At 42.8% G+C, this 143679-nt stretch overlaps 3 protein-coding genes across 27 annotated transcripts; 2 read left to right on the forward strand and 1 right to left on the reverse strand.

Moving 5' to 3' along the window:
* Positions 1–3168: 3168 nt before the first annotated feature.
* Positions 3169–27969, reverse strand: LOC145510777 (uncharacterized). Its single transcript, XM_081502980.1, has 6 exons — positions 27907–27969; positions 25935–26115; positions 25564–25752; positions 24642–25506; positions 23924–24080; positions 3169–5147 (listed from the first exon to the last, which is right to left on the reverse strand). The coding sequence occupies exons 1-4, from the start codon at positions 27967–27969 to the stop codon at positions 24707–24709; spliced, it is 1233 nt and encodes a 410-aa protein (XP_081359106.1). The 3' UTR covers positions 3169–5147; positions 23924–24080; positions 24642–24706.
* On the forward strand, positions 24883–94337 carry RB1CC1 (RB1 inducible coiled-coil 1). Of its 25 annotated transcripts, XR_014056022.1 has the most exons (31): positions 24883–25210; positions 33683–33797; positions 34731–34850; positions 35805–35931; positions 36081–36251; positions 41921–42123; positions 43521–43942; positions 47270–47440; positions 50117–50301; positions 50466–50652; positions 50734–50815; positions 50936–50997; positions 53241–53344; positions 53739–53865; positions 53954–55854; positions 59311–59476; positions 60025–60133; positions 60216–60444; positions 60986–61040; positions 62284–62331; positions 63494–63552; positions 65159–65295; positions 75824–75948; positions 77830–78019; positions 88904–88948; positions 89265–89334; positions 90391–90521; positions 91596–91676; positions 92921–93182; positions 93910–93970; positions 94059–94337. XR_014056022.1 is itself a non-coding variant. In XM_081497945.1 (26 exons), exons 5-26 carry the CDS (start codon positions 34780–34782, stop codon positions 68070–68072), a joined length of 4770 nt encoding a protein of 1589 aa, XP_081354071.1. In that variant the 5' UTR covers positions 25665–26073; positions 28097–28491; positions 28960–29196; positions 33683–33797; positions 34731–34779; the 3' UTR covers positions 68073–68947. The 25 variants fall into 25 exon arrangements, 15 of the variants coding, with proteins under 15 accessions (XP_081354070.1, XP_081354080.1, XP_081354074.1 ...); XR_014056014.1 differs by lacking the exons at positions 77830–78019; positions 88904–88948; positions 89265–89334; positions 90391–90521; positions 91596–91676 and having other exon boundaries at positions 43516–43942; XR_014056016.1 differs by lacking the exons at positions 90391–90521; positions 91596–91676; positions 92921–93182; positions 93910–93970; positions 94059–94337 and having other exon boundaries at positions 43516–43942; positions 89265–89843.
* A 4628-nt stretch (positions 94338–98965) lies between these two features.
* On the forward strand, positions 98966–111487 carry ALKAL1 (ALK and LTK ligand 1). Its single transcript, XM_081497958.1, has 5 exons — positions 98966–99125; positions 105453–105506; positions 106999–107079; positions 108283–108358; positions 111222–111487. The coding sequence occupies exons 1-5, from the start codon at positions 98966–98968 to the stop codon at positions 111238–111240; spliced, it is 390 nt and encodes a 129-aa protein (XP_081354084.1). The 3' UTR covers positions 111241–111487.
* Positions 111488–143679: the final 32192 nt, after the last annotated feature.

Below are 143679 nucleotides of genomic sequence, written 5' to 3' on the forward strand. Positions count from 1 at the left end.
ATCTATTCATAAATCAATGACTGAATTTTTTAATGAGGAAGAATGCACAAATCTGCACTGGAGCGACTGTGAGGAAATACCCCATGTCCAAGGCCAGAGAAGCTCCAGCAAGAGGGTAGGCACTGGAGCGACGGCTGCGCGGTGCTGGAGTGGCTGTGAGGAGATATCCCACGTCAAAGGGACTTTGCCCTTCGAGAAAGAGAAGGGCAAAGCAAGAGAAGCCCTAGCAAGATGGTAGGAGGGGCAAAATCACACTTAGAATCGAACTCCATACCACCAGAGACACTCAGAGGGCTCAAACAAACCTTGTGCGAACCAGGACTCAGAGACCCCACAGAGACTAAGACAGAACTGTGTTTGAGTGTCTCCTGCAGAGGTACAGGTCAGCAGTGGATTGCTGCAGGGGCAGGGGCTCTGGGTGCAGCAGACCTGGGTATGGCATAAGCCCTCTTGGAGGAGGTTGCCATTAACCCCACCATAGAGACACAAGAACTTACACAGGACTGGGGAAACAGACTCTTGGAGGGCACAAACAGAACCTTGCGTGCACCATGACCCAGGAGAAAGGAACAGTGGCCCCACAAGAGACTGACCCAAACTTGCCTGTGAGTGTCCATCAGTCTCCAGCAGAGGCACGGGTTGGCGGTGGCCTGCTGCAGGGTTGGGGGCACTGAGTGTAGCAGTGTGTGCATGGGACTTTTTGAAGGGGGTCACCATTATCTTCATTACCTCCACCATAATTTGGTCCCAGGTAAATAACAGGTGGGGAACACAGCTCCACCCATCAGCAGAAAATTGGATGAAAGATTTACTGAGCATGGCCCTGCCCATCAGAACAAGACCCAGTTTTCCCCTCAGTCAGTCTCTCCCATCAAGAAGCTTCCATAAGACTCTTATCCTTCTCTATCAGAGGGCAGACAGACTGAAAACCACAATCACAGAAAACTAACCAATCTGATCACATGGACCACACCCTTGTCTATCTCAATGAAACTATGAGCCATGCCCTGTAGGGCTACCCAAGACGGATGGGTCCTGGTGGAGAGCTCTGACAAAACATGGTCCACCGGAGAAGGGAATGGCAAACCACTTCAGTATTCTTGCCTTGAGAACCCCATGAACAGTATGAAAAGGCAAAAAGACAGGACACTGAAAGATGAACTCCCCAGGTCAGTAGATGCCCAATATGCTACTGGAGATCAGTGGAGAAATAACTCCAGAAAGAATGAAAAGACAGAGCCAAAGCAAAAACAACATCCAGTTGTGGATGTGACTGGTGATGGAAGCAAGGTCCGATGCTGTAAAGAGCAATATTGCAAAGGAACCTGGAATGTTAGGTCCATGAATCAGGGCAAATTGAAAGTGGTCAAACAGGATATGGCAAGAGTGAACATCAACATTTTAGGAATCAGTGAACTAAAATGGACCGGAATGGGTGAAATTAACTCAGATGACCATTATATCTACTACTATGGGCAAGAATCCCTTAGAAGAAATGGAGTAGCCCTCATAGTCAACAAAAAAGTCTGAAATGCAGTACTTGGATGCAATCTCAAAAATGACAGAATAATCTCTGTTTGTTTCCAAGGCAAACCATTCAATATCACAGTAATCCAAGTCTATAGCCAACCAGTAATGCTAAAGACGCTGAAGCTGAATGGTTCTCTGAAGACCTACAAGAACTTCTAGAACTAACACCTAAAAAAGATGTCCTTTTCATTATAGGGAACTGGAATGCAAAAGTAGGAAGTCAAGAGATACCTGGAGAAACAGGCAAATTTGGCCTTGGAATACAGAATGAAGCAGGGCAAAGGCTAATAGAGTTTTGCCAAGAGAACACACTGGTCATAGCAAACACCCTCTTCCAACGACACAAGAGAAGACTCTACACATGGACATCACCAGATGGTCAATACCAAAATCTGATTGATCATATTCTTTGCAGCCAAAGATGGAGCTCTATACAGTCAGCAAAAATAAGACTGACAGCTGACTGTGGCTCAGATCATGAACTCCTTATTGCCAAATTCAGACTTAAATGGAAGAAAATAGGGAAAACCACTAGACCATTCAGGTATGACCTAAATCAAATCCCTTACAATTATACAATGGAAGTGACAAATAGATTGAAGGGATTAGATCTGATAGAGTGCCTGAAGAACTAAGGTTCATGATATTGTACAGGAGGCTGGGATCAAGACCATCCCCAAGAAAAAGAAATGCAAAAAGGAGAAATGGTTTTCTGACAAGGCCTTACAAATAGCTGAGAAAAGAAGAGAAGCTAAATTCAAAGGAGAAAAGGAAAGATATATCCATCTGAATGTAGAGTTCCAAAGAATAGCAAGGAGAGATAAGAAAGACTTCCTCAGTGATCAATGCAAAGAAATAGAGGAAAGCAATAGAATGGGAGGGACTAGAGATCTCCAAGAAAATTAGAGATACCAAGGGAACATTTCATGCACAGATAGGCTCAATAAAGGACAGGAATGATATGGACCTAACAGAAGCAGAAGATATTAAAAAGAGGTGGCAAGAATACACAGAACTCTATAGAAAAGATCTTCATGACCCATATAATCACAACGGTGTGATCACTCACCTAGAGTCAAACATCCTGGAATGTGAAGTCAAACGGGCCTAGTCAAAGCATCACTACGAACAAAGGTAGTGGAGGTGATGAAATTCCAGTTGAGCTATTTCAAATCCTAAAAGATGATGCTGTGAAAGTGCTGCACTCAATATGCCAGCAAATTTGGAAAACTCAGCAGCGGCCACAGGACTGGAAAAGGTCAGTATTCATTCCAGTCCCAAAGAAAGGCATTTTCAAAGAATGCTCAAACTACTGCACTGTTGCATTCATCTCACACGGTTGTAAAGTAATTCTCAAAATTCTCCAAGCCAGGCTTCAACAGTACATGAACAGTGAACTTCCAGATGTTCAAGATGGATTTAGAAAAAGCAGAGGAACCAGAGATCAAATTGCCAACATCCATGAGACCATTGAAAAAGCAAGAGAGGTCCAGGAAGGGGAACACATGTAAACCCATGGCTGATTCATGTCAATGTATGGCAAAAACTATTACAATATTGTAAAGTAATTAGCCCCCAACTAAAATAAATAAATTTATTTAAAAAAAAGAAAAAGAAAAAGCAAGAGAGTTCCAGAAAAACATCTACTTCTGCTTTATTGACTATGCCAAAGCCTTTGACTGTGTGGACCACAACAAACTGTGGAAAATTCTGAAAGACATGGAAGTACCAGACCACCTGACCTGCCTCTTGAGAAATCTGTATGCAGATCAGGAAGCAACAGTTAGAACTGGACATGGAACAACAGCCTCATTCCAAATCAGGAAAAGAGTATGTCAAGGCTGTATATTGTCACCCTGCTTATTTAACTTCTATGCAGAATACATCATGAGAAACTCTGGGCTGCATGAAGCACAAGCTGGAATCAAGATTGCCGGGAGAAATATCACTAACCTCATATATGCAGATGACACCACCCTTATGGCAGAAAGTGAAGAAGAACTAAAGAGCCTCTTAATGAAAGTAAAAGAGAAGAGTGGAAAAGCCATCTTAAAACTCAACATTCAGAAAACTAAGATCATGCATCTAGTCCCATTGCTTCATGGCAAACAGATGGGAAAACAATGGAAACAGTGACAGACTTTATTTTTTGGGGCTCCAAAATCTCTGCAGATGGTGACTGCAGCCATGAAATTAAAAGACGCTTGCTCCTTGGAAGAAAAATTATGACCAACTTAGACAGCATATTAAAAAGCAGAGACATTACTTTGTCAACAAAAGCCCATCTAGTCAAAGATATGGTTTTTCCAGTAGTCATGTATGGATGTGAGAGTTGGGCTATAAAGAAAGCTGAGAGCCAGAGAATTGATGCTTTTGAACTGTGGTGTTGAAGAAAGACTTGTTGAGCGTTGTCCCTTGGACTGCAGGGAGATCCAACCAGAGGAAATCAGTACTGAATATTCATTGGACGGACTGTTGCTAAAGCTGAAACTCCAATACTTTGGCCACCTGATGCGAAGAACTGACTCATTTGAAACGACCCTGATGCTGGCAAAGATTTAAGGCGGGAGGAGAAGGAGACAACAGAGGATGAGATGGTTGGATGGCATCACTGACTCAATGGATATGAGTTTGTGTAAACTCCGGGAGTTGGTGATGGACAGGGAGGCTTGGTGTGCTGCAGTCCATGGGATCACAAAGAGTCAGACATGACTGAGTGATTGAACTGAACTAAACTTGTGCAAAAGAATTCTGAATAATTTATGTAGATACACTTCTGTCAAGGTGGTGGAGTGGGCTGTATGCAAAGCCTTCCAGGGAACACAGTGGTGAAGGGGAAACAACGGTAGCTGTACTTCAGGGGATCTGAGCAATTCCATCTCAATCAGTTGATCCAGGTGAGCCCTGAAGTCGTGTTGGTGATGTGTATTCTGGATACAGATGATAAGAACAAACTGTACCTTGTCAATCCCCCCAAAACATAGAATTCCACTCGAATCAAGAGAAAAACGTGAGATACGTCTCAACTGAGGGACATTCTATGAAATACCTGCCCACTGCTCCTTGAAATTGTCAAGACTACCAAAAACAAAGACATGAGAGAAGAAACTCAACAGAGACATGACAGCCAAATGTATGGAAAGCTCCTGGGGGCTTCCTGTGTGGCTCAGTGGTAAAGAATTCGCCTGCTAACACAGGAGATGCAGATTCAATCCCTGAGTCAGGAAGATCCTGTGGAGAAGGAAATGGCAACCCACTGCAGTATTCTTGAATGGACAAGAATACCGTGGACTGAGAGCCTGGTGGGCTACAGTCCATCGCGTCACAAAGAGTCGGATATGAATCAGCGACCAAACAACAACATACAAAGGTTATTTTGACTGGGTCCATTCACACATCGCCAGCAGAGAGAAATGATGAACTGAGAGGTTCAGAGAGAGGGAAGCGTTTTCTCTTTGACAAATTCTTTTCTGATGCTCAACACATTGTCAGGCTCTCCGCTTCCAGTTGAGGATGTGTGAGGCTCTGCATTCCCCAGGAGACTGGAGGGTACCAGCCTTCCCCATCCACCAGCAGCAGAACAACACACAGGTACTTTGGAAGGTGGCATTTCAGCTCTGCAAACACAACAGAAAATGATATTTTTAGAATGATTGTGTGTGTGCTGCAAACAAAGTTAAAAGACCAAGAAAATGATTGCACTTCTCTTCAGGAGTCGTTGTGCGTATCTGCACCCTGGTTTCTGTGTCACCATTTAGCCCCGCTAGAGAGACCAGCACTATGACTAGTCATAATTTTGGTGGTTGTTCCATCAGTTTAAGAGTATCTGGTGAAAATAAAGCATTGATAGATCATGAATCATTTATGTTCCACCTTTTCTTAAACAGATTTGATGGAGCAGCCAGTTAATGTGTGCCCCTAAGCATATGCCTTATTTTGTGCCAGTGTTAGTTTTGAGCCACACAGATCATGACACACAGTCGTTATTCAGCTAACTACTGTAGCAAGAATTTGGCTTGGGGTTGCTGCTAAGGTCTGCCTGCTAAGTTTAGACATCACAGGGTCAGAAAGTAGCATCTCTTCCCTAAACTGTTCTTAGATCATTAACTGCTTCCACATTCAAAAAACTTAAAATCTCCAGCCACTCCTAGTTTTATTGCTGTTAAAAATAAAAAATTCAACTGAATAAATTTAAAGACCTAATTGGTTATCCTAAATGACTCATGAGTCAGGCAGCATCTCACCCAGCTTTAAGGCACTCTGAAAGTGTGTGTTAGTTGTTCAGTCATGTCCAATTCTGTGAGACACCATAGATTGTAACCTGCCAGCCTCCTCTGTTCATGGGATTCTCCAGGCAAGAACACTGGAGTGGGTAGCCATTTCCTTCTCCAGAGGATCTTCCCCATCCAGGAATCAAACCCAGGTCTCCTGCAGTGCAGGGAGATTCTTAACTGTCTGAGCCACTGCGGAAGCTGAGGCACACTGAGGAGTTGTACAAAAGGGGAGGATTTTATAAATAGGAGGAGGGTTGGGCAAGGTGTTAGTAAAAGAAAAGAAAGGACAGGGTGGGCCAGTTTATTTTGGGAGGAGGGAACAGCAGAGTCTTTGTCATGTAGACTGCCTTTCTGGTGAACCAGGAAATTTCCCATGGACTGTTACAGAGGTCTGGGAGGGATTGAAATTGAAATCAAGTGTCTGTTTGCTGTCCTGGGCAAGTAAGTCTGGTGCTTATTACTTCTTCTAAACAGTCAAGTGTAGATTTCCTGATTATCCCCACCATCCATGGAGGGTTCTGGGGGTTAGATAACAATCTTAATAAAGTTCTTAGCACAGTGCCAAGCACACAGCAAAGGCTCCATTTTTATTAACCGCTGTTGTTACGATTACTTGAACACTTTGACTCATAATCTTCCTTTCCTTCCCAACTCCTGCCAGCATTATGGTGGTTCTGAAACAGGAGGGAAAGGGGCAGGGCACAACTTTTGAAAGAATGACATAGCCTGAGAACAAAACATAAACCGATTAGAATCAAATGAGTCAAAGGTGACAGACAAATCAACTTCTGAGACTAGACCTTGATCCCCCATCAGCAAGCTAAATGACATACCTAGAGGTGCCAGAACATTTCCAAGGCGCTATCCAAAGACCAAAAAGTGGGTGGTGGCCCAATTCCTGGAAATCTCCGTGGTTAGTCGCTCAATTGTATCCAATTCTGTGTGACCCCATGGACTGCAGCCCTCCAGGCTCCTCTGTCCATGGGATTCTCCAGGCAAGAATACTGGAGTGGGTTGCCATACCCTCCTCCAGGGGATCTTCCCAATCCAGGGATTAAACCCAAGTCTCCCATGTTGCAGGTGGATTCTTTACCGACTGAGCCACCAGGGGAGCTCTTCCCCCAAATAGTTGAAATAATCCTCCCACTCATTAGCATATGAAATTACCCAGCCCATAAAAACTCACCAGTGTGTATTTCAGGGCTGCTTTTGAGACAAGTATAGGAGTTGTTGTCCCTGGAGCGGAAGAATGAAATCCATAACCATGTAGACACTCATGGTAGCAGTTGAATAAAGGGGACGACAGAGGATGAGATGGTTGGATGGCATCACTGACTCAATGGACATGAATTTGGGTAAACTCCAAGAGTTGTTGATGGACAGGGAGGCCTGGTGTGCTGCAGTCCATGGGGTTGCAAAGAGTCAGACACAACTGAGTGACTGAACCGAACTGAAAGAGGAGGAAAGTTTAAAGCTCCCAGTCTAGACACTGAGGGGGGTAAAGAGTTCCCCCAAGGTGGAACTTACAGCAGTTTTTATATCTTTCCTTAGATCACCTTATTTCTAACGAATCAATTTAAAGGCCAAGATACTTAACATCTCTATAGCCTCTCTTGATCCTTTTTCATGCCCCCTGGCCATTTTACCACCAGATGTGTGGGCTTAAGATTAAGGATCATCAGTTGTTTTTCCTTCAGGCATATGGAACAGAAGTTCTGGATCTGAGTGCTGATAATTTATCAGACTAAAGACACATTACAAGAATTTAAGACAACAGAGTAGTATGTTTACTAACTGAGATCTCAGAGTTCTACACTGACTGTCTAGTAATTTCTAGCTCAGTCTCACTTTCTAAGATAGCTTGCACTCTGTCTATAGATGCATATCTGTCTAAATAAACCTGCCTTCACTTTACCAGAGCTGGCTCTTGAATTATTTACTTTAGAAGCCACAGACCCCACTTGGCAGCCCACCCCATCCGAGGGGCTCACCTGACACCTGGGGCCTGATCCTCCACTCACACTCTACTCTTTCCTGCAACAACATGGAGTTCTTCCATGTTATGAATTTTCATCGTTCTCCCTTTTAATCCAAGCTCGCTCTGAGGATCAGGCCTGAGGTGTGATCTTCCTGAAGTATTAGTCTGATTATGACATCAGCTAATTAAAGCAATACCTGACCTGGTAGGAACCAGGCTGCATAGGAGGAGGTGAGCAGTGGGTGTAACTGTTGGCTAAAAATGATGTACAACTTGAAACTTGAGACTGAGGTTTTATTTGCAGCAAAATGAGGACTGCATCCAGGGAGGTGGCACCTCAGATAGCTCTGAGAGACTGTTCCAAACAGGTAGTGGGGAAAGGTCAATAGATAAGGTTTTGGTGAAGGCGGAGTTCAATGTGTCGGGGGAGTGTGTAATTTCCTTGGTTCTGCCTCATCACAACAAAAATTTGAAGCGACGGACCAGTGTTACAGCCTTCAGACAGACCAGTGCTACAGCCCTCCGACGGATCTGTGTTACAGCTCCATGTTACAGCTCAGTTTTGTTTAGAAAGTAAAGGAAAATACATCCTCGAGGCATGAGGGCATGCCGACCCCAAAGAGAAGAGATGCCCCTGGCTCAATTTTGGCTCCTCTTTTTATATGTTTTTTCTCCTCCCCCTGGGCCTGCCCTTTGTAAATTGGGCTAGCCAGGAGTGCTGTTTGTTTTACCTGAGGTCCTCACTCAGATCCTCAGACTTTCTTTTGTTCTATTTTCATGGACTTTTCCCTTCCTTGTCTTTTAGCCACGTCCATTCTGGACTCCTTTTTCCTATTCTAACTATCTAACAGATGTAATCAAGCTTACTTTACAAGAGGCTTTCTCCTAGTCGTGAGGATCTGATGTTACCATGAACAGATTTAGTGCTTTTCTAGATATGAGGAGATGCAGGGATTGAGATCATAAAGTGAAGTTGCTCAGTTGTGTCCAACTCTTTGCGACCCCATGGACTATAGCCCACAAGGCTCCTCCATCCATGGAATTTTCTAGGCAAGAGTACTGGAGTGGGTTGCCCTTTCCTTCTCCAGCGGATCTTACCAACCCAGGGGTTGAACCAGGGTCTCCTGAATTGTGGGCAGACGCTTTACTGTCTGAGTTACCAGGGAATCCCATTGAGATCATAAAATCTGTTCCTAAAAATATCCAGCCATCTAAAGACCTATCCCATCAGATTCCCTGTAGCACAGAGCACCTCACTCCACTCTGAACTCCCTCAGGGGATGTTAAAGGTCAACAGCTGCAGCTGCATAGGGTTCAGTCTCCACAGAGGCAGATGGCAAATGCCCTTGTAGTTATTGTTATTTAGTAGTTGGCAAATGCTCTTGGCAAGTGCCAATTCGTAGTTGACAAAATCAAACACTCCTCTCCCCCATCCCTGAGAAAATTGTCTTCCATGAAACTGATCCCTGGTGCCAAAAAGGGCTGGGAACCACTGAGTTAAAAAACCTTTAAGGATTCCCCTAGTAAAATTCAACACCTTTAGCTTGTCATGAGTAAATTCACAATCTTGATTCAATGTACTTCTTCTTTAATCTCAAGCCACAGATACTATACCCTCTAAACCCAAACTTCAAGGATATCTTATTCTTTCTCCCTTTCCAGCCTGGGCAGTTGCAGACACTGGTCCTTAGCCCGGAGCATGGGAAGGGGAGGGGCCCTTCTTCCTTCTAGGCCAGAAGCTCCTGCTCACCTTTCATTTGCATAGAGGATACTCTTGCTTTCCAAACCCTTCTCTGACTCTCATCTCCCTTCCCTTTGTGTCACCTGAAGGTCAGTGTCCCTCTGTGAAGTCCTGCTGTCCAGCTCAGTTTCTGGATCAAGGCACTGACCACAAAACTGAGGTGAAATTGCACCTGAGGGATTTCTTTTCACTCCTTTTCAGAAATGTTAAGTTCTCTGAGGTCAAGACTTAGTCTGATAGGATTTTTTTTTTTTTTTAACTTTCTAGTACTTAGTGCTGCCTGGAGCACAGGAGGGGTCCAACAACTGCTAACTGAACCAGTGACTCAACCTTGTCATCTCTTCCAGCCTGAAAGTTGAAACTCGGCCACAAAGATTCAAAGTCTCCTTACCGCCAGGGATAAGTCTACCTTTCAGCTCCACAAAGATAGAGGTAACTCCTACCAGAAGAATAAAAGTCTCCTCAGTCTTCTTTTAAATTTAAATTAGATGGTTAGGGGAGGGGCATAAGTATAAATACTCCCAAGAGACTTCAGAGATTATCTGTGAATTAACATTAACCTTTCCACAATATCTACTTTTTTCTGCCTGTCGACCAGGAGAAGGTGAGTGACACCAAGTTTTTAAATTGTAAATAACATGGTTTTTCTAATTGCTTTTTTTTCAAGTACTAAACAAAAAGCAATGAATTTTTTTTGCTAGCTTAAAGAGTGAAAATACTTGTTTTATGAACATTTAGTTTGCCAGTAAGTCAGATGAATTTGAAAAAAAAATGCAAATACTTTAAAAACATTCTACCTTGTAGATTCTATTGAACTGTGAATTTAGATAATTTTTAAACAAGACTATTCTTTGAGTGAAAGTTTTTGATCAAAGCCTACTCAAACCAAAAACATTTTCAAAATAAAATTCTGCACTTTGAACAAGCCTGGAAGTAAAACAAAGTGAAAATTTGCTAATTAGAGAGGAACAGCTTTTAGTGGAAATGTGCTAAGGTATGTATGCAGTTGAGAAATGTAAGATTTTTGACAATTGAAAGACATTTTCTGTGATAAGAACACATACTTTAAAATTTTCCTCAGTTTGTCTTGGTTATGCTGGACTGTGTAATTTCTTAGCCTTGCAATTTGTCTGTCTGGGTAAATGTGACATAAACAGGCATGTCTGATTTGGAAACTTCTGTGAAAGTCAATATTAAGGAGAGATCTACAGGAAAGGATTATTCCAGAAGAATAACTGTTGTGAGTTAGATCTCTAATTTGTCAAAAACAGTAATCTTAGAATTATTCTTAGCTTATTAACTGTTCCCAAAAGGGCTTCTGGCCTCCCCAGGTGGCTCAGAGGTAAAGAATCTGCCTGCAATGCAGGAGACATGGGCTTGATGCCTGGGTGAGAAAGATCCCCTGGAGGAGGAAATGGCAACCCACTCCACTATTTTTGCCTGGAGAATCCAGTGGGTAGAGGAGCCTGGTGGGCTACAGTCCATGGGGTCCCAAAGAGTCCGACTGAGCGACTGAGCATACACACACATGTGATGTCTTACCAGCTGTTAATCTCATATATATATATATATATATATATTTCATCTCAGAGGTAGTATTTCTCACACCTAGCAATTTAACTTGGTTCTTTCTACAATTTACATTTCTTTTTTGTAACCTTCTTGAGCATATTAAGTATACTTTTAATAGCTGTTTTAATGTCTTGTCTACTGACTATGTCATTTCTGCATCTGCATCTTGGTTTTCTTCCTATTGGTACTGAGACAACATGTTTTACTGCTTAATTGTTTATCTGGTAATTCATGATGGGACACCAGTGCTGTCAATTATGTGCTACTGGATGTTCGAATTTTTAAAAATTTCTTTAAATATGTTTGGGTTTCAGTTCTAAAATGCAGTTAAATTGTTTGAAATCCATTTGATCCTTTTGAGGCTTATAGCTCTATCAGTGTAAGTAGCTAAACAGTCTGTTTAATCTGATTTCAATTATAACCAAATACCTTAAAAAGAAAAAAGTGGGTCTGAGAGTGAATCCAATTCCCTTTATTCAGTCATGGCCAGAAGTAGAAATTCATCCAATATCTTTTTTGATAGTAGTTCCATGAGAACACTTAAATTCATTTGTCAACTTTCAAGTACATAATACTGTTAACTGTAGTCACCATCCTCTCCATTAGATGCTCTACATGCATCTACACTAGTTAGAGATGGAACTTACCCATCTTATAACTAAGACTTTGTACCTTCTGAGCAACCTCTCCCCATTTCCTCCACCCATGAGCCACTGGCTACCACCACTGTTTCCATGAGTTCAGTTATTTTGTTTTGTTTTTGCCACGCCACATGGGATGGAACCCAGAACTCTTCTGGGATCTTAGTTCCCCCACCTGGGATGGAACCCAGGCCCTAGGCAGTGAAAGCACTGAGTCCTAAACACTGGATGAGGGAATTTCCTACAGTGTCTTTTAAAATTCTCTCCACATGCATGTGTGCTAAGTCGCTTCAGTCTTGTCCGACTCTATGTGACCCTATGGACCGTAGCCCTCCAGACCCTTCTGTCCATGGGATTCTCCAGGCAAGAATACTGGAGTGGGTTGCCATTCCCTCCTCCAGGGGATTTTCCCAACCCAGGGATCAAATCCCTGTCTCTTATGTCTCCTGCATCTGCAGGCAGGTTCTTTACCACTGGCGCCACCGCATGCACAACCACATAGCAAGTCAAATGAAATAAAGTCACATTCTTAGAATGATGGAGAAGGAAATGCAACCCACTCCAGTAATCTTGCCTGGAGAATTCCATGAATAGAGGAGTCTGGCAGGCTACAGTCCATGGGGTTGCAAAGAGTCAAGCATGACTGAGCAACTATCATGTTGCCCCCTAACTTACAGACTCTAGAGCGGCAATTCACAAATAATTAAAAGGATGAGGTCAAGTATTCAACCTCAGCAAGAAGGGCTCTTGGGTGAAAGTACTGGTGCAGGTAGTGGTTGCTTGCTTGCTCAGTTGCGTACGACTCTCTGTGACCCCATGGACTGTATGCAGCCTGCAGGAACCTCTGTCCATGGGATTTCCCAGGCGAGAATACTGGAGTGGGTTGCCATTAGGCTGCTGATAAACAGAACTGCACTTAACAGAAATGGCTAATGGCTTCTGCAGGGCAGGTTTGCTGTGTGCTGAATTAGCCCAGTGCAGACCTAACTGTAGCTGAAAGCAAACCTGTAACGCAGCTTAGCCTTACTTATCCTCTACAAAGAAAACAAATCAGGCTGAAATGTCTTTGGTAGAGTTTCTCAACTTGAGATCCTTGCTTCTTTATTGGTAAACACTGAATTTTCTGCATTTTTCTGGGTCAGAGTGTCTGTAGCTATAAACAATTTCTGGAAGGAGGGAATGATCTCTTAAAATGGTAAAATCTAGAGTTTGTAACAGGAATTCTATTTCTGTAAACACAGGGTGTCCCACCTGATCAGAAAATTTAAAGTTTTTTTTACCTAATCTTCAACCTGCATTTACTCTTTCTGTTGTCTCTATCCTTCATCTGCCTGTTTATTTTGAATAATAAATACTGAATTTATTTTGTTGTTGCTTAATATTCAAATAAAACCATGTGATTGATATTAACTTAACATTTAAAAATGTTTAAAGGTTTCTAGCTTATAGTGACCCCTGGTGTTGTTTTGAAAAACATGCAGTATACTATTCTTATCTCTCATCATTAAGACCATCCACTGATGTTAGCTGGGGCTTCCCAGGTGGCTCAGTGGTAAAGAATCTGCCTGCCTGAAGAGGCATAAATTGGATTCCCGGGTCAGAAGATCCAAAGTATGGCAGGAGGAGGGTATGGCAACCCACTCCAGTATTCTTGTCTGGAGAATTCCATGGACAGAGGAGCCTGTCGGGCTCCTCTGTGTGGGGTCGCACAGAGTTGGACATGAATGAAGCAACTTAGCATGCACACACACACACATTTTGGAGATATACATAGCTCTAGTTCATGCACTTTAAACTATTGGGTAGTCTTCAGTTGCATAACTTGAGTATACTGCTATTTACTTATCTGCATCCTCACTAGTGGGCAATTATGCTTTTCCCATATCCTTGTCAGAGTGCCTGTTGTTGTTTAGTCGCTTAGTCATATCAGAGTGTCCGGTCCCTGATAAATGTTTGCTGACTGAATGAATAAACTAAATGAATCATCCATGAGTAACAAGGTAGTTTATTGTGAAGCATGCTAGACTTCTGGTATGGACTGTAGTTGAGAATCGCTACTAGAAATTGCAGTGTCAAAAGGATGCCCAGGAAGCTCCAAGCCAAGCCCCTTGCTTTGTTTTCATGATCTTAGAGGCAGATAGACAGGGGTGGGGAAGAATAGCCTTTTACTGCTCTCAAGCTCTGTATAGTTTTTCAGTTTTCATAATTGGCATTAATATCTTCAGTCATCTCTCAGCTGAAGAAACAGTACATCTCAAGGATGATCTTTCTACTTTTGAATTCAAACAGCACTCTATTAGCCATCTTTTGAATTGTAGGAACACACCCAGCTGGCTGGCTACAGGCCATCACAACCTGAGTGTGGCCTATATTTACATACTGGGAATAGAACTGCCATATGACCCAGCAATCCCACTGCTGGGCATACACACTGAGGAAACCAGAATTGAATGAGACACATGTACCCCATGTTCATCGCAGCACTGTTTATAATAGCCAGGACATGGAAGCAACCTAGATGTCCATCAGCAGACGAATGGATAAGGAAGCTGTGGTACATATACACAATGGAATATTACTCAGCCATTAAAAAGAATACATTTGAATCAGTTCTATTGAGATGGATGAAACTGGAGCCCATTATACAGAGTGAAGTAAGCCAGAAAGAAAAACACCAATACAGTATACTAATGCATATATATGGAATTTGAAAGATGGTAATGATAACCCTATATGCAAGACAGAATAAGAGACACAGATGCATAGAACAGTCTTATGGACTCTGAGCGAGGTGAGGGTGGGACGTCCTGAGAGAATAGCACTGAAACATGTATATTATCATAAGTGAAACAGAACACCATTCCAGGTTCAATGCATAAGACAAGTGCTCAGGGCTGGGGCAATGTGATGACCCAGAGGGATGGGATGGGAAGGGAGGCGGGAGGGGGGTTCAGGATGGGGAACACATGTAAACCCATGGCTGATTCATGTCAATGTATGGCAAAAACCACTACAATATTGTAAAGTAATTACCCCCCAACTAAAATAAATAAATTTAAAAAAAAAAGAATAAATCTGCCTAGGCTGCTTTGTTGTTACAAGGAGACCAGTTATTTAATGCTCAAGTTCGAGTTCAGATACTCTGATTCCTCAGTTGGTTTTCATATTGCGACAGAAGGCAGCTTCCATGTAAGAACTTGACAACACTGACTATGCAGTGATGGCAAAGTTTTGGCATAGGACATTATTTAATATTTGGGGATGATGCATTTTGTAGCTGGGGCAAAGCAATGCTGAAATGTGGTTGACTGAAACCATGCTTAGAAATTTCTGATTTTTGGCAAAATGCCACACATATTTTCTCCTGGTATCTAGCTTCTACATCCTCACCCTAAAAGTTTTCAATTGTAGACGAGAGAGAACAGTTTATGAATGTGTTTAAAGACAATAGATTTGTTTCTCTCCTTCCCTATATTTTAGACATGGACCTTATCTTAATGACTCTATCTCCTTTTATTATTTACCTTTCAAAATTAAATTATACACCAAGGCTTTGCTGATAGAAGCATTTCTGGACAATTTTTCTTTGAGCTGACTTCATGTTGACTAGGCAAGCTACAAAGCTACAAACTTAATACGTTATTATTTTTTCTTTTTTTGGCCACACTTCAAGGCATGCAGGATCTTAGTTCCCTGACCAGAGATCGAACCTGTGCCCCCTGCAACTGGAAGCGCAGAGTCTTGACCACTGGATCAGGGAAGTCCCTAAAGTTTCCTTTTAAAGTATATGCATCTACTAATAATTCCCTTTATCTTGAGACAGTTGTCTTGCCATGACTTGTACTAGTGTCCTGGAAAGGTATTCTTATCAAGAACTAACAAAAGTTTAAAAGTTAACTAATTATATAAATAGTATGCTATTACATTGATTTTGAGAGAGCAATAATCAGCCCAAGACTGAAGGAGCAAAAATGTGCCAATACAAATTTTTCATGCTATTTAGAATTTTAAACAGAATTTGAGGAAAAACAGCCACTTAAGCCTAAGCCTATATATAAAGCACTCAGTGTGATACCTCATACATGCTCATTCCATTTTATCAGCTCCCTCTCTTTCTCTGAAATCAGTGGTATATCTATTAAAAACATTTTTTTTACGAATTATTTATTTTGAATTATAATGGATGTACAATTTTATATCATTACATGTGTACAGCATGGTGATTCACAACATACTTCATTTATAGTTATTATAAAATATTGGCTATATTCCTTCTATTGTACAATATATCCTTGTAGTTTATTTTATATATAATAATTTGTGCCTTTTAGTTCCCTACCCCTATACTGTCCCTCCCTCCTTCCAGCTCCCCCTGGTAACAACTAGTTTGGTCACTATATCTGTGTCTGCTGCTTCTTTGTTATATTCACTAGTTTGTTGTATTTTTGATTCCACATATAAGTGATATCATACGGTATTTGTCTCCTTCTGTCTGAATTATTTCACTTAGCCTAATATCCAAGTCCTGTTGCTGCAAATGGCAAAATTTCATTCTTTTTAACGGCTGGGTAGTCTTCTATATACCATATATCTATAGACCACGTCTTTATCTATTCATCTATTGGTGTACATTTAGGTTGCTTCCATACCTTGGCAATTATAAATAATGCTGTTATGGACATGGGGTGCATCTATCTTTTTGAATTAGTGTCTTTTTCTTGCGGGGATTACATACCCCGGAGTGGAATTGTTAGGTCATATAATGCTTCTGTTTTTAGTTTGTTGAGACATCTCCACACGGCTTTCCAAAGTGGCTGCACCGTTTTATGATCCCCACCAGCAACGTATTAAGAGTTGCAAATTTCTCCACACCCTTGTTATTGTCTTTGATTTTAGTCATTCTAACTGATGTGAAGTGGTATCTTGTTGCAATTTTGATTTGCATTTCCCTAATAACTAATGAAATTGAACATATATTCTTGTGCTTATTGGATAAGTGAATATTTTTGTTGAAATGTACATTCAAATCTTCAGCCTACTTAAAACACTGGGTTCCTTTTTATTGAGTCATAGGAGTTCACTATATAGTCTGGGTACTTGTTCTTATGTTCTCACCTTCTGCGTAGTCTTTTCCATTTATGATGGTGTCCTTTGAAGCACAGTTTTTAATTTTGATGAGGTCCAATTTATCTAATTTGTGTGAATTGCCTGGTATTATACCTAAGAAAGAGCTTCCCTGGTGGCTCAGTGACAATGAATTCAAGTGCAATTCAGGAGACACAGGAGACGTGGGTTTGATCCCTGGGTTGGGAAGATTCCCTGGAGAAGGAAATGGTAACCCACTCCAATATTTTTGCCTGGGAAATCCCATGGACAGAGGAGCCTGGTGGGCTATGGTCCATGGGGTTTCAAAGAGTGGGACATGACTGAAATGACTGAGCATGTATACCTAAGAAACAGCCGCCTAATTCAAGGTCACAAAGATTTTCTCCTATGCATTCTCCTGAGAGTTTTACGTTTCTAGCTGTTCCATATAAGTCTTTGATCCAGTTTGAGCTGATTAACTGGTATGAGGTGGTAGCCCAACTTCATCTTTTACATGTAGATACCCAGTTGTTCTAACACCATTGGTTAAGAAGGCTATTCTTTCTCCATTGAAGCATCTTGATGCCGTTCTTGAAAATCAATTAACTTTAACAGTTCATTTCTAGACTCTCAATTCTTTTCCTTTAATCTGTCTAACCTTATGTCAGTACCACACTGTCTTTTCTTTCTTTTTTTTAATAAATATTTATTTGGTCATTGTCCCAAAGTTGGTGGTTGTTCAGTCACTCAGTCATGTCCGACTCTTTGTGTCCCCATTGACTGCAGCACGCCAGGCTTCCCTGTCCTCCCTGTTTGCTGAAATGCATGTCCATTGAGTCAGCGATGCCATCCAAGCACCTCATTCTCTGTCATCCCCTTCTCCTTCGTTTGATCTCTCCCAGCATCAGGGTCTTTTCCAATAAGTTGGCTCTTGACATCAGGTGGCTAAAGTATTAAAGCTTCATCTTCAGCATCAGTTCTTCCAATGAATATTCAGGGTTGATTTCCTTTAGGATTGACTGGTTTGATCTCCTTGCAGTCCAAGGGACTCTCAAGAGTCTTCTCCAATACCACAGTTCAAAAGCATCAATTCTTCAGGGCTCAGCCTTTTTTATTGTCCAACTCTCACATCCGTACATGGCTACCGGAAAAACCACAGCTTTGACTAGATGGGCCTTTGCAGGCAAAGTAGTGTCCTGCTTTTTAATATGCTGTCTATGTTTGTCATTGCTTTTTTTTCAAGGATTAAGCATCTTTTAATTTCATGGCTGCAGTCATCATCCACAGTGATTTTAGAGCCCAAGAAGATAAAGTCTGTCACTGTTTCCATTGTTTCCCCATCATTTGCCATGATGTGATGGGACTGGCTGCCATGATCTCAGTTTTTTGAATGTTAAGTTTTAAGCCAGTTTTCTCCCTCTCCTCTTTCAACGTCATCAAAAGGCTCTTTAGTTTATTCTTCTTTGCTTTCTGCCAAACTTAGTACTGTTGCTGCTGTTATTTATTTGCTAAGTTGTGGCTGGTTCTTTTGCAACCCCATGGACTGTAGCCCGTGAGGCTTCTCTGTCCATGGGATTTTCCAGGCAAGAATACTGGAGTGGGTTGCCTGTTCCTTCCCCATATACTGTCTGGAATACTGTAGCCTTGTGGTAAGTTTTGAATTTGGGAAATGTAAATGCTCCACATTTGTTCTTTTTTCAAGATTGTTTTGGCTATTCTGGTCCCTTGGATTTCCATATGAATTTTATGATGAACTTTTAAATTTATTGCTACATTACAGAACTCTAATAAAAATGCGTTAAGTAAACAAGACCACTGAAGCAGACTCGTGAAGTAGGAAATCACTTGGTGTGGACTTTTGCTCTTGTTTTTTTTTTGAATCTGTACTATCCACTCTGTTGAAGGCATCCATTCCATAACTTTTTAAAAAAGGCTGCATGAACTTCCTTTCAGGAAACCTGTGATTCTCAGTTTATTCCTTGGTGATGTTGGACATTTTTCAAAATGACAATCTTGAAATAGGAGTGTTTGGGGGAGACTCGTATAGAAAGAAGACACGCATTTCACACAAAGATCTCTCTTGGGTTGGTTTCCAGAAATTTAGGGGTATAAAGGAATGAAGGGGGAAAGAGGAAGAGATAAAAAGCCTGTAATATGAATGTGATAAGAAAGATGTAAAACTAAGAAAATTTTGAAATTCTTTTATGTTTTAAATGTAGCTAGATGTGTGTACTGAAATACATACTAACACCTCATTAATTTCAAGAACTGATGGAGTTTCATTTTTCAAAAAAAAGTATTTTGAGCGGCCAATTATTGTTCTGGGACCACACAAAATGTCTGAGTTGTGTATTTTACTTTTTTTTTTTTTTTTTTTCTGGCCATGCCTCCTGGCTTCTGGGATCTTAGTTCCTCTGACCCAAGATTGAAACCAGGTCCTCAGCAGCAAAAATGCAGAGCCTTAATCACTGGACCACTAGGGAAGTCCCTATATGCTACTTTTTATCCTAACCTAGAGAGTGATGTAAGGTAGCTACAATAGGTATTGCCACCATTTTAACAGGAGGAATTTGAAATCATAGATTTTCCAAATCCAAATGAGACCTCTGGTTTTCCTAAATGCTAACTATGTATAAATGTACATATTTTTAAAAATTAGGGCACATTTGAGAATAACAAATGATTTCAAATTAATTCCTTTAAAAGTACAAAGATATAGAAAGCTGTGAATGGATTAGGACTTATCTGATAAATTCATCTTGAGATAGAGGATAGCAGTACAGATGAAAAGGAGAAGGAAGATTTAGGAGGATTGTAAGGATCTGTGAAGATTTAGTCTTTTGTTTCTCAAGGCCATCATCCGTATTAGAATTCCCTTTGCTGCTGTTTAGTTGCTAAGTCATGTCTGACTCTTTGCCACCCCATGGACTATAGCCCACCAGGCTTCTCTATCCATGGGATTCTCCAGGCAAGAATACTGGAGTGGGTTGTCATTTCCTTCTCCAGGGGATCTTTCTGATCCAGGGATTGAACTCATGTCTCCTGCTTGGCAGGAGATTATTTACCAGTGAGCAGAATTCCCTTTACAACGTGTTAAAAAAGTCCTGGGCCCTGTCAATGGTATATATCCAGTGTACTTGACACTAAAAAGTGGATAAATTTCCAATACTCCATTTTTCTATACAATGAAATTGATTTAAGTAACAATCATGCACGAATAATGGCCAAAAAATAAAGACTGAAAATTTTTATTGAAAAGTCACATAATCAAGGCAGTCAAAACTAAAAGTTAAAAAATAGCATAAACATTACAGAAACAAAAAGGAAAACAACCTCTCTATAGTTTTTGTATCTACCTAAGAGTTTTAATTCTGATCTTTGGTAAGAAATCAACATGAGATTTCATGTAAATAATCGTCTAGCAATTAATAAATCAATTTTAATAAAACTGAAAGATCCAAAGTTACCTTCGGCAAGTACTAAATCATACTGCTGATGTAATGCTTTATTACTTTAATCTTAAGTGGAACAATAAGCAATTAAGGATAAATTCCAGTTTTAAAAGATGCTTTAAATTCTGTAAAACATTCTGCGTATGCACTGAATTTGGCATGTGTCAAGTGGCCTCACAGAAGGACTGACAGATGATGGAGTCAAGAGCCATGACCCCCTCACTGAAAGGGGCCGAGTGCCTGGAGGGGGAACCAACAGGAGGCATGGATAGGTCTGCAGATGAAGGGAGGCAAGGAAGGGTGGAGGAGTTGTTTCTAACAGCTTCCTTGTGATGTAAGAGGTGAGATTATTGACCAAGAAAGAGGGACTGGAAAGGAGTGCTGCTTAAGGATTTAAGAGCAATACCATCTGATGGAGGGTTGAGAGCTGACTAGGGAAACACAGGATAGTAGACTGAGGCAGGACTAGACATCAGTTTTTAAGACACCCAGTTCAGTGCATCTCTTAATAAGCCACATTAAAATGGATGCCTGGTGGTTCAGTGGTAAATAACCTGCTTGCCAACACAGGAGACACAGGTTCAATCCCTGGGTGAGGAAGATGCCCTAGAGACGGAAAAGGCAACCCATCCCAGTATACTTGCCTGGAGAATCTCATGGACAGAGGAGCCTGGCAGCTACAGTCCATGGGGTTGCAAAAAAGTCAGGCATAACTTAGCAACTACACAACTGGGAGGTATTCTGCCTGCATGGGTGGCAGGGAGGGCTGACTGAAAGAAATGGAGGAGTGGAGGAAGTAGTAGTTTCTGCTTCAAGACATCCCAGCTCTACTTTTTGACATTTCAAGCACTTTTTCAAAATAATGAGACAGGAACTTGACGTGAAAGATGACTGTTTTGTCTCGATCTACTGGTGTAAATCTGTTGGAAAATAAAGCGTGCTGCATTTTCTTGTGTTGCAGCACTAGAAACAGTGTTGCTCACCAACTTGTCAAGCTCCTCACTAGCTTTGAAGACAGTCACTCACAACTATCACCATTATCATTAATAGTATGTGTGAATAACAACAGGCCAGCTGAGTAGGGCAGCTGTAAGGTCTGTAAATAGTACCGGACTAATTAACTTATTAATCACGTGCCAGCAGCCTGTAAGTAGCACATGACCACACTTTACACACTAAACTAGCTATGATCTTCAAAACAAAGTCTGAGGCTTTTAAAAGGAGTTAACTTTTAAAAATGGGAAATTATGATTCATACTGTGAGTAAAGTCATGTCAGTCATGGTTGCCAGCTGTTTGAACATAATCTTTAAGTTGTTTGAGAAATACCTAATGCAGATGGGGAATGAAATCCCCCATCAGGCTGAGTTAAAATTAAGCTGTGTACTGTGATCTTCCTGATACTTTGATGCATTTTTGGTTAAAAATGGTCCTAAACTTGTCACTAGAGTGATTTTTGAACAGTCCCCCATCCAAACTTTTTAGATATTTAAGGGTGAAGGGCAGAAGTATTCCACAGTACTTTATCTAGTCAACCTTCAACTTGAATATTTGCCTAATTCATTACTTATTAAGTGCCAAGCTCTCTATAAGTTCTAGGAACTTAAAAACGAGTCACTCATAGTTCCTTAAGGGTTTTAGATTTAGATTGGGAGATGACAGTTTACTTGTGTGACATGAAGCAGAGGTGGTGGAAGGGAGAGTAGTCACTCTCTTATCTAGAAGCTGGAAACTGACTGAGGTCCCAGTTCTGTTTTGAAGGATGGCTTTGAAAGATGAACGAGATCGGAAGAACGTTCCTGGATGATGAAACTCATACCTGGCATGTGAAAAGGTGAGAAGTGCCCGAAGGTAACCTAGAGGTGTGCTGGTACCTAGGAGATTCTTAGGCTGAGAAGTTTAAGTTGTACCTAACACACAAAACAAAATCAGTGAAGATCGTAGGCAGGTAAGAGATAGGATCAGAATGGTCTTAGATAAAGTAAATTTAAAAAGTTGGAAGGTAAGCTGAGCAATGAACTGAAAAATGTGTTGGGTGCTGTCAACAAATGTGAGTGTCCAGCAGGCACTGGGCAAATAGCTTTATTAGAGGAGGACTTCCATTTTAGCAGGTCAGACAGATACTGAAAGATATTGGGTTAGCCAAAAACTTTGTTTGGGTTTTTCTGTAAGATGTCATGGGAAAACCTGAATGAACTTTTGGCCAACCCAACAGAAGCATCTAGGTGAACTCTGGGCATGTCAGGGAAGGACTCCTTGAGAAGGTGACACTGAAGTTGAGACCTGGTAAAAAAAAAAAAGCTTTAACAACCGGACTGACCTCAAGTACTTAGGGTGTTTTAATAGTAGCCTTTTAAGGATTCCTAAAAAGAAACACTTTCTTTTGCCCGCATGGGAAATCTACAGGACCTAAAATGTTTATTAATGAAATAATGTGATGAGGACAAGATTCAGTTTCTTCTCTCTGCTCCTCCAGCACCTCATGTTTTCATCATTTGCATCTGTATTATAATTACTCTTGAGAATTTGGAAGAGGCCTAAAGAACAGATTTAAGAGCAAAGAGGGAGACATTACAGAGGGCAGCAGGGAGAGAAAAAGATTTAAAAATGTAAAGGAGCAGTGGTTTAGAAAGTTCAAATTAAGTCTCAGTATTGTCCATTTAATACAGTAACTTGGGGGGGGGGCTGGTCCTTGGATTTTTTGTTCTTGTTTTCATTTATTAAGGAATGGAGAGTGCAGAGGGTTGTCAATATCCTTGGCTTTAAAGGAAATATAACTTGCTGAGAATTATTATGGACACACAAAGTATCAGGAAACTGCAGTAGTGTTGTCTCTGTTGTTGTTGTTCAGTTGCTAAGCCCTGTCCGACTCTTTGTGACCCTATGGACTGTAGCATGCCAGGCTTCCCTGTCCTTCACCATCTACCAAAGTTTGCTCAAACTCATGTCCATAGAGTCAGTGATGCCTTCCAACCATCTCATCCTCTGTCACTCCCTTCTCCTCCTGCTCTCTATCTTTCCCAGCATCAAGGTCTTTCTCCAGATATGTGCATATGTCAAAAAACTAATCTTGATACATTTTCACTCATCACTAGGAAAGAATATCAGGCATATAAGTTCCTACTATTTACACTCTGGAAAAGGGGAAGATGAGGACTGAATTAGTTTTATTCTCCCTCCCACCCCAAAGAAAGAAGTCAGACAAGAAACATTTAAAACATTTTATTCACTAGATTTGTCACCGGCATATTCCAGTCATGATTTTACATACCAAGGTGTATTTAATTTGTAATGATGAATGTCACTGATGACTAAGAGGAAGGTCAAGCACCAATACTGTCTTTAAAGGCCTAAGACTGCTTTGCTTACCAATTTTCTGGCTGAATTCCTTCTTACCGCTTACTCTCTTTGTGCCTATTACTATGCTGTGCCTGATGGAATCAGCTCCTTTCTTCAGTGTTGCCAGCTCACACATTCCCCCAAGGCATAACAATTTAGCCTCTTAATTTTCAGTTCCCTGCTGTACATCGTTGGCGTGGTGTAATGAGACTCCACTTAAAAAAAAAAGCTCTAAAGTAAAATGATTTGCCTCTGTGGGATCTGTAGGAGTGTTAAAACAAACAAACAAACAAAAAACAGATAAAGTAGTACCCTGTAGGTCCTTCTCAACCTTTCGGATACCGGGTCAGTGAGATGGAAACTGAAAATCCGTGACGCTAACCAGCCGTTTCCTCTTCATCAGTTCCCAACACGACAAATAAAGGTTCTAAGACTTCTTCCCGGTAGTGGGTATTCGTCTTGGCAGCCCCTGAAAAGGGTGATAATATACCCATTTTTACGCAAACACAACTCTAAAGCCCTCTGACTCAGTCCTACCACCTGCAAGCTGTTAACTCATACCAGATATTCCTCGATTTAACAGGAATTCTGAGAAGATTATATATATTATTCCACCTGTAACTTTTGATCACCAGACTTTTAATACTTTAACGCTGCGGCTTCAAGCCATTGCCCGTGATTGGTCAACTTCACAGAATCAGGAGCTCCAGGGGATTGCTAGAGAATTCAGGGTCGATCTGAAAGGGGTGGTCGCAGCACTTTCGACCTCTTCCACCCGACCCAGCCTTAGCTCCCTTTTTCCCGTTCCTGGTCTGAGAGCGTGCCGCCCGCACTGTGGGACGCGGCCTGGGACAGCCCTCCAGGAGCCCAGTCCCCTCACAGGCCCTGGTCCGGTCCCAAACGAGGTCCCGGGCCCCCGGCTGCCCTCCAACCTCCGAGACAGGCCGAGCTCTTCCGCCCAGGCTAAGTCAGGATTCGGCGGGTAGGCGGGCGCTGGGTCACTCGCTGTAGTGGAGAAGGTCAGGCTCACCTTGGGGCAGTCGCACCCGGACGGCGGCCAGTACCGTCCCAGACCGCCTGGCGGAGTCTCCGGGTTCACGAGAGGACTCCCAGGTCACCAGCCCCGGGATCCGCAGGAGCAGGTGGAGGGGCAGTTGGAACTTGCTCTACCCGGAAGCATCCCGACTTCCGGCAGCCTTCTGACTTCCGGGCCTGCGCCGAGCTACGCTGCGCGCGGGCGCCCCTCCCCCGCCCGTTTCCCGGCGTGCCCCGCGCAGGAAGGGCCGGAGTCGACAATAACAAACCCGTGGCGGCCGTGTCCGCGGCCCTACCGAGCCCGGCGCTGCTTCGGGTCCCGTCGCCCGGCCCCTCGGCTCTGACCGGCCGCGGCTCGCTCTTCCCAGGCCCCTGACGCAGAGCCGAGGGGCCTATCCGTCCCCGTGCCCGGAGGTGGCTGCCTTGGCGGCGCCGGCGGTTGTGTCGGTTGGCGGCGCGGATGGGCGGTTGGTAGCCGCCGCCGAGGACGAGGCGGCGGCGGAAAATGGTGCCGGGGGCCGCGGGCCCTGCTGCTGCCGCCGGCGGAGGAGGAGGCGCTGCCCGGTGAGCGCGGCGTCGAGCCCCTCGGGCGCGGGTCCCCGGGCGGTAGGCAGAGGCGGGCGGCTGCGCGGGGCCTGTGCGGCCCGGACTCTTCGGTGCCCCCCGACTTCCTGGTGCTCCCAGCCGGCGTCGGGACCGCTGGGGTCCGGGATGTATTCTCGCCGCCGCCGCCAGGCCGGGCCTCGAGGTGTCAGACGGCGAGCCGGCCGGGGCGAGGGTCGCAGACGCGGCTCTGTCCGGACCCCGGAGCGCGAGGCTCCCGGAGGGCAGCGTCCGGATAAAGTTACTCCCGGGAATGACTCAGCCTCCGCCGGCCCGCGGGTGGGTGCGGGCCGGGGCGTGTGTGCGGATTTCACAACTCCTGCCGGAGCCGGGCGGCCCCGCCGGGGGTGGGAGGGGGGAGTGCATCTCCACGGGCTCCCCGCTGGACGCGCCGCGGCGCCGGAGGTTGGTAACCGAGTCCCCGCACCGCGCTCCTGCCGTGTGGTCACAGCGCGGGGCCTGCGGGCCGGGGCGGGCCGAGGTGCTCGCGGTGGATACGGAGGCTGAGAGACCTCAAGCCGGAGAGGGGAGGCCCCACGCGGGCAGTAGGACTCGGGCCGCAGGAGGACCGGCCTGCTTTGCTAGCCACCGTATTGTACAGTTTCTCGGTTGTCGTGTGTGGGTGGTGCTTGTGTGTGTGTGGTTTCTTCGCAGGGTGGGAAGGTTAGCAGCTTTGGATGGGTACCCAATTTGAGGTAGACAGCCTGCGTGATGAGGAGTCTCGTTGCTGCGTTTCCATGTTTGATACACACAGGGTCCTTCCAGGTCCGGTGTTCCTGTGGGAAGACGCAAGGGGCCGTCGAGGAAGGCGGCTGATTGGATCTGTAAGCAGGCCTGCTGGGGATCTGAAGATGGTTTTCTCTTTTCTGTTTTTAATGTAACAACAGAATATGGTCTGAATGAACATATTTTTTCAACATTTTAGTGTTTAACGTTGTGGCTAAAACCTAGAGTCTTATAAAACAGGGTGCTTTATGTTAAACGGTTGGGTTGGTAAATGCCTGTTGATGGAAATCAGATATGGACTCAGACACGGTTTTAAAAAGAGTAATTTAATTTCGTCTGTTTGGAATGTTTTATGTTTGTCACAGTTAGGATTGTTTCTGGTCTGATTCTTGTGTGGAGATGTTGGATGATAGTGAACACACACACGGTCAGAATACAGGGCAGGTTTACTTACAGCAAATGAAACTCATTGAAGGGGCAGAGGGCACAAGACCTTTGTTTTTTGGGGAGGAAAAAAAAACCCGCACACTTTTGAACCTAAATTTTTATTATGTAAACTTGTTCATTTCATTCAGAAGCTTGAGAGGAGCTCTTATTGGGCCACTAATTTTGAGACTATCTTTAAACTCTCCTGCACTCAGCAAATGTTTGAACACCTGCTTTATGCTTTACTTTGCAGATATGTGTAACTTTTCAAAAAAAGCAGTGGGTAGTAAAATGTTCTCATCCAGGCAGTACTGTGCGGTAACCTCAGTAAGCTTTTTATGCTCTCTGTTGAATTCTCCTTTAAAAAATTTTTATTTAAATTTTTTTGGTCCTGCCATGCAGCCTGTGGGGTCTTAGTTCCCTGGAAGACCAGGGATGGAACCCTCGCTCCCTGCAGTGGAAGTGTGGATTCTTAACTACTGGACCACCAGGGAAGTCCCTAAATTCTCACTTTATTGGTTTGTAATTGTGCTTAGAGATGGACATAATTGTGACTGGTTCAGGACTATCTAGGTCATATTTTTCTTTTATATGCTGCACATAATTGGCTAGTAATCATCAGAATACTGAAATATTAGTCAATCAGTGCAGTTAATATTTCCATGACTGTGTTTTTAACCATTATACTGCAATTCCAGCTGTGCACATCCTTTTTTGATATTGTTGTGTATTTACATGCTGTGAAAGATTAGAAAATCTTGCTGTAGACACTATGGTGTGAGACGTTAGACTTTAAACAAACGGAATTCACATTTACATTTAAGGACAATGTCATACCTTGTTTTGTCACTAAGTCGTGACCAACTCTTGCAATGCTGTGGACTGCAGCCCACCAGGCTCTTCTGTCCATGTAATTCTCCAGGCAGGAATACTGGAGTGGGTAGCCATGCCCTCCTCCAGGAGATGTTGGTGATGCAGGGATCAAACCTAGGTCTCCTCCATTGGCAGGCAGATTCTTTACCACTGAGACACCTGGGAAGCTCATATTTGTGATTAGTTAAAAACCGTACCATGTGCAACCCTGATGTAGCATCTTTTAACAGTTATTCTGAGAATCTATCAAATGACGTGCAAATTTTTTTTTAATTTTATTTATTTTTTAAATTGAAGGATAGTTGCTTTACAGAATTTTGTTTTCTGTCAAACATCAACATGAATCAGCCATAGGACATGCAAATTTTTTAATAAGGATAAAGGAATAATCTCTATTGGGACACATGTTTTAGACTGTGTATTTACTAATACAGTCTATTCCAATTTATCTTTAAGTCATGTGTTTTACACAGCTTTTATGAATGTCAGGACACCACAGTGTGGAATACATTTATATGTACTGATATGGAGAGATTCCCGTGTTATTATGCTATTCATCTCAAACAGATTGCATGTATGCATGCTGTTATCTCATTTTTGAGAAACTGCTCTGTCCATGTGTACTTCTGTACCTGGAGGAAGACTCCAAAGGCCCAGCTCTGTCCACACTGCCAGGGGTCTCCCTCTTGTTCCATTCCTGTCCTGATGTCCTCCCATCTGTCTGGTTACAGACACCCTGGACCTTTCTGGAAAGGCTCTCTGGGGAGTGTGAGGAAGGTGGCTAACCTACTCTTCTTTCCTTCTTTTTTCTTTTCTTGGCAGAGAAAGAGGAGGATCAGGTGGGAATAAATCTGATCTGGAGAGGTTGAGGCCCAGTTTGCAGTCCCTGGGTGACCTGAACACTCCCATTTGTGATGAACACCACTAGTTTCATTGATGCAGCACCCATGGCCCTCAGGTTCAGTTGCTGAATTACAGTTTGCAGAATTGCAAATCAGACAGAAATTTTCCTACTCCTTATTTTTTCTCTGAAGCTTTTGGTCCACCTTGTCCAGCAGCATCCACATTTCATGTGGTCTGCTAGACTTGAGAGCAACTTGAGGGTCTTTGGACTCGCAACACCTGGCATAGAAGTATTAGTTGCTTAGTTATGTCCAACTCTTTGCGACCTCGTGGACTTTAACCCGCCAGGCTCCTCTGTCTATGGGATTCTCCAGGTAAGAATACTGGAGTGGGTAGCTGTTCCCTTCTCCAGGGTATCTTCCCAACCAGGGATCAAACCCGAGTCTCCTGCCTTGCAAGCAGATTCTTTCTTACCAGCTGAGCCAGAATCTGGCTTTGTCGGGTGTTCAGTAAACGTAGGGTGAATAATGACCAGCAGTGTGCCATTTGGGAGGTCAGTTGTTGTCTGGGGCTTTCCCTTTGTCTCCCCGTGTAACGAAGCTGATCTGAGTTTTGAATGGATCGGACAGGTTGACAGTAAGCTAGAGTGACAGACCTGATTATTGTGGTGGTAATGCCTCAAAGAAGAAATTGCAGATATCTAGTGATAAATGATAGTCACTTGTGTGAATATGGGAGATGCTTTCTTGTTTTTACAACATGAAAGTACAATTGTAACACCTGTATCTCTGGGAATAAATGCAGTGGAATCAGTATTTTTTAAAATACCCCCTCATTTATAGCTTACTGTATCCCAGAAGGACCCAGGAGGAACAGATGTCCTTTCATGATGTGAGATTGTTCTCCCCACATGAGATACTTCATACGACTTGACAGCTCGAGAGATCTCTGGAAGTTCAGAGTCAGAGAGGGAAGACCGACGGCCGTCTGTGACCAGGGGCGACTTCCAGAAGGGCTGGTGGACCCGGAAGGGCTTTCTGACCACACTTCAATGAGTAACTTTCAAATGAGCAGAAATGGCAAGTATGGGAAGACTGTGTAAAGAGAGAGGATGGGTTTCATGTAGGGAAATAGCTGGAGATACTTTTGGAAAGGCATGCGGGTTGATGATGAAGTTCTAAAATGTTGGTAAAGTTATGGTTGTCACCATTTTTAGAGTTGTTATTATATTCCTTGCACTGTGCAGTAATCTGAGATGCATTATTGCTGTCCCTTTCTGCAGAGGTATCATTTCAGTTCTTGATGTGCAGAGGTCATCCGAGTCTCCGTGGGAGAGTCGGCATTCAAGTACAGGTGGCTCTCGCCATTTCAGTGCCCTTCTAGCTTTAGGCCAGAGTTGGTGGGTTCTCTTTAAAGGGGTGGGTAGACGATGGAGTTCAAGGAGACTGTACCGAGTGGATCCTGTCCTGAGGTCAGCGGGGCAGTGGCTGTGAAGAAACAGATGACAGGTTTCTGGCCTGCGGTGGCCACAGTGAGGCTCCAGGGAGTGGAGCGTCTGGCCTACGTGCTTGTAAGTGGTGGGTGTGTTCAGGAAGGGCTGGAGCAGGATAGAGGAGAGTTTCCAGGCTCTAAAATAAGGATTATGTCATTGGAAAATCAGGGGTTGGATTATATAGGAAAAAGGGGATAGGATGCAGACAGAAATAACTGACGTCTTGGGTAGCAACAGAGTGATAGTTTTGTTCACAAAGGAAGTTAGCGAACAGTTTTAAAGGGAAACCAGTGAATTGAAGTGTAGACCTGCTGAGTTTGAGAGACAGTGTGGTTTCTGGTTGGAGATACTTGCAGTGGCTGAGCACTGGTCCTGAGCTGAGGGCAGAGGTCTGGGAGGGTTCATAACCCCCAGTGGCAGTCGTCTTGCCTTTGGTTGGCATAGCCCTTCTCTGCATGTATACATTCTCTGTGTTCTCACAGCCCTATGACTTGGGAAGTCTCCTGCTTTGTTGTATCAGAATAATTTAGGTTAGTTGAGGTCCATCAGAGTCACACAGTCAGTAGTAGGGACAGGACTTGAATATAGGTCTTCTGATGCAGGATCCATGTTCTTTTCACAGTGCTCTTCTCCCTCTTAGGTGCATATCTAGGGAAGTGTGTGGAGTGAGGGGGTAGTTCTCCCTGGGAGCCTGATGGGGGCCAGCCTAGGACCAGCAGGTGAGGAGCCTTGTCCATCCTTAGCTGGACCAGCTCGAGATGGTGGGTTTTCAGGTCCTTTATTTCTTTGTAACGTGTGATGTCCTTTTTTTCTTTTTCAAAAATGGAAACAAGTATTTATAACCCCCAATTGTGATTTTTAAAGAGACCAAAGTCCAGCATCCAGAGATAGCCTTTTAAAAAAAATTGATGCTAAATTGTTCCAGACTTTTTAATGCTTGTGTCTACATATACATTCCTCAGTATTAGTTAATAAACTAAGACCCACAAACAGAATCACATAGTACATTCTATAGCTGAATGATAAATATGTCACTTATCTATAGATAGGGATTTAATGAACATTTAAAACATGATAAAATGTGGCACCTGGAGTGCTCCAGACTCCCTGCCATGCAGATCTTCCTTTGTCTTCTTTTACCTTTAATGTGTATCCTTTCACTATAATAAAACGGCAGTCCAAAGTACAGCACTTTGCTGAACTCTGTGAGCTTAGGGGACGCCTGAACTTGTAGTCTGCTGGTCTGAAGTGAGGGTGGTCCTGGGTACCACCAGGCTTGTGGCTGGGATCCCAGGGAGAGTGGTCTTGGGGAGCCTGGTCCATCCAAGTCCGGGTTTGACTGAAACCACTTCACACCCATATGTGGAGTGCATTTTGGGTGTCAATATTCCTGTTTATGAAGTATCTGTAATAATGTGGAAACACAGTTATTAGTGAAGGACAAATAACTGATGAGTCAGGATATACTGGATGATGCTCTAGTATGAAATCCTCGTGTAGAGTTTTTGTGATTGTTCAGTTTTTGTCTCACACCACAAGCCCTGCAGGGCGGGCAGGCACTGACATTACTCACTCAGGACTGGCTCTGCCACTTGGGAGCTCCTGATGGGCGGCTGTCTATCACTTCAGTCTGCTGGCTTCCTGCCCTTCATTCATTAAAAGATTTGGTTCTGATCTGCAGTGGGACAGGAACATGTCTCTTAGTGTTAGTGTAGAGCCATTGGGGTGCATTTGGAGAGTAACTGCGTGCCCCGTAATCAGTAGAGGGGTGAGTGTAGGTGAAGTGGAGCCTTACTTATCCTTGGTGGAGATGACAACATTGAAAACCTTAGGGATTTTCCTTTGGGAACAAGCTGAAGAATCCTGTGGTCAGTGTCACTCATGTGACTTCTCCGCACTCTTCCCAGGCATATAGGATAACTCTTTGCTAGTGTGGGATTATTCATTCATTTTATTGAGAAAGTATTTTAGAGTTAGTTTCCAGGAATGCAGGATGCTTGCTCTAAAGAAGCTTCTTGTTCAGGAGAAGTGAGAACTGTGTGGAGAAACATTCCAGTAGCTGCAGCAGAGAAGCGCATGTGGATATAAAGTCAGCACAGCGAATGGCAGGATTGTGTAATTAACTCCGTGAAAGAGAATGTGTGTGTGTGTGTGTGTGTGTGTGTGTGTGTGTGTGTGTTTTGGGGGGGTTTTCAATAGAGCTTGGGGGCTGGTGATCACAGTGGGCAGAGGAAGGGGAGGGTACAGGCTGGGAAAGAGCCTCAGAGACTTGAAGTAGCTCATTTTGTTCAGAGAGTTAAGCAGTGTGGCATTTGGGAGTGAAACCTGGGGAGGGGAGGAGAGGAGGAAGCCATACAGTGTCTGCTGTTTTACTGGACTGTCTGAGCTTGGATCCTGTGATATTACTGAAGCCCTGATTTCTTAGTTTCCTTATCTGTGAGGTGAGGATGATGATAGTATCCCTCTTAAAGGATTCTGTGTGTGTGTGTGAGTATAAGTTGCTCAATCGTGTCTGACTCTTCGCAGCCCCATGGACTGTAGCCCATCAGGCTCCTCTGTCCATGGGGTTCTCCAGGCAAGAAGACTGGAGCGGGTTGCCATACCCTATCTCCAGGGGAATTTTCCTGACCCAGGGATCCAACCCAGGTCTCGTGCATTAGCAGGCAGATTCTTTACCATCTGAGCCGTCAGGGAAGCTCAGCTTAAAGGATTCTTATGAGGATCAAATGAAACGTTTCATTTAGTGAAGCGTTTATTAGAACAGTGACCTAGAGCATAGTAAATACTCACGAATGGTGGCTGCTGCTATGAAGGTCATCCTGATGGTGGTTGGTGTTCAGGAGCGGAACAACATACAACCCTCACCCACCCCGTTCATTCTCCCTGAGGACAGTGGGAGGATGCTGAGGGAGGTGAGGGGTCGAGGATGCAGGGAGCAGGTTGAGAGACTTGTGGAAATCAGAGACAAGTGAGGGCTTGATGAGCACAGGAGCCTCAGGAGTCAAAGTCGGTGGTCAGTAGACAATAAGACTACTACTAACTGGATTGTTAACTGCTGTTTACCTACCTGTGAGGAAGACAGGATGGTCTGTAAGACAGCATGTGAGAGAGGGGGTTTGTTGGTTCCATCAGTAAAGAGAGGTTTTAGGTGGCAGAGCAGATGGGGGCGGGGTCGTTTAGAGAACTTGGGTCTAGGGAAGAGTGCTGGTGGGTTTAGTCATCAGCAGTGGTGCCACGGGAGGTGTTGGGGTCCCAGCCAGACACTGGAGAGGAGGCCCAGGAAGAATGAGGAGCAGCTGCCCAGCAAGGGTGCTTCCTATCTGCCCAGTGGTGTGATGGTCTCTACTCACTGTGTTCCCGTGATGCCCCTGGGTGCTGGTACTGTATGTGAGAAGTACCACAGTCCTAGCTGTTGAAGACACACAGACGTATTATTATTCCACATTTGCTGGGTGCTCTGTCTCAGGAGACTTAGTGATGGTCTCTGGCAAGGGTGGGGTCTGTCTGAGATTCAGCAGGAATTGCCATGCTTGTCAAGAACCAGCTCCTTGCAGGTTCTTGGACGGAGGCTTCTTGCTGGCTCTGGCTTCCATTTCTTGCCACGTGGGCCTCTCCATGTGACAGCGTGTTCTGTAAAGCTGACGGGCGGGGAACGGTCAACTGGCAAGGTAGAGGTTATGTTGAGGAGGTGCTATCGTGTAAATGACCTCCTGTTACCCTGGCTGAGTTTCAGTGGTTCCAACAGATCCCAGGCCCTGCCCATGTCCAAGGGGCTGCCGTTGAGGCTCGGGGCTATGGTACCCTTTTAGTCCTGTTTTACAGAAGAAATTGTAACTATGAAATATACAAGTCCTGGGGACCACTGTGTATTAAAGACAAAAGGGACTGTAGGCTTTGACAGTGTTGGGGATCTCTCTGGGGACTTTGTCTGATGTCTTTTTAATGGGATGGTCTAGGTCAAGGCTATGTGCTTATGGTTCAGTGAAGAAGAGTAGAGGTCACTCTTTCGGAAGAGCATGCTGTTGTTATTGTTGAATTATTTCTCTCTATAATCAGAAATTTTTCTTTTCTAGTTCACTGAGTTTAACCAGTAATGCCATTCAGTTGCCAATATCAAGCAAAGCAAACATAAGCCACTTGTAATCTGCTTCTTAAGAACAGTGGTAGTCCTTTTAACAGTGCCTGCCGGTAAGTCACAGTTCCTGCCTATAATTATAACGGAATTTTGATCTAATGCATTTAAAATAGTGATTTTGGAAATATTAATTTTAAAGCCTTGCTTCCTTTCTCCTTCTTCCCTCATAATTCTGCTCTAAGCTCATGTGGAAAGAGCATAAAAAAGATAGCTACTAGTTTCTGAAAATTTACTTCTTGTCATCTTTCATCACTTACATTCATCTTGGGGATTTTTACCTCAAAGTTGTTAAGAAATAAAATGCTGGCTCTTGACATCTGCCCCTTTATTCATAGATGAGGAAGCTTTATTTATATGTAGGGTTTTGACTTGGATAACTGGGTAATGGCAGAGTTGTTTTAAATATTCAGATATCCTATGCACCTTCTGCTGTTCCACAAAGTGATGAGCTCTTAGGGCCAGAGTTTCTTGTGTGGAGTGTTTCTAGCTCAGCATGGAAGTGGAACTTGGATTAACCAAGTCTGTCCCTCCTATTGCAAGTGGTGGCTCTTATTTGCTGTTAGTAAGTTTAACCTTAAGACTATTTGTTGTTGTTGTTCCAAGGAAGAAGTGGGGGCAACTTTTGGAGTTAGAAAAATGTTTGGCCACATTTTTAATTTTTATTCTTAATGTTGTGTGGAATATACACAGTATATTTCACAGTGTGAAATATACACCTAACTGTTCTAACTCCTGGCCTCTTTCTTCTTGAGATCAATTATTTTTTTTCGTGATAGAAGTTATGCTTCTCATTAGCCTCATTACTGTTCATCATTATTTTTTAAGCACCAAGTTTACTGAATTGTGCAGTTAGCCATGTTAGACATCAAATCCTGTTTTGTTTTTTTGTTGCTTGTGTATTATAACTGTGCTCTGTCTTATGGGAATATAACTACATTTGTATATGTGTTTGTAAATTGACCACTTCTCTTGTCTGTTTCTTTCAGTAACCATATCAGAGTGTGAGGTGTAAGCTTACAGAATCCAGGAAACATCATGAAGTTGTATGTATTTCTGGTGAACACTGGAACCACCCTGACATTTGACACTGAACTTACAGTGCAAACGTGAGCTGTGTTTTCCTTGATTCTCATCAGTTTTGCATTTTGTACATGTACAAAGTTAAAGATTCGATATTGAGAATACTGTTCCTTTGTTAAATAAGAGTGGCAATATGGAAAGTCTTAAATCTTTTGTCCTCATTGTTTACATGTACAATTGTCATCCTCCTCTAAAATGTTAACATTAAATTTGTTAAGTTGGGCTTTGTTATTTGTGTGACTATATTTTCACAGTAAACAAACTGATTTCAAACCAAAGCAGTCTAATAGAAGTAAGTTTTCATAGCTGATTATTCTCCTGAATTTCACAGTGCACTGCTGAGGGGATTGTTGTTAGCTGTATAAACCAGCATATATCAGTCCTATGGTTTTTCATCATTGTTTTTATTATTTTACATGAATAAAGCCAGTAGTGTTTGTTTTGTTAATGATAGAGTAAAATTTGGGATAAACCTTATCTTTTTTAATGGAGTTATGAAATTACTTTTTGAAAGTTCTGATTTTTATAAAATATGATTTGAGTTGTAAATGAATGGTTTTTTGAAAGATGAGAAAAAGGGAGCAATTTTCACATGGTATCCACTTAATGTGTTTTATGTAACGGGATGTATGTTAAAATTTCCACATCACATGAGGATTTTAACAAATGCTAATGTAAGCAGTTTTGATAGTTATGTAAAGATCACAGAAATAAATATTTCTGCTGCCTGCACTTCATAGGCTCAGTGTTCGATGTGGCACATGGGTGCTTTATTGACCTTGTAGTTATTATGATTGGCTTGTTGCTTGTGGAATCCAGTTGTGGAAACAATAAGCTTATATATTTTACTACTGTTTGGGGAAAACTTTTTGATTGAAGTTCATTTGTCAGGTATTTTTACCCAGAGTGACTTTGATAATGAGAAAGGCTGTCCTCAGGCAAATGTAAATAACGGATTTTGCCCCCCTCCCTCTCTGAAGTGTGGCTGACCTGAAGCATGCAATCCACAGCAAGTACAAGATCGCCATTCAGCACCAGGTACTGGTGGTCAACGGGGGCGAGTGCATGGCTGCCGACCGCAGGGTGTGCACCTACAGCGCCGGGACGGTAGGTGCCCGGCCTCCTCCACACGGGCGGGCTCCAGCTCTCCGGTGGCTAGGAACTGGGATCTGACTCCTACAGAGGGCAGTGTGCATGTTCTGTGTCTGTAACAGTTTACTTCAGTTCTTCTTTGTTTTTGTTTTTTACTTCTCTAGGACACAAATCCAATTTTTCTTTTTAACAAGGAAATGATCTTGTCTGAGCGTCTACCTGCTATTCCTAAAACTACCTTTTCAACAGAAAATGACATGGAAATAAAAGTCGAAGAGTCCCTTATGATGCCTGCCGTTTTTCACACTGTTGCTTCAAGGACACAACTTGCAGTGGTAATTGTAGTATTATTTATACTTCAGTTCAGTTCAGTTCAGTCGCTCAGTCGTGTCCGACCCTCCGCGACCCCATGAACTGCAGCACGCCAGGCCTCTCTGTCCATCACCAACTCCCGGAGTCCACCCAAACCCATGTCCATCGAGTCGGTTATGCCATCCAACCATCTCATCCTCTGTCGTCCCCTTCTCCTTCCGCCCCCAATCCTTCCCAGCATTAGGGTCTTTTCCAATGAGTCAACCCTTCGCATGAGGTGGCAAAATATTGGAGTTTCAGCTTCAACATCAGTCCTTCCAATGAACACCCAGGACTGATCTCTTTTAGGATGGATTGATTGGATATCCTTGCAGTCCAAGGGACTCTCAAGAGTCTTCTCCAAACACCACAGTTCAAAAGCATCAATTCTTCGGCGCTCAGCTTTCTTCACCGTCCAACTCTCACATCCATACATGACCACTGGAAAAACCATAGCCTTGACTAGATGGACTTTTGTTGGCAAAGTAATGTCTCTGCTTTTAAATATGCTATCTAGGTTGGCCATAACCTTCCTTCCAAGGAGTAAGCGTCTTTTAATTTCATGGCTGCAATCACAATCAGCAGTGATTTTGGAGCCCCCAAAAATAAAGTCTGACACTGTTTCCACTGTTTCCCCATCTATTTCCCATGAAGTGATGGGACCAGATGCCATGATCTTAGTTTTCTGAACGTTGAGCTTTAAGCCAACTTTTTCACTCTCCTCTTTCACCTTCATCAAGAGGCTCTTTAGTTCTTCTTCACTTTCTGCCATAAGGGTGGTGTCATCTGCATATCTGAGGTTATTGATATTTCTCCCGGCAATCTTGATTCCAGCTTGTGTTTCTTCCAGCCCAGGGTTTCTCATGATGTACTCTGCATATAAGTTAAATAAGCAGGGTGACAGTATACAGCCTTGACGTACTCCTTTTCCTATTTGGAACCAGTCTGTTGTTCCATGTCCAGTTCTAACTGTTGCTTCCTGACCTGCATACAGGTTTCTCAAGAGACAGGTCAGATGGTCTGGTATTCCCATCTCTTTCAGAATTTTCCACAGTTTATTGTGATCCACACAGTCAAAGGCTTTGGCATAGTCAATAAAGCAGAAATAGATGTTTTTCTGGAACTCGCTTGCTTTTTCGATGATCCAGTGGATATTGGCAATTTGAATCTCTGGTTCCTCTGCCTTTTCTAAAACCAGCTTGAACATCTGGAAGTTCACAGTTCACGTATTGCTGAAGCCTGGCTTGGAGAATTTTGAGCATTACTTTACTAGCATGTGAGATGAGTGCAATTGTGCGGTAGTTTGAGCATTCTTTGGCATTGCCTTTCTTTGGGATTGGAACGAAGACTGACCTCTTCCAGTCCTGTGGCCACTGCTGAGTTTTCCAAATTTGCTGGCATATCGAGTGCAGCAGTTTCACAGCATCACCTTTGAGGATTTGAAATAGCTCAACTGGAATTGCATCACCTCCACTAGCTTTGTTGGTTGTGATGCTTTCTAAGGCCCACTTGACTTCACATTCCAGGATGTCTGGCTCTAGGTGAGTGATCACACCATCGTGATTATCTGGGTCATGAAGATCTTTTTTGTACAGTTCTGTGTATTCTTGCCACCTCTTCTTAATATCTTCTGCTTCTATTAGGTCCATACCATTTCTGTCCTTTATCAAGCCTATCTTTGCATGAAATGTTCCTTTGGTGTCTCTAATTTTCTTGAAGAGATTTCTAGTCTTTCCCATTTTGTTGTTTTCCTCTATTTCTTTGCACTGATCGCTGAGGAAGGCTTTCTTACCTCTCCTTGCTATTCTTTGGAACTCTGCATTCAGATGGGAGTATTTTTCCTTTTCTCCTTTGCTTTTCGCTTCTCTTCTCTTCCCAGCTATCTGTAAGGCCTCCTCAGACAGCCATTTTGCTTTTTTGCATTTCTTTTCCATGGAGATTTTCTTGATCCCTGTCTCCTGTACAATGTCACGAACCTCTGTCCATAGTTCATCAGGCACTCTGTCTATCAGGTCTAGTCCCTTAAATCTATTTGTCACTTCCACTGTATACTCATAAGGGATTTGATCTAGGTCATACCTGAATGGTCTAGTGGTTTTCCCTATTTTCTTCAATTTAAGTCTGAATTTGGCAATAAGCAGTTCATGATCCGAGCCACAGTCTGCTCCCGGTCTTGTTTTTGCTGACTGTGTAGAGCTTCTCCGTCTTTGGCTGCAAAGAATATAATCAATCTGATTTCAGTGTTGACCATCTGGTGATGTCCACGTGTAGAGTCTTCTCTTGTGTTGTTGGAAGAGGGTGTTTGCTATTACCAGTGCGTTCTCGTGGCAAAACTCTATTAGCCTTTGCCCTGCTTCATTCTGTACTCCAAGGCCAAACTTGCCTGTTACGCCAGGTGTTTCTTGACTTCCTACTTTTGCATTCCAGTCCCCTATAATGAAAAGGACATCTTTTTTGGGTGTTAGTTCTAGAAGGTCTTGTAGGTCTTCATAGAATCGTTCAACTTCAGCTTCTTCAGCGTTACTGGTTGGGGCATAGACTTGGATTACTGTGATATTGAATGGTTTGCCTAGGAAACGAACAGAGATCATTCTGTTGTTTTTGAGATTGCATCCAAGTACTGCATTTCGGATTCTTTTGTTGACCATGATGGCTACTCCATTTCTTCTAAGGGATTCTTGCCCACAGTAGAAGATATAACGGTCATCTGAGTTAAATTCACCCATTCCAATCCATCTTAGTTCGCTGATTCCTAGAATGTCGACGTTCACTCTTGCCATCTCCTGTTTGACCACTTCCAATTTGCCTTGATTCATGGACCTAACATTCCAGGTTCCTATGCAGTATTGCTCTTTACAGCATCAGACTTTGCGTCTGTCACCAGTCACATCCACAGTTGGGTGTCGTTTTTGCTTTGGCTCTATCCCATCATTCTTTCTGGAGTTATTTCTCCACTGATCTCCATTAGTATATTGGGCACCTACTGACCTGGGGAGTTCATCTTTCAGTGTCCTATCTTTTTGCCTTTTCATACTGTTCATGGGGTTCTCAAGGCAAGAATACTGAAGTGGTTTGCCATGCCCTTCTCCCGTGGACCACAATCTGTCAGAGCTCTCCACCATGACCCATCCATCTTGGGTGGCCCCACACGGTATGGCTTAGTTTCATTGAGATAGACAAGGCTGTGGTCCGTGTGATCAGATTAGCTAGTTTTCTGTAATTCTGGTTTCAGTGTGTCTGCCCTCTGATGCCCTCTCGCAACACTTACCGTCTTACTTGGGTTTCTCTTACCTTGGGCCTTGGGTAATTCCTCTCGCTGCCGCGGCCGCCGGCCCCCAGCCCCCGGCCCGGTACAGTTTAAAATTTAAAACTGGTGTATTTAACAAAATAATGATTGGTAATGTTTTTGTGGACAATTAGCTTACTAGGCAACAGCAAATGATCTAAAAAACTGATCACTTCTAAAAGCATTCAAATCTGAATAGCATAGCAGTCTAAATTATAGAAGAAGCATGCCCAAAGCATGAAAAATAGCAAACTTTTTGAAAAAATATTTTGTGATGACTCTGTCTGGTTTGTAATTTCAGGTGCACACTTTGTTAGTCATTCTACAGTTACAGGACCTTAGCGCAGAACAACTCTCTGAAACATTTGTTTACTATCTTCCCTAGAGGATGATGTGCAGATGATAACTTTAGAACTTTGCTTGAATCAGTGAAGTTCCTGTGTTCAGGTAGACAGACACAGGCAGAGAGCTTAAGGAGCTCTTAGAGTGTGGTTCTTCCTTGTATCCATGGTCAGGTCCTGGAGGAGAACCCAGTTTTTTCCTGATACATACTCATATTGCTGCTTGCAAACCCTATGGGTTGTTCCCCAGTCATTTGGTTTTGTTTTTGTTTATTTGTGTTTGTTTTTGACTTGCTAGTACTTTGCTGTAATGATAGCTGTAAGCTATCAGCAGGGGGACACGTTTTGCTTTCAGACATAAAAAAGGTCTTTTAGGATCAACCAAAAAGTATTTACCTTATATGAAGATAAACTAGTCAAATAATAAACTACTAATAAGTATGAATACTTGCTTTCTAAAATATATTTCTTAGCAGTCTGTTGTAATGCAATACATGCATTTGTGAAACTGACTCATTCTTCACATGAGATACAACATAAAAAAGAGAACCTCATCTCTCATCTTTCTGAAAGGGTCTAGAAGGGTCTGGAACAATTAAAGGGTCTGGAAATGATTTTTAGAAGGCAGCATTATTTTTAAAAAGGCAAATCTGTCAACTGAATTTATATACTAAAGTTCTTTAGATATGTTTTCTGATTATTGGTCTACACATAAACTAATAAAGATAGGTTATACAGTTGCATGCCATTTAAAAACATCCATTTTAGGTGATATGATTGCATGTTTGGTTAAATTTGAGAGGATTAAGTAAAAATCCATCAGAAGGAATTGTAAAGTTGATTGGAGTATGTGATAAAAATGTGTAAACATTATTCATATTTCTCTTATTGGTTCTCTTTTAGAATAGAAATGGGAAATATATTGCATTCTCAATAGCAGCATCAACAAAAGCCTATACAATTCTGGAACATAAAACATTATAAACAAACGGAAAGATATTCTTAATGTTCTTGATCATATTCTAATCACAGTGTTCACTAGCTTAATTAGTTCATTGCTGTGATGAAGCATTTTTGCTTTTGAGGGATGAGGGGAGTTTGGGGAGGTTTTATTTGTTTTGCTTGGAAAGATCAATGTCCAGATATAGGTAAGAAAATAAGGAGAAAGAAGAATGGGAAGCAGAAGGAAGAATGTACCTCAGGTTGTAGCATTCCCCCAAAAGTTACTGTATGTAACCAAGACAGTGACCCATGGCTCAGACTGTCCACCACATCAGCAATCAGAGACATATTTTGGACCATTCCATGGGGTTTGTGGGATCTTAGTTGGTCGCCCAGGGATGGAACCTGGGCTCCCAATAGTGAAAGCCTGTATTCCTCACCCCTGGACCACCAGGCTCTGTCTTCTAACCATCCAGAGCGCAGTCTCCAGAGTCACAGTTCCCAGTTACTTGTGTGACCTTGGATTTTTGTCTTTACTATTAGTAAAATTAATAATAGAGTTTTATTAACATATATATTTAAAAACACACGTATCACAATTAGATATTCATTGTCACTGTATTTTCACAAAGCGAACACAGATTTAAAAATATGGCATCAGCCATGGCTCTCCTTTGTATTCCCTTGCTTTCGGTCCCCATTATTCTTTTCTGTGAAGTTGATCGGTGTCTTGACTCCTTTTGTGACTGACCTGAGTCAGTGCAACGTTCCTGAGACTCAGTTGTGTAGTTGCAGGTTTGTACTCACTGCTGTGTAGTTTTCCCTTGTGAAATTCACAGTTTTACTTTTGATGGTTATTGTTGCCTGACTCTGCGCGGACCTCCAGCCCTGTATCCTCCCCGCGGTGTAAGTTCCTCCTCGTTACTATGGCAACAGGCAGGAGCCATAACCTGGAACAGCCCTGAACAGTGCTTCCTTTGACATGAGTTCAGAGCACATTCATGCATGCACTTAAGTACACGTGTGCAGACGTGTGCATAGACATTACCTCCTCTTACCATTTGTTTCTTCTTTTCCAACATAGGAAATGTATGAAGTTGCCAAGAAGCTCTGCTCTTTCTGTGAAGGTCTGGTCCATGATGAACATCTTCAGCACCAAGGCTGGGCTGCAATCATGGCCAATCTGGAAGATTGCTCAAATTCCTACCAAAAGCTGCTTTTCAAATTTGAAAGTATTTATTCAAATTATCTGCAATCCGTAGAAGACATCAAATTAAAACTTACTCAGTATGTTTGCCATTAAAATGGATAATAAGATGTTTGTTTAAAATACCTTTGCAGTTTATCAGTACTTTTAGTAACGGTCACTTAATTTCTAGTAAGCCACATATTTATTGTAATTGAGGTTTATTTTTTTGAGACTTTTCTAATGACTTTTATGTAGTATAAAATTTGTAAAATTATGGTTAGTTTTATCCTCCACATATTATACGGATTTACCACATTTTGTTTTCTTGTGTTTTCTTTATGTAAAAGACTCTATACTTTGATATTATTTAGAAACCCAAGAACCTTTGTTTCTTGCCTTGCTACCAATAAAGTGAGGCAAAATGCAAATGAAAAGTTTTCAAATGTTAGTCAAAGAAAATTTTTTCTTTTTAATTATTGCCGTATGATGTAGGCTTGCTAAGATGGAAAAGAGCCATTGTGTTGTAGTTCTCATTTAGATTCTTTTTTTTTCTTGGTTCTTTACATGTAAGCATCTGATACCCATTGGTTCTTTTTTAAAAGGGCTATAATGAATGTAAAAAAATATGGCAATAATTCCACACAAATGTAGCCCTTTGTTGTGTATGTACATGTATGCTTTCAGTGTCTTGTATTCATTTTTTGTTTGGTTTTTCTTAAATTTTTTTTATTAGAGTTGGAGGGAAGTAGCATGTTCTTTTTTGAAATCAAGTGGGCCTTATTAATTCGGGTTTCTGTATTTTGTGGTATGAATATGTAGAACATTTTGGTCTTGAGATGACACTAGGACACATCTTGGGAAGGAAGAGAGTGATTAAGACTGGAAAGAGCTTTTAAAAATTTTTGTAATAACCTTTTCAAGTAGCTGTTCAGGGGTGCAAGGCAGGGGCCAGTCATCTCACATGTTAATGTAGAAGCATGAATGATTTTAATATATATTTTTATAGAAGTTAAATCGTCAAGATTTCATCTTTCCTTCATGTTTTTTGACAACATATATCTATTTTCCTGTCTATTTTCAAGGTGTGATAAACCCAAGAGTTAACCTTAATTTCTAGTAAAACTGTTAATTTTATCCTCTGCTTTCATTATATCTAAAATGTTTGATTAGCTTAGAGACTTCAACATTAAACTTTAAGGGACTGCTATGGTAAATCTTTTTTATAAGTTTGAATTTTTTATACCTTAAGTTTAGTTAAAAACTGAGTGTCCACATGTATAGTGTGGACTTGCTACCTTTACTTTTAGAGGGTCTCAGTGTGTAAAGGTACTCTCCTCTCTGCTTTCTCTAACGGGCACCTCATGGATTGCTCCGATGCAGGTAGTCTAAGGGGGTGAGATTTCTGTGCAGTGATAACCTCTTCCTTTCAAAATGCTAACCTCTAACTTGAGCAGTCCCATGATTTACTGACAGGTCTTTTGTATTTTAAGTTTAGGAACTGCGGTTTCAGTCATGGCCAAGATTCCGCTGTTGGAGTGCCTCACCAGACACAGTTACAGGGAATGTCTGGGGAGACTGGATTCCTTGCCTGAACATGAAGGCTCAGAAAAGGCTGAGACGAAGACCTCCACTGAACTGGTGCTCTCTCCTGATACGCCTGCAGCAATGAGCAAACCCTTGTTAACCTCATTTCACACGTCTGTGGAGCATGTAGCCCCAGACGCCACAGATACTGAAAGTGGAAAAGATGTGAGGGAGCCTTGTCTAAGCCCTGCCCAGCAGGACACAGCTGCAGTAGAGGCTAAAGAGGGGGACCTGCCTTTCTTTAATGTTTCTCTGTTAGACTGGATCAACGTGCAGGACAGGCCTAATGACGTCGAGTCCTTGGTCAGGAAGTGCTTTGACTCCATGAGCAGGGTGAGGAGTCTTAGTCTGATCTCTTTTATGTCACTGTGTTGTTTTCGCCACTTGAAATTTCGTTGCCTACACTAAGTATTTCCTGTACAGTAATGGGAGAAAGGGTGCCTTGAGCCTTGGAGTGAAACTTCATAACCACGTACAGGACCTTGGACAAACCAAATCATTTAACGGGTAATGTAACCATACTTATGAAACTGACAGCAAATTTGGGAAGATTACTAGAGGTAATATATGTAAAATCTCTATGCAGGGCTGAGCCTTGAAGTGTCCACTCCAATGGAGATGGTTTTGGTGGTGGTGATGGTACTTAGAATATTTTTCTTCACGGTCCTGTAGTATCACTTGGACTTTTTAATATCTCCTATAATTTGTCTCTACAGCTAAACTGCAGATATAGTTTTGCTTATATCTTTAACAGTTAAATTTTTTTACACTGAAAATGATTTACATTCAGTGAAATACACAAGTCTTGAGTGGTTAGGAGCCAGCTTCCAAAGGAGGACAGCACAGAACCTTTCTACCTCCTAGAAAACCCCGTGGGCCTCTTTCTAATTGGGCCCCCAGCCCACCCCAGCAACTGGTCTCTGATGTTTAAAAGAAGTAATTTTAGATTCACCTGAGATATTTTAAGTCAGAACTTAGACATTGTTTTTTTAGTTGTATTTTGTAATCATAGTGACTTGTGCTTAGGGTTATACTCTCCCCAAGTATTCTTATAAAAGCTTTTAAACTTGGGGAATAAATCTGGAATAAAGCTCTTGAGACCTGATCAGTAAGTGGTAGAAAATCTTAGCTGCCTGAGAGGAAGTTGGTGGGGCACGTGTATCAGTGAAGTGGACCAGATGAAACAGTGCGTGAAGGTGAACTTAGTAGGTTGGACAGAGGCTTAGTCTGTGGTTGGCTGTTGGGAGAAAGGCCACACAGGTCTGGGTACCTGGAAACAGCAGCGTTCTGTTCTTGCTGAAGGCAGAGTGCAGTCTGAGTTGTCATTCTCTCAGTACCCGTGTCCTTGATGACATCCTGTGGGCATGGCTTTCATTTTGGCCATTCATTATGCATTGTCAAAGAAAGCTTCAGTTAAGACATTTGCCAGGGTAGAGAAGTGTGGAATATATTATGCAAAGATTACTGCCAGAAATGAATGAAAGCTAGTGTTCTATTCAAACTATTGACATTTTAGTAGCCTGAAAATTCCATTTATGTTTGTGGGAAATCAGTCATGTGATTGTGATAGAGTGATTGAAGTGTCATTTTTTATAGTTTTACATCAGAGAACAGGCCTCAAGGCCATGGGAACCTCTTTTTAAAGGGCTTACAGGTGGCTGTGTGTTTGCATGTTTGAATGAAATCTAGCAAAGCCTCGTTTTATTCACTTTATATGACAAGGGAGAAGAAACAGTGATCCTTGTCTGGCTTGATGAAAATTCACATTCATTTACACCTACAGAATTGAGTGAGTCTCAAGACACTCTTCCATATTTGTCTGTATAGTTGTGTTGTTCTCTCAGTGAGTTATGAAATACAGGAACATCATAACCAGCAGCATATGGTCCAGAGTTTTTTTCTTCCTTAAGTCACTGCTGTTTTATGTGTCATAATTTTGCCCAAGATGAAATCTGTTTTAGTCATCTTCTGTAGACTTTTGTCATCCTAATAATTTATAGCTAGTCAGTACTTTGGAAATGTGTATACTTTACTCACCATGAAAATAGAAAACGTTCACATATGCACACATTTTAGTTAACTGTCGTGCAAGGCTGGTGCCTCCCGTGTTAAATAATGGCTGTTGATGTCTTCACGATCTTAGAAGTGCAGCAGCTTACGACTACACTGAATTCTCGGTAACTGTAGAATAGTTCATTTTTAATTGCCTCCATGTGTTGTCAGCGTGCTGAACACTGTACCAAAAATAAATAATTTATGGTCCCTCAGCCGGTAGTGTTCAGGGAAGATGCCCTGAGGGAGGTGGTGTTTGACTGGGCCACTCACAGTGAGCAGAGGTGGGCTTCAGCAGCTGGTAGGGCAGTCAGCGTGAACAGAGACTTAGCTGGAGAAACCCAGGATTCATTCGTCTGCAGTTCTGTGTCTCTGGGCAGAAGGAAGCTGTTTAGGAACTTGAACAGAGGACAGCTCTAATGAGTCAGTGATTGTGGCTGATATCCACGTGGAGATGCTAGCAGACAGGCAGAAACATGGCCTGGACACTGGTGGGAAGATAAAGGGTTGAAAAAGGTTGGGAGTTACCTTATTCTGGTTACAGTCACTGCTGAAACCCTGTGAGAAGCAGTAGAAACGGGCCACCGCACAGAACCCTCCGGGATCGCCTGTTTATGGAGGAGGCAGAAGAGGGGCAGGGTGGAGGTGACACTGAAACAGAGGAGGTGGTCTCCGGTGGGCCATGTGTGAGCCCCGAGAGCAGCCAGTGCGGGGCCCTCTGCACGGAAGACACCAGTGTGCGCTGTTCTTCCGAGGGGAGTGGAGCAGGTGGAGAGAAACATTCGGGTTCCTTGAATTACATAAATTCCAGGAAGCTTGGAGAATTAAAGTCCAGCAACAGGAGAGATTACACAGCAAGAAAGTGTAGGTGATGAAACAGATTTCTGGAGGGGTACAACCTGAAAATAAAGATACTGCCAAGGAGAGGGAGGTTTGAAGATGTTTACATGTTTTAGGGGGAAGGTTGAATTGATGAGACAGGTAATGACCGAAGGATATGTTTTTGTTACTAATTTTACTCTACGTCGGAGAAGGCAATGGCACCCCACTCCAGTACTCTTGCCTGGAAAATCCCATGGATGGAGGAGCCTGGTAGCCTGCAGTCCATGGGGTCGCTAAGAGTCGGACATGACTGAGCGACTTCACTTTCACTTTTCACTTTGATGCATTGGAGAAGGAAATGGCAACCCACTCCAGTGTTCTTGCCTGGAGAATCCCAGAGACGGTGGAGCCTGCTGGGCTGCCATCTATGGGGTCACACAGAGTCGGACACGACTGAGGTGACTTAGCAGTTACTCTACTTCATAAGACCTTGAAAATAGCATTTTCGGTGGACTGTTGAGAATTGAATGAATTGTGGCTTGAGTTGAAAGGTGTAATGCCTGGAACTAGATTGCTTCTTAAGTATCCCAAATTAATCAGTAATAATTGTGTTTTTGTGACATCGTAATTACCCTGTTCTTGACCTTATGGAAATATAATCTTGATTTCTCATGTTTCCACTTTTCTGTAATTTTTTTCCTTAAAGTTGCCTATCAAAATAGTGTGAAATGTATTTTAAGCTTTTGGCTGAAAATTTCATTCATACATATTTTCCATGTCACTCAGCTTGATCCCCGGATCATTCGACCCTTTATGGCAGAATGCCGTCAGACTATTGCCAATCTCGATAATCAGAACATGAAAGCCATCAAGGGCTTGGAGGACCGGCTGTATGCCCTGGACCAAATGATTGCCAGCTGCGGCCGACTGGTCAATGAGCAGAAAGAACTCGCTCAGGTGCTTACTGCAAACCTCTCTCAGGAAAGGGGATTTGTGGTTTTCTAGACTAGTCTTGTATATGCACTGTTCGTTTGCTGTGCCCTGTGTTTCCACATCACCCGTGAGTACTGTTAACTGGTATTACTGGTTGTGGTAGGACAGGAGAAGGCCGGTTCCTCACGTTCAGAGGTTTGAGCTGAGGCTGCACTGGGTGGTAGGGAGCCCTGCACACGCCGACAGCCCCTGTCTGTGATCCCTGAGCACCTCCTGCTCCCGCCTTAGGAAAATGGGGAACCTTAGGAGGTCTAGTTCAATGCCATGTTCCAAGGACTCAGGTAAAGAATCCACCTGCAATGTGGGAGACCGATCCCTGCGTTGGGAAGATCCCCTGGAGAAGGGAAAGGCTACCCACTCCAGTATTCTGGAGAATCCCATGAACTGTATAGTCTGTGGGGTCGAAAAGAGTCGGTCACGGCTGAACTACTTTCACTTCCAGGAACTGTAATACCAGATTAGATTTATAACCATGAGAAGGTGGTGGGATTGCGGAGAGTGACTGACCTGGAAGTTTTCCCCATGTGGTGAGGTTCTGTAATTTTTAAACATGTTTGAAATATTTATAATGTTTTTATAGTTTACAGACTGAACTCATCTTGTAACTACCAGATTGTCTTTTCCTTTCCCTTAATTTTGGATCCAGTCTCCTTAACTGATTTCTTTGTCTTGTGTTTGCACTGAATGGGCCCCCACCCCATGCCACCCCGTCCCAGTGCAGTGCTGAGTATTGTTAGATGTTATACTGGCCGTCCTTGGTTAATTCCTGATCTGTGGGAAATGGTTGACATTTCACCATTACAATGTTTGTAGTAGGTTTTTGGCTTTTTTTCCCCCTTGTTTTATTAGAAAGCCTTATGAGGTTAAGGAAGGTACATTCTATTTCTAATCTTGGACCATCCTTGGATTCTTGGAATAAGTTCATCATGGTCATAATATATTGTCTTTTTAATGTATTAGCTGTCTTCCCTTTAAATGATACATTTATCTTTGATGTATTAAAGTCTATCATACATTAAAAATGAGCTTCCCTGGTGGCTCAGATGGTACAGAATCCGTCTGTAATGTGGGAGACCTGGGTTTGATCCCTGGGTTGGGAAGATCCCCTGGAGAAGGGAAAGGCTACCCACTCCAATATTCTGGCCTGGATAATCCCCATGGAGCTTGGCGGGCCACAGTTCATGGGGTCTCAAAGAGTCAGACATGACTGAGCAACTTACACTACTTTTCTACAGTAAAATATTCTTCAGTATTTCCAGCTTGTGGTAAATACAGTTTTTGTCATTGAAAAATCCTTTGTTTCTCAAGAATATTTTCTCTTGATAGGGAATTCTAGGCTGTTAGTGATTCACTTGTAGCCGTTTGCCTTTGGTTTGGTTTTTAGCAGTTTGTGACGTGGCAAGTTGTGGCTTTCTTTGTATTTCTCCTGCGTTGAGCTTGCACTCCATGGATTGTGGATTGATGCAGTATTTTCCTTGGATTCAGTAAAAAGTATTGAAAACCTCTTAAGATTTTATCAAAGGAGATTAAAGCAGTAAGTTTTTTTTTTTTTTAACTAAATTACAGAAAAAGCATAGCCACAGTTAATCATGCAACATATTGGAAGAAAAATAAAGTATAACATTATTATTATTAAAATTGTATTATTTTCAGATATTGAACCATCTTGACTTTAACAAATCATTTAAACCTAAATTTATGTTCATGATGTTTAGAAAAACATGAAACAGTGAAGAGGGAGAACTACAGAAAGAAGCTACATGTGCTGTGCTAGCTTGAGCCCTACAAATGCGATTGTGTACAGTGGCAGGTGTGATAGTAACATGGATGTGCACAACCCAAAACTTCCTTAGCATGTTAACTGTTCAGTAAATAGAGTAGGAAGAAAGCTGTCACTACAGTGACTCATCAAGACGTCTCTTCAAGATGTCTTTAGACTTAGTTTTTTGAATTGTTTGCTATTGGATTTGACACATGTGTCTGAATTAATCTACAGCCTAAGCACAATCCTTACCTAACAAAAAGATGCAAGGCTCACTTGTGAAAATAAATAAGGATAGCTAAGAAAAGAGTCTAATCATTATTTTTCCTACAAAATAATACTGTGGAAATCATTGTTCTGAAGATATGCACACAGGTCAGTGGAATAAGGTACAACAGCCCAGGATTACTGGAGTGAGGAATGGCTTTTCAGTGAGTGATGCAGTCAACCGATTGTTACTTTATTGGGAGAAGTGTATACTGTTGAGTTGTTGAGTATCACTGATTAGATTAAATCTGTTGTAGTCAGTGACCCTGTGTGACTTCTTGCGCTCTGACTGCACAACGGCCTAGCAGGGGCTTACAGTCACAGGTTCTGTTTCTCATCTGCCTGCTGTGTCCTTGGACAGGTTGCTTTATCTTCCTGGATCTCTCTCTTTTTTTTTTTTAGCATGAAAATTGAACAGAACTAGATGAGCATAAATTTCTTAAAAACTCTGAATCTTTTGCTAAGAACCCATCTACTACATTCAGAAAAGTAGGAGATTTTAAAATCTTATTTGAAAGAACAGTTTGTGTCTAACATGAAGCTTTTCCTCTTAAATGAATGTTCATGTTTTTAATGAAAGTTAATATCCTTTAAAATATTTTCTCTCAAAGGGATTTTTAGCTAATCAGATGAGAGCTGAAAACTTGAAGGATGCATCTGTGCTACCTGATTTGTGCCTGAGTCATGCAAATCAGTTGATGATTATGTTGCAAAACCATAGAAAGCTGTTGGACATTAAACAGAAATGCACCACTGCCAAACAGGAGCTCGCAAATAACCTTCACGTCAGACTCAAGTAAGTGGCTCTCAGGCAGCTGGTTTGGGGTGTTGAGAGTTGATGCTTTGTATTTCTCCCAAGTGATGGTGTGATTTTATTACCATGCTGACATACTTCGTCGGTTGACGACCATGGGCATGGATGGTTTTTCAGAGTCTGTGCATCTCAATTTCATTCTGCAGGTGGTGTTGTTTTGTGATGCTCCACGCTGATCAGGATGGAGAGAAGTTGCAGGCTTTGCTCCGCCTGGTTATCGAGCTCTTAGAGAGAGTCAAGATCGTAGAAGCTCTGAGCACAGTTCCTCAGATGTACTGCTTAGCTGTTGTTGAGGTTGTCAGGAGAAAAATGTTCATAAAACACTACAGGGAGGTATGCAGGCTGAACTCTGTTTACTGTGTCTGGGCCTCAGTGAGTTGGTGCTGATGCTAACACATGCTCTTCTCTCCTCAGTGGGCCGGTGCTTTAGTCAAGGATGGAAAGCAATTATATGAGGCTGAGAAATCAAAAAGGGAATCCTTTGGGAAATTATTTAGTAAGTGTTCTTTATTAATAACTTAATTTTTTGAGAAAAAGTGCTGGTTTTATTTTGTAGCTATGAGTACATTATGCAGTCGGAGTTGTAGAGTAACAGCATGTTAATCTCTTTACACAGGGAAGTCTTTTCTAAGAAATCGTCTGTTCAGGGGATTGGACTCCTGGCCCCCATCCTTTTGTGTACGTATTTATTTTCTAACATGACTAAGTCCTGTGTGTCCAGACCTTTATTTCAGAAGTGGCGATATTTATCAGAAACAGATTTTTAATCAAAATAACAGAGTTTTTGATTCTAAGATGAATTCATAGTTTTTGGTCAGGAGTCTTCACTGCTTGGAATGGTGACGTCAAGGACACGGTTGGGATGGGTGGGAATGGAGTCTCTTCCCCTCACTGGGTCTGTCTCCCTCCTCCTCTCCTTCCCGCCCTCCCCTCCCCCTCCCTTCCCTTTCTTTCATTCCTGTTGGACAATCTCCAATCAGGTTGTCTTCACTGAAGCCATGAAAAATAAGGTCCCTGTATTTCTAAACCAGAATGGGACCACTAATTTTATTACATGAAAAAAAAGAAAACGATTCCATGGTCAAATAAGTTTTGGAAATGCTGTCTGTTTGTTTTCTTCTCACACATGCTGTTTCACGGTCATGCGTGTTTCGTGCTGCAGGATTCCTTAGGGCTATAGACGTTGTGTTTTTGTGGTCTGCAAACAGGCAGGGTTTCCTACACACACGCCTTTTACTCGGGAACCCTGCATAAGTCATGACTAAGGTCATGGCTTTGTCTTAAAAGCTGCATTTCTCAGCAATAATGAAAAGAATGGTAGGTGATTTTTTTTTAAGAAGCTGCAATTGACTAAGATTTCATGCTTTGGAAAATGTAATGAAAAGGTGAAGTAAAGGGTATAGAAGGAAGTTTTACATAAGAAAGAAAGTCTTTGCTGCCTTAAAACAGCACCACACACTAGTGGTGACAAAAGTAGATGGAGGGCCAGGGTGGGCCTTAGGACTGTGCTGACCGACCTGTCAGTCAGGTGGAAATTTGGGAGTAGCCTGTGTGGTAGCAAGACAGATGGGTTCCTTTAATGTAGGCGAGAACAGCAGTGTTCTTGTGAAAAGATGCTGAGAGCAGAGAAGCGAGGGAGCAAGCCCAGCATCCCTGTTGTTTCAGACTCTGGAGATGGTCTCCTCATTGAGCAGTCCTTCATTTGTAGTTGATTATCTTATTTTGTTTCTATGGGATGAGTAGATCATTTGAAGCATCTTTGATTATTTATTGTATTGAATTATATAGTAAGAAATACAGTATTTATAATAAGAAATATAGTAAGTATAGTCAGTCAGTTCAGCCGCTCAGTCGTGTCCGACTCTTTGTGACCCCATGAACCACAGCTCACCAGGCCTCCCTATCCATCACTAACTCCCTAAGTCCACCCAAACCCATGTCCATCGAGTGATGCCATCTCATTCTCTGTCGTCCCCTTCTCCTCCTGCCCTCAGTCTTTCCCAGCATAAGGGTCTTTTCCAATGAGTCAGCTCTTTGCATCAGGTGGCCAAAGTATTGGAGTTTCAGCTTCAACATCAGTCCTTCCAGTGAACACCCAGGACTGATCTCCTTTAGGATGGATTGATTGGATCTCCTTGCAGTCCAAGGGACTCTCAAGAGTCTTTTCCAACACCACAGTTCAAAAGCACCAATTCTTCAGCGCTCAGCTTTCTTGATAGTCCAACTCTCACATCCATACATGACCACTGGAAAAACCATAGCCTTGACTAGACGGACCTTTTTTGGCAAAGTAATGTCTCTGCTTTTTAATATGCTATCTAGGTTGGTCATAACTTACCTTCCAAGGAGTAAGCATCTTTTAATTTCATGGTTGCAGTCACCATCTGCAGTGATTTTTGAGCCCAGAAAAATACAGTCTACACTGTTTCCACTGTTTCCCCATCTATCTGCCATAAAGTGATGGGACCGGATGCCATGATCTTAGTTTTCTGAATATTGAGCTTTAAGCCAACTTTTTCCCTCTCCACTTTCACTTTCATCAAGAGGCTCTTTACTTCTCCTTCACTTTCTGCCATAAGGGTGGTGTCATCTGCATATCTGAGGTTATTGATATTTCTCCCGGCAATCTTGATTCCAGCTTGGGCTTCCTCCAGCCCAGCGTTTCTCATGATGTACTGTGCATATAAGTTAAATAAGCAGGGTGACAATATACAGCCTTGACGTACTCCTTTTCCTATTTGGAACCAGTCTGTTGTTCCATGTCCAGTTCTAACTGTTGCTTCCTGACCTGCATACAGGTTTCTCAAGAGGCAGGTCAGGTGGCCTGGTATTCCCATCTGTTTCAGAATAGTCAATATATAGTAAGAAATCATACACAAAATTATCTTGTATATTTTTTGATAATTTTTTTTTATATATAGACACAGAAGCCTCGAAAGTTTGACTGTGAACTTCCAGATATTTCATTAAAAGATTTACAGTTTCTGCAATCATTTTGTCCTTCTGAAGTTCAGCCATTCCTCAGGTAAAACTGCAGTTCCCACCTTGGGATGTTCTCGCTGTAGTGGGTGGTGGGAAGAGCACCAGTGCTTGCAGGAGACTCTAGAACAGAGGAGGATTTCGTGATGGGCTGGTTCGTCCATGGCTGCTTTGGGAAGCTTGCAGGGAATATAAAGATGATGAGAAAATAAAAATCAGAAAATGAAGACGATAAAGTAGGAGAAAATTAATGCCTTACACGAAATTAGTTTTTTCTGATAGTCATCTGTGTTGTTGCATGGTATGTGTTAGCCTTCTTAAACTTGTTTGGTATTGATTGATAGAGTTAGTCATTTTGGGCACGGATTACAATATTTGGTTGTAGTTATCCCTTTCTCATTAAGAAATCAGAAGTCTAATTTGGTTGTGCTCTGTTTCAGGGTTCCCTTACTTTGTGACTTTGAACCTCTCCACCAGCATGTACTTGCTCTGCATAATTTGGTAAAAGCAGCACAAAGTTTGGATGAAATGTCACAGACCATTACAGACCTGCTGAGTGAACATAAGGCAAATCCAGTTCTTTGCAGTGGTTCGCCCTGTTGGCATGCATGCCTGTGGTGTCGCAGCTCGGTCAGCCTGTCCCTCTCTCTTCCAGGCCTCTGCGAGTCAGACGTCCCCGCAGTCAGCTTCCTCGCCCCGGCTGGAAAGCGCGACAGGAATCACAACCACTACCTCACCCAGGACACCGCCTCCACTCGACGTGCAGGAGCCCCTGTGTCCTGCAGTCTGCCCCTTAGAGGAGCTGTCGCCAGACAGCATCGATGCCCACACATTCGACTTTGAGACTATCCCCCATCCAAATATAGAGCATACTCTCCACCAGGCATCCTTAGACTTGGATTCACTAGCAGAAAGTCCTGAGTCGGACTTTATGTCTGCGGTGAATGAGTTTGTCATAGAGGAGCAGCTATCATCTCCAAACCCCATCAGTGACCCGCAGAGCCCGGAGATGATGGTGGAGTCCCTCTACTCCTCTGTCATCAACGCCATTGACAGCAGGCGGATGCAGGACACCAGTGCCCCTGGTCAGGAGGATCCAGGCGACCGCGCATCCCTCAGCGTCCAGCTGGGGCGGTGCCGCGCGTCCGCCCACGACTCGCACCTCAGCATTCAGACCCTGAAGGAGGACTTCTGCCACTTCCGGACGTTCGTGCAGAAGGAACAGTGCGACTTTGCCAATTCCTTGCAGTGTACAGCAGTAGAAATAAGAAGCATTATCGACAAAGTAAAGCACTCTTTGGAAATAACACTACATGAAAAACATCAAAAAGAACTAGAGTCTTTAAAAAGCGAGTACGAGGGCAGGCTCGCTACCCTGGTGAAGGAGAGTGAAGAGAACAAGAGCAAGATCACCAAGCTGCGGGGAGACCTGGTGTGCCTGGAGGAGGTGCTGCAGAATAAGGACAACGAGTTCGCTCTGGTCAAGCACGAGAAGGAAGCCGTCATCTGCCTGCAGAAAGAGAAGGACCAGAAGCTGCTCGAGATGGAGCGCACAGTGCACAGCCAGCACTGTGAGATGGAAGCACTGCGGCAGTCACGTGAGGTTGCGCTGGAGGACTTGAAGAAGCTCCATGTGGAGAATGACGAGAAGCTCCAGCTACTGCAGACAGAGCTCCAGCGCCTGGAACAGAGTCATCTGAAGGAGCTGGAGGACACACTGCAGGTCCGTCACACAGAGGAGTTGGAGAAGGCCATGAGCGAGCACAGGCTCTGCTTGGAGAAACTAGAAATGGAAAACCAGCAGAGGATTGAGCAGATCCAAGATTCTCATGCCGCAGTCATCCAGGAGAAGGAGCAGCAGCTCCAGGAGTTAAAGCTCAAGGTTTCGGATTTGTCGGACACGAGATGTAAGCTAGAGGTGGAGCTGGCTCTGAAGGAAGCAGAAACGGATGAGATTAAAATGTTGCTGGAAGAAAGCAGAGCCCAGGAGAAGAAGACGTTGAAGTCTCTCTTCGAAAAAGAGACCGAACAGTTGAGAGCAGAGATCAGTGACCTAAACCAAAAGATTCACGACAATAATGAAAATTACCAGGTGGGCTTGGCAGAGCTGAGAACTTTAATGACAGTTGAAAAAGATCAGTGCATTTCCGAGTTAATTAGTAGACATGAAGAAGAATCTGATAGGCTTACGACTGATTTAAACAAAATGACATCATTGTATCAGCAAGCATTTGAAATAGAAAAAGGCCTGAAAGAAGAATTAGCTGAACTGCAGAGTAAATTGGACTCAGAATTGAGTGCTCTTGAAAAACAAAAAGATGAGAAGATCTCCCAGCAAGAGGAGATGTACAAAGCTATTATCCAGAAACTAGAGCAAGACAAAGAGGAATTTGTCATGAGACAGGAACGGGACCGAGAACAGCTAGTTCAGAGACTTAATTGTGAAAAGGAAGCTGCTATTGAGACTGCCCGAAAAGAAATGCACTTGGAAAGAGAAGCTGTTGAGAAAGAGTTGTTAGAGAAAGTTAAACATCTTGAGAGTCAATTAGCAAAAAGGTAAGAAGGAACTTCAGTCTGTAATCATAAAATTAAAGTCTGGTGATTCAAATTTTAATTGTGTGTGTAATCACAGTACCTTAATTTCCTCATTTACCTTAGGTAAAAGTAACCATTGAGGTATTTGTGAAGTAAAAATGTCCTTTTTAAAGTAGTCAGTATTACTTAAAAACATTTGAAAGAAATAACAGACTGTAAATCCACTGGGATGGCCTCTAAAAATGGGTTCGTATTTTGGATTTCAAGAGAAATAAGTTTTGAAACTTTCAAATGTTTTCAGGATCTTTTTTTCCTTTTTTAACATGTGAATTTCCTTTCAGTTTATTTGTAGTTTGTTCCCTAAATTCTTCATTTGAAAGTTACTGATTTTCATTCTTTTAAAATCATGTATGTATGTATAAAAGAGCAGTAGTTGGTAACGTCTAGGTTGCGACTCTAGCTTCCTGGTGGTTATTTTCTGATATTACAATCTCAGTTATTTCCTCTGTGATTCAAAAGATAATGTTAAATTCCGGGTTTTATACAGTGGTGGGGGTTTTTGCCTTTTTATTATTGTTGCTGCCTGATGTTACTGCCTTTGATCAGAGAAAATGGTCTTTGATACTTCTACTCATTAAAATTTATTGAGGGGGTTGTGGCCTAATAAACAATTTCTAGAGCATTATTAATTGGTTCTATCATTAATTCTTCCAAGAGAATATCTGTATAGGTGTATGTGCTTTATGTAATTTAACCTCCAGCTGCTTCTTACCACTTTTACCCAGTCTCTTGTGATTGACTATCTGCTGTACACTGTTCATATCCTGGTGCACAGTTGAACCTCCAAGTCTGTTTTGAAAACAGAAGCTCTTTATGTTTGGAGGCTCTTAGAGGAACTGGACCTCTGAGTGTCCTCAGAGCCTGGGGGATGCAGAGGTTGAGGCAGTCACTGCAGAAGGCCAGGGAGGCCGGCGGCACCAGGGTCCTCCAGGGGCTAGTGATGGGTATGGTGTGCAGTGTTTGGTCAGATTGTGGTCCTCGTGGGGTACTGCCCAGACACTGCACCCGCTCTCATCCTACCCCTTCTCATTGTGCTTTGGAGTCCTCTGAGAATCCTCTGGACGCTAGACCCTTCTGTAGTATCCTTCCTGCAGGCTGCCATGGGGAAATGGAAGCCCCTCCATACCTGCCCAGTGCTGTTGGGACTTATGTGGACCCCACCTTGTGTCCACCGTGTCACTGGAGTGTCCTAGCTCCAGGAGTGAGGCTGTGTCCACTTTATGGTAACTGAGGAGACCATGGCAGGGGTCAGTCTCCACAGACCAGGTACAAGCCTAAAGCAAGGTTCCCTGCTTCAGAATCTGAAGGACCTCAACCATGGTTCTCCTGTAGGACTTGCCAAAGCTCCGTTCAGTGTCCATTTCGGCGGAGCAGCTGCACGCCGAAATGGGCTGTTGGCGGTGGGGCCGTGGGAGTGGGGGCGGTGCTGGGGAAATGCTCCCACAGCAGGGGGCGCACAGGTATTCGGTGGGGGAGCTGGAGCAGCAACTCAGATGTGCTCTGTCCTGCCTCTGGGTCTCAGAAATCTTTACCCTCACCTTGGACAGGCCGCCCCGTGTGCCTGAACTGCTGTACACTTAGAAATCTTGCTACATTGACATGCTATGGGTTCTCATGGCTCACGCCCCTGATAGCTCACCCGCTGTGTCTTGCCCTGATAGCTCAAGTAGTTGCTAATTCCTTTTTTTTCTTTAATTTTAAAAATTTATTTATTTTTGGCCACACCAGCACATGTGGGATCTTAGTTCCGTGATCAAGGATCAAACCTATGCTCCCTACATTGGAAGGATGGAGTTTTAACCACTGGATTGCCAGGGACTTAATTTTATTTTTAACTTAAATTTATCTCATTGACACATAGTTGAAGTATAATCTGAAGCCCCATGGCTCAGACCATAAAGATTCTGCCTGCAGTGCAGGAGACCTGGTTTCAATCCCTGAGTTGGGAAGATCCCCTGGAGAAGGGATTGGCTACCCACTCCAGTATTCTTGCCTGGAGAATTCGGTGGATAGAGGAGCCTGGTGGGCTGCAGTCCATGGAGTCACAAAGAGTCAGACACAATTAACACTTTAATAATTGATGTACATTGTTACCTTAATTTCTGCTGTGTGGCAAAGTGATGGAGTTAAGCATATGTATATTCTTCTCCATTAAGGCATATCCCAGGATATAGAATAAGAGTTCCCTGTACAACAGGACCTTGTTGCTTCTTCATCTTGTATATTACAGCAGTCGAGTTAGACTTTTGTGACCTGCTTCCCCCTTGCTTCTCTAACCTCATTCTCTTCCCTCTCTGCCCTGCCTACTTGCCTGGTACTTGCCTTTTTGTGTTCCCCACAATAGTTGGCTTACCCTGCAACTGTAGGAGTACTTCTTCAAGGCGTGTCACTTACCTGCACAAAGTAGACATTAGGCAGACAGTATGCAGAGATACTTGCATGTAAGCCCTGCATATGGCTCATTTATCCTAAGTCCATTTTCTTAGTGAGCAAAAATCCCTGGCTCCATCCTGGTTCCTCAGTGACCTTGAAATGATGCTGCCTGTGATTTTTAATCCACCCCCTCCCCAGCCCTGAAGGAGAAACTTTAAAAAACATCGAAGTGTCCTTTTAAATTGAATAAATGTACATTTAAAACCCTCCATTGACTTGGTTGCTAGGATATTGTGGAAATGTTTACTCAGTCTTTCTCTGGAGCTGGGGATATTTTAACACCTTGGATGAGATTATCGGCTTCTTGACAAGTGTTCTGATGTAGAGCATTGTGAGGTTGAAAGCAGATAAAATAACCAGCAGCCTGAGCTTGCGCTTTCTCGCCAACCTCGCCTCTCAGCTCCTCAGCACCCCTTGGAGGTGAGCAAGTTCTGAGAGAAGTGAATCTGAATTCAGGCATATGTCAGTTTGCTACGTGTACACATTTAAGTTTCGCTTTAGTTTAAGGTTATCTATTCGTTAGCTAACAAAATGAACCAAAGCCTGTTTAAAAAATGAAAGCTCTTCAACAGATGTTTTCTGCAGGTGTATTTTTATTCAACTCTCAGTCCTGTGTCTGGCAGTTTACAGGAAAGGTAAAACTAGAATTTGAAGCTGAGCTCTTGAAGTATATTGATTTTTATATTGAAAATGTTGCCTTTTGCTATAGAAACTGATTATCCTGAATATCGGATATAACCACTCAACCACATTGCTAGGAGTATGTGATCTGTATTAGGCTTTTCCCTGGCACTTGTTTCTCTTTTGTTGGTAGATAAAAAGCGAGAGTTGACCTAGAAAGATCTTTTAACACCAGTTAACTACTGTTAGGTTAAAGGAAGATGTTTAGCATTTCTCGTGTCATCTAATTACGATACTTGGTATACTTGTGATTATATTTGTAATACTGGGGAAAAAATGTAATACTGTATTTAATTTTTAAAGTCATGCTCTGGAATCTGCCAGAGAAGATTCTTCAAGCCTAGTTGCTGAACTTCAAGAAAAGCTGCAGGAAGAAAAAGCTAAGTTTCTAGAACAACTTGAAGAGCAGGAGAAAAGGAAGAATGAGGAGATGCAGAATGTTCGAACATCTTTGATCGCTGAGCAGCAGGTGTGTGGATTCCTGGACTGAGAAGGTTAACAAGTGTGTCTGTGTAGCTGAGGTTTCTTCTGTCTTAAGTGTAACTTTTCCTACATTGATCCTGGTGGTATTTGCTAAGTATCTTCTTCATATTAAAAGCATTTTCTTTTTAACGGTCATTATTTCACATGGGTACTTCAAAAAGCAAACAGTCCTAGTTTAGAAATGAGAAAATGTAAATTCTGTTCCTGACTTCCTAGCTTCCTCCCTGATCTTGTCAACATCATTTAATGTCTTCATATCATATTAATTTTTGCAAATGAAAGTGTTTATACTACTACATAGATAATATTTGATTTTTTTCTCTAAGCTGTGAAATTTTCTTCTAAATTGTATGCTGTTAATTCTTATCCATGTGATGAGCTGGCATTTTTATTTAAAAGTAAATGTCACCTTGTGAATGAGACTTTTCTTCTCCATGTCAAGACGTACCACCAGAAATAGATGTAGTGTGTTTTTTGTCTGTCACTGCCCTGTGCGTGCAGATCATGTGAGTGGTTATTGTTCTGTTGTTCCAGACCAATTTTAACACCGTTTTAACAAGAGAGAAAATGAGGAAAGAAAACATAATCAATGATCTCAGTGATAAGCTCAAGAGCACAATGCAGCAGCAGGAGCGGGACAAAGGTGAGTGGGCCTCGGGAGCGTGGCATCTTTGGCTCTGACTGATGCACGCCGTGGGTAACTCTGTCCCCACCCCTGGCTGCAGATCTGATCGAGTCCCTGTCTGAGGACCGTGCGCGTCTGCTGGAGGAGAAGAAGCGACTGGAGGAGGAGGTCAGCCGGCTGCGAGGTGGTGCCTTCGTGCCCTCCCCGGGCGTGGCCGCAGCCCCAGAGTTGTACGGGGCCTGTGCGCCTGAGCCCCCAGTGGAGGCCCTGGACACCCTTGGTGAAGGGAGGCCAGACTCAGCCATGGAGACCAGCACGATGTCTGTCCAGTGAGTGCCTCGTCCTCCTGTTCAGGCATGGCCAGCCAGCACTGAGGGCTGGGCAACCCTGGTGGTGACCGCAGCCCGTGGGCCCAAGAGCTGGACCCCGTGGATTGTTTATAGTACAGCCTGTGTTAACGTCACTGGTTATCTGTGGGAGCCCATGTGGGCATGTTTCACAGGGTGCCTTGGTGTCCCTGCAGTGTCCACGGGTAGCCAGGAAGGACTGCCGGACACTGGTGTCTGCAGGGGTTCCAGGGTTAAGCCCATGGCCTCGGGGAGCAGAGATTATCAGAGGCTCGGGTGTGTTCATGGGGCTGAGGCCGTGGTGGATGGAGTGGTCACTTACACGTAAAATCTGAAATGAAAGACAGGTAGAAGTGGAGAGGAGGAGCATGGTCTCCCCAGGGCTGTGGGTGCAGGGAGGAGGTAGTCAGGTGAGGGGGGTGTGGTTTAGCATTGCACAGTACACGTGTCTCAGACCACCTCATTGTGCATTCTAAGTATGTTTTATTTGTTAATATGGCTAAAGTAAGTCATTTTCTCTTAGAGAAAACGTTCACGTGCTTTCTGAAGAAAGACAGCGGATAATGCTGTTGGAACGAGTAAGTGTGTTTTGTCCATGTTGAAGCATAGTGGATAAGGCCTTCACTCTGGATTGCAGTGAAGTAACCTCACACGAAAGCAGACTTTGTTGTGTTTATATATATATTAGATCTTTTTAATGGTTATTTTGTGGTTTATTTTTGAGAAGCTCTTTCAAATCTGATCCTAGTGGCTGGTAACAGTTCAGGATTCAGCAACACAGTTTAAGTGTGAATTCTCCATACTAATTTTCCCTATATGCGAGACAGAATAAGAGACACAGATGCATAGAACAATTTTATGGACTCTGAGGGAGAAGGTGAGGGTGGGACGTTCTGGGAGAATAGCATTGAAACATGTATATTATCATATGTGAAACAGAGCACCATTCCATGTTCGATGCATGAGACAAGGGCTCAGGGCCGGGGCAATGGGATGACCCAGAGGGACGGGATGGGGAGGGAGGTGGGTGGGGGGTCCAGGAAGGGGAACACATGTAAACCCATGGCTGATTCATGTCAATGTATGGCAAAAACTATTACAATATTGTAAAGTAATTAGCCCCCAACTAAAATAAATAAATTTATAAAAAAAAAAATAATTTTCAAAAACTAAATAAGTATTAAGTATTTTCCAAAATGGGGCAAAAATAGAATATGAGAATAATGAAGAAAAGTTAGGTTTTTTTATAGGGATTGATTGAGGTGAAGAGAAAAAAATGGCAAATAGGGGTTTCTTCTTAGTTGCAGACTTGCCTTTCTTTGTTCATAGAGCACTTTTCATTGCTTGGGCTTTGAAGATTTTTAACAGTTTCTTCTGCTCTCCGCAAGATAACTCTCTGAGGATTCTGAGTCTGAACTGTGCAGACGTGTGCTCTCGCTGCTCGGGTCTCTCGCTCCCCTGTGCTCTTGTTAGTGAAGAGTCATCACGTCTGCTTGCGTGTGTGTAGTAACTGTGGGTCCCACCTCCTGGGCCACATCTCCTAACACAGCCTCTGGGGACAGATCTCGATAGTTAGTGTATATTTGCAAGTCCTTGAGGGCTTCTAATACAGATTAAACTTTGAGAACACCTGACTTAAGGAAGTATGCCTAAAAATTATTCCAGTTGTCTTTTATGCCAGTAAATAAAATAGTTGGGAGAGACTCCCTAGAAAAGAATGTCCCCAAGATCTTTTTATACTAGAGATCAGCGTTAGTCCATTGTGTTTGGATTTGAGTACTTATGAGCATAAACCATGGTCTCTCTTGCTCTTCTCTGCAGACACTACAGTTGAAAGAAGAAGAGAACAAGCGGTTAAATCAGAGACTGGTAAGGTTTCTTGCCCAGTTGATCTTGACATTTAAACTGTTTGTGTCACATTTCATTATGAAGATCAGAAGGTTGTGTGGTTTGATTAATTCATTCCTGGTAGGTTTTGTTGACTAGTCAGTTTTACAAGTCAGTCTTACGTGCTTTAATAAAGCAGTTGCTTCATTTTTCATGCTCTAATGATTACGATTTATGACGAAATGGGAGCAGTTTGAGGCCTGTGTTCAATACCTTAAGGCACTGATTAGAATGGAGTTATTTTAAAGTCAAGTGTCTTGTAAGGAGGCATCCAGTTTCTTGCATGTGCCTGTCTTAACTCGAGCAGCAAAAATTCCATGTTACTTCCACAACTGCCAAACCGTTAGTCCTGAACTTATGACCACAGCAGCTTTAAGGCTATTTGCTGTTTGTGTAAGTGAAGCAAATCCTTTCAGGAAGACTTGGAGAAGTTGCTGCCACAGTGGCTCCCCATGTGCTCTGGGCTGCATCCCTGGGGGAGGACACTCTGCTTGGAGGGCGTCGTCACTGTGTCCACTGTGCTCCCAGAGCAGTGGGCAGTGCATAGGACACTGTAGGTGCTGTTCAGTGTTTAAGACAGAAAGCCATTTATCTGTCCTTGGTTTGTGTGACTGGAGTTGGGCCACTCTGCTTGGGAGGGTTAGGCAACCCTGCCATCCTCTGGCCCCCAGACCTTGGGACCCACGCCTGTATCAAGTAACAGTGTGAGAAGTGGGCTGAAGCCCGACTGAGACCAGTTAGCCCCACCCCCTCCCACCTAGATGCTTGCAGGGGAGGACGGTAGGCAAGCCCTTCCTGGGCTGCTGCTTGCTCAGAATCGTGAGCTATAAACTCTTACTGAAATCATCAGCTCCTTCCTTCTGATATTTGTTAGGATTAAGTATCTATTTATTGATAAAATAATTCTATATCCAGTTTTTAATCTAGCCAAATTCGATTAAGAATAGCATAAGTAGAAGTGTAGGTAAATTTGTACACTGAGGGTAACTGTTAAAGGAAAGGCATTACATTAATTAAGCATGGGAGTTTGGGCCCTGAAAGCTGGGACGCAGACATCACAGTGGAAGAAGTGTTTGCAGTCGGGCCTAGAAAGTGCCAGGAGAGAGCACTTTACTCATGTAAGGTGTGAACTGTTCTCTTCCAGATGTCTCAGAGCATGTCTTCCGTATCCTCGAGGCATTCTGAGAAGATAGCCATTAGAGAGTAAGTATTGTGTTGTTTTTTTTATGATTTTTTTTCTGTGAAAAAAATTGCCAAACTGAATAGTACTGAGTTGTTCATGAAAATATGTTTCAGTGACTGTAACCCTTCAACCTCAGTTTCAGTCAGCAGAGTGTTATACATTCATTCATAATTAATATGTTTTTAGTTGAAAAGCAAGGTTTTTCTGTATTATTTTAGGGACGTTGTTGTGCCCAGTCGTGTCTGACTCTTGTTGACCCCTTGGACTGTAGCCCACCAGGCTCCTCTGTCCATGGGTTTTCCCAAGACAAGAATACTGGATTCCTTCTCCGGGGGATCATCCCCACCCAGGGATTGAACCTGGGTCTCCTGTGTCTCCTGCATTGGGATTTGAGGACATTGGGATTGTATTGGAAGTCCTTCCTGTCCTAGCTCTAATTGTCACTTACATTATATTCCTGAAGCCTCTTCAGTTGCTGCCACCTCTTTTAAATCCCTTTTACCACCTTCATCTTTTTCATTTTAGATTGGAGACTCCTGGTTTTTTAAGTTGCAGTGTTTCTTCTTCTTCTTTTTATTTCTCAGACTTTGTTTTATTGATATGCTACACATCAACAATGCACTGCTTATCAGCACTGACTTAAAAAATAAACAAGACTTTCTGTTTTGTCTGTAATAGATCTGTTAACCAAATGTCTGGGTTACTGACATTAAACTCAGTGATTTGAAAGGGCTGGATGTTTCTGTCTTTCCCTACCAGCTGTATGTCAAGTCAAATCAACTTACAGTCTTTCAAAAATGAAAGAGAGATGAGCTTAAAACAAAAACGCCATCTCTGAGAAGCCCACCTTCCCTTTTGAGGTGTTGTCTTCTGATGTTTGTCCAGAACATATCTGAGCCTGTTGTTTTAGGCAGGCAGTTAATTGTGAGATAAACAGTTAATGAAGGAAAGACTGTTACCTTTGTAGAGTTTCCCTAGTGATGTTAATGATTTATCAGGTACAGGACCTCTATTGTCTGAGATCCAGATTAACTTTGAACTGGTATTGCAAAGACATTTCTGAAGGACCCTGAGGAGACAGACAGACGCCATCTGAAACCCCAGGCCATCACACCTGGTCTCCTTCCTGCCTCTCCTTCCAGACTGAGAGGACTCTCCTCAGAGCCTGCAGCAGCACTGTTGGACGAATTAGCGCTTCCCTCCACACCATGACTGCACATTTGCTCCCCCTGTTTGTGTGCATTGTTGTAAAATACTAGGTTTGGATGAGTACCTTCTTCCTGTATATAACTGGGTGAACTTGGGTATTTTTTTCCCTCCTCACCCAAGCTGTGTGTGTATGTGAAATTGGGTATTTTTTTTCCTCCTCACCCAAGTGGTGTGTGTGTGCGGTGGTTCTCTTAACCAGTAGGTTATGTTGGTCTTTGACAGTTGCTGGTGTTACCCTTCGAGCATCTGTGTATGTCCAGCACTCCCATGAGCAGCTGCGTGAGCAGTCATGTAGCTGAGACATCTGCTCTTGCATTGATAACTGAACGTTGGTTGGGCCCTGCAGAGTCCACGAGCAGAGCGTTGAGGCGGGGTGATGGTGGCATCTCAGGTGACTGAAGCTGCTCCTCTGCTCAGTTTCCAGGTGGGCGACCTGGTGCTCATCATCTTGGACGAGCGCCACGACAACTATGTGCTCTTCACGGTGAGCCCCACCCTGTACTTCCTGCATGCGGAGTCCCTGCCCGCCCTGGACCTCAGGCCGGGAGAGGGCGGTAAGTGTCACACTGAGACATAAACCCAGTGTGTGCTGTCTAACTGTGTCAGAGTTACACAGGCAAGAGAGAGCTCTGCTTCATCCACTTTTTTGTTTGTTTGTTTTTATTCGATCTGCATTATCCAGATTATTTTACTGAGTTCTGTTGACAGTTCAGCCTGAGAGTGCAGCTAATGCAGTCGGATCAGTTATCTCATACCCTGGTGACAGCAGGATTGTACTGTGAAAATTCTCATACCTATGTAAACTTGAATATAACGTACTCATTTATTTACAAGGATACTCCTTGTTTTGGCAAAAATAAATTCTTTTAAATTATAAAATGTCTCTTCTATGCAACATATCATTCTGTGTTTCTACCTTGTTTCTCATTATTAAACTTGTCAGTACTTTCATTTTCTTTTCAAAGCAATGAGCTTTGTTAAAATATACCAAGTTGTGGTTAGTATATTACAATTATCTGGTACATTGGCCTTTAAAAGAACTCAAAAAGAGCATAATAAACACCCTGGAATACTTTGCCTAAATAGAAAGACTGTATCCATTTGGTTTGATGTCCCTGTTTGGCCTGGAGAATTCCATGGACTCTATAGTCCTGGGGTCACAAAGAGTCAGACACGACTGAGCAACTTTCACTTCACTTCACTTCCTGTTTGGAGTGGTCAGATGTCAGTTCTCTGAACTTGGCCACTGCCTCTGTGGCTGTTGTTGGGGGGTTATATAGAGTGTAACCATGGAAAGTGAGACAAGACAGTTGCAGTTTAATTTACTAGTTTTATACCTTGAAAACCATGAACTTGAGTTTTTCTTGCTTTTTTTTTTTTTTTAATGGTTTTTTGGTCAGGGTTGTTATGCCCTTGACAAGGATACTTGTCACTCCTTGGACATTAGTGTTAGACCTGGGGTCCCCAACTCCGGGATCTAATGCCTGATGATCTGAGGTGAAGTTGATACAGTAATAATAGAAATAAAGTGTACAATAAATGTAATGTGCTTGAATCATCCCGAAACCATCCGCACCCTTGTCTGTAGAAAAATTGTCTTCCACTAAACCGGTCCCTGGTGCCAAAAAAGGTGGGGGACTGCTGTGTTAGATGATTCTTTTCAGAAACTGTGACTTGTCTGTGGAGCGCTATACTGGGCCTTGGAATAGGCTCGCCATGTCCTATGGTGCAGGGGTCTTTGTGTCACATGGTGGCGTCTGTGTGTTTGTTTCTGATGGTTTATTCAGGAGATCTGTTCATTTACATCTTGCCAAGTAATGTTTATAGAATAAAATCAGTTTTATCTTCTCTTGGGAATTTCAGAGGTTTTACTGTAAACTGATAGATAAATTATTGGTCAAATACTTTTGGAATCAACTTTTTTTAATGACACCTTCTGATGAATTTTAAAAGAGAATGAGCTTGTGTCTCTCAGCTTGTGACATGGGTTTTTTCATCCTGTCTCCTTCCACATTTTTTTTCCTTCCCTTCACAAAAGTGGTCCCTTTAGATGTTCTTTCATTCTTAGATATTTATTTTGCACTGACTGCATTGTGGTGCCAAAAATAAAAATGCAGTACTTTGCTTTGAACCTAGAAAATCAGCTTTGCGCCTGTTTTCAGCAGCAGAACAGGTCATGTGTCTGCACTTACAGTAGGTGGCACTGCTGAGCTGCTTAGATACCTGGATTTATTTGTTCCTGATTTGTACTAAGATTGTTTGCTTCTGATTTACTTACCATCTGCACTTAAAGTAACATGAATCAAGTTTTGTTTTATAAGTGATTTTGCATTTCTGTGATTTCACTTGGAAGAAGGTCCTTAGTCTGTTTTGATTCTGGCCGTCTTGTTTTCATGAGCAATTATAATCGTACTTTCAAAAAGAAATTAATGATTTGATTCCATAGCTTCAGGTGCGTCTCGAAGACCATGGGTCCTTGGAAAAGTGATGGAGAAGGAGTACTGCCAGGCCAAAAAGGTAAGCCTCACGGTGGGATGCAGACCCGGGAGGTGTGTCATGTAGAAGTCAGGAGCAGTGCTAGTCCTGGGCTTTTCGTTCACTTGAGTCAGGCCTTGAATTTCATGAATGTGAGTTTGCACCAGCAGTTTTATGAATATTTGTGTTACTTGCCTTCTGAAAATAGAACTAGATTACCAACAAACTGTCAACCTGTCCAGGAAAACTACAGCAAGTTACTGTTCTGTGTTTAGTTGCTGGTGCTTCTTGTGCAGTAAAGGAGCTGGTGATGAATCTGTACAGTGAAGGAGCTCAGCTCAGCTGGTGATGAATCCGTCTGCTGACAGAGCTGATGTGTCCTGACTCTCAGTACCCCCTCCGCCACTGAGGAGAGACAAGTGAAGTGTTGCTGGCTCAGGATGCGCCTAACCGTGGTGTTAGCAGTGTGGGTGCTGTGGGCTCAGTGACCACCAGTGAGCAGCTTCCCGACCCTCCTCTGTGCCCCGTGTACCAGCAGGACTTGAGCCGGGTGGTGCTGGACTTTGTCTGATGCTCATAGTAATGACATACGGCTCACTTGGCACGGTATCTTTATCAGGGATCACCGACTCTTCCCTCAATATTAGTGGCTGAGTCTCCGCTCATATGGGGAGGAGGCAGATGTCCTCTGATAAAGACCCCCGCAGTAATCCAGCTTTGAGTAGTGTGATGGAACAGAACTTAGTTTGGTTTAATCACCCTTTTCTTTCTGTCTTAGGCACAAAACAGATTTAAAGTTCCTTTGGGGACAAAGTTTTACAGAGTGAAAGCTGTGTCATGGAATAAGAAAGTATAATTTGCGGAAGAAATTGAGACCTGTGACGTTTTCCTGGTTTGTCCAACAGTGCTCTTTCATCACTCCAAAAACAGCAGGCCATCTTTTTATATAAAAGTCAACAGGACAATGTACTTCATTGGTGTATATCATTTACTTTTTACCTGGCTACACTTTAGGAACAATAAATTCATCAAAACTCTGAGCTGAATTAAAATGGTTTTGTTTTTTTCTACCCAAGTAACTCTAGAAATGGGGACCAAACTAGTTCATTTTCTCAAAGGGCATACCCTGTGCATTGTGGCCTACGATTAGCTATGCTAATTGCCTGTTACATATACATTAGCTTGAACTTAGATAGTCCGTGTTAGTTACTGTACCAGCATTTGTCTTTTTGTGAAGCCAATATCAGAAGACTTGCACTCTTTAACACATTCTTTATAAAATGTATACATTCTTCAAAACTATTTAAAGAGGAGTGTTCCTGCATGCAGATAATCATGGTTTTGTTTGCCTCTGTAGATTACTAAAGCAAACTGTTTCATTTATTTTTTTAAATGCCCTTTGATGTTTCAAAACAAAAAGGAACTCTAATTCGATTGATTGACTTTAAGATCAGGCATATCCACAGTCTTGAGAAGCACTTTGAGCAGATGGTCTCCTGGGTTCTCCAAGGAGGCGTGTGCTGGGGGTGGTCTCCAAGTGGCACACAGCCCCTCCCAACACTTTTGTACTCTGTTTAGAAGAATCATATCGATGAGGTCGTAATTCATGGTTCAGTTTCGGAAAAAGCATATTCATTGTACATTAACCATTTACAGGTCATTTAAATAACAAAATGTTGTATTGTAAAAGACATGTAGAATTTTAAAACAATAAAGATTTGAACCTGTAAATGTGTGTGCCTTTTAAAGACGGAAACATTTTTAATATATTTGAGTGACTGCTGGGAAGTGTGAAAAACTTGTTCTGTATCATATCAAAGAGAAACATGTTATTACAAAAATGTTCTTTAACTGTATGCTATGTAACAGGGTCAAACAGCGTTCTGTAGAGTAGAATTGTGTCAACCCGGTCTTCAGATAAATGCCCTGAACGGAGGCATTTAAGTGAGCTGCCTGAGTGGGTTGAGACTTGTTTCAGGTTTGTTGCTAGAGAACAATAATAAAATGGCTTTTTTTTTTTCAGAAAGTATTTAATTTCTTCATAAAAATAAGTTAAATATTTTTTTAAATATGTATATCTAATAGTACAGAAAATGGAATAAACACCATAGTGTATAGAAAACTGAATTTGACAACATATTAATGAATAAATGGACAAATGATTTCACGTTTCTCTTCAGTCCTTCCATTGCATCCTCACACAGACAGCATCACCAGCAAAGAGCTCTGTGTAAGGGTGGGTCTGCTGAGCAGGTGTTCTTGGGTCTGAGTGAGTACCCGGTGGGCTTTTTTGACTTCAGATTTCAGGGTCATCATGCTGTGGAATGCGGGCTAAACCTGATCTAAGTGGCGCTCTTCAGTGTCAACTTTTGTTGCTTATCATTTTTCTTACATCCTATTCTGTATCCATGCTATCAGTGGTTACCTATGCCTTCATAAAGCAAACAGAAAGTATGGCTTTCTTAGTTACAAAGAAGAGAAATGAAGCCCAGTTGGGTTCTTAACTGTGGGTGGATGAGGCCAGCCATGGCATCAGAGTGCCCAAGCTTCTGTCCCAGGTCTGACTTTATCTGGGCAAGCTGCATAAACTCTGAACCCCGGTCTTCTCATGTATCAAGTGCTGAAATAATAAGACCTGCCTCAGAGGGTTATTTTAGAAAATTAAGTGGTGAAAATGATAAATGTAAAGGGCTTTGAACAATTTCAGATAAACAGACTAAGTACTGAATAAACGTTAGCTATTATAAAGATTTCTTTAATCAGAACCTGCAAATTCACTGTTCAAACTCGAATAGAAATGTAGCTTTATTGTAAGAATGAAAGTTTAAGTCACATTTAAATGCCAGTACATTTCAAGCACATAAGAATTAACGTAGATAGTTTTATTTTTGCAAAGGTACCTGGATATGCTAAGACCAGAATGAGCAAAAATTACACAAACTTTTATTTTTATTAAAAATAATCATGGTGTAAAACATGTACATGCTTTCAAAAAAAAATTAATATGCCCTTAAGGTGAAAAAAGTGAAACTGTTAGTCGCTTATACATGTCTGACTCTCTGTGACACCATGGACTGTGTAGCCTGCCAGGTGAGTCCTCTCCATGGAATTTCTCAGGCACGAATACTGGAGTGGGTTGCCATTTCCTTCTCCAGGAGATCCTCCTGATCTAGGGATCGAACCTGAATCTCCCGCATTCCAGACAGATTCTTTACTGTCTGAGACACTAGGGAAGCCCTTAAACCCCTGTCCAGTTTCCCACCTTTGCCAGGTAGAGGTAATTTTACTAGTTGGGCCACTTTTATGTGCTAGGCTATATGACTAAATTGGTATTTCTGGATAAAGCATTTTTCTAAAGTCAGTTTACTTTCTCATATGAAAGGAAGATTGAGTTATTTTACAAGAACCTTTTCTGCTCTCTTTCCTGTGTAGTACATTACTTTTTAGTTGGTTAGCATTTACGTTATCATGACTTCTTTTTAAATAGCTATTCTAAGTGGATGGTTTATGTGCCTGTGGGGAATTTCTGTGTTTTTGTTGAAGAAATACCAGTTCAAGCACTTTGTCCATTTTTTTTTTCCAGTTTTCTTTTCATTGTTGAGTTGTAAGAGTTCTTCATATATGCTGGATTCTACAATTATATGATTTATAAATATTTTCTCCCATTTGGTAGGTCATCTTGTTAGTTTCTTGATAATCTCTGATGCACAGCTAGAATGGCCCTGAGACCAGTTCTCACTTTGAGACTCTTGGGCTCTGGAGAAAGTGGAACCCACCATCACCCCTTACAGAGCCTGAGTTGCCTGTATCTCTGTTGAACTGTTCCTGCAAAGGAACTGCTTTTCTATTTCATCTCTCTTCCCAGGCACAACTGAAGGAAACCAATGGACACTTGCAAACATCTCTTGGAAAACTTTCCTAGCCAAAAACACGTGTTTGTTAGCTTTGCCAGTTGTTTTGCTGCTAGAAGACGTAAGTCACTATCTTTCCATCTTCCATCCCATTAGCAGATTTTCTTTTCCAGCATTCTCAGGCACTTCCCTGTTCTCCCAGCCTCGTCAGGCAGCCGTGCCAGGTGCTCTGGATTTTCTTAGGCAGCACCTCACTCTGGCTACTGGTTGCTGTGTCAAGTATTTGGTAACCGCTCACCCAGAACAGTGGCTTATGATAACATTGATTCACTTCACGTGGGTGTGCTCATCTGGCAACTCACTTTGGGTTGGGAGCTCTGTGACATCGCTCAGGTCATCCAGGTGCTTTGGTTCCTTATGTGTCCTGTCAGAGTACCCTGGTTTCTGAGTAGTAGCCACAGAATTCCTAAAAGTGGCAGGGGGTGGGCAGCAGAGTCAGAGGCTTAAAAGTCTTCACATCACTTCTACCACAGTCTTTTGGTCACTCTGAGTCACTAAGCCAATCAACACAGGAGTAGCTGCGTAGATATAATATCCATGTATGTGTTTATATATTTGATATATATGTATACATATATATATATAAGTATGTATACTTAAGTATAAAGTATATATGTAACTATATAAATTCATAAAGTGTATACTTCAAAATAAGTATAGTATATATTTATAAACGTATTTTGTAACATGCTGCTGCTGCTAAGTAGCTTCAGTTGTGTCCGACTGTGTGACCCCATAGACGGCAGCGCACCAGGCTCCACCGTCCCTGGGATTCTCCAGGCAAGAATACTGGAGTGGGTTGCCATTTCCTTCTCCAGTGCATGAAAGGGAAAAGTGAAAGTGAAGTTGCTCAGTCGTGTCTAACTCTTAGCGACCCCATGGACTGTAGCCTACCAGGCTCCTCCGTCCATGGGATTTTCCAGGCAAGAGTACTGGAGTGGGTTGCCATTGCCTTCTCCATTTTGTAATATAAAAATACATTATACTTTTGTATATATACTACAAAAATAAGTAAATATAAGTATATATCCTACTGCTACTGCTAAGTCACTTCAGTCGTGTCTGACTCTGTGCGACCCCATAGACGGCCACCCACCAGGCTCCGCCATCCCTGGGATTCTCCAAGCAAGAATACTGGAGTGGGTTGCCATTTCCTTCTCCAGTGCATGAAAGTGAAAAGTGAAAGTGAAGTCGCTCAGTCGTGTCCGACTCTTTAGCGACCCCATGGACTGCAGCCTACCAGGCTCCTCCATGGGATTTTCCAGGCACGAGTACTGGAGTGGGGTGCCATTGCCTTCTCCGATATATCCACATACATTAATAATAAATATATATATTATATATATAGTGCTTAGTCACTCAGTCATGTCCGACTTTTTGTGACCATTTGGACTGTAGCCTAGCAGGTTCCTCTCTCCATGGGATTTTCCAGGCAAGAATACTGAAATGGATTGCCATTTCCTTCTCCAGGAGGTTTTTCTGACCCAGGGATCTAATGCAAGTCTCCTGTGTTTCCTGCATTGCAAGCAGATTCTTTACCTGCTTAGCCATCAGGAAGCACAAAATATGTATATGTGTGTGTGCTACTCCTGTGCTTCAAGTTGGCTCAATGACTTGGATATATATATGTATATATATATGTGTGTGTGTATATATACATATATATATATATACATGTATTTTATATACATACAATCTTTAAAGCATCACATATTTTTGAAATTAGGGCTGAAGTAGCTATTGGCCATTAATATTTAGGTGCAAATATCCTTAAAGATTTTTTTTAAAGCACATGATTTTAAAATCTAATTTTCATAAATGTACCCTTTTACTCATACTTACTCCTGATAACTGGAAAGCAGTTTAAATTGTTATTAATGTCCATTAATTGACAGCTTTTATGTTAACCATCCTCTTAGAATATAAACCAGCCATCTTTGGCCAATTTGTGAGAACACTACAGTTTACAGTGTTCATGGGTATAATGGAAATTTAAGTAGTTCCTGGTGTATCGCTGGTGAGACACGCTGTCAGCTGGAAGCTATGTGGTTTACAGGCTTCTTAGGTGCCTCTGATGCCAGGGAGGTTGAGTTCCACCTGTTTGTTTGCGTCTCACCTTAAAATAGGTGAGGCTTCATAGCAGCATCACTTCCAGTGTTGGCGGAAACAAGCCTCCTTATGACAAAATGCACAATCAATCCTCTCTAATGTACTTTTAGTGAAAGGTGTGTGTGTGTGTTAGTGTGCTGAAAATGCCAGGTTTGTGTGTGTGTGTGCATGCATGCTGAAAATGCTGGGCCATCAACCCACTTCAACAGATGGGAAGATCTGCTGGAGGAGGAAATGGCAACCCACTCCAGTATTTACTGGGAAATCCCATGGATAGAGGAGCCTGATGGGCTGCAATCCATGGGGTTGTGTAGGAGTCGGACACAACTTGGTGACTAAACAATAACAACACTTTCCCTTCAGAGCCAAGCACTAAGACCTACTAGAGGCAGGAATCCTCCGCCTCACCATCACTAGGGTTTAAGGCAATTTAGGAAGTTCCAGTACGTTGGGGGAACTCCTAACAAATGTCAAGTGTTGCTTCAGAGGGGTCTCTGCAGTGTTGTGGACCCTAATAGCACAGATGCTTCTCTGATGGTCTGATTCCAAACCCATGTTGTAATGCTTTTTTCTCAGGCTAGTTTAGAAGTACCCCCAACTAACTCCTGCACTGGCCATAGTGAATAATTAATTTGGCTGTCACTTGTAATCTCTTTGGAATTCTGTTTGGCCAGTGGGTGTCTCCTTAACCAGCCCAGGCATCTTCCATGAGTTTGGTTTCCTAAAGAATGAGTTCTTAAAGTGAACTCTTAACGGAACTGGAAAGCCTAATCTCACAAGCTTATACGATGCCTGAGTTTTCGGCAATTTCAGTCAAAATTACAAGCTCCAAGCTTCTCTCTTCTTCCTCATTGTTTGGGAAGTATGGAGGTGTCACTGCCTATGTATTAATAGGTACCACTTTTAAAACAAGTTATACATGGTCTTTCTAAACCAGTCAATCCTAAAGGAAATCAACCTTGAATATTCATTGGAAGGACTGAGCTGAAGCTCCAATACTTTGGCCACTTGATGTGACGAGCCGACTCATTGGAAAAGACCCTGACGCTGAGAAAGTTTGAAGGCAGGAGGAGAAGAGGGTGACAAAGGATGAGATGATTGGATGGTATTTCCGACTCAATGGACATGAGTTTGAACAAACTCTGGGAGATGGTGAAGGCCAGGGAAGCCTGTCATGCTGCAGTCCATGGGGTTGCAAAGAGTAAGATACAACTTGGTGACAACTCATGGCCTACAAAAGTGCATACTTTCCCCTTTATTTTCATGCCACCGTGCACTTAATTAGATCCTTTTTTAAAAAATAACATTTTCATGAGTATCCCTCAGATTTAGCTTGTAGCATTGAGGGATACATGGGAGCATAGATGAGCAGTGAGCCATTGTCCTCTGTGACAATGGCCATTTACACTCAAAATCTTACCAGACAGATGGCTCTTGTTACCAATTAGAACTAAAAGCAATTGTGCATAATTTAAAAATATTTTTAGATGCCTTATAAATAAGTATCATTATGTAATAAGAACATTGGAGGTCACCTTCTAACTGTAGTAGAAGTGATATTCCACAAACCATTTCTACATTGACCCATTATAACATGAGATACTGTGCACTCCTTGTAACAGCAGAAGGCTTTCAAACTAGAAAGTTTTGATTTCTTGAAAAACTAACAGGCCATTTACTGTCATCAGCGATCAAAGTATTAGCTGAGATAGCTGAGACTTCACAACATGAATGAAATGATAATTCCTAGTGAGTAGAGTGGGGCTTCCCATGTGGTGCAGTAGTAAAGAATCTGCTTGCCAAGCAGGAAATGCAAGAGACGCATGTTCAATCCCTGGGTCAGGAAGATCCCCTGGAGAAGGAAATGGCAACCCACTCCAATATTCTTGCCTGGGAAATCCCACGATCAGAGGAGCCTGGTGGGCTACAGTCCATGGGGTCACAGAGTCGGACACTACTGAGCACACCCGCAATGAGGAGAGACTTGTGGATATAACGAACTTCGAAAAAGTTTCTTGACTTTCAAGCATAAATGCTGCCTTCTAATTACTTGAACTATCAGCTTCCTTCTGTTTAATACAAGTGTGTCAGTGCTGCTCTGTCTTCTAAATAACTTCTCACGAAGCTTTTTCCTAAGGGATAAGTTTCCTAAGGGAAGTCCCTGGTGGTCCAGTGGTTAGGACTCCACGCTTTCACTGTCAAGAGTGTGGGTTCAATCCTTGGTTGGGGAACTAAAATCTTGAAAGCCTTGAGGTATGGCAAAAAAAAAAAAAATCCATAGTCACAGTTCTTCCATGTTCATGAATAAAGGCAAGAGAGCAGATGTGATTCTGGTATAAAGCAAAACCCATGCTGATTTGTGGTGGCAGAGTATACAGATGGTCCTTGATTTACAATGGTTCAACTTTTTGACTACCCTATGAAAGAGATAGACATTCAGTAAAAGCCATATTTTGAATTCTGGATTTTGATCTGTATAAGAGTTCAGGCAGACTGTGTGTGAATGTAGGGATTGTCAGACAAGGAGTGTGTTGACTGTTTCCTGCTTAGTGAGCCTCTTGTAACAGAAAGAACTGTTTTGCTACAGGGAGTCTCAAACGCAGAGAGAGGAGGTAAAAAGAAATCCGTCATTTCACCATTAAAGCTGCACATATTGCTGAACCTACTCTGGAACTTGGCACATTCTGAGATGGACTTAGACATTTTCATGAGGTATGAAGTGTGAGTGACCCAGCACTTGTAGAGAATTGAACTTGATAAACTAGTTCCACTGGGTGCACCAGAGAAATTGTGAGCAATCCTTACATCATGCGATTTCTTTTTAGTTGTCATTTTACAAAGAGTACATGGAATTTTATTTCTTACAAATATTTACAGATATTTCACAAAATATATATATATCACAACCAAAATACATACAAATATTTCTTGTAGCTAATGTTGCCATTCACAAGCAAGAGCTTAAAGTGTGCTTTTCTAATTAAAAGATAATTTGCAAACAGAGATAGCATGAATGTCGATAACAACTATATTAAATGCCAAGATTAAAGATAAACTGATGTAGTGATATTTTTACTCATAAAAAACAGGAAAAGTTTAAATCCCAGGTTATAGCACTGGCTGTTTTCTCTCTGAGGTCTCAAGACATTTTTACAGTATTTCTAGTGAAAGGGTTAGTCTGTCATGTCTGACTCTTTGCAACCCCATGGACTGTAGCCCACCAGGCCCCTCTGTCCATGGGATTCTCCAGGCTAGGATACTGGAGTGGGTTGCCATTTCCTTCTCCAGGGGATCTTCCCAACCCAGGGATGGAACCCAGGTCTCCTGCATTGCAGGCAGATTCTTTACTGTCTGATCCACCACTATCAGGAATATAGAAAATGAATTATGAATAATGCAAAATTCAAATTCCACAGGCATTCATGTAATTTCACTTTGCTTTCTGGATATTGGGTTAAGGGACATATTAAACTTTATATTGTTATATTTTTTTTCTGTTAGAAAAAGTAGACGTAATAAAATTCATAATAAAAAATGTCTGCCAGTGCCTGGCCTGAGCTCACTGCCATCTTTGTCCTTATAAAGAGATGGAAAGTAAGTTGGGGAAAAGAATCCAAAGAATTCTATCAAAGCAAAAGCATTCATGTCTTCTCCTAAAAATAGCATCTTGGGAAATGCCTGTCTCTGGCCTCACAAATTCAGTCCTGGTTTCTGCTCACAGGATAAAGTGGAAAAGAAACAGAGTCCAGAAATAGACTCACATGTATACAGTCACCTGATTTACAACAAAGGCACCATTGCTGTTCAGTGTGGAAAGGCTGGTCTTCTTTATTTTTTAAGCTGTTTATTTTGTATTGTGGTGTAGCTGATTAACAATGTTGTGATAGTTTCAGGTGCACAGCAAAAGGATTCAGTCATACATGTATCCATTCTTTCCCAAATTCCCCTCCCATCCGAGTGGCCACATAACATTGAGCAGAGTTCCCTGTTCTATACAGTAGGTCTTTATTGGTTCTTCATTTTAAATACAGCAGTGTGTACATATCCACCCCAAACTCCCTAACTATCCCATCCCCCAGGTAACTGTAAGTTCCTTCTCCAAGGCTGTGAGTGGTCTTCTTAATAAAAGATCTTAGATGGAAAATAGATGCATTGTGGCCTTGACTGCAGATTATGCACAAAATCTATTTGAAGCATAAAAAAACATTTGAAATGGATCATAAAATTAAATATAAAAGGCAAAACAATAAAACTTTTAGGAAAAACAGTATAGAAAAATATCCTTTTTTCTCCTCTGGGGAAGGACTAAAAAAAACAAAAGACTGAGACATTGGATTTCATTGAAACTAAGAACTATTGTTCATGAAAAAACAAACAAAACTCTTAATTAGAGTAAAAAGGCAAGTCACAGACTGGGAGAAGGTATTTGCAATACCTACATCCAACAGAGGACTCATATCTAGATTATATAAAGAACTACAGATCAATTAAAAAAAAGGTAAGCTGATGTAAAAGTTAACAAAAGACTTGATGGGAACTTCACAAGAGGATAACCAATGGCGAATAAGTGACTAATAAAGTGCTTACCATCAGGAAAATGCAAGCCAAAACCACAATGAAGGCCACTGCACACCCATTCCACTGGCTTCAATTCAAAAGACTAGGCAGTGTTGACAAAGAAGTGGGACAACTGGAACTCATACCCTGGCTCAGATTATGAACTCCTCATTGCAAAATTCAGACTTAAATTGAAGAAAGTAGGGAAAACTACTGGACCATTCAGGTATGACCTAAATCAGATCCGTTGTGATTACACAGTGGAAGTGACAAATAGATTCAAGGGATTAGATCTGATAGAGTGTCTGAAGAACTATGGACAGAGATTCCTAACATTGTACAGGAGGCAGTGATCAAAACCATCCCCAAGAAAAAGAAATGCAAAAAGGCAAAATGATTGCTGAGGAGGCCTTACAAATAGCTGAGAAAAGAGAAGTGAAAGACAAAGGAGAAAAGGAAATGGACTGCAGCACGCCAGGCTTCCCCATCCATCACCAACTCCTGGAGCTTGCTCAAACTCATGTCCATAGAGTCAGTGATGCCATCCAACCATCTCATCCTCTGTCATCCCCTTCTCCTGCCTTCAGTCTTTCCCAGCATCAGGGTCTTTTCCAGTGAGTCAGTTCTTTGCATCAGGTGGCCAAAGTATTGGGGCTTCAGCTTCAGCATCAGTCCTTCAATGAATATTCAGGGCTGATTTCCTTTAGGACTGACTGGTTTGATCTCCTTGCAGTCCAAGGGACTCTCAAGAGTCTTCTTCAACACCACAGTTCAAAAGCATCAATTCTTCAGTGCTCAGCTTCCTTTATGGTCCAACTCTCACATCCATACGTGACTACTGGAAAAACCATAGCTTTGACTAGATGAACCTTTGTCGGCAAAGTAATGTCTCTGCTTTTTAAAATGCTGTCTAGGTTTGTCAGCTTTATTTCCAAGGAGCAAGCATCATTTAATTTCATGACTGCAGTTACTGTTTCTCCATCTTTGGCTGCAAAGAATATAATCAATCTGATTTCGGTATTGACCATCTGGTAATGTCCATGTGTAGAGTCTTCTTTTGTGTTGTTGGAAGAGGCTGTTTGCTATGACCAGTGTGTTTCTCTAGGCAAAACTCTGTTAGTCTTTGCCCTCCTTCATTTTGTACTCCAAGGCCAAATTTGCCTGTTACTATGTCTCTTCCTACTTTTGCATTCCAGTCCCCTATAATGAAAAGGACATCTTTTGGGGGGTATTAGTTCTAGAAGGTCTTGTAGGTCTTCATAGAACTGTTCAGCTTCTTCAGCATTACTGGTTGGGTCATAGACTTGGATTACTGTGATATAGAATGGTTTGCCTTGGAAACGAACAGAGATCATTCTGTCATTTTTGAGATTGCACCCAAGTACTGCATTTCAGACTCTTTTTTTGACTCTGAGGGCTACTCATTTCTTTTAAGGGATGCTTGCCCACAGTAGTAGATATAATGGTCATCTGAGTTAAATTCACCCATTCCAGTCCATTTTAGTTCACTGATTCCTAAAATTTCGATGTTCACTCTTGCCGTCTCCTGTTTGACCACTTCTAGTTTACCTTGATTCATGGACCTAACATTCTGGGTTCCTATGCAATATTGCTCTTTACAGCATTGGACTTTACTTCCATCACCAGTCACATCCACAACTGAGCGTTGTTTTCATTTTGGCTCCACCTCTTCATTCTTTCTGGAGTTATTTCTCTACTTTTCTCCAGTAGCATATTGGGCACCTACCGGCTGGGGGAGATGAACTGGGAGTTCATCTTTCAGTGTCATATCTTTTTGCCTTTTCATATAGTTCATGGGGTTCTCAAGGCAAGAATACTGAAGTGGTTTGCCATTCCCTTCTCCAGTGGACCACAATTTGTCAGAACTCTCCACCATGACCCATCTGTCTTGGGTGTCCCTACACGGCATGGCTCATAATTTCACTGAGTTAGACAAGCCTGTGGTCCATGTGATCAGATTGGTTAGTTTTCTGTGATGTGGTTTTCAGTCTGTCTGCCCTCTGATGGAGAAGGGTAAGAGGCTTATGGAAGCTTCCTGATGGGAAAGACTGACTGAGGGGGAGACTGGGTCTTGTTCTGATGGGCGGGGCCATGCTCAGTAAATCTTTAATCCAAGTTTCTGTTGATGGGTGGAGCCTGTTCCCTCCCTGTTGTTTGACCTGAGACCAAACTATGGTGGAGGTAATGAAGATAATGGTGACCTCCTTCAAAAGGTCCCCTGCATGCACTGCCACACTCGGTGCTCCTGACCCAGCAGCAGGCCACCACCAACCCACGCCTCCACCAGAGACTCCTGGACACTCACAGGCAAGTCTGGGTCAGTCTCTTGTGGGGTCACTGCTCCTTTCTCCTGGGTCCTGATGCTCACAAGGTTTTGTTTGCGCCCTCCAAGAATCTGTTTCCCCAGTCCTATATAAGTTCTGTAATCAAATCCCATTGGCCTCCAAAGTCAAATTCTCTGGGAGTTCACAATTCTTTTGCCAGATTCCTGGGTTGGGAAATCTGTTGTGGGTCCTAGAACTTTCTTAACAGTGCGAGAATTTCTTTAGTATAATTGTTCTGCAGTTTGTGGGTCATCTGCTTGGCGGCTCTATGGTGGGGTTAATGGTGACCTCCAAGAGGGCTTATGCCACAGGCTGTGTGGCCAGGTAGCTTCACCCAGAGCCCCCGTCCTTGCGGCAGGCCACTGCTGACCTGCACCTTCACAGGAGACTCAAACACAGGTCTGGCTAAGTCTCTGTGTGGTCTCTGGGTCCTGGTGTGCACAAGGTTTTGTTTGACCCTTCCAAGCATCTCTGGTGGGTATGGGGTTTGATTCTAAACACGATTTTGCTCCTTCTACTATCTTGCTGGGGCTTCTCCTTTGGCCTTGGATGTCGGGTATCTTTTTTTTGGCGGGATCCAACATTATCCTGTTGATGGTTGTTTAGCAGCGAGTTGTAATTTTGGATTTCTCACAGGAGAAGATGAGTGCACATCCTTCTACTCTGCCATCTTGCCAGTAATTCAAGAAATAGATGGAAAACAATAGAATGGGAAAGACTAGAGATCTCTTCAAGAAAATTAGAGATACCAAGGTAACGTTTCATGCAAAGATGGGCACAATAAAGGACAGAAACGGTATGGGCTTAACAGAAGCAGAAGATATTAAGAAGAGGTGGCAAGAATACACAGAAGATCTATACAGAAAAATCTTAATGACCCAGATAACCACGATAGTGTGATCACTCACTAGCACCCGACATCCTGGAATCCAAAGTCAAGTGGGCCTTGGAAGCATCACTACGAACAAAGCTAGTGGAGGTGATGGAATTCCAGTTGAGCTATTTCAAATCCTGAAAGATGATGCTGTGAAAGTGCTGCACTCAATATGCCAGCAAATTTGGGAAACTCAGCAGTGGCCACAGGACTCGAAAAGGTCAATTTTCATTCCAATCCCAAGAAAAGCAATGCCAAAAAATGTTCAAACTACTGCACGATTGTGCTCATCTCACACACTAGCAAAGTAATGCTCAAAATTCTCCAAGCCAGGCTTCAGCAATACGTGAACCATGAACTTCCAGATGTTCAAGCTAGATTTAGAAAAGGTAGAGGAACCAGAGATCAAATTGCCAGCATCCGTTGGATCATAGAAAAAGCAAGGGAGCTCCAGAAAAACATCTAATTCTGCTTTATTGATTACGCCAAGCCTTTGACTGTGTGGATCACAACAAACTGTGGAAAATTCTTCAAGAGATAGGAATACCAGACCACCTTACCTGCCTCCTGAGAAACCTGTATGCAGGTCAAGAAGCAACAGTTAGAACTGGACATGGAACAACGAACTGGTTCCAAACTGGGAAAGGAGTACGTCAAGGCTGTATATTGTCACCCTGCTTATTTAACTTCTATGCAGAGTGCATCATATGAACTGCCTGGCTGGAGGAAGCACAAGCTGGGATCAAAATTGTTAGGAGAAATATCAATACCCTCAGATAAGAAGATTATACCACTCTTATGGCAGAAAGCAAAGAGGAACTAAAGAGCCTCTTGATGAAAGTGAAAGAGGAGAGTGGAAGAGCCATCTTAAAACTCAACATTCAAAAAATGAAGATTATGGCAGCCAGTCTTATCACTTCATGACAAACAGATGGGGAAACAATGGAAACAGTGAGATAATTTATTTTCTTGGGCTCCAAAATCACTGCAGATGGTGACTGCAGCCATGAGATTAAAAGATGCTTGCTCCTTGAAAGAAAAGTTATGACCCACCTAGACGGCATATTAAAAAGCAGAGACATTACTTTGTCGACAAATATTCATCTAGTCAAATCTGTGGCTTTTCCAGTAGTCATGTATGGATGTGAGAGTTGGACCATAAAGAAAGCTGAGCGCTGAAGAATTGGTGCTTTTGAACTGTGGTGTTGGAGAAGACTCTTGAGAGTCCTTTGAACTGCAAGGAGATCAAACCCGTCAGTCCTAAAAGAAATCAGTCCTGAATATTCATTGGAAGGACTAATGCTAAAGCAGAAGCTCCAATACTTGGGCCACCTGATTTGAAAAGAAGAGCCAACTCATTGGAAAAGACCCTAATGCTGTGAAAGATTAAAGGCAGGAGGAGAAGGGGACGACAGAGGACAAGATGGTTGGATGGCATCACCAACTCAATGGATATGAGTCTGAGCAAGCTCTGGGAGATGGTGAAGGACAGGGAATCCTGGTATGCTTCAGTCCATGGGGTCACAGAACAACAGCAACAACCCTTTTGGGGGGAGAAGTGGGGAAGGAGTTTGAAAACACGGCAGGATCCTTTGAAAGTACACTCTTCCTTACTGGCATGGCAATCTCACCCTCGTGTGTGTTAGTTGCTCAGTCGTGTCTCACTCTGGAACCCCATGGACTATAGCCCATCAGGCTCCTCTGATCGTGGGATTTCCTAGGCAAGAATACTGAAGTGGGTTGCCATTTCCTACTCCTGGGATCTTTGCGACCGAGCGATCGAACCTGGGTCTCCTGCATTGGCAGGCTGATATTACTGTCTGAGCCACCAGGGAAGCCCAATCTCACCCTTAGGATTTATCCAAGAATAATGAGTGTGTATGTTTATTCAAAGATGCACAAGATAATGTAAATAGATAAAACCTGGAAACAGTCAAAATTTTTTTCAATAAACATTCTTCAACATTTATCCATTTTTCAATAAAAAATGGATAAATCAATCATGGTATATTCACACAGTGGTATGTGCCCGCCAGGGTCCTCTGTCCAAGGGGATTCTCCAGGCAACAGTATTGGAGTGGGTTACCATGCCCTCCTCCAGGGGATTTTCCCAACATGGAGATTGAACCCAGGTCTCTCTCACTGCAAGTGGATTCTTTACTGTCTGAGCACCAGAGAAGCTCAAGAATACTGCATTGGGTAGCCTATCCCTTCTCCAGGGGAACCTCCTGACCCAGGAATTGAACCGGGGTCTCCTGCATTGCAGGCGGATTCTTTACCAGCTGAGTTACCCAGGAAGCCCACAGTGGTATATTACGTAGCATCTTAAAAGAATGAGCTGTTGGTACACATAACATAAAGAAATATCATAGAAATAACAATGAATTAAAATGACAGATATAAAAGATTACATACTGAATGATTCCATTTAAATGAAGTTCAAGAATGACCAAATTAAAATATACACACTACTTTATTTAAAAGGGACGGGATGACCATATATCTCTGGGTAAATGCCCTGGAGTAGGATTGCTGGCTCCTGTGGTAACTGTATTTTTAGTTTTTAAGGAACCTCCATACTATTCTCCACTGTGGTTGTACCAGTTTACATTCCCACCTACAGTGTAGGAGGGTTCCCTTTATCCCACACCCTCTCCATCATTTACTGTCTTTAGACTTTTGGATGATGGCCATTCTGACTGGGGCAAACTGATACTTCATTGTAGTTTTGATTCACATTTTGCTGTTTATTAGAGATGTAGAACATCTTTTCATGTGCCTGTTGGCCTTTGGTGTGAAGTCTGATGCAATTTTAGACAACAGAACTCTTGGTCCCTGTCTTCTTACAAGGTAAACATGCTTGAAGAGGGGAACTCAAAGCAAGGAAACGGGAAGGCTCTGCTTTCTTATTGCTGGCACTTTGAAGTGTGTGCAGCCCGTGGTTAAAAACATGCTGGGAAAACTCGGGGCTCAGGACAGATGACCTGTCCAATTTTGAAACTCAAATCAAATTAAATGATGTAGTATGTAGCCTAGGAGGTGTGTGCATGAAAGAGAATGGCAGATCCATATCTTAGATGATGGAGAAAGGACAAGAAGTTGGGATGGTTTAATTTGAGTTTTTAAAGCAGCCCCCTCCCCACATTGAGGGGCCTCCTTGGTCACTGTCCGGGTGCCTGGTGGCACCAGTGGAACCCTACAAAGTGCCCCTCGCTGGCATCTCCTGCCTCAACCCTGGACAAGATCTCTAGCATCTCTCCCTGCCCTCAGCTAAATCCATCACCCAAGCCTACAACACACCCCAGGGACAACTGGAATCCCAGATCTTTCCAAAGCAGCAGAGGAAATAGGCCAGTTTAGCCAAACCAACACAGTTTATACGTGTAGTCAGAGGAGACAGCTAGCTTGCTTGAAAAAAAAAATCAACCTAGTTTCTCACCCAGAATAACATCTAGATGAACTGAGGATAGAAAATGTAAATGCTGTTTAAAAACAAGCCGAGTGATGCAGTTAAATGTTTGTCACCACCCGGAAGGGGGAGACTTTCCAATCTTACAAAAAAGAAATTATAAAAGGAAGCAAAAAAGATAAACTTGTCTGTGTTAATGAAAAAGTCTCTTCAGTGAATGGAATAACCAAAATAAAATGGCCAACAGCTCACAAAGAAATATTATTTCTACAACTGTGATGAAGGCTTACTATTTTATACAATTAAAAATAATTACAAATTAATAAGAAAGTTTCTAAGATCATCACACGACTGAGTTCAATTACTACAACAGATGCCAAGAAATTTTCTAAACAAATTGGAACCTGTTTTATTTTTTAAGTGTTGCAAAGAGGGTATCAAATGAGAAAGGTGAAACTAAAAATGTTCGTGTGTGTGCTAAGTTGCTTCAGTCGTGTCCGACTCTTTACAACCCTATGCACAATAGCCCACCAGGCTTCTCTCTCCATGGGATTTTTGAGGCAAGAATACTGGAGTGGGTAGTCATTCCCTTCTCCAGGGGATCTTCCCAAGTCAGGGGTTGAACCCACGTCTCATTATGTGCCTGCATTGGCAGGTGGGCTGTTTATCACTGTTTATCACTAATGCCACCTGAGAAGCCCAAAAATGTTCTCTGTGGCCTAAATTACAGATTATTTCCTCTACCAGTTGCCTTAATAGTTTAATTCCACCTACTTATTAGTTTAATTCCATCCACTTCTTGGTGGATTTTAATTTGTCTTCCAGGAGAATTCAACTTTTCAGAAGCATTGAAATTTTTCTATCACAATGTTTAGTTTTATTTCTGTTTGTGACTTTGAAACCTTTGATAATCATTCTTTGTTATAGATGGGTCCAAGCCTGCCCTTCACCTGCCCTTTTCTTTCCTTTTCCTCCTTCTACTCTATGTGTTTCCGTTTAGTGTTTTAGAGCTACCTACTTCATGAACATGCTAGTCACATCACGTAAGGATGCTTGTGGGAACTCTCAGGGCTCCAAGCCTGAATTTGGAGAGCAAAAAGGGTAACTGTTGTTATTCAGTCGCTCAGTCATGTCTGCTCCTTTGTGACCTCATGGACTGCAGCACATCAGGCTTCCCTGTCCTTCACTATCTTCCAGAGTTTGCTGAAACTCATGTCCATTGAGTCGATGATGCCATCCAATCATCTCATCATTTGTCACCCCTTTCTCCTCCTGCCCTCAATCTTCCCCAGCATCAGGATCTTTTACAATGAGTCAGCTCTTTGCATCAGGTAGCCAAAGTATTGGAACTTCTGCATCAGTCCTTCCAGTGAATATTCAGGGTTGATTTTTCTTTAGGATTGACTGGTTTGATCTCCTTGCTATCCAAGGGACTCTCAAGAGTCTTCTCCAACACCATGGTTCGAAAGCATCAATTCTTTGGTGCTAAGCCTTCTTTATATTAAAAAAAAGTATAATTAAGTATCTTAATCAATTTAATAGTATTGGGGCAATCTTGTCAAACTTGGATTTCTTTCTTTTCTTTTTTTTTTTTTTTTGCCACATCATATGGCACGAGGAATCTTAGTTTCCCAACCAGGAATTGAACCCACTTCCCATGAGTGGAAGCACGGCATCCTAACCACAGGACCATCAGGGAATTCCCTCCTCAAACTTGGATTAATCTGTCCAGGACCAGTTGTTTGGGCAGAGCCCTTGAGAATTTTGGGGAACTGTCGTTTTTCAAGCATCCAATGTTCTGAGCTTACAGGACCTGCCATCACAGGCCTGTGTGCTGAGCTCCTGTGGCTGACTCTCCTGGGTGTCAGGCACTGTAGTAAATGTCTTGGGTGACTCTGCCCAGGCTGCCCTGTTTGCTCTGTCCTTGGAAATTTAGTCCTTGGTGTCTTCTTCCAAAGTCAGCTTGTCTTGGTGACAAGCTCAGTGGCTTGTCTCGGTGAGCTCACTGGCTGCCACCTCCCTGAGGAAGGAGGCCTGTAAGGCAGAGGTGGTTTGCAGCCCGCCCTTATTGTCCAGGACTTCCCTGGTGGCTCAGATGGTAAAGCATCTGCCTGCAATGCGGGAGACCCGGGTTCGATCCCTGGGTTGGGAAGATCCTCTGGAGAAGAAATGGCAACTCACTCCAGTATTCTTGCCTGGAGAATCCCATGGATGGAGTAGCCTGATGGGCTACAGTCCATGGGGTCTCAAAGAGTCAGACACGACTGAGTGACTTCACTTTCTTTCACTTTTCCTATGGTCCAGCTCACTGTGGCCATGGGCCGCACCTCAGAAAGGGGTCCCTGAGTTTGAACATCACAGACACCTGTGCTTATCTTCTGTGCCAAAGCAGGCTGTGTGTGCAAGGCTAATACTGAACGCATCCAAGGAACGGCTGTTTTCTACACGTCCTGTGTTATTCATGAGCAGTTTTAAATTACCATATGTTTAAGACTAAAATTCTTTTTTAAAGTAATTTTATTCATTACTTTTATTCATTATTTATTTCTGGCTGTGCCGGGTCTTTGTTGCTGAGAGTGCTTTTCTCTAGTTTCAGTGAGTGGGGTACTTTCTTGTTTTGGAGCCCAAGTTCTAGGGCATGTGGGCTTCTGTAGTTGTAGCGCATGGGCTTAGTTGTAATGGTAGTAGTAATAATGGCTAAACATCTAGTTTACAGGGATAACATCACAGTTGAATGATATTTTCATACAAGAAGATTATATTTAGTTCTTCTAAGACTGGTGTTTTTTTAAAAATTCTAATTTCTTCTAAAAGCCTGAGGATCAATTTACAAAAAAGGCCTTACTAACATTATTAACATTCTGAGGTATGTTAATCTGGAGGTACAAAAAGGCCTCAACACAAATTGCTGATGATGTCAGAAAAAATAAAAATCTCAGGAAACAATATCCCGTGACAGAGGTGCCTTCAATGATGGTGATTTCACACCCAAACCCTAACCCTAGCCCTAACCGAGCAGTCTAAAGTCCTCTAGTAGTACAATAAGGACACAGATAAGTGAAAGGATATTTAGATTTTGAGTGACACACTTAGGAAATGAATATTATTACTGACCATCTGCTCCTGTAAAATATGCCTGGACATGTTTCCTAGTGGCAGAAGGTGAGACTAGGCACAGTCTCAGAATTGTCAGGGATGGTCCCACTGAAAACAACAATCACCATCTTGCCAAAGTGAGCGTAGTGTTTCCGTGATGGGTAATCAAGTTTCCGATGCTCTGTTTCCTCTCGTCTGCATGATATCGATGAGTACCGGTTACAAAGGTGGCAATTGCTTTAATAATTTGGGCATCAAAAGAGCATATTAAATTAACCTTGTTTCTTTGAATTTGGCTACTATTTACGTGCAGAGTGCAGCAAGTCTCTTTATCCTACATCTAAACTCAAATCTCTTTGAGCTGAGGAATAATATATGAAAAATCTAATACAAACATGTAATTTTTTCAACTCTCCAGATTTTATTCATGCAATAGATATTTGACAGAGTTCTTCCTGCAATGAATGACTTAAAATCTGTTCTCTTCATTAGTAGGCAACTTCTTCGGAAAGTCAAAATTTAATAGATGATTTCTTTGAATGGCATATGAGTTTTTCCATTGTGATTTGGATACAAAGCATGAATTCAAACATTTGCTTGGCTTCAGTGTTCTAAAATTCAAGCCTATTATTAATCATCAATGTTGTTGTTCAGTGGCTCAGTCGTGTCCAACTCTTTGTGACCTCATGGACTGCAGCAGGCCAGTCTCCTCTGTCCTTCACTATCTCCTGCAATTTGTTCAAATTCATGTCCATCGAGTCAGTGATGCCATCCAACCATCTCATCCTCCATTTCCCCCTTCTCTTCCTGTCCTCAGTCTTTCCCAGCATCAGGGTCTTTTCCAATGAGTCTGCTTTTCACATCAGGTGGCCAAAGTATTGGAGCTTCAGCTTCAGCAACAGTCCTGAATGAATATTCAGGGTTGATTTCCTTTAGGATTGACTTGTCTGATCTCCTTGTAGTCCAAGGCACTCTCAAGAGTCTTCTCCAACACCACAGTTCAAAAGCATCCATAGAGCTGTATAAAATCATAAGCTATCAGAGGCTGCCATAGCCATCATCATGGAAACCTGAAACAATGTTTCTTGTCTGTAGTATATACGAATTTCCTAGGGCTGTCCACCTGATGTTTGGATTGCTCCAGAGAGGGAAGAAGTTACTACCACTCAGGACAGAGTTGAAAATGTGTAAATCTTTACTCTGAAAGTGATATTTGAGCAGATCAGAGGAATGAATGTCTCAACCGTCAGCACTGAGTTTTCCAGGCAGGGCGGGAGATGCAGGAACACCTGTCCGGGGCGATGAAAGGAATAAGGCTACTCAGCAGTAACATGGCTCAAGGGACAGAAACACTATCCTCACTCCATACATGTTTAATCTCTCCAGAGAATTGCAGACGAGAAGCAGAGCAGAGAAGGAAAGTCTTCTCAGGTGAGATGTCCATGGCATGACCTTGGGATTTACCTGTGATGGAGACGAGGTTGGGGTGAAGGTGTCCTCTGTGGGGGCCTTGTAGCTCAGGTTCTGGTCCTGGGCTGGGAGGGAAGGACCAGCCGGCAGACACCCCAGAAAGACACTGAGCAGCTGGGAGGACAAGACTGGCTATAAAATAGAGAGTAACTAATTCCCTCATAAAACTGTCAAAAACCCCCTTTTGGGACAGTTGGGTTTAAGTAATCATATTAATCACCCTTGCGAGATTTACATGGAGATTAGCAGATACATAAGGTCTCTTTTTTCCTTAAAGGGTTTGGATTGGTTTTATACTTAAGACTGCTTAAGAAGATAGAAGATGGAACTTTAAACAAACTTTTACGGTAGATTTAACGAGCACAGCATCCCCGGAGGGCTGGAGATTTTCGCCCTAACCGTGTTCTCAGCCCAACCATCGACCTCACTCAGAAAACATTCATTAATTTAACTGGTGGCACTGAGTCCATTCATAAGAAGTAAACCATCCCGTGAATGGTTTATTTAAAGCCATAAATAATATTTCTATCTATATACCACAAATAATATTTTTCAGTTTTTTTAAGGTAAATGAATATTCTTTCTGCTGCTAAATGGAATAAAACTAGAAACAGCAAGTAAACTGATAGTCCTTTGAGGCAGTAAAAGTCATTTCCCCCATTGTTCTTGTCATTTTTAAGCATTTTAATTTAAATAGAAGGTAGTATTTTCTTCAGGAGACTCAAGTAACAAGAATGAATCTCCTTCATTGCTAAGGATGACAATCAATGAGTTTGTTTATGACTTGTAATAACAAAGAGCATTTATATGAATTCTTTTGGTTGAAATAAAATTGCTCCCCTGTATCTTGATTTCAGAGACCTCTTCCAGTTTATGGCCTCTATGAATGTGAAAGTGTGACATGCTAGTTGCTCAGCTGTGTTTGACTCTTTGCGACTCTATGGACTGTAGCCCACCAGGCTCCTCTGTCCATGGGATTTCCCAGGCAAGAATACTGGAGTGGGTTGCCATTCCCTTCTCCAGGGGTTCTTCCTGACCCAGGGATTGAACCCAGTCTCCCGCACTGCAAGCAGGTTCTTTACCGTCTGAGCCACCAGGGATGCCCTCAGTTCAGTTCAGTCGCTCAGTCACGTCTGACTCTTTGCGGCCCCATGAACTGCAGCACACCAGGCCTCCCTGTCCATCACCAACTCCCTGAGTCCACCCAAACCCACGTCCATCGAGTCAGTGTTGCCATCCAGCCATCTCATCCTCTGTTGTCCCCTTCTTCTCCTGCCGTCAATCTTTCCCAGCATCAGGGTCTTTTCCAATGAGTCAGCTCTTCACATCAGGTGGCCAAAGTATTGGAGTTTCAGCTTCAACGTCAGTCCTTCCAATGAACACCCAGGACTGATCTCCTTTAGGAAGCCCTAATGGACGTGATTTCGGAGAAACCCCAGAGTTGTCTTGGAAGAGTCGAGACAGAGAATTCTAGCTGAGGGAGCTCCTTCAACTACAACTGTTGTGAAAGTGGCAGAGAGAGCTCAGAGAGATGGTAAGGGCCTTGGAGGCTGAAGGAAAACACAATAAAGGGATGAAAAGTGAAATTAGGCATTTTTGGCAATTTACTGCCTTTCTGGTCTAATCATCTGTCCAGAAATTAAGTCACCACTGCCACCTAATGGTGAATAAGCTGCCCATTCTAACCTCGTCCAGCACAGAAATAGACTGGTAGGAATCCTGTTGATCTCTCTCACTTGCTCCAATCAGCCCACCCCCAAATATATATTGAGCTCTGTTCAGAGTAACCAAGGGACTGAAAAGTAAATGCCCTGTCTTCAGGCTGGAAAAATTGAAGATATGGTTTAAGAGATAATGTATGCAAGACAGCTGACTGCTCACCTGTTTCAGTGCAATGTGAGGTCCGAGGAGGAGAATTGGAAGGGACTAATTTAGCTTGTTGCTGGCTGAGAGGGTGGTGGTAGGTGGTCCACACAAAATAACACACACACAGGAAGCTTTACGTGTGGTCTGAAGTGGGGCTCCCAGGTCCAGTGTGCCCAAGACAGCCGTCAGCCTCAGGTGTCAGTGGCATTTCTAACAAACAGGTTTGAGAGTTAATTGAGGACTCTTAAGGAGAGAACCAACCTCTCCCTTCTCTAAAGTGTCAGTCTCTCAGTTGTGTCCGACTCTTTGTGACCCCATTGACTGTAGCCCACCAGGCTCCCTGTCCATGGGATTTCCCAGGCAAGAATACTGGAGTGGGTTGCCATTTCCTTTTCCAGGGGATCTTCCAGGCTCAGGGATTGAACCTGGGTCTCCCACATTGCAGGTAGATTCTTTACTGTCTGAGCCACCTGGGAAGCCCAGCAGACACTGTTTGCAGGAAAGAGCCTGCTATGGCCACTTCCTCAAAAGTAGATCAGTCTCATCCAAGGAAATGAAAACATTATTCACATCGCCAGCAGAGGACTGAAAATTGTTCTTACTGAACTAGAGGATCGCATGGCAGCTAGCCTCTGGCCATCCTGCAATTTCTACATTTGTATTTATTTTAAAGGATGCTAAAATTAAGTCGAGCTTAATTGTGGGTGGGTGAGTGTCTGAGTGGGTTATTCCTGTTATGCAGGGAGGAACCAGAGGCTCAGAGAGAGTGAGTTACCCTAAAGGTCACACAGCTATGAAGTATAGAGCTGGGATATGCATCCAGGTAGGTTCCCTGGGGAGTCCATTTCCTAGAAATGCCACCTTAGACTGTATCTTATAGTCTACTTTAAAAATATATATATTTTTTAGCTCTAACAGTTTTTAAAAATTGTTGTATTTATTTTATTTTTGGTCGCACTGGGTCTTTGCTGCTGCACGGGGTTTCTCTAGTTATGGCACGTGGGGGCTGCTCCTTGCTGCAGCGGGCAGACTTCTCTAGTTGCAGATTATGGGCCCTAGGGCATGTGGGCTGAGCCTCTACTGTGTGTAGGCTGGGTACTTGTGGCTCCTGGGCCCTAGAGCACAAACTCAGTAGTTGTGGCCCACAGGGCTTAGCTGCTCTGAGGTGTGTGGAATCTTCCCAGATCAGGGATCCGACCTGTGTTCCTGCATTGGCAGGTGGAGTCTTAGCCACTATTCCACCAACGAAGCTTTATTTGAGTTAACTGCAGCTACTCCATGCTGGTACCATGCATGACCTATGACTAATGTTTATTGCTCTAAGTCCAGTCTAACTTATACTATGTTGCTTCTTCTTCAAGATCAGAGTGCTGTCTTATAATTCATTTTGCTCTGTGTGACATTGCACATTATAAAAGTTTATTAAATGCTTTCAAATTCCAATCTTTTACTTGGTTTGAATTATTCCCAATCACTTGGATGGTTTATGTGCACACAGCACATGACATAAACACTTTCAGAGTTTGTAATGATTCAAACGTTCGCCTAAGAGCATCGCAATTTGTTTCTGTGTCTTTGTATCTGTGTATCTCAGCTCAAAAGTATGAACAGAACTCACGATGATGCCCTTGCTAGAGAATTATAAATACTGTCTTTGTCCTCCCACTTTATTTAAGTATGCCACTTAGCTGATTCAGAATCATAAAAGTGACATGAAGGTGGCTCAGACTAAACACTTGTGAGAGGAGGCACACAAATTAAGCTTTTCATAATTCTGACATCATTTAGTAACATCTTTAAAGAGTCCCATGTGTTCAGAGTGGTGGTCACGTAGGACAGCACTGTCACGTGTGTTTGTATGTCCTCAGAGCAGCATCTTGTGAGGTCCACTCTGTTGCCTCCTTTGATGGAGACCATTTGTGAGCAGTCAGGAAGCTTATATCACCCACGAGAATCACGTGGTACCAATGTACTGGATAATTCTCTTCTGGCCTTGCCTTGATTTTAAAGGTATGTATGGGGACTTCCATTGGGGTCCAGTGGTTAAGAATCCACCTTGCAATGCAGGGGACATGGTTCGATCTCTGGTCCGGGAAGATCCCACATGCCGAGGAGCAACTAAGCCCGTGTGCCACAGCTACTGAGCCTGTGCTCTAGAGCCCGGGAGCTGCAACTACTGAGCCCACACACAAAGAACCTGTGCTCTGCAACTAGGAAGCCACTGCAATGAGAAGCCCGCACACTGCAAGGAAGAGTAGCCCTTAGAGAATGCTTGTGCGGAGCAACAGAGAGTGAGCGCAACAAAAAATAAATAATAATAAAACTAAAGGTATGTATGGGCAAGGTACGTAGAGAGACCTGACAGAAATCACAGAGAGAAAGCAATTTTCCAATCTACCTAGACCTATACGTCTTGTCTTTATTTTGTTGCTGTGCTGTGTGCTATGCTGTAAGTTGTTTTTTGTTCCAAAGATGATAAGAAATATGGAATACTTGCCACTCAGCAGACAGACAAAAAGCCTGGTGTTACCTGTCTGCTCATTCTGACTGTGTGATGGTAAATGAGATTGGCTGTCACATTTATCACAGGCTATGGATTCTTTGTCTTACTTTCCTGATATTTTGTGTAGAGATAAGGAGGGAGGAGAAGGGGAGGGCAGAGGATGAGATGGTAGGATGGCATCACTGACTCAATGGACATGAGTGTGAGTAAACTCCAGGAGTTGGTGATGGACAGGGAGGCCTGGTGTGCTGCAGTTCATGGGGTCGCAAAGAGTCGGACACGACTGAGCGACTGAACTGAATAGATGTATTTTGTGTTGTCCATTGTTTTACTGTAGAGTCTTGGTCCATAGTGTAACTCATTAATGCCAAAGCTTGTTAATTATAAACATTGCTGAAATGGTTGATAGAAACTGCATGTTGTCACAAAACTAGTTTGTTATAGGAAATTTAGTCATAAATATGCCTCTTACTTATTCATTTGGTATAAATCACCTTACTGATATTCTCCTTTTTCTCTCCCTTGTCCTGCTATATAATTACATGAATCACAGCGAACACTCTGAAGGGTTGGTAGATAAAAAGAAAAGTCAAAATTAAGCACACATTTGAAGAGTAAGTTTAAGGAACTTATTAAAGTTACTGTAGCTTTATTAAAGTTAGAGTGGAAACAACAACTTGAACTCTGACCTCTGAAACTTAGGTTTTTGATACTCAGCTTGTGTCATCCCACCCACCATGTTTTCTCATGTGGAACAAGAAGGTTCATCTCCAGCAAAGCCTCCTGGGAAGTAGCTGATTCAGAAGAATCAGAGAACTTAAGATGTGTCGGGGCACCTGCGCTGGTGCTGGAAAGCAAGGATGCTCAGTGCTGTCACAGGTGTTTGTGGAGTGTCAAGGGGAAAGGAGACTGCTTAAATACTTCCAGCTGACCAAGTTGTGTTGTTCAAGCATCAGATAAATAAATCAATAATTTTGGGAAGATTATCGTGAATTCTTAATGTTGCTCAAACATGTAGGCAAAAGCGTGTGTGTGTGTGTATGTGTGTTAGTTGCTCTCTCGTGTCTGATTCTTTGCAACCCCATGGACTGTAGCCCACCAGGCTCCACTGTCCAAGGAATCATCCAGGCAAGAATACTGGAGTGGATTGCCATTCCCTTCTCTAGGGGATTTTCCCAAGTCAGGGATCAAACCTGGGTCTCCTGCATTGCAGGAGCATACTTCCATCATATTTACAGAATATGTTGTCTATTACTCAATTCAAACTATATTTGTACTGAATGAAGTTAAGGTCAAGTCAGACGGTAAAACATTATGTAACAGTCTTAAAGTCTAGAGTATGTGTGTGTACAGAATTCCATTAATATAGGCAGGAAAAAAAGCTATGAAATAAATTGAGTTGAATAAAAGATTATAGTTAAAAAGATAAAGGTGAGTGTGAAATGTAATACACCTAGTTCTAGAGAGAAATGAGCTTGAAAACTGTTGTTTCTATAGAAAGGGGCTTGGGTCCATAAAGCTTCCCTAGTAGCTCAGCTGGTAAAGAATCCATCTGCCATGCAGGAGACGCCGGTTCAATTCCTGGGTTGGGAAGATTTCCTGGAGAAGGATAGGCTACCCACTCCAGTATTCTGGCCTAGAGAATTCCATGGACTGTATAGTCCATGGGATTGCAGAGAGTTGGACATGACTTAGCGACTTTCACTTCACTGGGTCCATAAACTCCATGACATGCTTTGTCTTGGAAGTTCTCCCAGATTTTTGTGTTCCCTGAGTTCAAAACTGAATTGAGGTCCTAAATTTCTAACAGACAACCGTGAACCAGTAATCTCAGCTGACCTGAAGTAGGACTTCTATTCACTTGGGTCAAAAAAACAACCTTGTTATAAAAGAAGGTACAAAATACGTATAGAGATGATGATTTTAAGTGTACATTATTGATCATTTTGGGAAAGTGTAGCAATGAGTTTTTCAATTGTGCCTTTTACTTAATCTTTTTTCTTTTATTTTGGTCATAGTGTATGGCTTGCAGGTAGGATCCTGCTTCCCTAACTAGAGATTGAACCTGGGCGCTTGGCAGTGAAAGCTCTGAGTCCTAACCACTGGACAACTAGGGAATTCCCTAGTTGTGCCTTTTGAAATCTTTTAAAAATGTTTGAGAGCATGAATAGCCACAACAATATAAAGAAAGGAAAACAAAATGGAAGCATCACATTTCCTGATGTGATGTAAAACTTTATTACAGAGCTATATAGTCATCAGAACAGTGTGTGCTGACATAAAAACAGACATACAAGTCAATGAAACAGAATAGAGAGCCTATAAATAAGGGGTCGTTAATAATATGTGGTCAGTTAATTTATGGTAAAGAAGTCAAAAATATACACTAGGGAAAGGATGTTCTCTCCAATAAATAGTGTTGGGAAAACTGGACAGCCATGTTCAAAAAGAATGAAATTAGATTACCATCTTATACCATACACAAAAATCAATTCAGAATGGATTAAAGATGTGAATGTAAGATCTGGAAGCATAAAACTCCTAAAAGAAAACATAGCAAAAAATCTCTTGACATTGGTCTTTGCAATGATTTTTTAGATTTGACACCAAAAGGAAGTGCAACAAAATAGGAAATTAAGCAAATGGGACTACATAAATATAAAAGCTCTGCACAGCAAAGGAAACCACCCCCCAAATGAAAAGGCAACCTACTGAATGGGAGAAAACACTTGCAAACTATATATCTGGTAAGGGGTTAATATCCAAAATATATTGAAAATTCACATGATTCAATACTAACGCCCCCTGCTCCCCAAACAACCTGATTTAAAAATGGCCAGAGGAACTGAATAGACATTTTCCAAAGAAGACACACAAGTGGCCAGCACGTACATGAAAAGATGCTAAACATTGCTGATCATCAGGGAAAATTTTAACATCACAACCACAGTGAGAGATCATCTCACAGCTGTGAGTATGGCTGTGATAGAGTGAGTGAAAGTTGCTCAGTTGTGTCTGACTCTGTGATCCCATGGACTATACAGTCCATGGAATTCTGTAGGCCAGAATACTGGAGTGGGTAGCCTTTCTCTTCTCCAGGGATCTTCCCGACCCAGGAATTGAACCAGGGTCTCCTACATTGCAGGCAGATTCTTTATCAACTGAGCTATCAGGGAAGAAAGGCGATAAATAGTGTTGATGAGGACATAAAGAAAAGGGAATCCTTGTGCACCGTTGGTTCACAGTTGGTTCAAGATAAGTGCAGCCACCATGGAAAACAGAACTACCATGTGACCCAGCAGTCTCACTGCTGGGTATATACCCAAAGGAAATGAAGCCATATCTCAAAGAGATGTCTGCACTGCCATATTCACTGCAGCATTAATCACAATAGCCAAGATCTGGAGCCTCCTAAGTGTCCATCAACAACAGATGAATGGATAAGGAAGATGAAAAAGCAGGAAGCCCTGTCGTTTGTGACAACATAGATGGATCTGGAGGGCATTACGCTAAGTCAGATAAGCCAGGCAGAGAAAGACAAAATTGCATGATATCACTTATGTGTGGAATTTTTTAAAAAGTCAGACACATAAAACAGGAAGTAGAAAAGTGGTTGCTAGGGGTTGAGGGCTGGGGGAAATAGAGACAGGCTGGGGAAAAGGGTACAAACTTTCAGCTACAAGATGAATAAGGTTGGAGGGTGATTTTTCACTGACGAATAGGTAATGGGTTCCCGGTCTCACTGTCAGTTCTGTGTTGCTTCTTTCACCAGCGTCATTTCACACTGTAGTTTTCCCTCTGTTTTCACAGTCATTCTCAACTTGTATTTCTGATTAAAATTAATTTTTGAAATGTTAATACCTGTCAATGGCCCTGCACTGCTAATGTTTTCTTATTTCCCTTGAGTAGAACTGTGAGGAGTTTATTCCCCTTCACCAGGGCCTGCCCACACCCTGTTTTGTTTTCCCTATGATTCCTTGGACATGTGTCCCGCGGTGGATTCTCTCATGCTGCTGTGTTTGCTGTGAAAACACCAGATTCTTGTGCTTCTTTACTAGTAAAGTGATGGGAAGCATCAGTCTTCACCTGGAACACGTGTGTGCATGCCTGCTCAATCACTCTGCTGCTGCTGCTGCTGCTAAGTCGCTTCAGTCGTGTACGACTCTGTGCGACCCCATAGACGGCAGCCCGCCAGGCTCTGCCGTCCCTGGGATTCTCCAGGCAAGAACACTGGAGTGGGTTGCCATTTCCTTCTCCAATGCACGAAAGTGAAAACTGAAAGTGAAGTTGCTCAGTCGTGACCGACTCTTAGCGACCCCGTGGACTGCAGCCTACCAGGCTCTTCCGTCCATGGGATTTTCCAGGCAAGAGTACTGGAGTGGGTTGCCATTGCCTTCTCCGGCTCAGTCACTCAGTCGTGTGCAAATCTTTGCCACCCCGTGGACTGTAGCCCACCAGAATCCTCTGTCCATGGGATTTTCCAGGCAAGCATCCTGGAGTGGGTTGCCTTTTCCTCCTCCAGGGGATCTTCCCCATCCACAGATCTAGCTCCGCGGAGACACACTTTTCTCCCAAGAGTTTCACTCAAAGCCATGATTTTATAGGCTCTTGTAAGGCTTGCTTTGTTTTCTTGATTTTCCGGACATTTTGGCAACACCAAGCCTAGAAATACCACTTGAACAAGTTTGGATTACCTTTGGGGATTTGTGAGTGACAAGATGTCTTTGAAGGACTGTTTAGCGTTACTTCCCTCCTCTTCCTTCCACCAGTTGTGCACTTTGCATCTGAGGAGACAATAAGCAACCAATTAATTAGCCAGCGATTTCAAAACTTTTCAACATACATAATGTAAAGCAAAAAAGAGGGCTAATGAAATGTCTGGAACCGCTATAATTTACGGGGCGCGCTTTGATGAGAGATGCCCATTTTATTTTAATAAGGACCGCTGGACTTGATCTCATTCTCTCTCGTGGGCATCCACCAGAGGCTGGAGAAGAGGTCTTTGTCTAAAGGAGACCACCCCGGCAGACTGCGCTCCCGATCGCACAGTTAGGTGGCGGCAAGGGGTACCATGCGGGGCCGAGGGCCGGCGGCTGGGGGGCTGTAGTCTGCGGTCTGCGGTGGGCGGGAAGGAGCCGCGGTCCTCCACAACCTCCCAACCCCTGCCCAGGTCGGGGGAGCGGGCGGGGCTCCGGGCTGGGGGCGGGGCTGGGGGCGGGGCTCAAGCTCCGGGGACCCCACGGCTTCCAGCCTAGGAGCCTCGTCTCTGCAGCCGCGCGCCGCTCCCGCGCTGCTCTCCGCGGTCCACACCGGGAAGTGGCCGGTTCTCTCGAGCCCGGTGGGCTGGACGCGGCGGTAGACAGAGCGGGCCTTGCGCGGGGAGCCCGGACACCCGCAAAGCCAAAGCTGGGTCGTCGGAGAGACTGCGCGGACCCGTGAGCATCCGCGCTCTGGGACTCGCCCTGTTCCCCTCGGCAGCCCCGAGTCCTCGTCCTGCGTCCGCGCCCCGCGTCCCTCCCCGAGGCGCGCAGGTGTCGCCCGCCGTCTGTCCTCGGGAAGCAGACCCTCCGCCCAGCACCCGCCTGCTCTCCGGCCGCTCCCGCGCACCCATGCGACCGGCGAGGCCAGGAGCTCCGGTGCCCGCGCTGCTCCTGCTGGCGCTCGTCCTGGCCCCGCGAGGGACGCAGGGGAGGCCCGGGGGCCGCAGGGGTGCGCACGTCGCGGGCGAGGAGCCGAAGCCGTCCCTCCCCGCGGCCTCTCGGAGCGCAGGTGAGCAGCCCCATGAGCGGAGCCTGGGGCGGGGGTGCTCTGACGGCCCCTAGCGGCGCTGGGTCAGGGCAGCCTGACCGTGCACCGAGAAGAATAGGCGTCGCTGCCAGTACCTGGCGCTCAGGAAAAGAGGTCATGAGATTATTAGATGTACCGCAGCCGAGACTTAAGTGACCAGAAACCCATCTGGCAAAGGAACCAGCCCGAAGCTCCCCTTCCCGGTGTAGGAGGCCTTGGAGTTGGGGGTTCGCAGCCCGAGGACCTGCCTTTCCGTCCCAGCGGCAGAGGCCGGAGGACAGACAGGTCAGCACATCGCAGGGCCTCGTGCCGGTCTCTCCGAGTTTGGGGATAAAGTCAGATCACCGGCGTCTGGAGCTCCGACGCTTTTCTGCGCCCCTCGGAGCTGGCGAGGGGCTGGTTGGGGAGTGCGGGGATGCTTAGCTGAGTCCCCCTCCCCGCCCCCACGCTGCCCACGGCTCCCGAATCAGTTCTGGGCGCTCAGGATCCTGGCCACTTACGAGTTGCCCAACGAGTGATGGAGTAGAAGGGGTGAATGGGGAAGGAGAAGTAGCAGCCAACGTCGGGGGACACCGAGGTGGAGAGGATGGCGGGTGAACGAGCAGGAGACATGAGAAGCCCGAGACTAGAACTGACCGGGCGGCTGGGGGGCAGGGCGCGCGCAGGGCAGGAAGGCGGGGGTGTGTGGATGTGAGGGGGTATGTGGGGGGTTGGGGAGGAGGAGGAAGCCCCTCAGAGGTGTCTCTGTTTGGAACCTGTGCGCAAGTGGAGATGCCCGCCTAGGCTGGGGGCGGAGGCCCCTGGGGGTGTACTCCACTGAGAGGTCGCAGCACGGGGCGGCAGTCTTGCTGTCGTTTAGCCGCTCAGCACACACCGGACGTGCTTTGATGGGTGTGGGAACACAAGGTTAACCGACATTATTGGTTCTTGTGCTGGAGGAGCTCGGGTTAGACTTTTCCACCCCGAATGTCTCTGCAGTCTGGTCCTGCCTTTGTCTTGTCCTGCCCATCAATCACCCTGGTTCAAGCCAGACTGTCTCCCTAGCGCCGGGAGTGCCGCCTGCTGGGGCCTCAGAACAGACAGTGTGCTTTCATTACCTGCATCCTGTCTTCTCCACTGTTCTACCATCACACCAGCAGAATGGAGCAAAGCATCATGCCCAGAATTCTGCAGAAGAAGGGGAGCACTGAGGTCTCCTCTACTGAAATAAACACAGGGTTGGCTAACTGAGAAGTGGGCAGTTTTGGGACTAGAGGGGGTTTGGAGGAATTTGGGACAGAGAAGGAATTGATGTGCAATGTGTAAAATAGAGGACTTCCCAGGTGGCGCTAGTGGTAAAGAGCCTGCCTGCCAATGCAGGAGACATAAGAGACAAAGGTTCGATCCCTGGGTCAGGAAGATCCCCTGGAGGAGGTCATGGCAACCCACTCCAGTGTTCTTGCCTGGAGAATCCCATGGACAGAGGAGCCTGGTGGGCCACAGTCCATAGGGTAGTATAAGAGTTGGACACGACTGAAGTGACTTAGTATGCATGCATGCATGCATGCACATGGGAAACAGAAGTATAAGAGGGGCTTTTTGAGAGTTTTGATAGAAAGGCATTGCCTTTTCAAGAGGTGACAGTACATTTTTCTGCAGACTGGTGGAACCAGATTTGTGTTACTGGTTGGTTTTTTTTTTAGTATCAAACCTTGCTGGCGTGAGACTTACAGCAGAGATGTAAAGGCCATTTATGAACAGTTACAAATGAATATTCTTTGTAGCACCAGACTGTTTCCTCCTGTCACAGATAAGCAGCGGTTTCTCTGGGTTTTCCAGGGAAGTCCTAACTTCTCTTGATGGCAGGACATTAAGTCCCCTGTGACCCGCCCTGTCTTCCTTTCTGGGGTTCTCGCGGGGTTCAAGTCGCATGCGTTGGTGCTGCTCCTTACAGACTCTGGCAGCTGCTGCTTCTGCCTTGCCGCCAGCCCCAGGAACACACTTCTCTTGCCTCTACCTGTCAGAATTCACCTCCTCTCACACGCCCTCTTCCTCTGTGATGTCTTTGCGTCTATTTCCTAGTTAAAACAAAACAAATCTGAATCCTAAATTCTTTGCAGTATCGTCAGTGAAATATTACAGATGCTGTACATTCCAAAAATGTATTCTATCAAGTTCAGTTCAGTTCAGTCGCTCAGTCATGTCTGACTTTTTGCGACCCCATGGACTGCAGCACACCAGGCTTCCCTGTCCATCACCAACTCCTGGAGCTTACTCAAACTCATGTCCATTGAGTTGGTGATGCCATCCAACCATCTCATCCTCTGTCATCCCCTTTTCCTCCTGCCTTCAATCTTTCCCAGGATCAGGCATGGTCTTTTCCAATGAGTCAGTTCTTTGCATCGGTTGGCCAGAGTCCTGGAGCTTCAGCTTCAGCATCAGTCCTTCCAATGAATATTCAGGACTGATTTCCTTTAGGACTGACTGGTTTGATCTCCTTGCAGTCCAAGGGACTCTTAAGAGTCTTCTCCAACACCACAGTTCAAAAGCATCAATTCATTGGCACTCAGCTTTCTTTATGGTCTGACTCTTATATCCATTCATGACTACTGGAAAAGCCATAGCTTTGACTATATGGACATTTGTCGGTAAAGTAATGTCTCTGCTTTTTAATATGCTGTCTAGGTTTGTCATAACTTTTCTTCCAAGGAGCAAGCGTCTTTTAATTTCATGGCTGAAGCCACCATCTGCAGTGATTTTGGAGCCCCCCAAAATAAAGTCTGTTATTGTTTCCCCATCTATTTGCCACGAAGTGATGGGACCAGATACCATGATCTTCGTTTATTGAATGTTGAGTTTTAAGCCAACTTTTTCACTCTCCTCTTTCACTTTCATCAAGAGGCTCTTTAGTTCCTCTTCACTTTCTGCCATAAGGGTGGTGTCATCTGCATATCTGAGGTTATTGATATTTCTCCTGGCAATCTTGATTCCATGTTGGGCTTCATCCATTCCGGCTTTTTGCATGATATACTCTGCATATAAGCTAAATAAGCAAGGTGACAATATACAACCTTGACATACTCCTTTTCCAATTTGGAACCAGTCTGTTGTTCCATGTCCAGTTCTAACTGTTGTTTCTTGACCTGCCTGCAGGTTTCTCAGGAAACAGGTAAGGTGGCCTGGTATTCCCATCTCTTGAAGAATTTTCCATAGTTTGTTGTGATCCACACAGTTAAAAGCTGTAGTCAATGAAGCAGATGTTTTTTTTCTGAAATTCTCTTGCTTTTTATATGATCCAACAGATGTTGGCAATTTGATCTCTGGTTTCTCTGCCTTTTCTAAATCCAGCTTGAACATCTGGAAGTTCTTGGTTCACATACTATTGAAGCCTAGCCTAGAGACTCTTGAGCATTACATTGCTAGAGTGTAAGATGAGTGCAATTGTGCATGAGTTTGAACATCTTTGGCATTGCCTTTCTTTGTGATTGGAATGAAAACTGGCCTTTTCGAGTCCCGTGGCCACTGCTGAGTTTTCCAAATGTGCTGGCATATTGAGCCTTTTCACAGCATCATCTTTTAGGATTTGAAAAAGCTCAGCTGGGATTCCATCCATTAAGTATTGTGGTACAATTTTAAATAATGTAAACACTAGGTATATTAAAAATCAGTATATAAAAAGACACTAGGATGAGATGGTTGGATGGCATCATCAACTCAATGGATATGAGTTTGAGCAAACTTCAAGGGTTAGTGAAGGACTGGGAAGCCTGGTGGGCTGAAGTACATGGGATCACAAAGATTCGGACACTACTGAGCAACTGAAGAAGCAAACTATTAAAAATCAAGGCACCCACATATATGACACACATGTGTCCTTGGTCTGTCAGCTCTGAGGGCCTGGGAGAAGCCACGCCCCAGTAGCAGCAAGTACACCTGGGGTCCAGACTTTGGTTCTGATACCATGCTCTGTAGGAGGAACTGGGGCTTCTGGGAGAAATGACTGATGCTAACACAGGACAGGAGATGACTCAGGATGAGCTTGGAATATCTGGTTGTACATGAATGTAAGGAAGTGATAAAAATTCAAAACACCATCAACAACCCCTCCCCCTAATGATGGCGGATTTTTACTGGAAAGAATTCTGTCTCTTGTCTTCTACTAAGCACAAACGACAATGCATTAGTTAGTAATAATATTATATCATATTGATTATGAAGGAACTCAGTGCTGAGTATTCAAGATGTTTTATGTCTTTTTTGGAAGATCTAGAGTACTACTCTCAAATGTACAAATGACTCTCCTAACAGTTCTCGTTAAAGTGACTCTTAGGTCTGGGCCTGAAATCCTGTATTTCTTACCAACTCCCAGAGATCCATGGAATTGAGCTGCTACTACATATGCATTATTTTAAATACTTATATTTTCCCTCAGTGATTCTCTCAGCACTGATGTAATAAATCTAGTTCTTATTTTTGAAAGTATAATTGTTTTTATACTGAGTTGGCCAAAAAGTTCATTCGAGGTTTTCCATTGGATAGTATGGGAAACCCGGAATGAACTTTTTGGCCAACCCAATATATTGAGAAAGAGGAGAATCATGGGGTTTCCCAGGTGGCACTAGTGATAAAGAAACTGTCCGCCAATGCTGGACACATAAGAGACAGGGGTTCGACCCCTGGGTCAGGAAGATCCCCTGGAGGAGGGAATGGCAACCCACTCCAGTATTCTTGCCTGGAGAATCCCATGGACAGAGGACCCTGGTGGGTACAGTCCATGGGGTCACAAACAATAGGACAGGACTGAAGTGACTTAGCAGAATAATCATGTCGTCTCTTTAAAGGAAATGGTAACTCAAGGAACTGCTGCTGCTAAGTCGCTTCAGTCATGTCCAACTCTGTGTGACCCCGTAGACGGCAGCCCACCAGGCTCCGCCATCCCTGGGATTCTCCAGGCAAGAATACTAGAGTGGGTTGCCATTTCCTTCTCCAATGCATGAGAGGGAAAACTGAAAGTGAAGTCACTCAGTCGTGTCTGACTCTTAGCGACCCCATGGACTGTAGCCCACCAGGCTCCTCCATCCATGGGATTTTCCAAGCAAGAGTACTGGAGTGGGGTGCCATTGCCTTCTCTGACTCAAAGAACTATATAACAAGTATTTCAGTTCAAGTACATAAAAATGCTAGATTGAAACATAAAGTAATGTCCTTCAGCATCTCAGAAGGTACTAAGGATCCACCAACATGGCTTTGTATAGAATTGATCATGGCAGAGCAAATTATCTTTTTGGTAAGATATTAAGTTATATGCAGGTAAAAGCAATCACTAAAGCACATTTTTTTTTGTTTTCTAGTTGTTCTGTGTTATGATTTTTTATTATTTCACATGATCTCTGCTCATTTTTAAACAAGAAGTAGGAACAAGAGATAAGCTTGCCAACATTATATACATAGTATGCAAATCTGTTCCTTTAAAAATATATTATTGTAAACTTAAAATTGATGAGGGTGGCAGATGGTAACTGTTTTGGTTAAATAAAAACTAGAAATTTTCATAAATTGGATGAATGAAATGAGAGGTTATTCAAGTTGTTCCAGAATAATTTTCATTCATTACCTAGGGATCTTTTTATTTTTAATCCATCTGTACATGGAATCTCTTATACAATTGTCATTAGCTTCCAGAAGAATGAAGGATACATTCTATCCTTGCACTGTCTGGCATGGTAGCCACTGGGTACCTAGGACCACTGAACACTTGCAGGGTGGCTGGTCCAAACTGACATGTGCTGTGAGTGGTAAATACACCTCAGATTTTGAAAATTTAGTATAAAAAACATAGACCACCTTCTTTTGTGCATGCGTGCTGAGTCACTTCAGTAATGTATAACTCTTTGACCCCATGGACTGTAGTCCGCCAGGCTCCTCTGTCCATGTGATTCTCCAGGCAAGAATACTGGGGTGGGTTGCCATTCCCTTCTCCAGAGGATCTTCCTGACCCAGGAATCGAACGAGCATCTCTTACGCCTCCTGCATTGGCAGGCGGGTTCTTTACCACTAGTGCCCCCTGGGAAGCATTGATTACGTATTTAAAGGATAATATTTTGGAGTTACTAGGTTAAATGAAGTATTAAAATTTCACCTAATTTATTTTACTTTTAAAAATATAATCAATATTTTGCATTATTAAATATTATAAAATATTTAAAATTTAAATCACTATTTTCAAATATTTAAAATTACTAAATTATTCTTTTGAATTAGTATTTCTAGTGTTATTTTTAATGAAGAAGACACATTCAAGAAATTTTAAAGTTTTTTTTTTCTTTTCAGAAATATTCCCAAGAGATTTGAACTTAAAAGACAAATTCATCAAGCATTTCACAGGTAAGCATGAAGTTTATCAGTGATTCAATTAAATAAAAAGACTGTATGTAGATCACTTCATGAAGCAGTGAGGATGTGAAGATAAATGTCTGTGAGAGGCTCACAGTCTGGTCAGGAAGGTGGACAAATCCAATTGCCTCATATTAATACGATATAAACCGGATCTGGGTGAGTGATAGAAGTATAAGCAGAGTTTAGGGAGACACAGGAAGTGGATGGTTTTGCCAAAGACTACCAGGAACGGCTGTCGGGGACTCAATGTGTAAGTTGGGCTCTGAGGATGAGTAGAGTTTTCCCTTACCAGACAGGCATTCTTGTCAGAAGGAATCCTTTGAACACGTGGTGTGGTCTGGGGCAGGTTCTGGGCCATTTAGGCAAGAGTGTGTGTGGCCAGGGGCAGAGTATGGCTGGATCAGCGGGTGGAGTCATGTTGTAACGAGCCCTCTGTGGTACACTAGAGCCCTCTGTGGTACACTAGGGGTCTAGCCGTGTTGCCCGGCCAGCGGCATAGTGGAAGTGTTTTGCCCAGGGCAGAGCAGACTTCCTGACGGCCCGTTGTCACATGGTCAGCACACGTGGCTTCCTCTCCCACGACGCTCCTGGGTTCTTTGTGCAACTTGGTGAATCATTACAGTTATCCTGTGGCCCATGTTCTAGCAAGTCACCTAATCATTGCGAACTGTGCACCTGACCTTCACTCCATTCCTAGTCTTCTCCTAGTGGTGAAGAATCTGCCTGCCAATGCAGGAGATACGAGTTCCATCCCTGGGTCAGGAAGATCCCGTGGAGAAGGAAATGGCAACCCACTCCAGTGTTCTTGCCTGGAGAATCCTGTGGACAGAGGAGCCTGGTGGGCTACAGTCCATGGGGTCACAAAGAGTTGGACACGCCTGGGCACTCTGGGCTCTCCTTCTTCTACCACTTCCATAAAAGCAGACTCCAGACATAGGGATGAATTTGGGTGTGGATTATCTTGGTTTGTGGGGAAAGATAAGGGAAGTCTCAATGCCCTGTCCACTTTACAGTAGGCCTTGTCGCTTATAAGACACAAATCACTCTAAGTAGAAAGTGGAATAAATGTCCCTGCATAGAAACATCATTCCTGTTAAATACAAAACTGAGGAGCATAAAGTAGAAACCAGAGATATTTGTTTTTTATTCTTCACATCCTCTTAATTTGCTCTCTGCAGATTTTTTTCCTCTCCTATCTAGAGCTTTTCTGTCTTAATTATTCTGAAGAGTTTTTCTGAAATTGAAGGTTCTTTTATGTGAGTTGTTGAGAATGTGGAGTGAATTTTGATTGTTTTCTACAGACTACACCTCATTGTCTCCTCCAGAGTCTGGGCGGGGGGATGATGTGCTCTCAGGCAAGGTCTTTTAAGGGCACGGGAAGATGTAAACCAGCGATATCACCACCATGCAGAAAGTGCTAGCGAATTTGTTTGGAAAACACACTGACATGTACCATAAGCGTTCTTTTCCTGTCCGATAGGGCCAGTCACGTTTTCAGCTGAGTGCAGCAAACACTTCCACAGGCTATATCACAACACCAGGGACTGCTCGACGCCAGCTTGTAAGTAGCTCGGGTCATTTTTGTTCTTTTAAAAAAATCTTGGGGACTTCCTTGGTAGCCTAGTGGCTAAGACCCCGTGCTCCCAGTGCAGGGCGTCTGGGGCTCGATCCCTTGTCGGGGAACTAGATCCTGCCCAACTAAGACCTGGCATAGCCCTCCTTCTGTAGATGCATGTAATCTTAGACTTCAACTATCTGTGAGTGGGAAATAATAGACTAAATATTGTAAGACATGCTGTTTATAACATTGATGGTACTCACGTTTAACGTGAGTGTGTGTATGTGCTGTTGACACTGTAAAGGAATGAAACCACATTCTAATTGGGACTATTTCAGACAAATCTGAAAATAGCCAAATTTCCTTAAGGACCACGATGTTTGTCAGGATTTAAACCTTTTATCATTTTTAAAATTCCTTGGCACAAATAAGGCAGTCTCATATAAGTGAAAAAAAAATGACCATGAAGTATAAGTAAAAATTTCCTCGTAAGTTTTTTTAAAAATAAATAGTTTCATATTGCATCATTTATATAACAAGTGATAGATTTTTTTCTGAATAATGGTAGTGCGTGCTTTAAAGGTTGTCAAATGAATTATTTTGGATACTTAAGTTACTGAGCTGAGTAGCAATTCCAAACATAATATTTAAATGCTCTCCTTTACCTAAATCGTGATTAAGTATGGTAACTCAGTTGCCTGTGTTTAAATTCCTTTCTCAATCTAAACTTACTTTTCAAAGAAAATGAATTTTAAACATTTTGTAGTTTTTTTTTTTAAACTAAATTGGTCATCTTAAGGGATATTTAATTTTACCCAGGATGTTGAGTCAGAGTTGTTGTTTTTCAAAAATGCTTGTGTTTGATGACTAGGGAAGGACGAGTCCTGTTGACACCTAGGCAGAATGATTAAGTGGTAGCTCAGCCTGGTGGAGAAACTCTGGGCTTTGGAATGAAGCTGAATACTAGCTTTGAGATTCTTAACATTTTCAGGCTGTTTTCTCATCTCCACAGTGAAGACAGCAATAGCATCCAGCGGCTTACGTCAGTAGGAGAATTAGTGAGAAAATCCAGTTAAGTACTTGCTCTATTAGATGCTTATTAAATTATAGCTATCATTATTAAGTACTAGTGACAGTAATTTAACACAACTTTTCCCACGTTTGTAGTAACTGTACACATAATTGTCTTTTAAATGTTTTTCCTAGATTACAAAAGATGTGCTAGATTGTTAAAAAGATTAGCAGTGAGTCCTCTGTGCTCGCAGACGGAGAAGACCTACATGTAAGTATGTATTTATCAATTTTCCTTTTTCTGTTTAACAGCTTGATTTCTGAAGAAATTTTGAACAATTTAAAAAACCCAGGAAGCTGATTTTAGCATCACCTAGTGAACTTAATCTGTGGATTTTCCACTTAGTGTTAAAGTCTGGTCTAAATGGTGTATTAAATTAATAAAAAAGTATGCCCTCAACAATGATTGAATTAATAGAAACAGCTTTTTTGGCAACCTTACTGTTCCTGAGTGATTTTTAAAAATATTTCAAATTTGCTGTTATTTCATATCACATGCAGGTATACATTAGATGAACAAAACTATTTAAAGGTCTACCTTTAAAAAAAGCTGGTCAAAATAGATACAGTAATAATTAAAAAGTAGGTATAGTATAATAAAAGTAGGATCCTAAAATTTTGATTTATACAATACAGGTTAAGGTAAGAGACAAAGTATTAGAAGAATAGAAGGAAAAGCATATAATCAAACATATGATGAACATGTAAGCCTTGTCTGCTCTGGTATATATTTTGCCAGAGTGAAATGGTAAGTCAGAATTTTCATTCTGGCTAAATTACCCTTGGAGCTCTAGAGCAATAAAGTACCTAAATAAATCAAACGTAAATTCTAACATTTGTTTACAATTATAGAAGCCCCACCAGGGCTTCGTTTGTGGGTTAGCTAGTAAAGAATCCACCTGCAATGAGAGAGACCTTGGTTTGATCCCTGGGTTGGGAAGATCCCTTGGAGAAGGGAATGGCTACCCACTCCACTATTCTGGCCTGGAGAATTCCATGGACTATATAGTCCATAGGGTCGCAAAGAGTCAGACATGACTAAGCAACTTCCACTTTCATAGAATCTATGGGAAAGACTGAAAGGTATTCATTTCTGGGCAAAGATTTTTCTAATCAGTAGTTCTTTCCAGTGTAGTAGAAAGTCAACATTTTGGGGGTGTGTGTGGGGTGGGGGTCAGTGTATCAGGACCATGGACAAGTCCCTTTAAAGAAACTGATTCCTCAGCTTTGAATCTTGGAGAACCTGTAATCTAGAAGTATCTGTGAATATCTTGATCTGGCCAGTATAACTTCAGTTCAGTTCAGTCGCTCAGCTGTGTCCGACTCTTTGCGACCCCATGGACTGCAGCATGCCAGGCCTCCCTGTCCATCACCAACTCACAGAGTTTACTCAAACTCATGTTCATTGAGTCAGTGATGCCATCCAGCCATCTCATCCTCTGTCGTCCCCTTCTCCTCCTGCCCTCAATCTTTCCCAGCATCAGGGTCTTTTCAAATGAGTCAGCTCTTCTCATCAGGTGGCCAAAGTACTGGAGCTTCAGCTTCAACATCAGTCCTTCCAATGAACACTCAGGACTGATCTCCTTTAGGACTGACTGGTTGGATCTCCTTGCAGTCCAAGGGACTCAAGCGTCTTCTCCAATACCACAGTTCAAAAGCACACTCAGCTTTCTTCATAGTCCAACTCTCACATCCATACATGACTACTGGAAAAACCATAGCCTTGACTAGACAGACGTTTGTTGGCAAAGTAATATCTCTGCTTTTTAATATGCTGTCTAGGTCGGTCATAACTTATTCTATCTCAAATAACTATATGGGAATTTACTTATCCATCTGATAGTTTTGTGGTGACCTTTACTGAGACAATTCTGACCTATTGTTGTTGCTTTTCTTATTTTAAAAGCAATGATAAATTAATAATAATAATTGGCACTCAATTCTGCATATTGAAAGTTGCTGAACTAAAAAGCTTCCCTTTTTTTAGATTAAGAAATCGAGCTAGATCATTTCAGTGTTCAATGGCAAGATACTTTAATCAGTTACTCTCAAACCTTTTGACTAATGAGTAAATCAAGAAAATTCATTAGGCTCTTGGATTGTGGTGGTTAGTCACTCAGTCACGTCTGATTCTTTGTGACCCCATGGACTGTAGCCCACCAGGCTCCTCTGTCCATGGGATTTCCCAGGCAAGAATATTGGAGTGAGTTGCCATTTTCTTCTCCAGGAAATCTTCCCCACCCAGGAATTGAAACTGTATCTCCTGCAATAGCAGGCAGATTTTTTACCGCTGAGTCACCTAGGAAGTCCCATTAGGCTCATGAAGTGACCTAAGTGAGGTCATGCTTATCTTGTTCTTTGGTTTGATATATTTTATTCTTGTGAGTAAGTTTATATAAAGTCCAAAAGGCAACATAATAACTGGAAAAGTTCTCAAAGAAACAAGTATTATAATTTAAAATATTAAATGCAAACTTACATTGTCCTTGGACAAGGTTCATAGAGGACAGAGCTGATAAACAGACCCCTTTGAAATTGCAGAGTTTGGAGATTTAGTGAGATCTTCTGCAGGAGTCATCTCTGATGGTTTGTCTCCAAGCAGTTTACAAGGTGTTAGAGTATTACAGATTAATACATTTTAGGAATATTTTTGAGTTATTTAGGTGATGCCAAGTTCATTTTTTGGCTTATGCAGGTATCTTAAAACTTCAATGGTGGAAGTCATCATTTAACTTTCTAGGGAATTCCCTGGTGGTTCAGTGGTTAGGACTCAGTGCTTTCACTGCTGAGGGCTCTGGTTCAATCCCTGGTTGGGAAACCAAGATCCTATAAGCCGTGCAGTATGGACAAGAAACAAATTCTAAAAATAAATAAAAATGAACTTTCTAAAAGTACAGATAACCCCCTCGCCTGCTCAACACACCCTTTAATGTACACCCTCAGGGTTACACTATAAACTAAGAGTCCACAGATTATTTAAGCAAAATAAAATATAGCTATATTAAAACTATGCATATGTGTAAGTAGGGTAAAAACCTGGTCATAAATAACATTTTTCTTCTTTCTTCTCATAGGCATTTCTTAAGAATGTAAATCTAATTTGAAAGAAAAAAGTATCGGGGATCATACTAAACATAAAAAGAGATGAAACTTCTAATTTTATGGTGTATTAAGATGAGTGAAATAAGAGACTTCTCAGAAATAGCTGGTGATCTGTGTCCAAGCATAAGACAAGATCTTCCCTGGTTTATCTTCATGTATACAGAAATTTGAAAGTGTTTAATGCAAAGTTCAATTCATATATTGCAAATAGAATATTAAAATTTATGCTATTATACTTTATTTTTGCTATATATATATGTTATTTTATTATATGGCTAACATTCTATATATGTATGAATTATATATTTAATTATATAAATTATGTCTGATCATGCCAAGGAGAAATGATATTTTGGGTATGAGTTTTCATAACATGCTTATTGAATAATCATGTATGAAGTCCCCTTTTATAATTATAATTTAATAATATTTAATACATCTATTCGGAATTTGTTTTTATTTCCGTTAATTTGAACTGTAAATTTTATTAAAACTGAAATATGGAAAAAATCTGTGTTGTTTTTCTTTGAATTAAAGGCATTTGTAGGAGAGGTTATATTATTGAAATATGATACTATATGTGTATATATGTTCATATTCATTTTTTGAACTGATAACTAGGATCCTGAGAACTTTTTTGAATTTGGAGCCTATGGTGAAGTGAAAGTCGCTCAGTCGTGTCCGACTCTCTGTGACCCCATGGATTATACAGTCCTTGGAATTCTCCAGGACAGAATACTGGAGTGGGTAGCCTTCCCCTTCTTCAGGGGATCTTCCCAACCCAGAGATCGAAGCTAGGCCTCCCACATTGCAGGCAGATTCTTCACCAGCTGAGCCAGCAGGGAAGCCCGTGGTGTTGCTCCCTTAAATAAAAAGCCCACATGAACGTGGTGGGGAGAAGAACATGTGTGTGCCGGGGGCTTTGTGTGAAAAATAGCAACACACCCTGACACAATTCATCAATTTCATTTAAAAACAATAATGGAAAAATGAGAACCCTAAATAAGATGATAGGAAACCCCATCCTTTTAGAGGAGGCAAAACATGATTTGCTTAACAATGCATCACAGTAAGGTCACGGCTTTTTTAACGCTTCTACCCTGTTTGTGCTGGTGTCATGGAGACGGGGCTCCGAACTGGCCGTTGCTTCCATTTTTAGCTCCTCTGTCCCTCCCATAACTGTCTGTACGTTTGTTTGTGTCTGAAACACACACACGTCTTTATCCATGAGAAACACAAGGGCAGAGGGCCCCTTTGGATGCAAGGATATTGTGAAGCAACATTTTCAGTTTTCAGTTTTATCGGTTTTGGCCTCTGGGCAAAGCTGGACAAATAATAACACGAAACAAACTTTGGTGTGTGTCTGAAATTCTGCTGTAATGCCATGTGGGGAAGAATGAGAAGAACAACAGGGTTTTAGTCCCTTACATTTACATAGTGATTATAATATTGGAAACATTTGGAAGTCTTTTTTTAAAAAAAGGATGAGTTTATTGATTTATTTTTGGTCTTCACTGTGGTGCACAGGCCTCTTCGGTGCCCTGGAGCGTGTGGGATCTTAGTTTCTTGAAGGAAAAACTAGGAGGGATCAAACTCGTGTCCTCTCCATTGGGAGGCAGATTCTTAACCACTGGGCCACCAGGGAAGTCCTGGAAAGCTTTACTCGTGAACATCTATAGAGCTGGCGCCCTCTGTATTATGTAAGTGAAGAGGCGATTGGATAGTGGCAAATGAGAGCTTATTAGTGAGACTTATTTGGCTGAAACAGAAAACAGCCTAAATGAGCTGTATGACTGGTATGGTTTCAATCAGGTAGGTAATTTCAGATGGAATCCTAAGAAATTAGATTTTAAACATCCTCATGGATGACTAACATGCCTCAGAAATGTAGTCTATGCCGTGTGTGTGTGTGTGTGTGTGTGTGTGTGTTAGTCACTTAGTCGTGTCCGACTCTTTGCGACCCCATGGACTGTAGCCCACGAGGCTCCTCTGTCCATGGGATTCTCCAGGCAAGACTACTGGAGTGGGTTGCCATTTCCTACTCTAGGGGATCTTCTCAACCCAGGGATCAAACCTGGGTCTCCTGCATTGCAGGTGGATTCTTTACCATCTGAGCTACAGGGAGGCCCATGCTATGCTACATGTCTGCTTCAAACCTACAAAGATTGACTTAAGATATGTCTAGTTGACGTTTATATTACTACAATTGATCTTTGAACAACATGTTTGTGAACCGTGTGGGTCCATTTACAGTGGATTTTTTCCAGCAGAGAACACTGCCGGTCTTCATGGCCCATTCCAGGTGGTTGAACCCATGGATGTCAAGAACCGTGGACTGGAAGGTTATAGTCAGAGGTTCGACTGGGCAAGGGGGGTGGTCAACACTCCTAACCCCCACGTTGTTTGAGGATCAACTGTACTTGATATGATTTTCTCACTGTGCTGACTTTGACAGAGGGGAGTTAAAGAGTCTTTTAAATTTGTTTCCACAGAGGGAACTTTCTCAGATGGGGAGATAAGTGATTGAAAGATGAATGAGGTAAAATATGTTTATTTAGTGAAGTCGCATCTCAGATGACGTCTCAGAAGTCATCTCGCTGTCTAAACAGCAAGACAGGAGGGTAACCATGTTTACTCCAGAACATGGGGACTGGATCAGTCCAGTTGGCTGTTCTCAGCTGGTCACATGAGGGACTTGACAGACAGCCCAGTGTGGCCTCTTCATCCTGTGCTTATGATGGGCAGGGGGTGGATGGATGGATGAAAGGAGAAGGGGGTGCGGGGAGGTGAGGAGGGAAGGAGAGAGGAGGAGAAAGGACAGTTTGAGTCTGTGGCCTGTCTGCACCAGGTCGTCGCATCTCTGGAGCTTGGTATAAGAGTGCATTTGAGTGACTGCTCAGCTGATGGGCATGAGTGACACCACCTGGAACCTTCTCTCTCTGCTTGGCTGGCTGTGTGTAGAAGAGCAGGCCTGTGATGATCAATGACAGCTCCAGGGACTCACTGTGGTTTGGAGACAGTCTCGCAGTCGCGGGGGTGTTGAGAGGTTGACCTTCCCCTGGATCCGATCCCCTCTTGGAACAGGGTGCTGTCCGTACAGGTTTCTTCAGTTCCACTGCAAAACAAAAAAGGAAATAGAGATTTAAAACTGTTTTATTTTTATTATTCATTTATTTTGGCTGTGCTGTACAGCTTGTGGGATCTTAGTTCCCCAACCAGGGATTGAACCCAGGACCCCAGCAATGAGCGTGCCAAATCCTAACCACTGCACCTCCAGGGAATTCCCAGGAATAACACTTTAAAAAAAAAGAAGCTTCTTGGTTGTACAGAACATTGCTAATCAAACCGTGCCTGCGTGCTTAGTTGTCTCAGTCATGTCCAACTCTTTGCAACCCTATGGACTGTAGCCACCAGGTTCCTCTGTCCATAGGATTCTCTAGGCAAGAATACTGGAGTGGGTTGCCATGCCCTCCTCCAGAAATTGGCATACAGAGTATCTCATATTAGCCAGAAAGGAGCCAGGGCTTTCCTTAAATTGGGGGATGCGGCCATGACCCCTAGAAGGTTAGGAACCTTTAACTGACTTGATCAAGCCGATTTAACCGACTTGAACCCTGAGTCTGTGGGTGGTATGAGATGCAGAGAAAGCTTCAGGAAAAAATTTTCTATTTTTTGCAGCAAAATATTAATTTTCAAACAAATAAGTGTTTAGTTTGTTTTATTTTATCAAATATATTAGTGTGCGTTCAAAATTACCTAGTTCCCTAATAACAGAAACAACCAATTTTATTTTTTATTTAAAAATTTTATATTGGTATATAGTTGACTTACAGTGTTGTGTTAGTTTTAGATGTACAGTTAAGTGATTCTGTCATACATATATTTATTCCTTTCCAGATTCTTTTCCCATACAAGTTATCACAGAGTACTGAGTAGAGTTCTCTGTGTTATACAGTAGATGCTTGTAGAAACAATCAGTTTTAGATTAAGCACACACACACACACACACACACACACACACACACACAAAGACCATTTATGGCAAGATACTAACTCATGGGTTCATACTTTGACCTCGAGAAGGACAGGCATCCAGGATCCACTCTTTCCTTCACAGCAAGAATTTGTGGAACTAGCCTCAAGAAGACTGCCATTGGTGAGACTCAGCTTTTAAAACACTCGATGTCCATGTCCCTTCAAATGTTAAAGTTTTTGATAGGGAGGAACTGACTAGCCTAGATAGAATCTTGTGTTGACATCAAAGAGTGAACATTGTTTGGCAACTTAAAAAAAAAATATTTATTTGGCCACTTTGGGTCTTGTTTCCCTGGCCAAGGATTGAACCTGGGCCCCCTGTGTTGCACTGGGAATGCAGAGTCCCAGCCACTGGAGTGCCAGGGAAGTCCCTTGTTTGGGAAAGAAAACCGCTCTTCACTGGCTGTGTTGCCTCCTGGGGGTTCCATATTTCCAACTGCCTGTCAAAGCTTCTCACTTCTGTGAAATATTGAACGTCTCTTTAATCCATTTGCTTGACTTAAAAGCCAAGAAGAGAAGCTATAATAGGGACACAGAGGAAGAAGTTGAGTTTTGTTTATTCTGCTAATCCCGCTGCTCCGCTGATTCATCACCAGTGCACACAAGGGCCCTCAGTGATTCATGGAAAGGACTTGCCTTTGCTGTAAAGAATTAGGATCTACCTCCATCACTGTTTGCAATTATGTCATTATTATTAAAATAGCAGCCCCCAAAATTAGAATTTTAGTTCATCAGCTTCAAAGCACTTGTGGAATGACTTTAAATATGAAAATATCCATAAATTAAAGACGTTCTAAACCAAGTTCTAATGGAAACTATTTCATGTGTATGAGGGTGAAACACAGACGGTAACTATTTTTGAATGCATGCTGTGTGCAAAAGCTTAGACTGAGCTGTTTCTCACCCCTACTTAATTCTTATGAAGTTAAATTATGAGGTTCAGCCTTATTTTACAGTCAGGGGACTGAACTTCCTCAAGTATGTGTGGAGTCTTCACCCTAGCGGAGTGAAGCCTGGCTCCCAGGTTCTCTGACTCTATGTCTGATAGACTTCGGACGGTACCGAGTGGCTCAAATCGTCCGAGAGCTCCCTGAAGGGTTAGCACATGAGCCCACTGGGTGTGTCGCCATCCAGAGGAGGGAGTTTGGGTCCTGGTGTCTGCAGGGCAGACGTGTCAGGAAGGGGAGCTCACAAATCAGCTTGGACAGACAGCATGAGTTACTTCAAAAGCCAAAGTCATCACCAGAAAAGGCAAAAGCATGCAGCAAACCTGAGATGTGAGTCTAGGACACAGCAGAGAGAGAAGTTTGGTGTTTCGATACTGCAGAGAGCAGAGACTTATAGGGGCTTTAGTTTAGTCATTTAAGGGGCAGACTGTGAACAGGACTAGGGTGGATATCCCGGGGTGCACAGGAGAGACACTGTGTGGAATCCATTGCCCAGAGGAGCTCCATGGAATCACCTGCCTCCTTTCTTCCTGTGACTCGTCATTTGCCCAACTACACAGAACCAGGTTTCTCTAGGGCTTTTGGTGGGAATCCATATTGTGTCTGAAGCCTCTCTGAAGTTGAACCAGGTGTGGACAGTATTACCTGTGGTGCTTGGGAACTAGGCCTCTTGTTCCAAGGATTTTGGTTGTATTTCCCAATAATGGGGTGAGTCCTAGGACCAAAGACCCACGTGGTTCTGAGTACGTTGGCTAAAGTGAGAGGTGGTGAAATGGATGCGACATGGATGGAGTGGGAAGTTACAAGCTGTTGGCTGATAGGTGTGCAATGCCACACATACAGTGTGCTCCAGATGGTTCAAAACTTCTTCCCTAAACTGAATCAGACTCTCTGGCTACAGTCTGTGAGACATGCAAACTCACACACCCACAGACCAGGTGACCCCTCCCAGCTTTTCTCTGATGGTAAGTTCTACACCCAGGTCCAGAACCCCATCATTCCCACCAGATCGGGCACTTTAATTCCATTCTAGCATCCCCCAGCACCATCTCTGCCTATAGAGCTGCAAAGCTCTTCCTGTTCTCTTGGTGAACGGCGTTTCTTCAAAGTCTTCATAAGGAATGTTAGCAGATTGTCCTCAGTGGAATCATATAAAAATATCCATTTGTGAGAATCTTCAGGGTTCTCCTCAGAGTTCTAGTGACGTCCTGGCATTCTGACCTCATTTACAGCAGGCTGTGGCTACATTCAAGCTTCATTTAGCCAATGGAACAGACCATTCACTGGAGCTTGAACCAACCCAGGGAATCCACATTCTAGATGAGGGTGACTGCTGTCAATAATTCAGACATGTTGAGTCTCTCATCTCACCCTCCTTGGTCCACATCTTTAGAATCCACATCCACTGATGCCCACAGATTCTGTCAGCCAATGCGGCAAACTCTTTGAACATATGGTGCACACATGATTTCCTTCCAGAGCAGATCTTATTCTTTACCATCTAGGATTTTTGGAGTTCTAACTCATTAGGACCTGGAGGCCATGGGAAGTAGGCGGGTGTCCTGAGAAGAACTGGCATTCGTTTGGAAAACAACTTTTATGGGTGTATCACCGAAACACTTGTATGCTTTGTTGTTGTTCAGTCACACAGTCATGCCTGACTCTTTGCGACCCCATGGACTGCAGCACCCCTGTCTTCCCTGTCCTTCACTGTCTCCCGGAGTTTGCTCAAACTCATGTCTATCGAGTCGATGATGCCATCCAACCATCTCATCCTCTGTCATCCCCTTCTCCTCCTGCCTTCAATCTTTCCCAGTGTCAGAGTTTTTTCTGATGAGTCAGCTCTTCCCATCAGGTGACCAAAGTATTGGGGCTTTTAAGTTTGTATGTTTAGGAGGATTGGTTTTCTCAGAATGGGGTGAAGAGAAAAGGGAATTGCAATGAATTTGGAAGGTCAGTTTTAAACTTGATCCCTTTCTGCCTTTCCAGTAGTCATGTATGGATGTGAGAGTTGAATTATAAAGAAAGCTGAGTGCTGAAGAATTGATGCTTTTGAACTGTGGTGTTGGAGGAGACTCTTGAGAGTCCCCTGGACTGCAAGGAGATCCAACCAGTCCATCCTAAAGGAGATCAGTCCTGGGTGTTCATTGGAAAGACTGATGCTAAAGCTGAAACTCCAATACTTTGGCCACCTGATGCGAAGAGCTGACTCATTTGAAAAGACCCTGATGTTGGGAAAGATTGAGGGCAGGAGGAGAAGGGGACGACAGAGGATGAGATGGCTGGATGGCATCACTGACTCAATGGACATGGGTTTGGGTGGACTCAGGGAGTTGGTGATGGACAGGGAGGCCTGGCGTGCTGCGGTTCATGGGTTCACAGAGTCGGACACGACTGAGTGACTGAACTAAAAACTAAAAAATTGTGTTTTGAACTTCTCATTAATTAATTGTCTTTTACAAAAATATTTGTAGTCCGTGACAGATTGGAAGACAAACAAACCAAAAACCCCCCAAAACTAAAGCTTGTCTACAAGTACACTTTCATGCAGTGCCCAGACTTGTCCACAAGGTGTCGCCTTAGTGCCAGAATTGCCCCTAAAGGCTGGGGGTGTCCAGGGCCTAGTGGCCAAGCTGGCTTCCCTCTGGGGTCCCAGCCAAAGGTTAAAACAGAAGCCCAGGCCTTACAGCACAGCAGACCGCTCCTGGATGCAGTTCTTTATTCTCAGCAGGCAGGCAGAGGCACAGTTCCCCTGAGGCGTGAGTGAAATTTCGGGGTGTGCCCGGGTCACTGCTGTCACACCAGGGGCAGGCTGTTGGTCCCCCCCAGCACACATGTGGTCCCGCTTCTCGAACCTGCCTGCCTCAGAATCACCCGGAGGGCTTGTAGGCTCCACGGAGGCTCTGAATGGGCACGTATGACACATTTATGGGGCCCACACTCCCGGAACCTGTGTCCTATGACAAAGTGCCCCGGCTGTGGAGTGAGACCTCAATTCAGATCCAAGCTCTGCCTCTCAGATGACCGAGTAACCTGGAGCAGGAGACCTGTTGCTGTTGTTCACTCACTCAGTCCTGTCTGATCCTTGTGACCTCATGGATTGCAGCACTCCAGGCCTCCCTGTTCTTCACCATCTCCCAGAGTCCACTCAGATTCATGTCCATTGAGTCGGTGATGCCATCCAGCCATCTCATCCTCTATCATCCCCTTCTCCTCCTGCCTTCAATCTTTCCCAGCATCAGGGTCTTTTCTAATGAGTTGGCTCTTTGCATCAGGTGGCCAAAGTATAGGAATTTCAGCTTCAGCATCAGTCCTTCCAAGGAATATTCAGGGTTGATTTCCTTTAGGGTTGACTGGTTTGATCTCCTTGCTCTCCAAGGGACTCTCAAGAGTCTTCTGCAGCACCACAGCTCAAAAACATCAATTCTTCAGTGCTCAGCCTTCTTTATGGTCCAACTCTCACATCCATAGATGACTACTGGAAAAACCATGGCTTTGACTAGATGGACCTTTGTCGGTAAAGTAATGTCTCTGCTTTTTAAAATGTCTCTAGGTTTGTCAGCTTTCCTTCCAAGGAGCAAGCATCTTTTAATTTCATGACTGCAGTTACTGTCCTCAGTGATTTTGGAGTCCAAGAAAATAAAATCTGTCACTGTTTCCAGTTTTCCCCCTTCCATTTGCCATGAAGTGATGGGACTAGATGCCATAAGTTTAGTTTTTTATATAATAATCATATATAAAATATTATTATATATGTTGAACAATAATATAATAATAGTAAAGAATTAATAGCTGCTCAATACATTTTCTAAATACATGAATATGCATGAATGTCCTCATCTGTAAAGAATAAGTAGTGTTAGTTGTTCAGTTATGTCCGATTCTTTGCCACCCTATGGACTGTAGCCTGCCAGGCTCCTCTGTCCATGGGATTCTCCAGGCAAGAATACTGGAGTGGGTTGCCATTTCCTGTTCCAGGGGGTCTTCCTAGAATTTAGATTTAATGATCTTAGAGGTCTTTCCTGTCCTGATATCCTAACACAAAGAATTTTAAGCTAGTTATTCTAACTCGTTTCTTACATATTCAATACACTTATTAATTTTTTCCTTTTATTTCATAAACAATATTAAACATACAGAGAAGGCAGTGCACTGGCTCCGGAGTTGGGCCTGGCCTTGACCCCTGACTCCACCTTCACTGCCGCAAGGCTTTAGCCAAAGGCTGGGATCATGTTGATGTTATAGTATTGTTGTGTGGGGTAAACAACAGCAGTAATAATAGTAAAAACCACGGTCAGTGATTTTTCAGACCTTGCTGTAGGCAGGGCACAGCCACGTGCTGTCAGCTACAGATGCACACGGCGGGCCCTCCGTGCTCACAGGTCCTGCATTAAAGAGTCAACCAACTGCAGGATCAAAAATATTCAGAAAAAAATAAATCCCAGAAAGTTCCCAAAAGCAAAACACAAATATGCCACACTGGCAAGCACTTCCATAGCCCTTACATTGTATTGGGTATTTTTTTAAGTCTTTATGGAATTTGTTACAGCACTGCTTTTGTTTTCTGTTTGGTTTTTTGGCCTTGAGGCATGTGGGATCTTAGTTCCAGACCAAGCATTGGACCCACACCCCCTGCATTGGAAGGCGAAATCTTAATCACTGAACTAGCAGGCAAGTCTGTATATTAGGTACAGAGAGATTAGGCGCATTAGAGAGATGATGTAAAGAGTTCAGGGGGATGGACACAGGGGCTTGGGTATCCATGGATTCTGGTGTTTGCTGGGAGTAGGGAGTCCCCCTGGATACTGAAGAATGGCTGCAGCGTATATTGTATAGCATGGTGTGTATACAGTGTGCATAGTGTATCTATATTGTATGATGGTGGTTTAGTTGCTAAGTTGTGTCCGACTGCTGTGACCCCATGAACTGTAGCCTGCCAGGCTCTTCTCTTTATGAGATTCTCCAGGCAAGAATACTGAAGTGTGTAGCCATTTCATTCTCCAGGGGATCTTTCTGACCCAGGGATTGAACCAGGGATCTCTTAAGGCTCCTGCATTAGCAGGCAGGTTCTTTACCACTAGCGCCACCTGGGAAACCCACATATATTGTATGTGACTGATAGTGTAGTGTATATACAGTGTGTATACTGTATATATATATATTGTAGGTTATCTGTGTGGTGTATATACAGTGTGTATACTGTATATATATACTGTAGATTATCTGTGTGGTGTATATACAGTGTGTATACTGTATACATATACTGTAGATTATCTGTGTGGTGTATATACAGTGTGTATACTGTATATATATTGTAGATTATCTGTGTTATATGCCACACTTACTTGATGAGCAAGGACCATGATGACACCATTTTACAGATGGAGTCACTGAGGCATTGACAATCTAGGGTTGCACAGGAGGTAGTGGTGACCAGGGGTTTCCAGTCCAGGCAGGTTAAAATGAGGCTCTCGAGGAGTGACCACAGTGAGAGCTCAGGAGGGAAGCTCTGTGGAGGAGCGGCAGGGGCTGGCCCAGCAGACAGACTGAGAGCCGTCCTCTCAGGGCCCCTGACAGGGAAGACAGACCTCTACAGCGAAACAGCTACTTAATGATGAAAGGAAGAAATCACCCGGCGCAGCTAGGCCACCCTTGGAGAGTCATCTGGACCGGTGCGGAGCCGGGAGGAGCTTTCACAGCTCGGGGAAGGCCAGCTGGTGGACAGGATTGGGGCGAAGAGGGGCAGGGCGGCGGCAGAGCGGGAGTGGAGCGGTGATGGAAGCGGGAGGGGGTTTCAGGAGATGGGCGGCCACGTGGTCCGGAGGCCCGCTCCGGGTTGCTGAGGCCCTGCACGGTGCGCACCACCTGGACGTGCTCCGGGGTGATGAAGGCTCAGTGTGGCCTCACCAGCATCTTTGCGCTCTCGAGGCTCCTGCCCTCGGCTGGGTTGCATCCGCTGCAGCTTCAGGCCCCAGATCCGAGCGGACAGCGAACGGGTGTGTGTGGAGACGGCGGCTGGGACGCGCGGGCAGCCGCGGGCTGGGGACCCGAGCATCTGCTCCTCTTGTCCGGCTCCTCCCGCCCCGCCCCCACCCTGCGGTTCGAATCCCAGCGTCGTTCGGCCGCGTTTGCCACCTGCTGAACAGTCTGAAAGTCAGGAGCTGTTGTCTGCGCAACCTACCCCCTCACTCCGCACAGGCCACTTGGCTTCGTAGAGTCATATTCCAAAATGTGGATAATGTCCTACGACTGCTTGTTGCATCTGCTGCTCACTCCCGGAGGTCTGGCTCCTTCGCCGGCCTGGGACTCAGGCGCGCGCCAGGAGAGGCCAGGGATGAGGCCGCGCGGTCTCCTTCTCCCGCCTCCCTGGACCATGTCTCCATCCATCCTTCCGTGCCGGACTGAAGGTGCCTCTCCTGGAATAATCTGGACCATCTTCTCAGTATCGGTGGGCCAGCACGACAGCCCTACTAGACACACACAGGGACGTGTTACAACACACAAATACACACACTGCAGTTCAAAATAAATCTTCCGTAGGTACATTTTCCTGAAACTTCGTATGTGAGAGCTTATTGGAATGTATTTTATTTTTTTAAATAAACGCCAAGCTAAAATTCGTAATAAAAATCAATTTCACTGAAGAGATGGAGAGTTAATTCATTCACAACATGAAGCATCAAGGTCAAGTGAGTGAAGACCACACGGGGGTCCAGGTTTGTTTTGGAATTCCGTAGATGCATTGACAGGTGTACGCTTGATCTTTCGAATTTGAGAACAATCAGTGAAGAGGAATGGAGTGCTTTTGAAACAGAAATATTTAGCTGAAAGTTTTAAAAAATTGCAGCTTTATATACTGCTGTTAAAAAATATAATCTTTTGAAGATATTCATCACGTTTAATTGCCTGCAGATATACTTTTTTTTTTTTTTGCCTTCAACAGTAATATTAGTACCAGTTTTACAAAAACTATCCTAGGTTACCGTCCTTGCTTCTTTGACTTAATAAAATTTTTGTAATGTTTTCATATTGCATCAGATGTCTAAGGAGTGTGTGCTGTTTGCCAATTGAAGTAGAAAAATTTAACACAAATACCAAAGATCTCAATCAGCAGCTAGAAAGAACTATCATTTATTTTATAGTCTTAGCAAGAACTCCTCCTGGTGGACATTCTTAGCATTATTTGTTGCATTTTTAGAAAGAGACATAAAGAAAAGAAATGCCATGAAATCAATAAATAAATCATAAAAACTGATATCTCTCACCAGTAGTGCAGAAAAATCTTTCTGCCTTTATAGAATACATTTAACAAACTTACAAAGTACATAAAACAAGAATTTGTAATAAAAAACTAGATTCAATTTCTGATTATCGTCTACCTTAAAGTGTGAAAGTGTTAGTCACTTAGTCATGTCCAACTCTTGGCGACCCCATGGACTGTAGCCCGCCCGGCTCCTCTGTCCATGGGATTCTCCAGGAAAGAATACTGGAGTGGGTTGCCATTCCCTTCTCCAGGGGATCTTCCCAACTCAGGGATTGAACTCTGGTCACCTGCACTGCAGGCAGATTCATTACTGTCTGAGCCATCATTATCTACCTTATCATGCTATTTATTTGGGAAATAAACATAACTTAATTAGAAAACTATTCAGATGCATGGATGAATATGTTTGCATTTACTAGGTGTACTCTGGACATTTCTGAAATTGCTTGAAAAGATGTTTTTGCCAGCTGTCAAATAGGCTAAAATTAAATGCCAGATTTTTAAAAAAGAGTACATACCTGGTGACTGCTAATTTTTCCTTACTGCTCACTTTCTTACTGCTAGGCAATAGGAAGTAACAACCTTTCAAAAATAATTTGTGTCCAATTTAATACATGAGCAATAAACCAAAACTTATGATTTTAAAAGATCTTTTATAAAAAGATTATTGTTTTCATGAAGTTGTTGCTTTCTGTTGCCTAGCAGTGAGTAAGTGTGCAGGGCGTACACTTTTGACTAAGTAAAAATTAGCAGTCACCAGGTATCATACAGGATGGGCTTCCCTGGTGGCTCAGATGGTAAAGAATCTGCCTACAATACGGGAGACAAGAGTTCGATCCCTGGGTTGGGAAGATCCCCTGGAGAAGGAAATGGCAACTCACTTCGGTATTCTTGCCTGGAGAATCCCACGGACAGAGGAGCCTGGTGGGCTACAGTCATGGAGTCACAAAGAGTCGGACACGACTGAGCCATTAACACTGCACATATGGGATAACTTCTAGTATGTTTACTCTGAAAGCAAGAAAAGAATTTAGCAGAAGACAATGTAATTATAGTTACACAACTGTAGACACAAGACACTGTTAAACTCTGCTTGTCAGATCCTGTTTAGCGTCTTCCTAGAACTCTAATGGAGATTTTCTCCAAAATCCTATTTACTAAATATACATGTGACATAACATCCGAAACAGAATTGTGGGTACTTGACTGTAAGATTTACTTTTACTGCATTTACTACAACATGGCTGCATTAACTTCTTTCTTTCTCTTTTTCCTCCTTTTTTTTCTTGAAATACAGTTGCTTTACAATGTTGTGCTAATTTCTGCTATATGGCAAAGGGATTCAAGTATACACATACATACGATTTTTATATTCTTTTCCATTATGGTTTATCACAGGAGAGTGTATATATAGTTCCCTGTGCTCTACAGTAGGACCTTGTTGTTTATCCTTCTCTGTAACAGCTTACATCTGCTAATCCCAACCTCCCACTCCATCCCTCTCCCATCTTCCTCCCCCTTGGCTTGTTATTTCTTTCTTTTTGTATCTGCAAAATGATTCTGGAGCAGGGAGACACAACCTTAAATGTGATTATGAGCTGAATAGCCACAGATCTTATCAAAGAGTTTACTTAATAAATAACAAAATGAGACATTAAAAAAAAAAGCCACATCCCTCCAGCTCACTAGAATGGAAAAGACCTTTCACTGGAGCACCGTGCTTCTTTGCCATTCCTTTTCAACACACATTAGTCACTGTCCCTAAAATGACCCCAGAAGCACAGGTACCAGAAGCTGGAGGCCATGGCATTCTTATTGGTCATTCAAAGGGTGCAAATGGCTTTCTGAAATAAAGCCTTTTGTGGTGAATGCACCTCAATTCCGCAATCCAATGAACTCATTGTCATGCTTTTTTATTACTAACTCCAACTCCTCTTTAATCACGAGACACATTCTGTACGTGGAACATACTGGAGGCACATACTCGGCATTACTGTTCTGAAGCTTGTTGGCTTAGGACCGCTTTCAAAGAATGCACTCCTTTACCCACAACAAATTCATGATTTAACTGGTGCAGATGGAGTGCTAAACGTAAACTAAACAAACACAGTAAAACATTACACCATCCACGGGGGTCTTTATATCCCACTGCTGGCTTATTCAGATGGCTCTGCTTTACAGAAGAAACAGAGACGTCCCTGGCGGTCCCCCTTCCAGACCAGGGGTCTCAGGTTCAATCCCTGGTTCGGGAACTAAGTCCCACATGCTGTGTGGTGCTGCAAAAATTTATAAATATATACATTTATATAAACAAAACAATAAATAAAGAAGAAACAACTGTTTCATCTAAGCAGGAGAACCCTGAGAAAACTGGGGGCTGGTGGCCCGTGGGACCCTGCCCTGCAAACGTGAGGTCCAGCACGGCAAGGTGATTGTGGGTTTGGTTCATTTATGACACATTTTACTCTTTGTATGTTGCCTACCATCCCCCCATGGCATCTCATGTGGTCTGACTCCCCGGTCAGAAGTCCTGAGTGCCCTCAGACCCCACTGCTCTCCATCACAAGTTGGGGGGCCTTGTCTAAGCATAGGGTGCTGGGCCCCCCAGAGGGCTTGGTGGTGCCTGGGAAGATGCATTTCTAACAGCTTCCCAGGAGACACAGGTGCTGCTGGGCTACAGCCTTTGGAGGAGCACTGTCATATTAATATCTGAATTTTACATCATCAGTCCCAAGACAAACCCCACTTTGTCCACCTAGATCTCATATGCTATTTTTTAAAACTGGGCCTTAGTTGGTGAAGAATCCGCCTGCAATCCAGGAGACCCCGGTTTGATTCCTGGGTCAGGAAGATCCACTGGAGAAGGGATAGGCTACCCACTCCAGTATTCTGGTCTGGAAAATTCCATGGACTCTGTAGTCCATGGGGTTGCAAAGGGTCAGACATGAATAAGGAACTTTCATTTCACTTCACTTTACAAGGTTACCGTGCGCTCAGGGCCAGTGGACCTGAGATGTGCCTCCCAGGGAGAATCACATCCATTCTCGCAGAGGCTTTGGATGTGGTGGGAAAGCGTGGAGCTCTGCAGAGCGGGCTGCGTGTGAGATGCTGGGAGTCAGGACCAGAGATACTGGGATGGTGGAGAGAGAGGGTCAAGAAGAGCTGGTGCTGTGCTCTCAGGGCCAGGATGTTGAGCCATGGGGGTGAAGTTCCCGAGTGCTCCCATCTCTGGAATTCCCATTTCAGGAGCCAGTGAAGAACCTCCTCCTGGCCTGGAGCCCGTCCATCCACTTAGAAGCAACATTACATTCAGCAAATTCTGGACCTCTCTGAGCCCCCATTTCCTAATTTATGAAGTGAGGCGGCGTGCATGCCTGTGTCAGACTCTGCAAACCCTTGGACTGTAGCCCACCAGGCTCCTCTGTCCATGGGATCCTCCAGGCAAGAATATTAGAGTGGGTTGCCGTTTTCTCCTCCAGGGAATCTTCCCCACCCAATTGAACATACCTCTGCTGAAGGAAGCAAACGCTTTTCCTCAGCTGTGTGGAGTAGCTTGCCATGTGCTACAATCTCAGCAACATTGGAACCAAATACAGGCCACCAGACTTGCTAATCCCTTTTGTAACAGTTTTAGATGTTTTCCCTATAGTGTAATCAAGAGAATATTCATTGAACAAATATTTATTGAACACCCAGTGGGTGCCTGGTGGGTTTCTAGCCTCTCAGGCTGCACCAGTGACATATGACATGCATGTTCAGACCAGTTTAGCTCCCTATGAGCAGATACTTGATGTACCTTGCGAAGGTACATCAAATATTGGTTTAGCCTGAAAAAGTCATTAGGGTTTTTCTATAACATCTTACGGAACAACCCAAATGAAATTTTTGGCCAGCCCAATAGTTTTATATATTTCAAATCCTTATTAACAACCAGTTTCAACCCAAAAGTCAAATTCAGGTCTCAGACTGTTTTAATATTACTTACTCTATGGCAAGAAACAGACAGGGCTTAGTACTGTTCATTAGGGGTTCATTTATTTCTATGCTTCAAACTGTGGTGGAAAAGACTCTTGGGAGTCCTTTAGACAGTAAGGAGATCAAACCAGTCAATCCTAAAGGAAATCAACCCTGAATATTCATTGGAAGGACTGATGCTGAAGCCCTAATACTTTGAACATCTGATGCAAAGAGCCGATTCATTAGAAAAGACTCTGATGCCAGGAAAGATTGAGGGCAGGAGGAGAAGGGGGTGACAGAGAATGAGATGGTTGGATGGCATCACTGATTCAATGGACATGAGTTTGAGCAAACTTTGGGACATAGTGAAGGACAGGGAAGCCTGGCATACTGCAGTCCATGGGGTTGCAAAGAGTTGGACATGATTGAGAGACTGACCAACATTTATTTCTAAGGATAGAGCTTTGGGCAGGGGCAGGACTGGTAGGGGGTGACCAGGGAACATGGAGCAGAGCGGGACGGGGGCAGGCCGGTCCTTGGGGCTGGTGGATGCACACTGAGCACTGGCCTTTGGTCTTTGGCTACTTGGGTGCTGCCTGCCCTTTGACCTCCTGACCCTTCAGCAAACTGTAATTGACCTTTGTTTTGCCTTCAGAATTGCTTCTTCGCTCTCCCTGCCCTTTGTTTATGCTGTATCGTCTTCCTGTCCCTTTCCTTAGACTTTTGCATATCAAGTTGCGCTCCTTGATGAGAGGCTGTCTGCAGGCTCCCTTCACTGAAGACTCTCAGTACAAGCTTGTGTGGCAACGAACTGTTTACAATAGAAAATGCCCCGTGGCATGCCCTGCTAAGTTGATGGTGACCTGCCAGCACCCGGGTGGTGTACTATCTGCTGCTTAGCCGCTTCAGTCATGTCCAACTCTGTGTCACTCTATGGACTGCTGCCTGCCAGGCTCCTCTGTCCATGGGATTCTCCAGGCAAGAATACTAGAGTGGGTTGCCATGCCCTCTTCCAGGGGATCTTCCTGACCCAGGGATTCTCCTGTATTGCAGGCAGAATCTTTACCTGTGGAGCCACCAGGGAAGCCCAGGTATACTATCGATTTATTTCAATTATTAAAAACCAGACATCTGAGTAGACCATTCCTCTATACATTCCTTTCAATGGGTTTCATTTTTGCCACATTTCCTAAGATGGGACTTGACATTCTTAAAAAATTCCCTGATCGCTGAAAATATCCTGGATACAAAAGGGCAGAGAGCAGAGATGATGAGATACATTCTCACTCACCTAAGACAAGAGGAAAATAGATAAGAAACATATGGGAAGAAGAGCTGAGGGTGTGTACATGAGGGTTCATTAAGAACATCAGGCTTGTTTATGATGAGCTTCTATTGCCCTCATTAAATGTTCTCATTTGACTTCCCCAGGTTTACTGAGTTATAATTAACATAAGTGAGAAAGTGTGAAAGTTGCTCAGTTGTGTCCAACTCTTTGCTGGAATTCTCCAGGCCAGAATACTGGAGTGGGTAACCTTTCCCTTCTCCAGGGGATCTTCCCAACCCAGGGATCGAACCTAGGTCTCTCACATTGTGGGCTGATTCTTTACCAGCTGAGCCACCAGGGAAGCCCGAGAGTACTGGAGTGGGTAGCCTATCCCTTCTCCAGCGAATCTTACTGACCCAGGAATCGATCCGGGTCTCCTGCATTGTAGGCGGATTCTTTACCAACTGAGCTATCAGGGAATTAACATAAAGTACGGTGTTAATTCAAGATGTAGAACATAAAGACTTGATTTATGTGTAGATTTTTAATTGATTACCACAATAAGTTTAGTTAATGTCTATCACCTTACAAAGTTTCTTTTTCTTGTGACAACGTTTAAGATCTTAGCAACTTTCAAATACACAATAAATTATTGTTAATCATAGTCCCTGCCCTCTACATCACATTCCCATGACTTATTTATCTTGTAACTTGAACTTTTGTGCCTTTTGACCATTTTCATCCATTTTGCCCATGTTCCATCCTTGCCCCTGGCAACCACCAATTTGTTCTCTGTATCTATGAATCCAGTTTTTTTTTTTAACGATTTCTCACGTAAGTGAAATCATATGGTATTATCTTTCTCTGACATTTTTCACATACCATAATTCCCTCTAGGTTCCTCCATGTTGTCGCAAATGCTGGGATTACCTTCTTGTTCATGGCTGAGTAATACTCCATTGTATGTACACATCGTGGCTTTACTCATTTACCTGAGAGTGGGGAGCAGCCCAGGTGGAATGTTGTACAGTGCTCCCCCAACCATGCTCAGAGGTAGCCTAATGGCATGTCCACTCCGACCACATTCCCAGGTCAGCTCATTCATTAAGAACATTAGGCTTACTTATGAGGGATGTGGGATGGTTGTTATCAATGGCACTGCCAGCTCAGAGCCTGCTGCAGGCGCTGTTCTCCTGTCATAAGTATCAGACCATTGAAAGCACTTTGCTTAACTTCACTTAAGCCAGTGTTTCCCAGATGTGTGTGACCGCAGGCCACTCAATCAGGTCCCACAGATCTGAGGACCACAGCTCTACGGGGAGGTCAGGGCCCCTCATCATTTGAACATCCTGCAGCCTCGATGGGTACCAACTCACTGGAGTTGCTTGGCCTTCAGAACTGTGCATTTATTTGTCCACAGTTTTTACTGAGGACCCATCTTGCCCAAGGATCATTTCAGGCCCTGAGACACCCTTGGAGCGTCCACCGCATCGAGGAAACAGGAGGTGAAGGTGCAGGTGCAGTTTGCAGATGGAGGAAGACTGGTCTATTCCTCCCAGGGCTGGTGGGAGGCCAGTGGACAGGTGATGGTTGAGCAGAGGAGGAGAGGCCACCAGGGGGTCTGGGGAGAGCCTTCCAGGTGGGGAGAGCCTTCCAGGTAGAGAGGGCCTGCCAGCAGCACCACCAGGAATGGGGGAGGGCGATGATCCAACTGCAGGAAGGAGGGCAGTGATCAGAGAGAGGTCTGGGGTGAGATAAACAGTCCCCCAGTCTCTGAAAAGGTCTGGGGCTGGACCACAGGGGCTGTGGGTCCATGGGAGGGTCCTGAGCAGAATGGCAGGTGACGTTTTCACATGGATCCCAGGCAGGTGTGCAGGGAGGGGGTGCAGGGAGCCAGCAGAGGCAGGGTTGGAAGCAGGGCAGGTTCAAGTCTTCCACACTAGTCCAGGCAAGAGCCTGAGTGCTGGGCCTGGGCTGGCGGCAGCGGCCACAGTGAAGAGGAGCTGAAATCGGAGGTCGCATCTCAGATTGGGGCTTGACTGATGCATTACACGTGGAGTCTAGCTAAGATCTCAGTGTTACTGTCCGCAGGAGTTTCAATGTGCAAACAGATGGCACAGACTAGCTGGTTTCCCAGGAGCGCTCTGGGTCACTCGGGCTCCAACGCTAATGAGCTGCATGTCTGCAGCTTCTCCTGGAAATGTCACTGCCCAGGGGGAGACAGGACAGGATGGGTCCAGGGCCTATGACCTGGGCCCCACACCCAGCATTGTCATCACTAGTAGAGGCCTATTTAGAAAGGCTGCTCCTTACATTACTAACCACAATTAAAAATGCATAACAATTAAATATGGCTTCCTAGGTGGCTTAAATGGTAGAGGATCTACCTGCCAATGCGAGAGACCTGGATTCGATCCCAGGGTTGAGAAGATCCCCTGGAGAAGGGAATGGCTACCTGTTACAGTTTTCTCGCCTGGAGAATCTCACGGATAGAGGACCCTGGCAAGCTACAGTCCATGATGCTACAAAGAGCTGGACATGACTGGATGACTGAGCACACATGCATATCAATTAAATAAATTAAAGAAATGAATATTGGGTTGGGGGGAAAATTTAACCTTTCAATAGATATTTATTCTGAAACACGAACATGGGAATCCAGACGCCTGGGGAATGAGCAGACACTGCCTGGACCTACCTCCTGAGAATCCTGAGTGAACGGGCAGCCCCAGGTGGGCAGAATTCAGCTTCTGTTCAGTTGCCTGAATGCAGTGCAAGAGTCAGGGCTTTAGAAATCCTCTCCCACAGCCGGCGGCCAGGTGCCCGCAGAAGTAATTAAACACCCCTCCCTTCGGCAGCAGAAACCCCCTCCTTGAAAACAATGCCAGGCTCTTGGAAAAGAAACACTAAGAGAGGAAGGGAGAAGATAAAGGAGTCCGATGAGGTAGGTTTCCTTGAACAAAAGTGGGATGCGCTGAGGTTTGGTGACCTCTGTCTCAGGCGGAGATGCCCTGAAGGGTTCTTCCTGTGAGGGGCCTGGGAGTGGTGGATCAGGCATCTTGCGGGGGGACACACACCCGTGGTGACCGCTCACGCTGCAGATCTGGCGGGCGCTGCACGGCTGGGATCTTAGAGCACAATGAGAATGTACGAGCCTGGCACGCTCTTCAGTTGTGGACTTTACCTAAGTCAACAAAGCCATCTGTCTGGTTCAAAGTTTTCTTTTGTTTTGTACTGAAGTGGCTTCTTAGGAAAATGGCTAAGTTTTCAGCTATTTTAGCAGAAACAAGAAACATCGGCTTGCTTTTTCCTTTGTTATCTTTAGGAAAGTAACCTCTTTAAAATGAAAGAGTAAAGAAGTATGTTCAGAATTCAAGTCAGCAGAGTGGGCCTTTATTTTAAAGAAAAATGCTATGGTGGTTTGAGGATTTTTAAGAAATTTCATTGAGATTTTGAAGTGTGATACAACCTAATGGGACTAAGAAAAATTATTTTAAATCACATATTTATAGAAAGTCATGTTATATGTAATTTGTCTATCTATAAACTTTATAGCACTGCAAATTAAAAATTTCTCTCCCTGGACTAATGCATTTTAAATTTCCTTAAGTCATTTTGTGAACTGACTGAGAAGCTGTTCTCACACTTTTTAATTTTATAGTTACCTAGTCATCCCCAATGAGGGTATGTGTCATCACAGACTGAGACCATAAATCAAATATGGGAAGCTGTGGTAAGCTGCTCAAATGAAAACCAAGACAGTTTTCATTTCAGATTGAAATTAGCTTATGGGAAATTTTGATTCAAACTCATAAAGAACTATTTTGTTTTTGTTTTTTAGCTCAGGAAAATTCAAGCTTCAAAGTTGTTATGAAAACTTAATTTATTTGGGAGATTAGCTTATCCAGATAACATAAGGCTCTTAAAATGGCAAAAAAAATTATTAACAAAAGTACTTTTGGATAGATCCAGATTGTTAGTCAGACTAAGATATTTAGATATCCAATTTCTTGATCAAATAAAAGTGGCAAATAGACAATTTGGTAACTTACCTAAATTATTTCAATTTTGTCAGCTTCCATAGGGACAGAATATTCAACCAAAAAGATGTGGGATAGTATAGGAGAACTGGGATGAAAATGGCATATTACTGTGAAAACTACCCTGAAATTTCCACGTGCTATCCTTTGTCACTGAGGAGCTTTAAATGCTAAGAGCCACGAGGTGTGGGGCTGAATAGCCCAGTCTCAAGCGTCATCAGCACCGAACCACTTCCTCCATTGCATTTCACTTCTTTATCTTGATGAGTAATTTGAAAATCTTGAAAATATATCTACCTCCTGGATAGAGACTTAGGTCCTGCAATAGTAACGAACCTAAACATCATCTTTCATTGACAAAATGCACAGGAGGGGGTGGATTGAGTTAGAATGCTACCTTTAAGTATTTATGCTATGTGAGCCATGCTGAGATTGTTGTTCTAAACGTTGTTTCTGGGTTTAATAGAGGTTTCAGAAGCCAAAGGGTCTGTGTTGACTTCTGACAGCATCACTGATTTCACAAGCTGATTTTAAGCAGCTTCTGTAGAACTTCTGTGTAGTGGGAGCAAGTTTGCAAATGTATTGAGCATCTATAGCATTTAAACAAATTGGGGAGAGCATAACATAGGTTATACATTGTTATCTGTGCAAATCAGCAGCAATTTTACCAAATGTTAAAAAAAATTTTTCACAGTGTCTTAAAAGATCAGGTACACTGTTTCATGTTTAAGTTGTTTAAACTTATTTAAGTGTCATTATGTTAGTTTCCGTAATTCCTTAAAGGGAGGACCATTTCAAAATGTCACTGTCAAAGTAGTCATTGTCTAGAATTCTCTTGAGCCAAACAAAAAAAATGATGAAGGCTCATTTTGCCTATCGGATTTAATATTTATTTTCCTGCTTATGATGTTCCTAGCCATGTAGCTGAAAGGATAACTTTGTGCACATAAACCAATGCAAAGTTGCTCATGCAAATGTTTTTGTAATTGCTGGAGTATGTCTCTGGCTGATTTGACTGCTATTTTGGATTTTTTTTCCTGTTCTGTTTTATTGATGCACTTGCATTCCAAGTAAATTTCCAAAAGTCAAATACATTTCAGCTTTAACACACCTCAAAGTATTTTTCCTTGATTCCAAAATAACATATTATCCACTAAAAAACTCTATTCTGAGTGATGCTTCAAAGATATTTCAGATAGCATTCAGAATTTCAAGCTACATTTCAGAATTTATGAAGTCTGTGAACTGATTTGAATCTCTGTCAAATACTGTAAAAGTTGACCTTTAAAGTTTTACAAATGTTCAGTTATTCTTCTGCTCTTTCTGAACATTGCTTGAAGCAGAAGTAAGGCATTTTCAAGAAAGAGTCTAACCAAAGTGTTTTGAAAGAGATCCTTATCTTTTATTCTTATTTACGTTATTTCTATAGCAACCAGTGTGCCAGGGTATTTGCTTTTCAAATATATTTGGTTACAGGTATTAATACGCCCCAGAGCTGGTACAAACTGTTTAATCCTAGAACTAACCAGGAACACCTGTCCTGAACTTTAACGGTAATAACTACATTGTTATTTTTTAGAATTCATAAGCCGGACAATAAGAAATTGCTATTTGAATAGAGAAAAAAAAATGGGTTGCTATATTTTTGGTAAACAAATCTTGCTTCTGAATGAAAGTTGCACCAGCATAAGACTGAGACTGGTGGTACATATTTTTCTATTGCCATTTTCCTGGGGATGACGTATTTTACATTTGCTCAACACTGACTGCAATCTAATTAGAAGACCCCAAACTGAATTCTTTGGTTTGGCTTTTAAGGACCTTGCAGTTCATTTGCTTGTTATTACTGTTGTATTTAAAATCAGAGTCTATACTATTTTTGAAGAGTTAATTTAACATAGTTTTCATATGTGCATCTTAGAGTCTTTACAAAAATAGTCAATTTCCTTAGAGATATCAGTATTTGCCACTTACTCCATTGTGCACACGTACAGCTGGGGCTGGCTTTAAAAAAATAATGTGCTTTAAAAACCAAAAAATTAAGGGAAGACTCATCTTTAACTTTTTTTCCTTCTAAGAAACTCCTTGCATATTTTGCTCGACTTGGATTGTGGTTAATAATCTTTATTTACAAAGTCAAATTATTCCACAGACATAAGCCTGAATCTTTTACACAGCAAAGGAATTTTTTAAGAATTTAATTTTCTCTCCTGATTATTCTTTTAACTGTAGTACAACTATACTGATCCTTTTTTCTTTCCCTTAATCTCTTTTTAAAAATTAATTTTAACTTTAATTTTATTGGAGAATAGTTGATGTACAATGTTGTATTAGCTTTGTGTGTACAGCAAAGTGATTCAGTTTATATATATATGTATTTTCAGGTTTTTCCCTTATAGGTTTATTACAAAATACTGAGTATAGTTCTCTGTGCTATATAGTATGTCCTTGTTCTTTATCTATTTTATATATATTAGGGTGTGTATGTTAATCCCAAGTTCCTAGTTTATCCCTCCCTGCTTTCCCTTTTAGTAACCATAAGCTTGTTTTCTATGTCTGTGAGTCTATTTATGTTTTGTATATAAGTTCATTTGTATCATTTTTTAAAAATTCCACATGTATGTGATTTTATATGATGTTTGTCTTTCTCTGACTTACTTCACTTAGTATGATCACCTCTAGGTCCATCCATGTTGCTGCAGATGGCATTGTTTCATTCTTTTTTGAAGATGAGAAGGATTACTGTATTAATCCAAATAGGACATGGTTAAAACTAGTTTGAAAAGTATTGAACCAGAGACCGCATTATGATAATTGGGCATGGATTTTGTTTGTTTGTTGCTGTTATTTTGTGTTTAGCTTTTTCATGAACATTGATTTCTAAAATAAAACTCATTCTAGTTCATTTGTGGGCTAGATATTTAAAGTCAGTAATATATGTGTGAATTTTGCTTTTTTAATAATAGGTTAAATAACTAAAGGTAATATAAAAACTAATGCTGTGTCAAATACTTCACCAAATAGTGCTTTATAAATAAACCTTCCCAGATTCCATTTTTTCTTTTTTTCTGATGGTCTCTGCTGCCCTTCCTTCTCCCCAGAAGTCTCTAGTCTAAAGCTGGGGAAGGGGTACCACAGGGTTCTTACTGACATCCCACTCTCTGGATTTGCATTTGCTGTTTATACTATTGCCCAATAACACCTTCTGGATGAAATAGGTGATTCTAATGGCACAGCTATAAAGAGCAATTAAAAGTCTTAACTGCTCTATAAAATAACATAACAGTCAATTAGAACTTTTACAGTAATTAATAGATAAAAGATGTCCAGCTTTTCACCAAAGCATGTTACTTACTTTCTGACTGTGTCTCATGAAGAACTGAATGCAAACCACCCGCCCATGATAAATAAATCTGTGTACATTAGCATGGAGGTTTTGAATACGAACAAACAGGGAAAAAGGAGAAGTTGCTGCAGGACTGAAGTTGGAGTCACGTGACTTCAAAGTTTGTGGAAAGTTTTTCCTCTTTTTTCATGTTCTATGTGTGCGTCAAGGATCCAGAGGTGAGTCCTTCAAAGTTGTCAACTTCATTTCTCTTCAGCTGGTTTGGAGCTGCCTTTCCACCTGCTTTCACAAGTAAGATTTTTAAACAGTTTAAAAAAGACTGATACTCTGACTTTTTTCTTCAAAATTTAGATGGAAGTGCAGCTGTGGTTTCCTTGCTAAGAATTCTTCTTTTTCTGCCTTTAAATTTCTTTCTGACCTAAGTTTATTGGGACATTTAAAAATTTTATTGCATGGGTAAAAATAAAATGGCCTTTGTTTGTCGTGTAAGATGGTTGATGCTTGGTGTCCTATGCTGTGTTGGGTTTGACTAGTTTGTGCTGAGTTTTAAAGGGAACGTAATAGTCACTACCTTGTATTGTTTACACTTGGTAACTGAACCTGGAAGAAAATTGCTCGATGCGTCCACAAAAGCGTGTACTCAAGCTCATTACCCAATCCACACTGGGCACTGGGGCTGGGAGAGCATGCCCAAAATGTGGCTACTCTTATTAAATTAGGAAATGTATTTTCCAAATGCCAGTGAGTCACTCCCCTCTCGGGAACAGCACTGTGTTACTCACCAGCACATCAGCCGCAAGGCTTCCCAAAGTGCTGAGGCACTGCCCAAGTCATCGCCCCCAGGAGCCTCACCGGGCTGGTACCCTCCCCCCACTTCCCCCAGGACTCCAGCTGGAAACGAGAGCCCCTCATGACCTCCGGGTCGTCGGTCTGCTAACACATGTCCTTGGGAGTCTCATGGATTTGTGTTTTGGCTACTCACCTAAATTTAAGAACCTCATGGGACAAATACTGTCTTGACTTCTTTAAAAGTGTTTTTCTACGGCTAGCTGCCCTGAAGTGATATCCTGTTGCATGAAAAACAGACATTCAAAGCATTACTGCTGAAGGAGTGAGGTTAAATGTCTCTATTTGTAGGCAATTCTTGTGGTTTTCTGATATCATCAGTGCTCTTATCAGTTCTGTGTATTCATTTTTGACTCTCCTGGTAAATAGCTGTCCCATAATCCACAGGAAGTTTGTGATAAAAATATCTTCTGTCTCCTACGGAAGGAAAGGTGTGAGGTGACTGCTTTTTCTCTAAAATAGTAACTCACAAAACTAGTTGGTAAAGACCTCTGAGGGGTATGATCACTCGCTTTCATTGCTAGTAAACCTTAATTCATTCTTTTTTTTCCTTCCATTTGTTATGGAGAATAGTAGATTAATGGTTGCTCAATAAAAAAACGTGCATGCTCAGTCATGTCTGACTCTTTGTGACCGCCAGGCGCCTCTGTCCATGGAATTCCCCAGGCAAGAATACTGGAGTGGGTTACCATGCCCTCCTCTAGGGGATCTTCCCAACCCAGGGGTTGCACCCAAGTCTCCTGCACTGCAGGCAGATTCTTTACCACTAGGCTTCCCCCTAACCATTGGGCAGCCAGATAATTCCGTGTCTGCTATTAACATTTTGGTAAGGATGCTTTTAAGTGTTTGAAAGTCTGATTTGATCCCAGGATCCATGTATCTCTCAGTCAATGAACATTTTTTTCCCCTAGTAGCAGCCGGGAGAAAAGCCTCACTTTTTGTTGAGAGGTGAGAATTCTGTCTGAACAGTGAGGTGCCTAGAGCTGGTGCAGATCTGATTATGTGTCTTTCCTGTACGGGAGGTGGAAGCAAGGTCATCTGAGGAGGGCCCAAAGTCTCTTTAGAAAACGCTCTGGGAGCATGGCAAGGCTCTGAGACTTGTCACATAGAACATGGTCACAGACATGTTATCTCTCTTCTGCCATTGAGTTATTCAGATTTTCTGTTTTGTTTTTTGTCAGTTTTTAGAGAATGTATTTTTCAAAGAAATTTTCTATTTAATCTATATTTTCATATTTAGTGGCATAAAGTTCACAATGTTATTATCATTTAATGTTTGTAGCAAGTGTATCAACAACCTCTTTTTCCATTGTGATGATTATAATTTGTATTCTTTCTCTTTTATTTCCTTTTCAACCTACTATATCAATTTTGCTGGTCTTTCCAAAGAACCGTCTTTTGACTTTGCTAATTTTCTCTCTTTAAAAAAATTTATTGATTTCTGTTCTTCATTTATTTTCTTTTTCCTATTTACACTGAGCTTACTTTTACTTTTTAAATTCATAAAGTAGAAACTTAGTCACTGATTTAGAACTTTCTTCTTTTTAATATAGGCATGTAAAGCTATAAATTTCTCTCAAAACACTTTAGTTGCATCTCACCAATTTTTGTTATATTTTTAATTCTGATTTTCTAATTTCCCTTGTGATTTCTTCTTTGATCAATGTGCTGTTTAACTGCTAAAAAATGTGAAGATTTCCTAATTATCTTATTGATTTCCAATTATATTCCACTGTGGTCACACAACATTTTATTTGGGATTTTAAACCTTTTAAATCTGTTTAGACTTGTTTTATGGCCCTACATATGGCCTATTTTTTCACGTACTGTGTGCACTTGAAAGGAATGTGTATTCCATAATTGCGCTATAAATATCCGCCAGAACATATGGCTGGTATAATCTTCAGTCACCTGTGTACCTACATTTTGTCTAATTGTTTTTATCAATTTGCAAGAGAAGAGTGCTAAACATTTTAGGTATAGTTATATATAGGATGGCTTCCCAGGTGGAGCTAGTCAAGAACCTGCCTACCAATGCAGGAGCTATAAGAGACTCAGGTTGAATCCCTGGGTTGGAAAGATCCCCTGGAGGAAGGGATGGCAACCCACTCCGGTATTCTTGCCTGGAGAATCCCAAGGACAGAGAAGCCTGGTGGGCCATGGTCCATGGGGGTCACAGGGAGTTGTACACGACTGAACATGAGCATCTCTGTTAATACTTTCTGTCTTGAAGTCTGTTTAATCTGATGTTAATAGTCATTTCAGCTTTCTTATGCTTATTGTTTGTATGGGATGTCTTTTTTATCCTTTGACATTTAACCTGACTGGGTCTTTATTTTAATAGGTGCTTCTTGAGATATATAATTGGTCTTGCTATTTTTGTCGTCTGACAATTTCTGCCTTTTTGTTGCAATGCTTAATCCAGTAACTTTAAATGCAATTATAATCATGTCACTATTAATAATGTATTATTTAATCTTCTATGTTTTCTATTCCTTTGTTATTCCTTTCTTGCTTTCTTTTGGGCTTTTGCATATTTGTCAGAATTCCATTTTAATTTGTCTTCAATACTGTTTTTCTTAGATCAGTGTTTTTCCTAATTAAGTGTATCTTAACTGGTTGAAATACGTTTCCATATTTTTTTCTCTCAAGAATACACCAAGAATATACTTTCTAAGCCTTTTCTTTTACCACAATATTCATTCTGTGCGAATCAGTGATTTTTAGTGTATTCACAAAATTGCATAGTCATCAGCATTATCTAAGACTATTTAAAGTGCCACTTAGATTTACTATAGAATGATAAAGAATAAAACAGTAGAATGATATAGAATAAGCAATGTTTGTAGCCATTTTTAGCCATGGTAGAAATAAGCGTTTATTTCGTAGTTTTGGCTCTGCCACCACACGTCACACAAAGATGTGTGACTTTGGATCAATAACTATTTTTTTTCTGAATATCCAATTTCCTTTTAAAAAATCTAAGACTGTTTAACTGCAGACCATTTCTAGCAACCCCTAAAGAAACCCTGTACCTATTTGTAGTCACTCTGTATTCTCCCTGCCCTCAGTCTCTGGTGACCTACAACTTAGTTTCTGTCCCTACAGATTTCCCTGTTCTGAACATTGGGTGAGAACGGAATCATGTAATACATGAACTTTTATATCTGGTTTCTCTCAATCAGCATAATGTTTGCAAGACTTACCCATGTTGTAGCATGTATGAATGCTTCATTCCTTTTTATGGCTGAATAATATTTCATTGTAGAAAAGAACGTATCTTGTTTTCCATTCATCTGTTGATAGACATTGAGCTTCATGCTTTTTGGCTATTATAGATAATGCTGTCATGAACATTTATGTACAAGTTTTTTTGTGTAGATGTGTTTTCATTTCTCTTCGGTATGTATCTAGGAGTGGAGTTGCTGGGTTGTAAGCCTGTCTTTAGAATTTCATCTGTTAGTGTCACACATGAGAGATAAGACAGATAATGATACTACTTGGGGTTATAATACTATTTTTTAAAAACAAAGTGCACATTTCTCTGTAATCAGTATGTCCCTACATAGATGTATAGAGAATTTTTTCTTTATCACAAATTCAGGGACTCTCCAGCGGTGTAGTCTTGGGGAGAAAAGAGGTTTCGATGTGCCTGCAAATAGCCCTCTATCCAGAAGCCTTTGTGTTGAGTTGTGTGTTCATGTGTGTATGCTTTCAATTTGCTTTCATCAACCTTACTTTTAAAGTGGAAAAATTAGTCTTTTTCATGAGAAGTCTTCTAAGATTCTGACACTTGATTTTGGAAATAGCATAAGTTAGTGTGTGTGTGTGTGTGCACGCGTGCTCAGTCACTCAGCTGTGTCTGACTCTTTGCAACCCAATGGACTGTAGACCACCAGGTTCCTCTGTCCATGTGGCTTTTCCTGTAAGCATATTGGAGTGGGTTCCCATTCCCTCCTCTGCGGATCTTCCCATCCCGCGTCTCCTGCGGCTCCTGCATTGGCGGGCAGATTCTTTACTGCCAGTGTCACCTGGGAAGCCATACATATATGTGTGCATATATATATTATATATATATTTTTTCTGTAGTTATTTTATGGGAAGTTGAAAGAAACTGTGATGGGGCAGATGCCATTGGAGCTAAGTGTTTGGGTTCCTCTTTTTTTCTGAGGTTAGTCCATGTTCTGAGTCAAACAGTGAACCTATACTTCCATGGTTAAGAAGGGTCCCAACAAATTGACCCTTCAGAGCCTTATATTCAGAGCCTAGACCTCGGACAACGTGGTAGAAGGCAATTTTCACAGATATTTGTCTGACGCTGTAAGGGAGCATCATACTGGGACCCTTTTAATCATAGTTGACCTGAGAGTCTTTTTTAAGAATTTTAAAAGATATATTTATTTAATTTATTTGGCTCTGCTGGGTTTTAGTTGAGGCATACAAGATATCTAAGCTGTGGTGTGTGGGTCTAGTTCCCTAACTGGGGACCAAACCTGGGCCCCTGCATTGAGAGTGCGGAGTCTTAGCACTGGACTTCCAGGCAAGTCCCAACCTTAGCTTTTAAAATTCTCCAAAATAAGCCTCCATGATGGAACATGAGTCTGCCTTTAAACATAGTTGAAAACAATACATTCATTAAAAGGACGTTTGGAGACAAAGAACAGAGTCAGACTCAGTGCATTATAGCGCTCCGCCCGAGACGGGGTGGAAACACCCAGGAGGGACAGAGCTCTGGAGCTCTGGAGGCTGACTCTGTGGAGGACACCAGCTGTTGGCTCTCGATTCTCAATTAGTCTGAAACAGTGAGTTCCTATTTAGATTTACTGGGCATATTTATTTTCACTTTTCCAATAAAAGTATTTTAAAAAATATTTTCCTTTATTACATAGAAAAAGTGAAAGGATTAGTCACTCAATTGTGTCCGATTCTTTGCAACCCCATGGACTGTAGCCTGCCAGACTTCTCTGTCCATGGGATTCTCCAGGCAAGAATACCTGAGTGGGTTGCCATGCCTTTCTCCAGGGGATCTTCCCAACCAAGGGATCAAGGGATCCCCATATTGCCTCCCCTGCAGGCAGATTCTTTACCATCTGAGCCACCAGGAAAGCCCTATAGGTCAGAGGCAACTGCCATATAAAAAGAAAATGCATTTTGATCTTTGCCGCAGTTTTCTGTATCAGATGCAATGTAATCTATATTTTGTATCACTAGAATGTAAGCCCCTTGAGGAAAGTTTAACCTATGTACGTCTGTGTCTTCAGGGCCTGGTGTATTGCCTGCTTATTCCATCTTAGTCAGCATTTGCTAATTACTCACAACTTGCCAGTCTCTCCTGTTTAGCCCTGGGGAGAAGGTTGTCAAGACAGACATAGGACAGTCACAGGACAGTCACACTCAGGCCCCTGTCTACCAGGAAACAGGGAAGACTTCCTGGAGGAAGCACCACTTGTGAAATCTGAAGCTTGTGTGCAGGGGTCTGTCTGGTGAAAGGGGGCAGGGAAGCTGTCGCAGACCAAAGGGAGGGCATGAGGAGGGTCAGCAGGCTTAGGAACGGGGTGTCCTGTGCGATGGGTAGAGGAAGTGGTGAGGCTGGGAGGGAAGAGCCCTTAGCTGGGGAGAAGGCTGTGTTTTATGCAGAAGCAAGAGCAGGTGAAAGGGTTTAATCTGGTAAGTGATGGAATCTATTTAGCATTTTAAGAAAAGCCTGTGCTGTTGTGGTGGGGGGGACAGTTAGTTTGGGGCGTGTGGGTGCTCATTTGTTGGGATGGCAGCTAAAACTCTGGTGACAGCAGGAGACACGGAGAAGAATGGACAGGGAGGGGGATATTTCCAGACACTCTGGTTGGAAATTGCAGAGTAAAGCTAGTTATGGCCCCTAAATTAATAAAAGCAAGAAAAAGGTTATAAACAAAGCAGAATATCTCATTTTTCATAACCTTAAGTCCTAAGTGATGTAAATATCTGCCAAATGCAGTAAAGCTTGGGCAGAATGAAGAGAGACACAGGGAGTGGAAACATATTTCTGGAAGTTCGTGTTAGGACACGTTTTCTGGCAGGTGATGGCACAAATCCGATGGGTGTAATTCATGACCTTTTCCGTGGGCCGGCAGGGTCAGGGTCCCTGGAATCTATTGGATCCATGACCCCCCTGCACGACCCAGAGTGGAGGGGACCTGGGGAGGCGGAGACCCCAAAGATGTCTTTATAAGGGACAGGCTCTGAGGTGTCGATCAGCTTTCACAGTGCATACATCAGGCACTTATAAGTGTCAAGTTCAAGGCCTATGCATTGAGGCATGTGGGCCTTCCCTGGGATGAGCAGCCTCCTGTCACCATGGCGGGTGGGTGGGGGACAGGGACAGCAGGGCAGGCCCTCTAACTGAGGCTTCCTGCCACCTGAGGCCACTCTCTTATTTTTCTTCTAAAGCAAACAGCTTGGCTAGGAGTAATGGATCCCATAAACTATGAATAAAAACTGGACAAAAACTAGCCTGAGACTTAGCTGCTGCTGCTGCTGCTAAGTTGCTTCAGTCTTGTCCAACTCTGTGCGACCCCAAAGACGGCAGCCCACCAAGCTCCCCCATCCCTGGGATTCTCCAGGCAAGAATACTGGAGTGGGTTGCCAATTCCTTCTCCAATGCATGAAAGTGAAAAGTGAAAGTGAGACCTAGACACCAAACCACAAAAAAGTAGAAATTTACAAAGCAAAAACCATTTCAAGAACATGTA

This window comes from Giraffa tippelskirchi, chromosome 6 (genome assembly GCF_054371585.1).
Source record: "Giraffa tippelskirchi isolate mGirTip1 chromosome 6, T2T-mGirTip1v1.2.pri, whole genome shotgun sequence".
NCBI lineage: Eukaryota > Metazoa > Chordata > Mammalia > Artiodactyla > Giraffidae > Giraffa > Giraffa tippelskirchi.

Excerpts from the sequence above, each read along its gene's own strand:
- LOC145510777 (XM_081502980.1), bottom strand. The coding sequence starts at position 27,969 with ATGGAACAAGAGGGAGACCCCTGGCAGTGTGGACAGAGCTGGGCCTTT. Across the intron at positions 26,116-27,906 it reads CCTTTGGAGTCTTCCTCCAG|AAAAGAGAAAACCATCTTCA; the intron begins GTACAGAAGTAC and ends CATTAAAAACAG. Across the intron at positions 25,507-25,563 it reads GCCCGGCTCCGGCAGGAGTT|TCATTCCCGGGAGTAACTTT; the intron begins GTGAAATCCGCA and ends GCGGAGGCTGAG.
- RB1CC1 (XM_081497944.1), top strand. The coding sequence starts at position 34,780 with ATGAAGTTGTATGTATTTCTGGTGAACACTGGAACCACCCTGACATTT. Across the intron at positions 34,851-35,804 it reads ACTGAACTTACAGTGCAAAC|TGTGGCTGACCTGAAGCATG; the intron begins GTGAGCTGTGTT and ends CCCTCTCTGAAG. Across the intron at positions 47,441-50,116 it reads AGCAGAAAGAACTCGCTCAG|GGATTTTTAGCTAATCAGAT; the intron begins GTGCTTACTGCA and ends TTTCTCTCAAAG.
- ALKAL1 (XM_081497958.1), top strand. The coding sequence starts at position 98,966 with ATGCGACCGGCGAGGCCAGGAGCTCCGGTGCCCGCGCTGCTCCTGCTG. Across the intron at positions 99,126-105,452 it reads CGCGGCCTCTCGGAGCGCAG|AAATATTCCCAAGAGATTTG; the intron begins GTGAGCAGCCCC and ends TTTTCTTTTCAG. Across the intron at positions 105,507-106,998 it reads ATTCATCAAGCATTTCACAG|GGCCAGTCACGTTTTCAGCT; the intron begins GTAAGCATGAAG and ends CCTGTCCGATAG.